Source organism: Euprymna scolopes, chromosome 19 (genome assembly GCF_053919585.1).
Source record: "Euprymna scolopes isolate OS-2025 chromosome 19, ASM5391958v1, whole genome shotgun sequence".
In the NCBI taxonomy this organism is placed as follows: Eukaryota; Metazoa; Mollusca; class Cephalopoda; order Sepiida; family Sepiolidae; genus Euprymna; species Euprymna scolopes.
In genome coordinates, this window is record NC_136500.1 from 74,384,592 (window position 1) to 74,513,331 (window position 128,740).

Genomic DNA, 128,740 nt, shown 5'->3' on the forward strand with positions numbered 1-128,740 from the left:
TGATACCTATATGGTAGTGCCTTTCCCAAAAGATAAACATGTTGTTTCTACAAGATGGGTCTTTACAAAAAAGACTACAGCATCAGGCGCAGAACAGCACAAAGCTAGATTTGTTGCTAAAGGGTACTCTCAGATTTACGGTATAGAATATTTTTTTATGTTTTTACCGACCACAAACCTAATTACAATCAGAATTTTACGGTAAATCGCATCGCAATATGACCTAAACACCCATCAAATGGACATAAAAGATGCTTATTTGAATACCCCAATAGACTGTGAAATTTATATTACCCCTCCAGAGGGATTTATAATGAAAAATAAAAATAGCATGTGGCGACTTAACAAGTCATTATATGGTCTAAAGTAGAGTGCTCAGTGTTGGAACACAGTATTCCATGATTATATTATTAGACAACAATTTAGACAATGCGCTGTAGACCCCTGTTTATATACACAACACAAAGACGATAAACTACTGATTTTGGTTTTGTGGGTCGATGATATTTTAATCGCATCAAATTGTGACATAATGTTAACTGATGTTAACAACAAATTAAGTAAAAGATTCAAAATGACCGATTTTGGCAAAATATCCTGTTTTTTTTTGGTAGAATTTACTCAAAACAAAGGATTTGTTACAATGAATCAATCGAGATACATCGACAAAATACTATTAAAATTTGGAATGGGAGAGTGCAAGAAACGCTCTACACCGGTCGAAAATGATATTAATAAAAATATACACACAGAATCTGAAATAATAAATGATAAGCAATACCGCAAATTATAGGTAGTCTTATATACTTAATGACTGCGATCAGACCCGACATATGCTATACAGTAACAAAATGTCACAAAAATTATCACGACCGACAATGAAGGATTTAAACAGAGCTAAACAAGTCCTGCGTTATTTAAAAGGAACTAAAGAACAGAAGTTAGTATTTAGAAAATCAAGAAATCCCCTAAAATTAAAAGGGTTTTCGGATTCAGATTGGGGAAACGACGAAGACCGAAAAAGTATATTTGGGTATTGTTTCAGACTCTCAGAAAATGGGGCTATTATTTCATGGAAATCTAAAAAGCAACAGATTATATCTCTCTCTACATGTGAAGCAGAATTTATTGCGATCACACACACGACCCAGGAAGCACTTTACCTTAAAAATATCCTAAAGACTATTTTAAAGTCAGAATTAACTAAAAGCCTCGTTTAATTGTGATAATCAAGCCAGTATAGTCTTAACACAAAACACGATAATCAACCAAAGCTCTAAGCATATAGATATAAAATAATGGTTGAAATCGCCCTAAACTCTAGACCCAAAACTGAAGAGCCAGTGCTCAAAACAACGGGATATTATAAAAAGTCTGACTGGGAAGCCATCAGAGATCTTATCAGAGACGCCCCATGGGAAAATATTTTTTCTCTTTCTGCTGAACAGTGTGCAAACGAGACCACTGAATGGTTCAAAACTGCAATCGAAGCGCATGTTCCCATGCGGAAATTTTATAGCAAGCCCCACTCTCCCCAATGGTTTACTTTGACTCACGCAACTGCCATTGCTCAAAGGCAGCATGCATTCCGCAAGTTTAACCGACATAAGTCCAGTTCAAACAGACAGAAGTACATAGAAGCTAGAAGTAACGTTAAAAAAGAAATAGCGACAGCTAAGGGGGAATTTACGGAAACCACTAAAAAACGCATTGAAGTACAAAAACTAGGAACTCGTAACTTCTGGAAAATCTACAACAGTGTAGTAAATAAAAAAATCTACAACAGTGTAGTAAATAATGGGCAATCAACAATTCCCCCACTAGCCAACAATCACGAGGTTGTTTGCTCAGCAACCGAAAAGGCTAACATGCTTGCCAGTCGGTTTGCCTCAAACTCCACACTCGACCCTTCCAACCACTCCCTACCTCAATTTCCTATGCAGACAGACACCACGCTAGACGATCTGAAAATCACCCCTGCTCAGGTGCATGCTATCATAAAAAACCTTGACACTTGAAAAGCATATGGACCCGATCTCATCCCAGCTGTGCTATTAAAAAAGTGCTCAGCCGAAGTAGCTTTAGTTCTCTCCAAACTCTACAACAAATGCCTTAATGAATCTTCCTTTCCGGGCTGTTGGAAAACTGCTTCTGTGGTAGCAGTGTTCAAGAATTCTAGTGAAAGAACTGACCCATTAAAGTATCGCCCTATTAGCCTCCTCCTACTTTTTGCCAAAATATTTGAGACCTTAATTAACCATGCTCTAGTCCAGCACCTTACAGATGCTAAACTTCTGACCGACCAACAATATGGATTTAGACAAGCCCTTTCCACAGCAGACATCCTCACTGTAATCTCTGAACGCATATACCATTCACTGGACAAAGCGGGAGAGGGCAGAGCGGTAGCTCTAGATATATCTAAGGCTTTTGACAGGGTATGGCATGAGGGTCTCCTCAGGAAGATTAGATCATACGGTATCACTGGTAGAATACTTAACATAACATAATTAAATCCTTCTTAGATAAGAGAAAAATCCAGGTTGTCCTCGACGGTCGTACATCTAAACAATATGATATAAATGCGGGAGTGTCCCAGGGATCTATCCTTGAACCTCTACTGTTCCTGATATTCATAAATGAGGTCCCCGACAAAATTGCCTCTGAGATGGGTATATATGCTGAGGACACCACACTCTATAACAGGCACGACAGGAAAACAAATGAACATATATCTAAAGTAATGGCAGAAACACTAGAGGATGACCTCCAATCAGTAGTGGAATGGGGACAAAAATGGATGGTCACGTTCAATGCCGCCAAGACTAAACTGGTTTCATTCAATAATTACAAGAAACCTTCTCTACCACCTATAGCAATGGCCAACGACTCTTTATCTGAGAGTACGTCTTTCAAGCTCCTCAGCCTAACGTTCACAGGAAACATGAGCTGGAACAATTACATCGAGGGCATTGCCAGGGCCGCTGCAAGGAAGGTGGGCTCTCTCTACTGTGCTAGAAAAATACTAACACCCGAAAGTATCCTGTACCTCTATAAGGCAACCATTCGCCCATGTATGGAGTATTGCTGTCACATCTGGACTAGTGCATCGGCTACTAGTCTCTCGCTCCTTGACAGGGTTCAAAAGAGAGTCACAAACCTGATAGGCCCTAACCTGGCATCTGAGCTTCAGCCTCTGTCCCATCGACGAAACGTTGCATCCCTCTGCCTGTTCTACAAGTATTTTAATGGTGAATGCTCTGATGAACTGCAAGCACTTGTGCCCCCACGACGTGAACACCCTCGACAGACCCGACAAGCTGCAAAATCCCACCCCCACACTGTAGAGATCCCTAGATGTAAAAGATCTTTCTACTCTGGTTATTTCTTCCCAAGAACCGCTAGACTTTGGAATTCCATTCCAGCTCACTGCTTCCCCAACTGTACTGACATGCAGAAGTTCAAGTGCAACGTGAACCAACATCTTGCTGCCCAAATCCCTACATAGTACCCCAGTAGTTGTTTCCCCTGATAGTAGCCCCCTACACCAAAGTGGCAATGTGCCTTGTTTGGGGTGAAAATGTAATTAAAAAAAAAAAAAAAATACCATTTCATAAAAAACGAGGTGAAAAAGGAATCTATTATTTTGAATTACATATCATCAGAACAAAATATCGCTGATGTATTCACGAAACCCGCAACAAGAATAAAGTTAAAGCTTTTTTTCTCAAAACTTGTTGGGGGATTTGACTGAATAATTGTTTTTTTTTTTTTCACGACCCTGTATGTATATAAATTCCTATATATCAAAAAAAAAAAAAAAAATTAGTCCTGGACAAGACGTTAAACTGTATCCATTTTATTTGTATTAACACTTTAACCTACTAATGTGCGTAACTAATACTTTTGTTTAAATAAAACAAAAAAAAAGTCACTTTTTAAAAACCACTTCTTTGTAATTTTACTTTTTAACAAAATACTTTTTGCATGCTTATTTTAAGGCGCACAGAAATTACAATTGCCTTTTATTTTTTTTGTGCACATTAGTTTTATTTCTTATTTTTCAAGTGTCCTATTTTTTTTTGCATTGTTTTAATTAATTAACAAAAAAACAAAAAAAAAACAAAACAAAACAAAAAACTCTTTAAACAGGTACATATTGCATGTATGTTTATTTTTATGTATATTTATTTACATGTATGCGTTTTTTCTTTTCTTTTTTATACAAAACTGCATAATCAAATTTAAGAAATGGCTTCTTTTTCACATACCCACTCCTTTTTAAGGTTAAAATACCTTCCATTTCTTTTATTTCTCTTCTCTGTACACATATATCTGTTTTGACATTTGAACACAATTAAAAATGGCGCCTTTTTACATGCTAAAATTTTAAGATCCAAATGATTTCTAATTTTTGTTATGTATGATTGAATATAAAAATATATATATATTTATTTTTGAGCAGAACAAACACAAGGGACTTCTCCATTATAAAAAAAGAATAGGGGGGATGTTGCAATATTTTTGATTCATAATGGGGTATATATTTAATTGCCGCCCACATCGGCAATATTTGGCACAAGGCCTGGAAAGTGGGATACCCGCAGGCTCCCCTAAAGGAGGGGCACTCCTGCAATTTTAAAAACTGCCTAAGTAACCCCGTCGGCATTCCCCGGTCGGGGCGCCTCAGGCAGCAAGCAATAAACTTGCCCCACCGGAAAGCCCGGTGGCAAGGCCTGGGAGGGTGGACCTCCTAGGTATTACCCAGGCGGTGTATCTCAGTCCAACAGGTGCTGGGGCGGTTCCCGGCCCCTCACCTGTTGGGCTGACTGTCAAGTGACGAATCCTTGACTTGTACTACCCTGTCTCCATGCAGCCGAGGCCGCTAGGAGACATCCCATCATCCCAAGAGAGTAATGGGGTATGATCCCACACAGTCGGGCGATTCTATTTATAAACGATGCTGCTAAGAACTGACGAATCGAATTAATTCACGTTCTGCTACCAACCAATCAGAAACCAGAATTGCTCCATAAATATTAAACCTTTTCTGTAGCAATTTCGCATGTTTTTTCCGTCTCGACACGGTAAGAATATTTTTCTCTGTGAAACTGTCTACTGCAAACCAGTCACCTCTCAGGACTTGTGTGTAACAACGAAGTATCGGAAACTGTTCTGTCTACTGCAAATCAGTCACCTCTCAAGACTTCTGTAGAACAACGAACCATCGGAAACTGTTCTGAAACTAAACATGGCTTACACTTCTAGATATGTTACGTTTCCTCACATAGAGATACAGCAAACTTGCTAGAACATTCGAGAACATCTCTATATAAAGATTTGTCGTGAAAAATCAAATCTATTTTTTTCCTTTTTTCCCAAGAACTGGAAGACTAGATTAACTCCGTCACAAGGGAGACGTTAAAATCCCCCATCTTGAATTTACATGTCAAGCATATGAACCTTAATTCTCATCATGGAAAGTTATCACATCAAACAAGAATTTAATTTTTTTTTTAAACAATTTTATTTCAAACTTTTGTCCTTATGAGATAAACATGAATGCACACTTTCACTCTCATGATTATGGACTGTTATTCTCTTGAAAATAATCATGTAAATTCCAAGCCATGCATGACACTCTGGACTTAAAAATCAGTAATTTCAAACCTCATGCTACTCTCACAAAATCCGCACCTTGCTAATCCTGCATTACGAACACTCCACACAAGACCACACTTATGTTTTTGAATTTAAACTAATATTCTTAACATCTAAATAAATGTTTATTTCACGTTAATAGAGTGATTTCAAATTCTCTGTCAAATGTCGTTATTTTCCAGAGTTATTTCTATATTTTTATGAGGATGTACCTTGGTGAAAACCTTCTATTAAGCGGCAATCTAGTTAAATTTACCTTTAACGGTCCCACAGATGCCTTTCTACTTTTGACTTTAAGAAATTTTTGCACCTGCAACCTCGATCCTGATTATGAATTGGTGAACACTGACTCACACCTTTACAACTAGAAAACTGCTTGGGTTCCTATAATCGGCAACCTCTGCACATTTTCCTATAATCAGTAACTCAGCGTGAGTTCCTACAGATTGGTAACTCTTCTTCTGGGAGTCCCACAGAGTGATATTCATGTGTAGCCTGAAACAAAAAGAGATTTGAGTATACTATGACATAAATAATATGTAGCACAACCTCCAATTTAGTTGTCCTCAAGAGCTTTAAGGGAATGGCTTATATTTGAACTTTGATGACTCAAAATCTTATCGTTTTTTTTTTTTAGCTCAAAGTGATAGATTATCGAATAAAATGACGTCTGGTTTATCTATATGTGTGTGTGTGTGTGTGTGTATGTGTGTGTGTGTGTGCGTGTGTGTAGACATTGCAATTAAGATTACGACTACATAAACAACATCGAGTGATTACTTTGATAGCAATAAACAAAGGTTTAATAGACAAACAATACCTTAATAGGTGGATCATACTGTTTCATCACTAATAGAATGGCGGTAAACTTGTGTATCAGTATTTATAGCGTAAACACTGAAGTTATCTTTTTTAAATGTGTCTTCACAGTTCTCTGCGAGGCTCATCACAGTTAATTTTTAACAGTCTGTTATGCATACTTTTTAAACAGCATTTTTATCAATTTATTATATGTAAGTTTGAAATACAATTTTTTATTTAAGTTTGAAATAGAATTTTTTTCAGTCTGTTATATTTAAGTTTGAAATAGAATCTTTGTCAGTATGTTATATTTAAGTTTGAAATAGAATTTTTTTTCAGTCTGTTATGCTTAAATTTGAAATAGAATTTACACCAGTTCATTATGCACACTTTTTAAACAATCTCATCAATCTGTTATATCTAAGATTGAAATAGAATTTTTGTCAATCTGTTATACTTAAACTTGAAATAGAATATATTACTTAACTGCTTGCCAGGAAGTTAGACACAAGGTCAGTTGTGATTTTCAGAAGCCAGTTCTCTAGGATGAGTACTCTCTGACCTACAAAAATTGCCTGAAGACTCCCTCTGATAGAGGTGCCTCAGGTGATTAACAATACACTAACCCCCTTCTCAAAGAGAAGGTAAAGCTTGAGTGAGTGAACCTCCTAAAACAGAACAGAACCGTATCTCAGCCCAACAGCAACAAAGCCACTATTGGACTGATTTATATCATAATTCTATGATATATATGCTAGCTGATTGCATCCCAATGACCAAAGGAACGAATCAGTGTACAATCATAATTTTTTTCTGCTTTTTTATTTTTTTGCGAACGCCTATATTTTCTTCTTTATAATATCATGCACAATTTTCAACTCATAACCAAAAGTATTGCCTTTGTTTCATGATGTAATATATATATGTACATTTTTTTTTTTTTTTACACAGCGGTCACCACTTATCAAGGCCCGGAAGCCACTCAGGGATAAGGGTTATTGCAAGTACATTACGTTAGTGTGGAGATTTGATGAAGTGTTTACTTAAGGGGGCGGTTCATTAGGAATTTGTTAACGTTGGACTTGAAGACATCCAAGTTGTAGTCAGGTGGGAAGCAGGCAGACGGAACAGAGTTCCACAGGCGTGCAGTTCTAAGAAAGAAGCTTTGTTCATGGAATCCATGTTTTGATTTAGGCACAGATAAAGAGTGGGGGAAATTTTTCACAGTGGATTCAGCTAGACGGGTGTTTTTCGTGAAAGATTGGCGAGGGGGGACCAGAGATTGGAGTTCAGACGAGCACTTGCCATGGAAATAACGATAAAACAAGGATAGGCTCGCAACGTCTCTTCTGTGGGAGAGAGGTTGCAAGGTAGAGAAAAGGGCATCTCCCACTAAGCTACAAAGTCTATTTTGTACTCTGTCAAGGCAGGATAGGCTGTTTTTAGCAGCTCCTGCCCAGATATGGCAACAGTATTCCATCCTTGGACATACTTGGCTTTTATATAGATAGAGAATTGCAACAGTAGTGAGATATCTTCTGGAGCGGTAGAAGGATCCCACCATCTTTCCAGCGACCTTGGCAACAGACTTGATGTATGTGTTCCATTTCAGATCAGGAGTAAAGGTCAAACCCAGAAGCTTGTCAAAACACGGGGCCTCTTCCAGACGAGAGCCATCCATCCCAATTGATGCCAGATGGGGATCAGAGCGTTGATGATGTAAGGATAGGAGTTTGGTTTTAGATGCATTAAAGGTAACCACTGAACCACGCGCTCGAGATCAGAGGAGAGAGAATCAGAGAGAACTTTGTCATTTACAGCCTTTGATGTGTTGCCGTAGATGGTCGTGTCATCAGCATAGATGTCAACAAATGATTTAAGTATGTGTTTAGGGAGGTCATTGATATAGATCAGGAAGAGAGTTGGGCCCAGGATTGACCCCTGAGGGACTCCAGCATTAATATTGCAGGCCTCCGATTTTTGTCCATCGACCACTACTCTTATGAGCCTATCGGAGAGAAATGAATTAATGATTGAGAAAACATTTCCAGTTATACCGTAGCTGGAAATCTTGTGAAGTAGACCCTTATGCCATACCTTGTCGAAGGCTTTTAATATGTCAAGAGCAATTGCCCTAGAAAGGAAGCCTTTGTCAAGAGATTCACTAATCCTGTGAGATATAATCGTCAGCACATCTGTGGTAGATCTTGCAGAGCGGAAACCATATTGTGTGTCACTAAGAAGGTTGTTTCTGCTGAGGTGGTTGACTATTTCTCTATTTAATATGGATTCCAGCAACTTACTCATGACACACAGGAGACTTATTAGTCTGTACTGAGAGGGAGATGACTTATCACCTGAATTCTTAAATACAGGGCAAACTGATGAGATCTTCCGGGGAGTCGGAAAGCACTTCTCCTTAAGGCAGTGCTTAAATAGTTTCGTAAGTATGGGAGCAAGTTCTGGTTGAAGCTTTTTTAACACTATAATTGGGATGCCGTCAGGGTCAGTTGCTTTACTGGAATCAAGGTTCTTGATTAGCTTGGCGACCTCATGCACGGATATTTGTATGTTACCTAGCGTGTTCTGTGTTATAGGAGGAAATATGGGGAGTTGATGGCCTTCGTCGCATAGGGTAGAATTAGCTGCAAAGTTCTTTGCAAATAGTTTGGCCTTGTCTGACTCTAACGAGATGACCTCTGGTCCATTGATAATGGTTGGGATAGAACGCACACTTCTGTTCAGGATCCTATTTGTTATTTGCCAAAACTGGTGGGAACCAAGCCGCTGATCAGCTCCCTTGGATTTAACAGACTGGGCATATAGCTCTCTTGCATTTTTTATTACTCTTTTACAGTGGTTGCTGGCAGTCCTGAAAGCAGCTTTAGTCTCAGTGCATCTATTACGTTGGTAGCTATGGAAAAAGTGATTTCTGTGCGCGATAGCAGCAGCACATTCTGGGGAGAACCATGGCTGGCTGTTAGGTTTTTGTTGGAATTTTTTAGATGGTATGAATTGATCTATGCCTACAATTAACCATTCGGTCAGATCTGATACTATAGAGGACACATCCTTTTTAAACATGGAGTGCAGAGGTAAATCAGATATGAATGTATGGAAGCTATCCCAGTCAGCCATAGAGTATCGGTATACAGTACGGTGGAGGGGTACGTCTGGGGACTTATTACATTTCGTTTTTATCTTAACTGATACGACGGAGTGGTCGGAGGATCCTAGAGGAGAATGAACGGAACATGAACATAGCTCAGGGGAAGTTGAGAGAAAAAGTACTAGGAGGCTTGCATATTGACTGGGTGTATCGGGCACATGGGTGGGTTCGCGAACAATCTGAGTGAGGTCATAAGCAATGGCAAAATCATGACAAAACCTCCCCTCATCATCTGTCTTATTTGAATGGGTCAGCCATTCCACATAATGGACGTTGAAGTCACCACAGATGTGGATGTTAGCCGAGGGATGTGCAGACAGGATGTGGTCTATTTTCTCAGATATGCTCTTAAAGATAGTAACTCCACTGTTGTGGGGCCGATAGAGGTGGTGTTAGCAAGTGCAACCCTGAAGCACATATAGGGTAAATTAGGATCTTCTTTAGAGATATCCCTGCCACACGGGAAGCCATCTTTAATGTAGGCACATATTCCATGCCCATGGCGATCTTGGGGGTCAGATTTAGCTGTTAAGTTAGAGTATCCGTTAATTATGAACTCATCTAGGGAAGTGGTCGGCCCTATTCCAGTTTCGCTTAGAAATAATATGTTCGGTTTCGTCTCCTGTCATTGTGTTTCAACCTCTGGAAGGTTGGAACATAGACCCCTGATGTTGGAGAAGGAGACCTGGTAGTAGGGGTCTATGTTGGAAGATGGGGTTCTAGGTTTATTCGAGTTTTTATTCTGGAGATATTTCATGTTGAGGTTTTGGAATTTGTGGAACAGGTCGGCATACTTGGTTAGAGCAGTACAGAGAGGGAAAGTAAGAGAGAAAAAGACAGGAAAATTTTTTTTTTTGTAGCACACGAAAAGGTAAAGCCGTAACAATTACCCACTAGTATGGCATCGAGAGGCCCCACCAGAGACTACTGCATGGTCCAGGTCCACTCACCAAATGGCAATACAGCATTCCCAGTACTTTGCGCCTGCTGATAGGACAGCCTCCTTAGTGGTTAATCCAAGGTTCGGGTCCCTGACTATCAGGCAGATAACTTCAGCCCAGACAAAACGTTTACCTCCAGCACCCTTACTAGTGACATGGCCACAAGGACAGACATAGAGACAGAAAATTTCCGACATCTTAGACTACTGTTCACCAAGTACTACCGACCTTTAAGCAGCTTTTTCTTCACCCTTTGTCAGAAAAATCACTCTTTGAATGAGGACTGAGGGACAAAAAAGGAGAAGCGAGAGTTACTGGAGCTGCCGATAACACATCCACTGTATTATCTACTCTGCATTAAAAAAAAAAAAGGGGGGAGGAGGGGAATGGGTACAAGTGACTTATTTATATCTAAGTAGTAAGTCCGGTGCTAAGTTATCAATTCAGGACACTTTTGATGATAATCTCCCCTCCCATATTAATAGGTGGAAGTTTGTCGTTATCTATCGAGTTTGAATCATTGGAGCTTCACCTTATAATTAATTAAAATCCAATAATTAACTTTTATCAATTTGTAAAGTCGGCTTAATATTAATTTACATTCGAGTTTAGATAATTATTCAAGGTTTTAATTTAGGAGGTTCGTTTTCATAGGTAACTTTTTCTTTGCTAATGGCACTGTATTATATTTCGAATATAACTGAAAATAAGACAAACTATATTAGATGGTTTGATTGGCTAGCTAGGAAGTAAGCATTTTCAATATAGACAAGCTTGCAGTAATAGTATATATTAAGTGTATTACTTAAATAAAGTCCTAACTTTATCTACTCTAATAGAGAAAATAATTCCCGGCATTTTGTTTTGTTTTTTTAATGTACATCCAGGTCTTTCCTCCTGCAATATTGTGATTGGCTGGTTGAGCCATAAATATCATGGTAGAGGCATTCTGGGAGAAATGTCCAAAGGTGCACAAGCCACACTCGTTAAACTTTGGTACGTGTACAATACTTATCCATACAACGACATACCAGATTTATTACTCAAACTGAAGCAAAATCACTCAGCTACTTCAAACGATATATATCCCTTTCTGAAATGGTGCACATAACCTGGGTGTAACAGGACCGTTAAAAGTCAATTTTACTCACTAATTCTGTCAATCATTTGTGAAAATAAAGGAGAAGTTTATCTACATGAGTGGAATGGTTTCGGTTTCGTTGCTGTATCAACGATGTCTTTCAGGGTTATTTTTGTGCCAAAACACAGTTTCCTGTGTATGATGAAAAAAATGCAAAAATAAAAATATTGTAATGAATTTAATTATAGACATGACTATATAAATAGAGATGAAATAATTATTATGGCATGGATGTAAATCTTATGAGGACTGTTAAGAGTTATTTTCCTTTAACTGATATTTTGAAGGTATTTAAAAATAGATTTAAACAAAAGGTTATCATTTTATGCTGCTTCATGCAGTTGAGGAATACAAATATTGTCATTGATCAGCACAGTTTTTGGTGGTTACGATGTGTCCAGTTAGTCAGCATGTTTAGCAAAGAAATCATATGAGTTTATTTGGCTACTCTTCAGACTATCAAATATCGGGTTTGCATTACTGTACACATAGATTCGAAAAAGTTGTCAAAAAACAAATATATAACAAATAAATGTTATCAAAGATAAGATAAGTTACTTTTCTACCTAACTGGATATGTTTTCAGTGTTTTTATTTAATGCAACATGTTTATTCAGCTCGAAAAACATGCAGTGTTTACCGATGTATTGGAAAATTCAAAATGGCACCCGACTCTCTCTTTAACACAATAAGGTTGGGAAAAGGTCCTATAAATATAAAACTAGACAAAATACTGTTAGAAACTCGCTCAATATATGTTACCGTGACATAAGTTGACATATATTCGGTGGGGTTTTAATAGTATTTTGTCTAGTTTATTATTTATAACACCTTTTCCCAAACTTACCATGTTAAAGAGAAAGTCGGGAACCATTTTTAATTTTCCAATACATCGGTAAACACTGCATGTTTTTCGAGCTGAATAAACATGTTACATTGAATAAAAACACGAAAAATATATCCAGTTTGGAAGAAAAGTAACTTATCTTACCTTTGATAACATTTATTTGTTATATATTTGTTTTTTGACAATTTCTTCGAATCTATGTGTACAGTAATACAAACCCCAAATATCAATAAAAACTGACATAGTATTCCTAAAAAGCCCTAGTCCACTAGGATAAATGCAGTTCAGTCTACAAAAAATGCCTGAGCAGCCTCATTGACATTTCCCAGTAGGGGTGGCTCAAGTGATTTACAATAAACTAATCACTTTTCAAAGAAAAGGTAAAGCCTGGGAGGATAAACCTCCTAGCACTGAACAGAAGCATATATCAGCCTGACAGTCAAAAAGTTGCTGTCAGACTGATTTGTATCATAAATTAAATTTGATCAGTGTGCATAAGTTTGAAATTATATTTTAGTCTGGCCATCAAGTCTATGTCAGAAATAGAATTTTTGCTGGTCTGTTATGTTTAAGTTTAAAATAGTATTTTTACATGTGCATGAGGTTCTCTGTCACAAAATTTTTCTTGATAAATATGCAGATTTAATGAGCGCATCTTATTTTTGCCGTTGGTCTGTCACACTCAGTGGCGGCTCGTGCATGGAACTGTGGGACTGCAGCACCCCCAAGTTATTTCTACACAATATTAATGATAGAATTAAAAATAATACGTTATTATTATTATTATTATTATTATTATTATTATTATTATTTATTTTTTTTTTATGTGTACATTATAAAATCATTAACTTTAATGTCGGTATCTCCAAATTCATATAATAACAAAAATAAAACTTGCTTGGAGCTGTGAAATTCACAGTTATACTTTCTTAATGAAATTCTCTTGTACGCATGCGTGGATTAGATGCTTTAGGCAGCCGATGAAAGCTGCTTGAAGAACTGTCGCTTGGCGCAGTTCCGTGTCGTGAAATTCGTTGTTTGCTTAGAGTGTGCGCCTGTATAAATATGATAACATTGTTATTAAAAAAAAAAGGAGGTTTACTTATATTTTTTAAAATTATTATTAAAATCTGCACATAACGTGTTCTTGTACATAAAATATTTTTTTTTTAAATACGCACACTTTTATCGTTGGTATTTAAGTCGGTAGCAGACGGAAATATATAATATGCAGAAACTGTTTATTTTTATTTATTAAAAGTATTCGGGAATTTAGCAGTGAAGCTAACACGCGGCCAAGAGTAAAAACCAAATATACAATAAATAAATTTTACCATAAAAATAAAGTTACTTTTCCATCTACCTGCCTTTTTGTTTGTTTCTTTAAAGTAGTTTTAAATGCTATTTATTTTGCAACAACTAAACTTTACAAAAACAACTGTTTACATTTTTTCCTAGAAGCAAAAAAGCGAAGAAACAGTTTATGTTAAAAATATATTTTAGTTAGAAATCTTTTTAGCGTGTATGTTTTAGATATAAAAAAATTAGCATTTATTTGCCTCCGACAAGGACAATGTTAGAAGTTTTACACTTTGAAAAATGGATTTTTTACACAAGATTTTTTAATTAAAATGTGTTTGTAAGTAAAAAAAAACACAGTTTTTTTTAATAATTATGCATTTTTAAACTTTACATTGAATTTGTTAGTAGATGGGTCAGATAATACGCATTAAAAAAAGTAATTAGAAATCCTTCTGGACTGAGACAATTTTAATTTTTTGTTTTTTGGGGAAGAAAGCTATATTAAAATTCGATGTTTTATAATGCTTATATATAACATCCTATTTTCTTATAATAACTCTCCACTTTATGTCGATCTTTACCGGCATGGGAAGGTCAGTAAATAGCCAAATTTGTTCTTTTTATATAAAAAGCAAGTTGTTAAAAGATTTGTAAATAAAATTTTGTATCTTTAAATATTTTTGTTTGTTTGCTCACTATATAAAAATGTAAACTTTTTTATTTTGCATTTTATTTACAAATACCTTTTGTTATAAATACATCTTTAAAAATAAATTTTGTAAATAAAACTGTTATTAAATAAAACGCTATTTTCAAATAGTAAACTCCTAAAATAACACTCGTAGGGAGGCAGATAAATTTCAAAGTTTTTCTTTTTTGTTTTTATAAAAAATAAGTTATTTGTAAAAATGTTTTTCGTTTGTTTGCAAAAAAAAAAAAAAAAAAAAAACCCCCCGCAAACTTTTATTTAATCTGAAAAGGAATAAATATATATATTATTTTTATTCTGTAAAGTGTACATAATTTAAAAAAATCTTTTTAATAAAAAAGTTTTTGCGTATTATCCATTTCTGATTGATTATTTGTCTTTGTTATATATTTGAATATTTATTTGAATGTTTGTTTATTATTTGATTAAATATTTATTTATATATTCGAATTCCTTTACACGATATTAAAAAAATACGTAAACTTTTTGAAGCAGCACCCCCACTAATCTCAGGCACGAGCCGCCACTGGTCACACTTAAGTTTTATTCATAAGTTTGCATTTTTAGTTGTGTCCACAGCACTTGTGCAGATTAATGATGTTTTGAATCAACGCATTTCAGGTGAAAACATTATTATATATTATTATATACTTACGTGTCATAATGAATATGAATTAGTATGAATTCAAAAAATTATGAAAAACGACTGAGTACAAAAATAATTACAAGTAAAAATAAATTTTATTGAGTCCATCGATTTATAGAGTTTTATCATATGTTTCAATGTTGGAGAGTTCTCAAGATCAAGGGGAGGTAGCTGCAATCAATCATTTTGACTAAATAATTGCCATTCTGCAATTCTTAAGCCCAAAATGTCAACATAATTGTGGATGATTTTTTGCTATAAATGCATCTTCTACTAGATCATCTTTTGTAATTTTGAAATTTATACTAATTTTGACATTACACAGAAGTATGTAATAATGTTTTCACCTGAAATGCGTTGGTTTAAAACATTGCTAAACTGCACAAGCACAGTGTCCACTTATCTCTATAAAAGAAATCATGGTCCTGGATATGATCTTAAACTATATCCGATGGTGAGGCCCCAGCTTGCAGGCCTTAGGGAGTGTGGAGCCACCCTTTTATTGCCATTGCTCCCAGGTCCACTCTGACCCGGAGTGGTAGTACCTGTTAGGGTCCCAACTATGGGTTAAATAGAATACGACTTAAAAAACAAATATACTATATTAAAAAATCGTTCTTCAAAATCACCAGATTCGGCATTAAATAACCTGAAAAGTGTTGCTATGCTGTAAAACAAAACAACCAACTAACCATAAAAGGAATCATCTGTGTCATTAGTTCATTTTATCACGCTTATATTTAAACTATTATTTTGGCTAAATACGCTGACTGACTGGACACATCGTAACCACCAAAAACGTATTGATCAGTAATGATATTTGTATTACCCAACTGCATGAACCAGTATAAAATAATAACCTTTTGTTTAAATCTATTTTTAAATACCTTCAAAATATCAGTTAAAGAAAAACAACTCTTAACAGTCCTCATAACATTTACATCCATGCCATAATAATTATTTCTTCTCTATTTATATAGTCATGTCTATAATTAAATTCATTACAATATTTTCATTTTTTTCATCATACACAAGAAAATGTGTTTTGGCACAAAAATAACCTTGAAAGACATCGTTGATACAGCAATGGAACCGAAACCACTTCACTCATGTAGATAAACTTCTCCTTCATTTTCATAAATGATTGACAGAATTAGTGAGTAAAATGGACTTTTAACGGTCTTGTTACACCCAGGTTATGTGCACCATTTCAGTCTTTCATAAATAAAAAAAATTATCTTTTGCTTTGCCACCCTATAGTAGGCATGAACTAACATTTCTTTCCTCTTGTGGAGAGCAGCCCCACAGAAGGGGGTTTGGCCACATAATGACCAATTAGACTCAAGAGCTTATTAATTTCAGCCAAAGCTTTGAAAGACTACTTATATATATATATATATATATATATATATATATATATATATATATATATATATATATATATATATATATATATATATAAAACAACAACAACAACAAAAACTACGTAAATATATATATATATATATATATATATATATATATATATATATATATTGCAGGTAGAAAGATATCCAAAAATTAAGAATAATTGAATTTCAAAAGGGTCTTTGATAGTGCTCAATCAAAGAGAGCAAATTATATTTTTACTATTCTTTATGTAAATGCAGTCATATCTTGCTACGATGTGCAGACCGTTTCAATCATAATTGATCTCATCAGGCAAGATGATTTAAAAATTCAAAAATTGAAAAGGGGTTTGCACCGACTTTTCCGGGCTAAAACCCAAATATAAAATTTTGCATGGGTTCCAATACCTTATATATGAAGTTTCATGTCTGTAGACCAAAAACTGTAGGAGGAGCTTGATAGGCAAAATTTTTTAAACAAAAATATATACGCATACATAATATATATGAAAAAGTTTTGTGTTTACTATAAACTTCTTATACAAATATTATGCAAGTATAAACCATGTAGAATACTGCATGGATATAATTACACGTGATAGTTAACTAAAGATTAGAAAACCGAAGCAACTAATAGGGAATTAATTAAAATGAATGTTTAAAAGAATAGTCAAATTAGCTAGATCTTTTGTTAGTGAATGCAACTCCACAACACATATATAAGCAAATTGTATTTTATTTTTAAATAAATAGAAAAGAGCGTTGCCTTTTTCCTGTTGTTCTTGGCCTTCGGGCCGGGATCAAAGTGTAGTATCGTTTCTGCAAATGCTGCACTTAAGGTAATTTGTCCTGGTCAATGGAGGGGAAACCCTCTATATGAGGACAATTATTATTTTTGGTTCCAACCAGAGTGCCCCTTTTTCCTTTTTTTGGGGAGCTGGTTTTACCCCACATTAAAAACGACCTTGTGTCACATTTTGCTTTGGTAGGAAAGCAAATAAATACTAACAGAAAAGAGGGTTTTTAATATGAATATCAATACACACAAAAGAAAAACGAATTTATAGGAGTATATATATATATATATATATATATATATATATATATATTTTACTCTTATTTATCCCAAACAAGACATATTGCCATTTGGACATAAGGGGTTACTATTTAGGACCATGTATGCAGGTACTATACGAGGAAATGAACAGCAAGTGTCTGTCTACATTGCATTTAAACTTCTGCTGTTAGTACAGTCAGGGAAGCAGGAAACAGGAAGGAATTACAAAGTCTAGCAGTTTGCAGGGAAGAAACAGCTAGAGTAGAAGACTTTCCGGCATCTAGGGGCCTCAACCATGAAGAGGTGAGATTTTGCTGCTTGTTGGTGTAGGTGGGGAGTATTTACGTTGTGGGGCACAAGTGCTATGAGTTTTTCAGAGCACATTTCATTACAGTACTTATAAAACAGACACAGGGATGCAGCATTCTGATGATAGGATAGAGGTTGGAGCTTGGTTAATAGTTAATTATTACCCAGCAGTCACAAGGAACTTCGAGGCACCAATGAAGGAAGATGTCTTCTCTCTTGCCCTGCTTACAACTATCGTCCACTGCAGGATATACTACTCAAGGAAACATTCCTTAATTTATTATTACTTCCTTCACTGAGGCACTGTTTTAACTTTCGGCAACCTACACCCAATTGTGCATGTTATTGAAATAAATATATAATTTGTTATTTATAGAAAGGCTTTGTCTTCCTGTCATTTGACGACCCTTATTGCTAATTTATGCGAAGACCAAATCTTTATTTATTTTTAAAAATTCATTTTCACTACAAACAAAGCTTATTGTCACTTGAATGTAAGGGGCAACTATTTGGGGTCGTGTCTAGTAGGGGACTGAGGTGAGTGGAGCAGCGAGATGTTTGCTCATATTACATTTAAACTTCTGCATGTTAGTACAGCCAGGGAAGCAGGAAACAGGAAGGGAATTTCAAAGTCCAGTTGTCTGAGGGGAGAAACTATTAGAGTAGAAAACTGTTAAAAATCCTAACAGTATACAGGTGGGATTTTGCTGCTTGTCGAGTTAGCTGAAGGGGCACGAATGCTGTGAATTCATCAGAGCATTCTATTAAAATACTTGTAAAACAGGAGATGCACCATTGCCGTGGTTAGACAGGGCCTGGAGCTTGGCCAATATAGTGCGGGACCTATTAGATTTGATACTCTTTTTTGGACCCTGTCTAAAAGTGAAAGATGCGGCAACAATACTCCATGCATGGGCGAATTGTGAGTTTGTAAAAGATATAGAATGCTCTCTGGTGTGAGTAACTTTCTTACACAAGAGAGAGAGAGAGAGAGAGAGAGAGAGAGAGAGAGAGAGAGAGAGAGAGAGAGAGAGAGAGAGAGCTCAACCTCTTTGCAGCAGCCTTGGCAACGTCCTCAATGTATTTGTTCCAATTCAATTCATGTTGCCTGTAGAAGTTTAAATGTAATGTGAAGAGACATCTCTGCTCAACTCTGACAGCCGCTTGCTAGGTACGATCCCAAATAATAGTAGCCCCTTACGTTTTTTTTTTTTTTTTTTTTTGCACTTCAAACAAGGTTTATTGCCATTTGGAACGTAAGGGGCTACTATTATTTGGGTCGTCAAATGTCAAATGACAGGACAACAAAGCCTTCGGACTTAGGGTAAGGAATGGTGTGTATTTTATGACTTTTAATATCTTTTGTATTAGACTTTGCTCAGCAACATTAGCAAATATTGTTCGAAACTGTTAAAAGTCAATTCCACCTAAATGGGTTGTTGTTGTTGTTAATAATAATAATAATAATAATAATAATAATAATAATTAAAAAAAATAATAAAGGTTAAAAAAAAAATAAACAACTTTCTAATATAAATTTAAAACACACAAATTTTAGTTTATTCTGTTAGGTGTATCACAATACAAAAATAATTGTGGATAATAATGTTTACTGTTAAACATTAAATGAGTTCAGTTCAGTTAACAAGGAAAATATTTTGATAAAAAAATATGTGCAATTATTATCATTATTTTTTTTTTTTTTAACATACCGCCTATGTAATTGAAAAATTCATGCCGCTTAGAAATACAACAAATCTTATTGAATTCCATTCAGTTTCAAAACAAAATAACCAGCTGTTTGTGTTTATGTTCATCTGAAACACAATTAAAGATATTTTTATATTTTTTTGTAAAGAAAAAAAAATCCGCATATTTAATTCTTTATTTGCTTTTAGTTTTTGAAATACAGGTTAGTAAATATTTATTTCCGCGCTTCGTGACACCAAGTCACATGAGGAGAGTTAATAAATATGGCGGTGTCGGTATGATAAACTTTTCAGCACTCCTACGGCAAACGCTTTTAATGTCCCGAGACATTGAAAGAGTTTGCGCCTTCGTTAACCCAAATAGGAGCTAGCCGGATTATTTATAAAACAATAATTGGGTGAATCAATAATCGTCCATTATTGTTTACCAAATGTTTTTATTTATTTATTTTAAAACATATTTGTAATTGGCCGATAGGTGTGGTGTTTACATTTTTTTTTAATTTTTAATTGTCACTTTAATTATATCATTTTGCAAGATAACATCACGCGTTTAGTATATATCAATGTAGATTAGGAAAGATATCAAACATTTAATTATCAGTGAAAGAATGGTGAAACTATCTTAATTTCCATTTAAACTTGATAATTAGTGTTTAAGGCTTTTATAGTGTTTATTATTATTTTTTTAAATTTCTGTTTTGTTTTCACGACGACCACAATAGACAGGGGTGTTCAAGTAGACTTTAATTATGGAGCCCTTGGGCAGGAAACAAAATGTTGTCAATGTGGCTGACTTAACCAGGTGGAATTTTACCCAGTTGTTGGCTGATGAAGAAGATAAACCTGAACAAGAGAATGGGACAAAATCACCGTTTCCTTGGCGAAGTGACCTCAACTCAAAACTTATTCTTTGGTAAGTAAGCCCCCTCCCCCTCTCTTTTGTTGTTTTTAATTAAAAAATATTTCGTTTATTCCTCTGCAATCATGGTTTTCTTTTTGTTTGTTATTAATGTGCACTTATTGATCCGCACTATTTTTTAAATAGTATTTTCAACTTTAATTAAAGTTTTAATGTTTTTATTAAATTGTAAAGTGCAGAATAGGTACAAAACACCCTCCCCTGTCTATGTTAAGAATGGCTTTCTAAATAACATTATTTCAGCACAGATCCGTCCGTAAGTGCACTGTTAAAAAATCATCGTCGCATTTTTCTTTATTTTTTTGTAATGTTAAATGTTTTAGCGTCCCACATTCTCGTATGAAAAAAAAAAAAAAAAATGAACGAATCTCTTCGTTACCGCCCTCAGCACAATTACAGATTGTAAAAGCACCCGAAAGTATTCTAAAAACCACGTAACTTGTTCAAGATGTATATAGAATTTTTGACACTTCTGCTGTATATGGACGGCGGCAATGTTAAGGGGCGATAACTCCCAATTTCTTCTTGGTCAAATACCACAACGAATAAGTAACAAACAAAAAAATTTTTTTTCCCGAACACAAAAATATTTGAAAACCAAAACATTGGACATTTTTTAAATTGAAGTAAAATTGTGACACCTGTTGAAGTATCCAACGATTTTTTTTTTCCAAACAAATTAATAATTTAAATGAAACATTTCCAGCAGAATCCGTAACTACTATTGCTAGTTTGCAATATCATGCTTTGTCCACATTGAGATTGCTCCGTAGCCTACAACAATCTATTAGCCTCCAAAAAGTCAATTATTGGGGTTGTATTTACTGTACACATAGATTCGAAAAAGTTGTCAAAAAAACAAATATATAACAAATAAATGTTATCAAAGGCAAGATAAGTTACTTTTCTGCCAAACTGGATATATTTTTTGTTTTTATTCAATGTAAAATATTTATTCAGCTCGAAAAACATACAGTGTTTACCGATGTATTCGAAAATTCAAGCTGGCGTCTCGTCTCACACCCTCTTTAACACCGTAAGTATGGAAAAAGGTGTTATAAATAAAAAACTATACAACATACTATTAAAAACCCGCCGAATATATGTCAACCTATGTCACGGTAACATATATTGAGCGAGTTTTTAACAGTATTTTATCCGGTTTTTTATTTATAACATCTTTTCCCACACTTACCGTGTTAAAGAGAGAATAAGACGCCATCTTGAATTTTCGAATACATCGGTAAACACTATGGTTTTCGAGCTGAATAAACATGTTACATTGAATAAAAACACGAAAACTATATCCAGTTTGGTAGAAAAGTAACTTATCTTGCCTTTGATAACATTTATTTGTTATATATTTGTTTTTTGACAACTTTTTCGAATCTGTGTACAGTAATACAAACCCCAATTATTTCCTGGGGTTTCGACGTCAACAATGCAATGTCGCACACATTTAAGAAATTTACATCCATTTTAATTTTAAGATAAAGTTTCGGAAGAATTTCCCAAAAAGTACGGCGTTTCCCACCCGCCCTGTTCTTTGACAGAAGTATTACCTGACGACAGTCTAGTGAAACGTGTAAAAAAAAAAAAAAGAAAAAAAAAAAAAAAATGGTCGCCGTCCGTATACTGCAGGTGCCAATTTTTTTTTTATTTTTAATTGCGTCAACGTGCTCTGGAGTACCAATTATAGATTTACCTTTCAAAAGTTGATTTTCAGGGGTATTTGGGGTTTGTTTTGAATGAATATCCCATTTAAAATTGTCACCAAATAGTTTTTACGATATTAAGACCTTTATTTTGTCCAATATAATTGTTCCCTATCATTTTTCGCACGCGCATTCAATTTTTGCGTACACACAATTTTATATATTCGTCCCAAACCAACCCGAATATACCTAAAAATCAACTTTTTAAAGGTAAGTCTTTAGTTGGTATTCTAGAGCACATTGATCGTAAATTGTATCCATTATAAGGCTGATTTTGATCTCGGTAGTTCAAATTCCCTTTATTTAAAACATGGATCAAATCACAAAATCTTTATCATGAAATTTGTTGATAAATATGAAGAATTATTCCACCCTCAAAAATTCCTTTAAAATTACCACTCGTATAAGTTTTCGGGGTCGCTGGAAACGAAAATAACGTTTAAAATTACGACAAACGAGTAGTTTCCAAATATATGAAGAAAATGTTAGTTTTAAAAAAGTGGAGGATAGGATCACTTTTCTATAATTTAACATAAAATGAGCACCCACTTTGTGGCCACGATTTTTTTTGGGGGGGGGGAGGCTTTCTTTCCACCTTCGGAAAATCCTTTAAAATTCCAGGAAACAAGTAGTTTCCAAAATATGAAGAAATGAACTGGGTTTGTATTACTGTACACATAGATTCGAAAAAGTTGTCAAAAAACAAATATATAACAAATAAATGTTATCAAAGGCAAGATAAATTACTTTTCTACCAAACTGGATATAATTTTTGTGTTTTTATTCAATTTAACATGTTTATTCAGCTCAAAAAGCATAGTGTTTACCGATGTATTGGAAAATTCAAAATGGCGGTCGACTCTCTCTTTAACACGGTAAGTTCGGGAAAAGGTGTTATGAATAATAAACTAGACAAAATATTAAAAAACCACCGAATATATGTCAAGTTATGTCATGGTAACATATATTGAGCAAATTTCTAACAGTAGTTTGTCTAGTTTATTATTTATTACACCTTTTTCCGAACTTACCGTGTTAAAGAGAGAGTCGGCCGCCATTTTAAATTTTCCAATACATCGGTAAACACTGTATGCTTTTCGAGCTGAATAAACATGTTAAATTGAATAAAAACACGAAAATTATATCCAGTTTGGTAGAAAAGTAATTTATCTTGCCTTTGATAACATTTATTTGTTATATATTTGTTTTTTGACAACTTTTTCGAATCTGTGTACAGTAATACAAACCCAATGAACTCACTTTATGGTCACTTTTTTTTTTTTTGAGGGGGATATTCAATTATAGAACTTGTATAGTTTTTTTAACAGGTGCTTATGCAGTTTAATTAACCGTTTTAACGTAAGTAACGCACTGACATTAACCGAGCAGAACCTCCCACCAAATGTAAACATTATTTTTGTAAAATATTAAACAGTTCTTCATAAGCACCTGTTAAAAAACTATACAAGTTCTATAATTGAATATCTCCCTCCAAAAAAAGAACGAAAAACAAACCAGCAGTCCTCTCACTCAAAAAAAAAACAAAAAAAAAACATAAATTGAGTGCATTTCTTTATATCTTGGAAAATCTTTTTTTCATAGAATTTTAAATGTTAGTGGTAATTTTAAAGGATTTTCCGAGAAAGCCCCCCCCTCCCCAAATCGTGGCCACAAAGTGAGTGCTCATTTTATGTTAAACTATTATAGAAAAGTGATCCCCACTTTTTTTTTTTTTCTTTTGGTACTCATACACTTATTGATCTGTGCTGAAATAACGTTATTTAAAAAGCCATTCTTAACATGGGGAAGGGAGGGTTTTTTGTACCTATTCTGTACTTTAACCTTGCAATTGAATAAAAAAAACTTTAATTAAACTTGGAAATACGATTTAAACAATAGCACGGATCAGTAAATGCATTAGCACCCTTTTTTTTTCTTTTTTTTTTTTTTTTTAAACTAACATTTCTTCCTATCTTGGAAACTACTCGTTTGCCGTAATTTTAAACGTTATTTTCATTTTCAGTGACCCCCGAAAACCCATCATCAGTGGTAATTTTAAAGGAATTTTCAAGGGGGGAGTAATTCTTCATATTTACCAATTTGTTATTTTACTTTCTTTCCACCTCAGCATTGTTTTCGGGTATACTGAAAACGAATATCACATTTAAAGTTGGCACAGACAAGTAGTTTTCATGATATTAAGACCTTTATTATCCATTGTAATCCATTTTTTTTACCAAAGGCCATGTTTCCCCCCCCCCCATCTGAAAAGTACTAATGCGTATGCATGTTACAAAACACCGCCTCCTCCGCATGTTAAGAATGGCGAACGCCACTCTGACATTTGTTAGCACAATGGAAATAAAGGTACTTATGTACTTATATTACCGTGCTGTAATAATTTGGAGGGGAGGATGTTTTTGTAACTATTCTGTTTTTCCACCTAAAATAAAAAAAAAAAAATATTGTGAAACTTAAATTTAACTTGAAATTACTATTTAAACAAATAGCATGGTAACATAAGTACATAAGCCCCCCCCCCAAAAAAAAATGTCTTGATATCCAGAAAATTACTTATTTGTGCTAAATTTGAATACAATATTCATTTTCAGCAGACCTGAAAACATTTAAGTCATTTAAAAGTGAGTGTTAAGGTGGAAAGAAAGTAAAAATTTACCTTTATTTTTTTTTAAGTGTTTATTTATTTTGAAACCAAAGTAGTACCAAGTTTGAATTAGAACGAGAAAAAAAAAAAGCAGTTTCATCAGAGCCAAGTTCAGAATCGAAAATTAAACAATATTGGTAGAAACCTATCCAATAAATGTCACGAATTGCGTGAAAATGAAATGTTTTACCACTAGTTTAATTTTCGATTTTTGAGCAAATATCGAGGCTCAGCTCTAAAACTGCCATTGTTTTTTTTTTTTCTCATTTTAACTCAAGACTTGACACTTTTGTTTTCAAGTCAATAAACGCTTTAAAATAAGGGTACTTCTGCGATTTCCACAAAGTTACTCAGGTGTGCTTAACAGATGACAGGAAGAATCAAAAACGGTTGACAAATAGTTTTCTGGATATTAATAGATTTTCCAATCTATTTATGAATTTCTGTTATTTGTGGTTATTCCTGTCACCTGCCGGGCATACCCGAGTGACTTTGTGTGAATCGTGGTTCATAAATGCAGAAGTACCAAAATAAGTTAAAATACACAAAAAATAATCCAAGTAGGTAGAGTAACATCTTGCCTTTGGTAACATTCATTATATATATATATATATATATATATATATATATATATATACCCTTGTTTTGTTGGTTATTGTAAAAAAAAAAAATGACCATTTATTATTAAAGAGTGAAACTAACTTTTAACGGTCTGCAGAAAAACGTAACTGTTTCAATCTATTGTATAGTTAATCTTCTTGATTAAATGTTAAATAGATTCTATGTTTAAAATTATAAACCACACCTGCCCTTTTTTTAACCCTATCACTAACCAGTTAAACTGCTGTTTATTGGCCTGAACAGTGCAATTAAAAATTGTGTATAGATCATATTGTTTCATGTTATTGCTTTTGTTAAATATTAGTAAATGAAGAACCATTTAGAGTTGAAATTTGACATACTGCGTAAATATGCTGAAATAATCGTTTGAAAGTCTTCATAAAAACGGAAGTAACAAAAATGATTTATCCAAAAAACTGGATTATAAATAAAGAATGCGTGAAGAATTAATTTCACAATTTCACTGAGGTAAGACTTTAAGACACAAAATTTGTAAAGCTATAACACTTACTTTGAAAGATCTCTTGTTCTGTCAAGGTCCCATAAATGTTGTCTCACTGTGCTTTGTAACTGTTAATGGCCTTCCAAGTAATCTTCATTGACTGACTAAATTCCTAGGATTTAGTATAGGCACCGCCAAAAATGGCCGAAAAATCAAGTTGTTGTTCTTTAAAACGAAATTGCATTTATTAAAATCCATTATTTCTGAGTAACTTTTTTTTTCCAGAAAGATAAAATCCTGAATTTTATCATATAGAAAGCAGAATAATGTAAAACTTTTTCTACTATTTTTAATTAAATTTTAAATGTTAAATTTTCCCCAAAAGTTAACAATTGGCGTTTATTTTGCACAAAAAATGTATATAAATAGTTAAAAAAAAGATTTTTGAAAGAATTAATTTGTTTATTTCTGGTCTAATATTTAGGATGATTTTCTATGAGAATATGCAAAAATATTATAAGTACCTGGATTTCAAATAATTCCACTTATTCATATAGGCAACCAGTTACTTCGAGTCGATTTGATTAGTTTACATTTGTACTTGATTAAAAGCAAACTACGGAAGACCAAAAAGACCCCCAAAAAACCTTATTTTTCAGTGACGAAAATTTCAATGTGTTATTAACGCTGATGCTGCCCAGTACCAGATGGGTGACCATCTGTATGAGTTTGGTTTTTAATGTGTATGTGTGTGGGGGCCAGGCTCTCCAAAATGGGGAGGGGGGCAATTTAAAGCAGAATAAAAAAAATTATTTCAGTGCGTTTGGTCCACCGTAGTCGAAAGGCGGTAAATGTTTCCAAACTGGATCGAAAAAATGATATTTTTAACACAAAGGGCACAATATTTATCAAATTTTTTTTTTGTATCGATTCGTCAAAGCATGCCCTTTTTAATAATGGTCATGCATTATTCGGCTCGCTAAAAAGAAATTGTTAATTTATCAAAGATTTTAAAATGGCTTTTTTCATATAAATATTTAAAAAAAAAATTTTTTTTGTTTTGCTTAACTTAAATTAATTATTTTACTTAACATATTCACCGAATTTCACACTTCAAAACTCAAAAGCGGGATAATTAAACACAATCAAAGTTCTGATATTCAGACGTCAAAATAAGGTATGCAAACAAGTTTTTTTTTTTTTTATCTATAATCCTGTCCCTTACAACAACATAATGTTTTGTTCAGTTTCAGATGATTATTTTAAGCATATTTGGAACCCTCTCAAAACAAGGGGGGGGGGCTTTGTAAGAAAAAAAAAAAAAAATATATATATATATATATATATTGTTTATGAAAAATAATTGCACTGTTATAAAGTTCATTCTTCTCTTAATAATCGCTGAAAATTTCGTATTGATTGGATAATTATCTGACTTTTGGTAGATTTTTAAAGACGGTCCATCAAAAAGTACTTACCTGCCCCCCCCCCCCCCCGTTTTGGCGGTGCCTAATTTAGTAGAATAGCGATTATACATATCGCCACAAAATTGAAAGGCTCAATATAGTTAATGACAGAAATTAAGCCAAAACAGTACTTCCTTCATAAAATTCCTCAATTGGGGATTAATTCATGTCTCAGAAAGGGGATTCAACCACAAAAGCATGAGTTTCCATAAATGCTGTGACTTTGATTAGACAAGTATTTCACATCCATAGTCAAGCTGGAAACTGATTTTAGTATGCCTTTTTTAAAAAATGAAACTGCACCTCATGCATGCAACAAAAAACCCCAAAAAACTTCCGTTCAAATGACGCTCTGACAGGCAACCACGGAAGTGCTTTAGCAGGTGAATTTCAACACAATCCCCAAAAAGGAGCCAAAAAGTAATGAATACTCATTACTTTTTTAGCACTTGTACAAAATGTTCCTCCATCAGCCAATTCTACAAATTGAATTTGAACCTCCTTAAAATTTTACTACTAGAACAAAGAATATGTTTTAAGTAATGTTAAACATTTTTTTTTTTGACAATCAAGAATAATTTTACAACTTTTACAAGTAATGAATAATAGTTGTTTTAACTCAAGATTATATAAAAATCGAAGAATTAATTTTTTTAGTTTCAAGGTATATCTTTTTATCCTAAATGACAGAAAAGCCTTACAATTTGGACAAAGCCAATCTTCACAAGTCTCTTCCTCAGACTCTCACGCAGTCAAAATGGTACCATCTGTTGCATTCATCACAACATATCATTGGGGAAGAACCATCATTTCAAAAAGAACAAGTAGGACAGAAATAAGGGCCCCCTCTTTTTCAAATTCAGTCTCTATATGATCAGCAGAAGAAACTTCCCTAATTTCTAAGATACAAATATTGTAGGGAATGGATCTGTTCACAACCATCTCTTAATATACAACCAATACAAACTTTAACGGCACAATCTTGTTGACACACCGGTTCTCGCCAGATCACCAAAGTTAAGCAATGTTGAGCCTGGCTGGTATCGCATGGGTGATCATTTGGAAGGTTAGGCACTGTATGTACCTTCTGGGAAGGTTGGGTGTGAGACCAGCACCCTCACCCTGAAAAAAGAATACTTTGCTACAAAAGCATCTACAAAGTTATAGATGGCCTATGCCCCTCCAGGGGCTCAAGGCTATGGATGGATGGACGAACTCATCCATCCTTCCCACGAATGAGACGAAGAACTTTACCAACTCCAGAATGGCCTGGTTCAGTTTGACGATTTCATCAAAATATCACTGACTGATATTTTCGCAGTACAATGACATCATATTCCTGTCCTTTTCTCTCAAGGAAGGGAGATAATTTTGCCAAACTTTATGGAATTTCTCCACAAAGCTCTCCCTAAATTGAAGAAATTCTAACGATTCCACTTGGAGGATCAGAACAGAAATCAACCTCATGACTTTCCAGCAATAAATGCAAGTTGTAACCAGTTTGCCAAAAACGGTTTGGGAGTCAAAATATATGAACCCTTATCAGAAGCAGCACTATATGCGAGTGATTTGTCGTTAAAAACTTTTTCAACATTTGAAATGATTGTTAGGAAGTTGAAATATTTTAATTTCTTCTTTCCAATTAACTTGTTAAAATGCTGTTAACTGTCTGGCTCGTTCGTTCCCATGCACCTCCTGTATCAGGTGGAATAAAGAGGAATGGTGACATAAGAGGTTTATCTGAAATGTTCCTTGAACTCATTGGAAACAAATACTTCCAATAATACTATTCCTTCTGCCAAGAAAATCTTATCATTATCCGAATAAACATGTAGTCACACTAAATGAATTTGAATTTGAATTTGACAGATGCCAGCAAAAATGACTAAGTACTCATATTGGGAAGCAATTCCAAGTGCACTGCTTGAAGACTCGTACAAGTAAACAACAAAGTGTACATGTTGGCTTCTTCTCCATTAACCGTTACCCAATAATGACCAGTAAAATTTACCCCAATCTGCAACAATCTGTAACAAAATTTACTCTGTGTGCAGGCAATCGAGAGCTTGTTGGTGTCTCAAATGAGTTAAAAAAGAAAAAAGATGCAACAATTCTCTCTCATATGATAGAGCACTTTAGACGCCCATGCACACCCATCATTCATTGTTGGCAAAAGAGCATTGAAAATGGTGACTATGTAGAAAACTAAATTCTGGAGCATAAAAGGTTGCTTGTTTTAATTGTACAAACTCCTGTTTTCAAAGCTCTTCAACTGTTTGAATAAAAGAAAAAAAGAGGCTTTACTTTTAGAATGATCTTTATATGACAAAGCACTTTCCACATGCCCTTGCGCAGCCATTATTGATCGCTGGCAAAAGTGCATTTGAGAATGATGGTGACTACGTAGAAAACTAAATTCTGGAGCACAAAAGGTTGCTCGTTTTAATGGTACCACTCACATCTTCGTAACTCAACTTTTTGAGTTAAAAATAAAATAGGAAGTTTGACTTTTGGAATGATCTTTGTACATTATCTCTTTATGGACAGTTATTTCGGCAAACATGATTTAAAAGAATGTTTTAAAAAGTGGTCAATGGAAACATCCTGTTGCAGAGTGACATGCAGCATTTCACTTGTAATAAAACGTGCTTTTGATGTAATTTTATTTACTAAAATATCGTTAAAATCCCCCCCCCCTCCAGAAATAATACCAAATCTCATTTCACTTTCAAAATTTTATTCACCTATGTGTTTTGTCGTCAGAGGAGAAATCCTTCAACTTGAAAATTTTTTGTATTTTATCCGGGTCTCTCATATTTTAGAGGTGGGCAGCAGGGTTTTCCACACATCAAAAGCAAATGAATAGGGTAAAAGTCCAAAATAATTAACAGACAAAAACTCTTAAATAAAAACAAATAATTTAAAGCAAATACAAAATTAAATTTTCAATTGATCCATATACTGTTAATGTGTAGAAACTATGATGTTTTATTTCAGAATTTTATTTCAATGTTTGTATGACTTAGCGATACACAAAAATCAAAATAGCAGTTGAAGGGATAACTCAACTTCAGTTATCTTCATGTGAAAAGGTAGTAAAAAAAAAAAATTGCCATATCACTAACCTTAAGTCGAAATGGCAAACCTCCCCCAAAAACTCTTGTAAAATCACTTAATTGCTTAAGTTTAACCAAGCTAACATGTTTTTTATGTGTAGGAGGGGGGGGGGGAAGAAAAGAAACGAACTGAAGCAGCATTAATCCTATGCGGGTTAAAATAGCTTCCACCAAAGGAGTAAGTTTTATAAGAATATCAAATTCACAAGCGGTCCTGTATCTCTACAAAGTCACCATTCACGGTTCTGGATATAACCTTAAACTATATCCGATGGCGAGGTTCCAGCTTGCAGGCTTTAAGAAGTGTGCAGCCACCCTTTAATTACCATTGCTCGCAGGTTCACTCTGACCCAGAGTGGTAGTACCTGTTAGGGTCCCAACTATGGGTTAAATAGAAACCGATTTAAAAAAAAAAAAAAAAAAAAAAATTCTATTAAAAATTTTGCAAAATAACTGGATTCAGCATTAAATAACCTGAAAAAGGTTGGTATGCTATAAAACAAAAACAACCAACCATCCAATCACTATTCACCCATGCACAGCATTGTTGTCACATCTAAGCTTGTGCATCCACTACTAGTCTCCCCCTCTTAGACAAAGTCCAAAAATGTCTCAAATTTAATAGGTCCTGCTCTATCAACCAAGCTCCAACTCCTCTCCCATCATTGCAGTGTTGCATCTCTGTGCCTGTTTTACAAGTACTTTAATGGAATATGCTCTGATGAACTCGTTGCACTTGTACCCGCTTGATGTTCATACCCTCAACAAACCCGTCTAGTGGCAAAATCCTCCTCCTTCACTGTAGAAGTCCCTAGATGCTGAAAAGCCTTCTACTCCAATAATTTCTTCTCATGGACTGCTAGACTTTGGAATTTCCTTATCTGCTTCCCTGACTGTACTAACATGCAGAAGTTCAAGTGTAATGTCAACAGACATTCCACTCACCTCTTCACGTAGACTCTGTAGATATGATCCCAAATACGTCCAAGTTGCAGTATGCCTTTTTCGAACAAGAGTAAAAAAAAACGAAAAAAAAAAAACTTGAAATAGTCTTTGTCAAAAGTATATGGTTCAGTGGAGAACTTAATTCTATGTTTGCTATAAATTATTTGCTTTCATTTTGTTTACGACTACTCGACCGTTAATTATTCTGTACTTTACTAAGGACAGAACTTAAGATAGTACCCAATTCTCTCAAAACTCTAGTTTCATAGGGTGTTTTTTTAAAAAAAATAAATCACCACTCGTCAAAGATAAAAGCCGTTTAAATATGAAGATTAATGAAATTGATAGTTGAATGAGAGGATGAGACATGATCAAATATAATGAACAAAATTTGATTACATTTGAGGATAGTTTATAAGTATTTATTGATTTTTGGATATAAACATGACCATGTTGTAGACCTCAAGGTAGCAATATTGTTGCAATGTGTTCCAGATAGAAAAAAAATTCATGAAAATTCTGTTTGATATTAAGCACACAAAAGAAAAAAAGCAAAGTTATTTGCAATTGTGGTAATAAAATGGGTTTTTGCTAGGAATGATTTAAAAGGAGGAACCAGAGATTAAAGCTCAGTCGAGCATTCTATGGAAATAATCATAGAGTAGAGAAAGACTAACATCTCTTTTGTGAAAAAGATGCTGTAGAGAATAGATCATTCACCACTAGATTGTGAAGTCGATTTTGTACTCTGTCAAGACAAGGAAGAGTGTGCCGAGTTGAACCACCTCAGATGTAGCAGAATACTTCAAGTTTCTTTTCATTGCGATGGATTAACTTAATATACATGTTCATTTCTACCATAATAGCGTTTCACTCCAACGTCGGGTAGTGTCAATGACTCTACCTGTCCCATTGTACTAAATGGAGCGTGGGTCAATGTCCTTATTTACTTGCTTCAGTACTAGGTCGTTTTTTCATGTGAAGAAAATCCTGTTCTGTCTAATTCTCAATTAGGACAAAAATAAAAATTGCTTCAGTCTAGTAGGATTTCTTTACTAACTGAAGAGAGAAAAGGTGAAGTCTAGTATCAAAACACATTCATTCCTTCATTTCTAGTTAATATTAACTTTAAGGAAATCCTAAAAAAAAAATCTTATGGCATTTCTTTTTTTTTTTTTTTTTTTTTTTTTTTTTTTTTTACACACAAAAAAATATGAACTATAGTTTAATAAAAAACATTACTGTTTGAATGATTCATAGATACCATTTTTCAAGAGAGTTGTTTTATTTTCATTCTTACTGATGCATCATGGCCAAATATTTTAATTTTTGGGGAGAATTTGATGCATCAGTAAGACACGACCATGTTAAAAAAATATTTCTCACAATCGAAAAAATGATAACGTTTATTTTAATTATTATTAAAGTAAACTTTGAAGCCTAAATGGAAGAAATAAAGATCACATAAAATAAAGAAACATAGCTATTTTTTTAAATTTTAAATTAATCTATATTTAAAAAGTTGATCCTCTATTTAAAACACATTACTTATTTATCATATAAAGAACCATAATTTATCAGTTTTTCATTGCAGCAAACTTAGTTTAATGTAGGGAGAAGGGTAAAACTATCTCTTAAGAAGGCATCCAGGATGAGTATAAAAAACCTGAAAACAGATCTGTCCACATTCACTAGTTGGAGACACCTCAGTCAACTGGCAATAATCCAACCCCCTCTTCTGTGAGTATGCACCTCCTACGATTGAACAAGGTCATAGTTCATCTCAACAAAGAAGGAGCTAATAGTTTAGATCCTATGTTATCATGTCAAGGTGAACCTCGACAGATATTACTGGTCAGAACCACCATGTAAAAAAACTTGTGTAATTGATGTCCTAGTTAACAAATGCCCATAATCCACTCAGAAATGTTGATTACCTTGTGATATTGGTAGACATAGCCCTTAATTCTCAACCCCAAGTTGAAGAGTTGTTGTTCAAAATGACAAGATACTACAAAGAGTTGATTGGGAAGCCATCAGAGACGAATATCTTTTCTCTTCTCGCTGAAATATATAATTTTAGGGTTTTCTTGTTCTAATCCATGTATTAAAATATGATAAAAAGATGAGAACTTGTACAGAATTTGATCAGGTGTAACTACCATCCACTTGGCTTTGCTCAGAACATGTCATGCGCTTGGATTTGACCGTAATCTGACGTAAGACGCTGATCAGTCAATCAATGCGCGGCAAAGGAGCAGACAACATTTGGGGGAAATATTGGAAGACAACAAATTAAACACACCCTCAAACGGCTGTTACTAACAACTTTATACAAGATGAATATCTCCACCTTGGATCAATAGTTGCAGGTGCTGGAAGATGTTTCATATTGCCAAATGATTAATTGCTGGATGGATGTCGCTGGAGACAGGAATTTGGTAATGATCCTTTTCTCTTCATCTTAAATCATATCTGAAAGCTACTCTGTTGAAGTTTCTTCCACATCCACTGTCTCTTCTCAACCCACTTTGACATCGTCTGATGCGACCGTAGAAAAGTCTACCTAATCCTAAGGGAATATCCCGACTGTCTTAATTTAATTTAAAGAAAAAAAAAACGGTTGCCCAGACCCACCCTACAGAAAAAAAATGTAAAAATAAAAGTTTACTTATATTCGTTACAAAAAATTTAAAAAAATGCAAAAAACAAATAGAAAACACAAAACTTAAAAAATATGAAAAACACAAAATTGGTTTTATTAATTTGACTCAATTTTGTTTGGCAAAAAAAAAAAATTTTTTTTAAATACAGCTTGTTTATTTTTTCAATTTTTCCTGGTGATTTTATTATATTTAAATGTTTTTTCAGTATTTTCTTTGAGTACACTTGTTATGCTTTGATAAGTGACAATGCTTGGTGAAAGCCGGCGGTTGACATGTTCCAAGCGAAGCCGAGCAGCCAATTACATCTGATTCAAATTCTGCAAAGTATTCAAAATATAATAAAAAGATAAGAACATGTAGGTTATGAAATTTTATTCAGCTTAAATAACAGATATAACCAGATAATTATAACCCTCACACACCCAAGAAAAATCGTATACATGAAGCGTTAAAATCCACAATCCTTTCTGCAATCCAACCATATTTGGTACAAATACACTTCAGTCTATGCCTTTCATCACTGTTAATACTTGTGATACTATTTGCTTGACTCTCCAAAAGGCAGTTAGACACAAGGTTGGTTCTTGATGTGGAGAATCCAACTCTCCAAAAAGGGACACTCTGGAAAAATAAAAATTGCCTCTGTCTATAAAGATTTCTACTTAACTGACAAGACAGGAAAAATAGTGTAATATCAGGACAGTACAATAATTTGAATTATTTGCTAAAAGAAATCTAATGTTTTGATAAATTAGGCACAAAAGTATTTTTAAAATTTTGTGCATAAAGAAAATCCTTGCCAGTAATAGATATTAAAGGAAAATTTATTTAATTGAAAATGGAACATGTTTCATCTTTTAATTATAAACCTAAATTCGTATTCAATAAATAAAATTTGTGTTTTGTTGTCTTTACTTTTTTATAGATTTCTTAGGAAAATTTCTCTATAATTGAGATACCATTGTTTAAATAATACATACAATACTCATGAGAAAATAAACAAAATCAACTTTTTATCTTAATATTGAGTTAACAAAACATTTTTCAAATCGGTATGTTTAAGCATTATAATTTTGCCTTTTCTGTTTGAAAATACTTGAAATTAGATTTATGAAGAAATGTTTGCTTTTTGGTCCCCTGCCAAAAGGAGTGTAGACCTGTAAATTCACCCTTGTCCGTTCGTCCTTTTAGAATTCTTTTGACATTTTACACAAACATTAAACATGAGTAAAAATGTAAAAACGTATTTTCCGGGAAAACTCCGGTTGCCCCCCTAGTGGTGCCTTTCTGGTTAAAATGGCTAAAATTGACACTTTTGTGCTTATTAAAAACAATTGATGCCTTGGATTTTTATAAAACTTTCTGAAAAGTTGTAACTAACTGATTTCGATATAATTTTGTTTATCTATACTTTGCTATAACTCTTGGGTGTGCCCCAGGGGCTCTTTTAGGGCTAATAAAAATATTCCATTTTTGGGATTATTTTACCATTTTTATTTTAATTTTTAATTATGTAATAAAGCTAACGTCTATTCAATGTAGCTGCCTTCAGCGTCAATCACCACCTTGATACGGATCTGGAACTAGGAGCATGCCTTTTCTTTCAGCGAATACTCGGATGACAGAAATCAGGCTGCCTTTGGTGTTGTGGGAGGTTAGTTGATATTCCTGACATATGACCAAATGAAGTAGCCCAGCTGGTTCAGGTTAGGGAAGGAAGAGGGGCAGTGAAAGAAGTGTACAAAGTTGTAGCACTCATTTTGAAACCAAGCCTGGGTCTCTTTGGACTTGTGGGCTGGTACAGTTCTGCTGCCACACCCAGAGTCTGCCAGCAGCCACCTGATTACTCCAGGGAATCACCACACTCTTCAGCACATTCACATACATTTTGGTGTTGAATTTCAAGCTGACTTGAAAGATGTAAGTGGCATGATGTGGTCCTCACCTGAAACCACACCAAAGACCATAACCATGGCCAGATGTTTTCATCACTCTGGGTATGTCCCTGTTATTCGTGGCAATCCAGTGATGTATTTTGAGGATGCTGACAATGGTTCTATTGTCATAACTTGGATCGGTAGTGAGCATAAGTTATACAATGGCACATCTCCAATCTCACTCGTTAAACATTGTGTCACTTTCAAACACGATAGAAGGCTTCTGGTGTTGTATTTGTTTTTATTAAATGTGAACTGGGAATAAAAATGTATCTGTGTAAGCTTTAAAAAAAAAATAAACCTTTTTTTCTGATTGGTTTAAAACTTTAGCTGCCATAAAAAAGAAATAAAAGAACTGCCATCTGTTAGCATAGCTAGAGACGGAAAGAAAGCAATTATTAACGATGAAGATACAGAACAGTAAAGAATGGATTGCTACATAACACCGTTGTTCCAGCGCGGTTCGTGTTCTGCATAAGTGCCAAAGCGATTTAAGGTCCTTTCCTGATCCTGGTGAACTTGAAGAAAGAATCGGATCACTTTAATCATCCTTCTAATAGAAGGGAGTACTTGAACAGATAAAAACCAAGTGTATTAAGCTTTGTAGGCCTATCTAATCTCTTGAAAGTTTTCACAAAACCTACAAATTGGTGCCCCGACTACAAATATACACAAATTCTTCACCATGACTTAAACTGAGTGCTCCAATGCTGTTGCTGTTCGGGTGGTGCCATTCATGGAAACTGCCGCCAACGGATGGTTCGCCATAATTGAAGCCCAATTTGTGATCCGAAACATCACAGTAGAAGCCACTAAATTCTATCATGTACTCTCCAACTTGCCACCAGAACTTGTAGCACAATTACCTCCAAGTCTACTAGAAAAGAGAAGCTATGAGGAATTAAAAGTTGCCGTCATTAATATCTACGAGAAAACCAAACCTGAATTATTCGCCAAGTTAATGAGCGAAACGAAAATGACCGGTAGACCCTCACACTATCTACGGGAATTAATGACAACTGCTACTAAAGTTGGCGTAGGTAATGATTTAGTGAAGCATAGGTTCATACAAGCCCTGCCACCCATAATCTCGTCCGTAATCGCTGCTCAAAAGGACCTCACTTTGGAACAACTAGGTAATGCCAAGACTGCATAAAGATGCTAACCAAGTAAACTTTGTTAATCAGCAAAGTAGTCCAAAGACATCTACAAATCAAAGTAGTAACTCTAACAAAATCCTCTTAGGCCTACGACCATTCAGAGCTAATCAGAAACCAAAAAGATGGCGAGGTCATTTATATTTCAGCAGCAATTCACGCTCATGTAAACCCTGGTGTAAGTGGCCTAACAAACGCAATTGTCAAATACAACCAAGTTCTAGGTCATTTTCTAGGGCAATTGCTCTTGACATATCAAAGGCCTTCGATAAGGTATGGCATAAGGGCCTACTTCACAAGATTTCCAGCTACGGTATAACTGGAAATGTTTTCTCAATCATTAAATCATTTCTCTCTGATAGGTTCATAAGAGTAGTGGTTGATGGGCAGAAATCAGAGGCCCTCAGTATTAATGCTGGAGTCCCTCAGAGTTCCATCCTGGGCCCAACTATCTTCCTGATCTACATCAATGATCTCCCAAAACACATACTTAAATCATTTGTTGACATCTGTGCTAATGACACGACCATCTATGGCAACATATGTAAGACTGTAAATGACAAAGTTCTCTCTGATTCTCTCTCCTCTGAACTTGAGCGTACGGTACAGTGGGGGAAGAGGTGTCTGGTTACTTTTAATGCATCTAAAACCAAGCTCCTATCTTTACATCATCAATGCTTTGATCCCCACCTGGCATCAGTTGTAATGGATGGCTCTCATCTAGGGGAGGCTCCATGTTTTGATAAGCTTCTGTGATTGACCTTTACTCCTGACCTGAAATGGAACACGTACATCAAGTCTATTGCCAAGGTCGCTGGAAAAATGGTAGGATCCTTCTACCACTCCAGAAGATATCTCACTACTGATGCAATTCTCTATCTATATAAAAGCCAAGTACGTCCAAGGATGGAGTACTGCTGCCACATCTGGGCAGGAGCTGCTAAAAACAGTCTATCCTGCCTTGACAGAGTACAAAGTAGACTTCGTGGCTTAGTGGGGGATGCCCTTTTCTCTTCCCTGCAACCTCTCTCCCACAGAAGAGATGTACCGAGCCTGTCTTTGTTTTATTGTTACTTCCATGGCAAGTGCTCGTCTGGTCCCCCCCTCGCCGATTTTTCACGATAAACACCCATCTAGCTGAAATCACTGTCAAAAATTTTCCCCACTCTTTAACTGTACCAAAACGTAGATTCCATGAACAAAGCTTTCTTAGAAGTGCACGCCAGTGGAACTCTCTTCTGTCTACCTGTTTCCCACCTGACTACAACTTAGATGTCTTCAAGTCCAACATAAACAAATTCCTGATGAACCGCCCCCTTAAGTAAGACACTTTATCAAATCTCCAATACTAACGATTACTACGATACTATCCCATTGATTACTGTACACACAATAACCCTTATCTCCAAGTGGCTTCTGGGCCTTGATAAGTGGTGACTTCCATGAAAAAGAAAAAGAAAAAAAAATCACCAGCTCCTGTATCTAGGCTTAATTAGGAAAACTAATACGGCGGATTGCTTTTGCAACCTCCGGTCCGCCTTTGGTTAAAGTAGAAGCAAAAGTCGGTTGCACAAAAATTAATTTTATCATCGATACTAGCACAACACGAGATTATGCTGGAGGTCTTTTAATAAATCCAATTCCAGTAAGACTAACCACAGCTAATGGACAAAATATTGAAATATTTGAAGCTTTAGTCGAAATTAGTATCTGCGCTTTACGCTGCACATATTCTTGGACTTTTGTCATTGCCAATATTGTAAATCCTCTTCTCGGCTTAAACTTATTACATTTCGGAATACTAATTGACTGTAAAAATAAATTAATAATTGATTCAAACACCAAGTTTGCTCAACAAGTATTCTTTATCAACCAAGTCAATCAGAAAGTATATATTAATAGTATTAAAGATCAACATCCCGAAATCCAATCCCTACTGAGAGCATTCAATTCTCTAATTCTACCAAGCGCAAAAGATGTCAATGACAACTCAAAAGTGAAGCATCACATTGACACAAGAGACAACAAGCCAACCTTTTATAAAGTTCGTCAACTTTCTAAGGAAAAAAATGATGCTGCTGAAAAGGAATTCACAACTTTATTACAAGCAGGAATTATTAGACAATCTACCTCACCATGGGCATCACCACTCCATATGGTAGCAAAGAGTACACTTGGTGAATGGAGAGCTTGTGGTGATTATAGATTCCTTAATGCAATCACAAAACCCGATCGGTATGCTGTCCCAAATATACAAAGCATTTATTCTAAGCTGGAAAATAAGGTGTTTTCAAAACTGGACTTATTGAAAGCATACCATCAGATATATGTAAATAAGGATATACAGGAAACTTCAGTCGTAACTCTTTGGTGCGTATGAGTATTTATGTATGCCCTTCGAACTTTGAAATGCTGGAGCTACCTTTCAATGCTTCATGAATGTGGAGTGTGTATTTATTTATATCGACGATTTGTTGATAATGTCTAAATCAGAAACATCTCATATGGAAGATTTAAAATGTGTTTTCCAAATTCTCCAAGAGAATAATTTAAAATTATCTCTTAATAAATGTGAATTTTTCGTCGTCTTGAACTATTTAGGATTTCACATTAGCCCAGAAGGACTGAAACCTACTGCAGAAAAATAGCAGAAATTAAAAATTTCCCTGAACCTAATGAATCAGCATCGTTGTGAAGATTTCTCGGAATGATAGAAAATTAATTCCGAAATTTGCTGATATAGTGTTACCACTTAGTGAATTTAATAAGTTACATCCTAAAGACAAATCATTTAAATTTAGTGAAGCTGAAAGAAAATCTTTTACTGAAATTAAAGAAATTTTAGCTAATATGACTTCCCTTCCTCATCCTATCTCAAGTGTGACCAATTATCATTTAGTGACTGACAACTCTAATTTTGATGTTGGTGCTTGTTTGCATCAGATTGTAAAAGAGGAACCTATTGCCATAGGTTTCTTCTCTAAGAAATTGAAATCAAAGGAAGTTTTCTACGTTTGATCGTGAATTACTAGCCGCTTATCTGGCCATACTTCATTTCAAGTCACAAATTGAAGGCAGACAGGTATATTTATTCACAGATCAAAAACCTTTGGTATCAGCCTATAAGAAATCAACGCCCATGAAATCTGACAATGTTATTTGTCTGTAATTACAGAATATGTGTCTGATACATATATATATATATATATATACAAGGAAGTGAAAATATCGTTGCTGACTGCTTGTCTCGTCCTGCCAATGCAGTTTCTGTAGACGTCTTTGATCTCCCTGCCTTGGTGGAACAACAAGCAGCTGATGAAAATAAAGATTATTCTGATAAACTTAAGTTCTACAAATTTTCTCCAGATTCAGAACTCTTATGTGACATTTCAATGCTGTACCCTCGTCCTTTTGTACCCAAGTCATCAAGGAGGGTTATCTTTGATCAATTTCATGCTCTATCACATCCAGGAACAAAAGCATCATTAAAATTGATCAAATCAAGATTTTATTGGCCTGGAATGGATAAGATAAGACAATATTGCAAGGAATGTCTCAACTGTCAGAAATCCAAAGTTACGAGACATGCAAGATCTCCAGTTGAGCCATTCAATTTACCTTCGAGTCGATTTGAAACGGTGCATCTTGACATAGTGGGTCCTCTTAATCCAGTAACTCCTAAAAATTCTACGTTTCCATCATCTGCCAGATATATTCTTACATGTATCGATAGGGCTACACGCTGGGTTGAGGCCACACCCATGTCTGACATTACAGCAGAAACAGTTGCAATATCCTTTCTAAATATTTGGGTCTCTAGATTTGGAGTGCCTCTCTATCTATTAACCGATAGAGGAGCACAGTTAGAAAGTGAATTTTTTAGTCAACTATCTAAACTTTTAGGATTCCATCATTTGCGTACGAGGAGTTACCACCCTCAATCAAACGGTATAATCGAGCGTGTACACCATACATTAAAGTCGGATATTGTTGCTCGAAAACAAAACCGGATTGATGCATTGCCTATTCTGCTAAGTATGAGAAATATGCAAAATGAGGATAATTATTCACCATCTGTAGCAATAAGTGGAAAATCCTTACTTGACTAATGATTGATAATGAATCCTCAGATGTTTCTTATCCAAAAATTAAGATTTTAGCAGAAGAAATGCAGAAGTTAGACCTCAAACTACTATCTGAAGGCCGAATTCACTCTTCCCCGAAGTCATATATCCCAGCTGATCTAAGAACCTGTACTCATGTGTGGATATGAGTCGACCGAGTTTGTCGTCCACTCGAAGCTCCTTACACGGGTCCTTATGAAGTTCTTCAAAGATATCCAAAATGCTTTACTATAAAATTAAATTCTGGTAAAAGTGATACAGTTTCAGTGGATCGTCTGAAGCCAGTATATATTAAGTCTTTTGAAAATAGATATACTGAATCAAAGAAATCTGCGAAAGTTCCTGATGAATCAAATGTCACTGAACAGGAAATTTCATCTACTGAGAATTCTACAGAAGAATCAATTGAAAATGATTCTAACGATTTATCTAGTATGCCTACAGGAGAAGCTGACTAACAAGAATCAGATCTTCCCAAAGATTCAAAAACTACGACAAGATAAGGCAGAAGAGTAGTTTTCTCCAGAAACGACTACCATTACTTCTAACAATATATCTCCGATACTGAGATGGGAAGTATTGTGGTGTCGTATTTCTGATGTTTTTATTAAATGTGAACTGAGAATAAAAATGTATCTATGTGTAGGTGATAATAAGCTTTAAAGAAAAAAATAAAATAATTAACCTTTAAAAAAAAAAACAAAAAAAAAAACTTTTTTCTGATTGGTCTAAAACTTTTGGTTATTTGAAGCCGCCATAAAAAAGAAATAAAAGAACTGCCATCTGTTAGCATAGCTAGAGACGGAAAGAAAGCAATTATTAACGATGAAGATACAGAACAGTAAAGAATGGATTGCTACATAACACCGTTGTTCCAGCGCGGTTCGTGTTCTGCATAAGTGCCAAAGCGATTTAAGGTCCTTTCCTGATCCTGGTGAACTTGAAGAAAGAATCGGATCACTTTACTGGTGCTACCAGATCAGGCTGCCCTGTGGCTTCCTGAGACGAAATGCACCTACATTGACGTTTTTTTGTTTTCTGATCTTTTTTGTAAAACTTAATTATGTTCTGCAAAACCAAAAACAAAAACAACAGCCTATTTCCCCCCCCCCCCTTTTATTTTATTTTTTCCTACCTTACTCCCGGTCCTGGATATGACCTTAAACTACATCCGATGGTGAGGTCCGGCTTACGGGCTTGGGGAGTGTGGAGCCACCTCTTAATTGCCATTGCTCCCAGGTCCACCCTGACCCGGAGTGGTAGTACCTGTTAGGGTCCCAACTATGGGTTAAATAGAAACAGATTTTAAAAAGGAAAAGAAACAACAAAAAAAGAAAGAAAAAGAAAACAAATATATTCTATTAAATTATCTATTTATTTATTTATTTTTTTGCCCTGTCGGTAGGGCATGAGAACAAACCGACTGCCCCCCTGCAGAGGGTAAAAATCCCTCAATGGGGCAACCAGTTAGCCGTGGGTTGCTACCCGTAAAGTCTTAGGACGTGATCCTGGTGATTGAGCGAACCTAAACCAGGATACATAGAAGTTTAGGCACCGCAACACATTACTTTGGCCCTTACTTCGATTAGACGGGCGGTCGGAGAGGCCCGATCCGACCAATCGGCCAGTCACGCCAAGCGCCACCATATATTGCCCATTCCAAAAACTCACTACTAATACAACACATCCCCCTTCTCCCACAAATAACCCTACTCCCTAATATATGATGGAAAGCGGTGGCTGAGGGTCAATCGATTAGGTGTGAATATTGATGACGAGGCTGTAAACCCCACAGGATTGCTACAGATCCCATAGCAATATCAAGAGAGAACAGATAATCATTATGATACCACCAAAGTCGGTTATATCATCATTGTATCCCTGTAGAGGCTGGGCGAATGGGTTTCCTCCCAGGCTCTTCCCAAATAGGACTCCGAGGTGGGTGGGGAACAAAGATGACGAAAAAAGAAAACAAAATATATGGCTTATTCCTCCCAAAAACCACCCAACCACCCAAAGAGAACCCACTCTGATGTCTCTGACATCAGTAGCTCTGACGAAGAGACGATAAAACCAAGGAACTCAACATTCGTAGTAATAGAATCAATGGAGGAAACTCCTTTGAGCAAACTATCACCTTTTAAAATTGAAAAAAATCTTAAAACTCTAAAACCAAAGTCTATTAAAAAACAATTTAACGGCAGCCTACTAATAGAAACCCATAACGAAGAACAAACTAAAGAAATATTGAAACTAAAATTATTTGAAAACATCAAAGTCAAATGCTACAGACATCCAACCCTAAATACCTGCAAAGGAGTAGTGAAAAGCCACGAACTTGCACTTTGTCCCTTGGAGGAAATCAGGACAAACTTACAGAAACAGAATGTGTTAGATGTTCGCAGAGTTCAAATTAAAAAAAAACAGTGAGAAAATCGATACCAATACATATATACTAACTTTCGATTCCCTCACCATACCCAAAGAAGTGAAAGTCGGATATATGAAAATAAATGTAGAAATTTATATTCCAAACCCCCTCCAATGCTTCAAGTGCCAGAAGTTTGGACACCATCAAGATCGGTGCACACGATTACCAGTGTGTGGAAGATGTGGAGAAAGTGGCCCACACATTGACTGCAGAAAAGATTTCAAGTGTGCCAACTGCCTGGGAAACCATGGCGCTGGCTCTAGATATTGCGAAATATGGAAAAGAGAAAAAGAAGTGACCAAACTAAAACATATAAAGAATATATCCTACCCAGAGGCCAGGAAAATCATCGAAACTAAAACATATGCAGATGCAACAAAAAAAACCTAATCCAATCAACAATCAAAATGGTCATATACATGTAACGGATACAACTGACAAGAAAATTGATGTCCTAAGCAAACTAATAAAGGAAATGAAAGAACTATTAGAAGAAATGAGGAAAATGAATAGTGCAATGTCTGCAACCAATCCAAGGATAATATTAAGTAAAGACACTACTGAACCACAAAAAGAAACAAAACCACAAACCATTTCTACAAAAACAACCGAACAACCATCAAACACATCACAAGCCAGAAAAGAATCAAAAATCCCCCCAGACAAAAAAAAAAAACAAACAAAAACAGGAAAAGAAAGATCCCGATCTATATCTCGAACAGGGACTCCGACAGAAAATAGATTTGAGGGATTGGAGACGATGGAAGTTGAACACAATTCCAAATGATGAACAAAATATTACAATGGAATATCAGAGGGATAAAAGCAAACCAAAATGAACTCACATTATTAATAACAAATATGAGCCCAGCAGCACTTGTCTGTCTACAGGAGACCTTTCTGAAAGAAAATAATACCATCAACATAAAACACTACACATCTTACAACTACATAAATAAAAATACGGACAGAGCTTCTGGAGGCACATCAATACTTGTGAAGAATGAAGTCCCTCAAAGACAAATAAATATAAACACAAACTTGCAAGCAATTGCAGTTTCAGTGACTCTACATAGAACTATAACACTTTGCTCAATATACATCCCTCCAAAAGATACAATCAACGAAACTGAGATAACTCAATTAATAAAACAACTCCCTAAACCCTTTTTTCTACTAGGAGATCTCAACAGTCACAATGTAATATGGGGAAGTAAAGAAACAAATAAAAAAGGAAAAGAAATAGAAAACATAATAAATAAAAATAATCTATGTCTCCTTAATAATCAAAACTACACCTATATGTACCCAGCAACAGGTACTTTCACCGCCATTGACCTTACCTTATGTGATCCTTCCATATATATGGACTATGACTGGAAAGTACACAATGACACCTGTGGGAGTGATCATTTCCCAATCATCCTGGAAAGTCTAAGTACTAGCACTGAACAAAAAACACCCAAATGGAACCTACATAAAGCGGATTGGGAAGACTTCCAGGAACAGTGCAAAAACCAATTAATTATCGAAAAGAATGATGAAGATGACCATTTGAACTACTTCATTAAAACACTCACAAACATAGCCAATAATACCATACCGAAAACAACCAAAACCAACAATCACAACAAACCTTGGTTCACAAAAGAATGCAGAAAAGCCATCAGAGCTCGACGAGCTGCCTTGAGAAAATTCGAAAAGTATCCAACAAGCGAAAATCTGGATTTCTTCAAAAACAACAGAGCAAAAGCCAGACGAATCATAAAGGAATCCAAAAGAACAACTTGGAGAAATTATATATCCAAAATTAATGTGAATACCAAGGCGAAAACAGTTTGGAACATGATGAGGAAAATAGAAGGAAAGTGTAGTAGTACACCAATATCCCACATCTCTAAAGGCAACAAAATATACACCGATCAAAAAGACATTTCCAATAACCTGGCAGATAATTTATCAAAAATTTCATCATGCGACAGACAGAGAAATTCAGAAAGATTAGAGAAAAGGAAGAGAAAAAGAAAATTCTATTTAAATCACAAAATACTGAAAAATACAACCAACCTCTTACCTTGTCTGAATTAAAAGAATCGCTAACCAAATCCCATGACACAGCTACAGGGCCCGATGAAATTCCATATGAAATCCTCAAAAAACTTCCAGAAACCTCAATGAAATACCTACTTGAAATTTTCAATATTATATGGTCCAGTGGAAACGTACCCGAGACCTGGAAAGAGGCCACAATAATACCAATCCCCAAATCTGAAAACTCAAACATCCAATCCCAATCAAGTAACGTCTCAGATCCATTGAATTTCAGGCCAATAGCTCTAACAAGCTGCATTTGTAAGACCATGGAAAGGATTATAAACAAAAGACTAATCTGGTTCCTGGAAACAGAGAATCTTATTTCAAACAGGATTCAGGAAAAACCGAAGTTCAATAGACCACATAGTCAGACTTGAAACCTTCATCAGAGAAGCCTTTGTAAGGAAGGAACATTTAACAGCAGTGTTTTTTGACATAGAAAAAGCCTACGATACTGTGTGGAAGTACGGTGTTACAAGGGATCTGAAGGCGCTTGGACTAAAAGGCAGAATGCCAATTTTTATTGAAAATGTTTAAAAAAATAGACGGTTCAGAATAAAGGTTGGCACAGCTCTCTCGGACTTGAAAGAACAAGAGAATGGAGTACCTCAAGGGAGTATACTGTCAGTGACCCTGTTCAGTATCCGAATTAACAACATTGTAAAAAACCTTAACCCTGGGGTAGATTGCTCCCTATATGTGGATGACTTCCTAATATGCTGTAGATCTAGATATATATCTATAATAGAAAGGAAGCTTCAATTGTGCTTAGACAAAGTAATGAGATGGACGGAAGAGAATGGATTTAGATTCTCCAAAAGAAAAACGAAATGCATGCATTTCTGCAAACTAAAGAACATGCATAATGATCCTGTCCTAACCATGGAAGGAACGCCCATACCAGTTACTGACCAGTACAAATTCTTAGGGATTTTATTTGACAAAAAGTTAACATTCATCCCACGCATAAACTATCTGAAAAAAAAATGTAACAAAGCTATAAATCTTTTGAGAGTGGTAGCACATACCGACTGGGGTGCAGACAGGGAAACACTCCTTAAACTTTACAGAGCACTAGTCCGCTCAAAGCTAGACTACGGTTGTTTCATATATCGATCAACCCGAACATCATATATAAAAAGCCTAGACCCTATTCACCATACTGGCCTAAGATTGGCCCTAGGAGCATACAGAACTTCCCCCGTGAACAGTCTATACACGGAAGCACACGAACCCCCACTAGATCTAAGGCGAGAAAAGTTAGCCCTTCAATATTTACTGAAACTGAAGTCTTGCCCAAACAACCCTGCATACCAATGTACCTTCTATCCTAAATATGAAGAGCTCTTTAACATGAGAAGAAAAACTATCAAAACGTTCGGGCTCCGAATGAAGGAAAGCATTGAAGAATCGAAAATTCCAATCTCCAGCATTCACAACTTCATACTGCCTAAAACACCCCCATGGACCATGAAACAAGTTGAAATAAAACTCAACCTAAACAAAAAGTCCAAATCTACCACAAACCCTATTGAATACCACGACGAACTTCAACATTTAAAATTACAATATTCAGACTACACCTTTATCTACACAGACGGGTCTAAAAGCAACAATCACACTGGATGTGCAGCAACGTACCATAAAACCACAATGAAGAGAAATCTTCAAAATGAAGCATCTATATTCACTGCAGAGACTATAGCTATCGATCTAGCACTCAACATAATTTCAGAGGAAACCACCAAAAACTTCATCATTCTCACAGATTCTCTATCAGTCCTATTATCTATACAAAATCAAAAACAAGAAAACCCACTAACAACAAAATTGATAGAAAAAATCAATATCCTTTCAACTACTAAAAACATTATTCTTGTCTGGATCCCCAGCCATGTGGGGATCAAAGGCAATGATAGGGCAGATATAGCTGCAAAAAGATCTTCTCACCTTCCAACTGACAATTTTAAGATTCCACATACTGATCTTAGACCCCAGATAAAAGCATACATACAGGAAAAATGGCAACTGCGGTGGAGTCAGCAAGAGGGCAACAAATTATACTCAATCAAACCTGAACTTAAGGAACGATGTCTGGACATCAAGAGATCACGCCGAGAAGATGTGATACTGACTCGGCTGCGCATAGGGCACACCAACTTTACTCATTCTTATATACTAAATGGAGAATCGGCGCCAGAGTGCATCCCATGCCAGGAGACACTCACAGTAAAACATATCCTAGTTGGGTGTGATGACCTTGCCTCAACTAGAAAATTATATTATACAGAAAGCAATATGGAAGACCTTTTTGAAAAGGTCAACTCAGCAAATATTCTAGCATACCTAAGGAAAGTAAATTTATATAAGAAAATTTAAGGAAATTTAAAGTCACTCAAATATACACATCCATGTATAAATACAACATTTAATTTCTTAGTTCAATTTTATAAAAAAAGGGAGGAAAGGCTGAAAAAGTAATTCCCCCCCTCCCAATAAAAAAAGTTAAAAAAAAAAAAAAAAAAAGGACTCCGGCATTAAATGACCACATAGGTTGATATGCCGTAAAACCAATCAATCAATCAATCAATCAATCGGATCACTTTAATCATCCTTCTAATAGAATGTTCCACTCTGTAAGATTATGATAAATCCATAAAATCAATCCCATGAAAGGAAATTGATTTATCTACAAGTTTGCTAATGCGTATTGTTTTTTTTTCTATAACTTACCAATTAAATACAAAAATAAACTTGTGTTTTTTATAAATTTTGTTCCAGTAGAATATATTTTTACTTTCATATTATGATAATTACTATCTTCTAATATATAAAAGGCAACACGTGGGTGTGTTTGTATGTCTCGCAAAAACTTTCCTTTGGATGACAAATATTGAAAAATTGGGCAAAAACATTAATTCCTTCACTTTCAATTGGGCAGTTTTGTACAAGAAGAGGGTCGCTTTTTTTTTTTTTTTTCCCGACATTTCAGCAAGTCATTGTCACCGTTGGATTGACTTTGCTTAATTTCAACACTCTCGACTTCCAGTTGCACGATGAAGACATCGGCTAAGACGTTACGTTTTTTCTTTTTCATCCTTCGCATTATGGGTTTGAGGCTGCTTGCTTACTACCAATTTTTTTTTTTTTTTTAACGATTTCTATCCACCCAAACTGCCTACTGTTGCTTTGATTCCTCTCCTCACTACTACCACTTTTTTTTATTCTCCCCCTCCTCTCCGGTGTTCCTTACTATACCTCCATACACCCAGACAATGTTGGGGACCCCTCACTAATTACTATATAAAATTAAAAACTTATTTTACCTTTTAATTTGCATACATGTTTGCGGCATGTACAGACATATATGTAAATTAGATGGCTAATCTGAGAAGTTTTTTTATCACTTGTATATTATCAAAACAGGTTACTGTTATTTAAATCAACAATAGAAATATTTAGAAGTACTCTATATATAGTACTGATGAAGGATTCAAAGACACTTATTTGTATTACTAATTAACATAAGTATTTTTTAAACCGTTCATAATAAATTTTCTGTGTTATACATTTGTAATTTTATTGTCCCATTTTATATATATATATATATATATATATATATGCAATAGTTATCATCTAACACTGCTTGCTAGGATGCTTGTACACTTATTGAACCCTGCTATTTTTAAATAGTATTTTCAAGTTAAATTTTACAATATCTTTTTTATTAAATTGTTACATGAAAGTACAAAATAGTTACAAAACACACCCCCTCTCTTCCCATGTTTCTTCCCTCCTCTTAATAAAACCATATTTTTTTCTCAGGCGGATTTATTTCTTATGATTTCATTAGGAATTTATTTAAAAGATCAATAAAGTTGTCTAAAAATTAAATACACGTTAATGTTTTATCTATTTGAATAAATGCAAACGTTTTAGTTTTATTTGGAAGAAACTTATGAATGAAATGTTTATTTAAAATTTTGATTTCAAGTATTTTATGTAGCAATTTTTGTGAAATGGTAGTGAACTGGCAAAGGTAGGAAAAACAGATTAGAGAAACAAATGTTGAACTTATATTTAGTATAATGTTGGATACCAGCCAAAATTCATGTGCCTCTTTATATACAGTCTTAGTAGTTTTTCAACCTTTAAAACTGTTAGTGAAAAAGTCACTTTTAGTCTCAAGTTCTTTGCCGGAAAATTCTTTTGCTTGTAATAACTGTTTAGTTTCCAAAAATTTATGCTAATCTTAATATTTTTGCAGGGATCATCAGTTGTTTGTGAATGTATTGAATTAACACATGCATGCTTGGAGTACTTTTTCTTATTTGTATTTTAGGTGTTGTAGTTTAGTTCTTTTTATTCAATATTTTTTTTTTCTATTTATTTATGTATTATCTTAAAGTTAATTTTGTGTATATAGTTTTCTATTTCACTTTTAGAGTTTAATAAATTTTGGCGGTCTTTACAATTAAGAATTTCAAATTTCTCATTCAGACATAATCTACAGTGGTCATCTAAACTTCTATGTGTACTGGTCTATCATACTATTGACGAGTGTCGACTACCAGTAATGAGTGATTAGTGCTAGCATTATGAAACTATAATCCATTTTGTGAAAGCAATGTTTTAATTTCTAATTTTTTAGACAGTTTCCCTAAATTTCTTTAAAATTTTAGAGAATTATGAAGTAATGTTTTTTGTTTTTAATTAAATTTACAATAAAAAATCTTTGTTTCCAACAATTAACAAAATATTAAAATGGTTGGCCTAATTTGCAATGTAATCCTTTCTATCTGCCTTGAGTGACATAATTGTTGCTCAAAATTGCCCACCTTATCAGGAAGGACTTGTTTGAACCCTTCAGTTCATAGATGCTGAAATCCTGATTGGTTAGCCATTTTGTGCGATCTTTCTCAGAATTGCCATGCAAGAGTTGCCCTCATTCAGGATCTGGTGCAGGGGCAAGAAGTTGTCTCAACATAACCAAGGTGTACTCCACTGTAGCAACAAACAATATGGCTAGTTTTTTAATGAATAAACCGAAATGCATTCTAATAGATTTAATTTTGTGATTGTTTTTATGGAATTTTTTAAATTTCCTTTTAGTTTGTACTTGCATTTTTTGATAAATTTGAATAAAAACAATTTACAATTTTTAAAAGTATGTTGACATAAATACACACAAAATATTGTCACATAAATTTTGTCAATAGATTATTTAAATTTTTTGCTTTAATTAAAAAATATGGACAGCAATCTATTGTTTCTGTGAAACACTTAATATAAATGAAATTAGATTTATAAAATCATATTGTATCACAAAACGTTTATACAATTGAAAAAGAACTCTTTTGTAATGGCTGGTTGTACTTAATTTTGATGAAACAAACAATTATTTTATAAGAAGAGATGTGAATAAAAAAACTTATGATTCATGTCTGTTTTATTGAAATTGGCTCTAAACTTGTGTAATTCAATTAAGGAATTTCAATTACTGCTATCCAAAAATATCATGGCCATATTGTTTTTTCTTTTTCTTTGTTTTTCCTTATTTTATATGCTTTCTTTTCTTTCCTTTCTCTTTCTGTTTTCTATTTTTTCTTTTTTCTTCACCTTTTTCCATTTTTATTTTTTCCTTCGCAATTTTCTTCCATTATTTACACTTATCCTGTCTGTCGTTTGCCTCCCTTTCGCCGTTTGTCGTTTGCCTCCCTTTCGACGTCTTTGTCGTTTGCCCACCCTCCCCATTCGCCGTCTTTGTCGTTTGCCCCCCCCATTCACCGTCTTTGTCGTTTGCCCCTCCCCTCCCCATTCGCCGTCTTTGTCGTTTGCCCCTCCCCCCCCATTCGCCGTCTTTGTCGTTTGCCCCCCCCCCCATTCGCCGTCTTTGTCGTTTGCCCCTCCCCCCCCCCCATTCGCCGTCTTTGTCGTTTGCCCCTCCCCCCCCATTCGCCGTCTTTGTCGTTTGCCCCTCCCCCCCATTCGCCGTCTTTGTCGTTTGCCCCCCCCCATTCGCCGTCTCTGTCGTTTGCCCCCCCCCCATTCGCCGTCTCTGTCGTTTCCCCCCCCCCCATTCGCCGTCTCTGTCGTTTGCCGCCCCCCCATTCGCCGTCTTTGTCGTTTGCCGCCCCCCCATTCGCCGTCTCTGTCGTTTGCCGCCCCCCCATTCGCCGTCTCTGTCGTTTGCCGCCCCCCCATTCGCCGTCTCTGTCGTTTGCCGCCCCCCCATTCGCCGTCTCTGTCGTTTGCCGCCCCCCCATTCGCCGTCTCTGTCGTTTGCCGCCCCCCCATTCGCCGTCTCTGTCGTTTGCCGCCCCCCCATTCGCCGTCTCTGTCGTTTGCCGCCCCCCCATTCGCCGTCTCTGTCGTTTGCCGCCCCCCCATTCGCCGTCTCTGTCGTTTGCCGCCCCCCCATTCGCCGTCTCTGTCGTTTGCCGCCCCCCCATTCGCCGTCTCTGTCGTTTGCCGCCCCCCCATTCGCCGTCTCTGTCGTTTGCCGCCCCCCCATTCGCCGTCTCTGTCGTTTGCCGCCCCCCCATTCGCCGTCTCTGTCGTTTGCCGCCCCCCCATTCGCCGTCTCTGTCGTTTGCCGCCCCCCCATTCGCCGTCTCTGTCGTTTGCCGCCCCCCCATTCGCCGTCTCTGTCGTTTGCCGCCCCCCCATTCGCCGTCTCTGTCGTTTGCCGCCCCCCCATTCGCCGTCTCTGTCGTTGGCCCCCCCCTATTCGCCGTCTCTGTCGTTGGCCCCCCCTATTCGCCGTCTCTGTCGTTGGCCCCCCCCTATTCGCCGTCTCTGTCGTTGGCCCCCCCCCTATTCGCCGTCTCTGTCGTTTGCTCCCCTCTCGGACTAGGTGAATTATAACTCGCTTGGAATCTTTGACTGCGTCTTCAAGGTTTTGATTCCAAGCAAATTTGGAGTTTTGTTTGACGAGGTCCTGAAAAGGCACCATAACTGGACCCAGTGAATATGCCCATGCTACTTGGTTGACAAGCCCAAACCATGATCTGGTGTCAGTAATTGTCCTTGGGACTGGAAAATCCTGTATCGCTTGTATCATGGACTCAGAAGGGGTCACTCCTGAAGAAGTTATCTGGAGGCCTCCAAATTGTACGACATCCTGACAGAATTTGAATTTGTCGGTGTTGAGCACAATTCCATTCTTAGCACATTGGAGCAGGAAATCGAAGATAGTATAAAAGGCTCCCTCAATGCTAGAGTCATATAGCAGGGTATCGTCTACTATCTTCACCTTGCGTGGGATATCTTTTATCTCATCGTATCTGCGAGTGTAAGCATCCCCAGATGCGACATATCCTTGAGGCATCCTAAGATACATATATCTTCCCCACTCAGTTATGAAGGTGATTAATGGTTGAGATTCTTTGTCTAAGAGAATCGAGTGGTATCCATCAACAGCGTCTAGGACTGTTTTCTTTGTTCTAGGTGGCACTTGCAGTGCCAACTGGAATGGCGATCCAGTATGGTGGGTTTCTTGCTTGCATTGAGAGTTAAGGTGTTAGTAATCTACTGTTCTCCGTGGATTACCATTATTTTTGGCAGTAATTACCATAGTACTGCACCAATCAGTAGGCATACCCACGGGTACTGGAGCTATGATACCTTTTTCTACATCCTTCCAAAGGGCTTGTCTTACTGGTTCCTTGAAGTGGAAGGGTACAGGAATTGGGTTATGCCTGGCTTTAGGGATTGCTCCCTCTTTGAGGTGAATGTGGGCAGCTGGGTCGGACATGGCTGGAAATATCCCATCTTTGTTGAATGTCGTTTTGGCAAACTTTTCTAGGAGCCAGCTCTTAAGTTTGCCTATGTTATCTTCTGTTGCGGGAAAAGGGAGGTTTTTGGGGCGATTTGGCAATTGATCTACACACTTTTTAGACTCGGTGTCTACCTCTTTATGTTCGTCTGCTAAAGGGTTTGGAAAATGTTTGTGCAATATTCCCACATCGATGCAGGCTGCTCTGCTGAGATAAAGCCGTTGTATGCCCTTGCATATGTAGAGGGCTTGTTTAGTTGTTTTCCCTCTGACCACAAACTCAACTGGTAGCCAACCCTGACACATGAGTGTGAAACCTCCAACTGTTCGTATGATCTTTCTTGATTGGACAAGACTAATCTCTGTGAGGCCCATTTTGATTAAATGCTTTGGTCCCCCAAGACAAATGGTGGCACCACTGTCGGGAAAAACCTTTAGCGTTGTACTACGACTCCTAGGGCTATTGACAGCTTGTCTGGGATCTGGTTTTGGTGAGAATGGGATTACTGATGCATTTATTTCAGTTAACAGATCACCTTCTGTAGTCATAATGGTGCCCCTCATTTGATCGAATGTGATATGGGCCATGAGTGTATTCATGGGAGCTTCTTGGTCTTCAAAACTTTTTATCATTGCCGGGCGATATTTCTTTGTCCGGCACACTGCTGAGAAATGGTTAAGTTTCCCACAAGTGTTGCACATTTGATTCCATGCTAGACATGTTAAATGGCGGGCACTTGTCCTTGGAGTACCGTGTTGGTGACTACCGCAACCTATGCAGGTTTGACGGGGTTCTTTATCAGCAATGTTATCCTTGTGAGTAGCAGTAGAGCTAGTGCGAATATTGCCTCTGCTAGTCCGTACAGCACTGTTTTTTTTTTTTGCCTGCGATATATTGACATCCGGACTGTAGCTATGTCTGAGGTATCAGTCATTGCGGTTTGGTCCCGTAGTGCAGACTCAAATGCCTCAGCATGACAAATATTTTGGTTGAGAGTTCTTAGCAACCCGGCTTTTGCCAATAGATCGGTCTGAAGCGTATCATTCGATATCCCTTTGATAAATTGGTCCTTGATGTAAATGTCGGACAGGTCGTGATCGCAGTTGGGGCATGAGAAATTACAGTCTATGGCAGTGGACCTAAGACGAACAAGGTATTGTTGGATGGGTTAATCTTCATGCTGTGATATAGATGCAAATGTCATCCGATGGACCATGGGATTTGATTTTTGAGTTACCAATGCTTCTGTCATCTCTAGCAGCTTGTCTGGGTTGGTGGTGAAGAACTTAGGGTACGTATTTATGATTGCGTTTTTGACGGATTCATCAGCGCAACTGTATAACTGGATATTGGCCTGAGAAGTTGGCATGTCCGTTATTCTGGTGAATACTTCCCAATCAATCCGAAATTTTCTGAATTGTTGAGGGGTCATTTCAAGATGAAGTTGGGGAGGCCTGGCAGCTGGTGCGCCTTAGCATAGGTGGTCTGGGTAGCGGGCTCCTTGGCTTGTCGAAGGATAGACAGAGCTACTCCCATTGTTGTGATTCCCAATTCTCTTAGCATGGCTCGATCCATTACTTGAAGGTTTTCTTTCCTCAGTTTTTCCTTCACAAAAGTTGCAGCGTAGCTCTTGGCGGAATTGGCAGCAATGCCTGCTTTGAGGAAATAGTCTTCCCAATCTTCTGTCTCGAATCCTGTTCGTAGCACCATATTGGATTGTGTAGTGGACTTTCGGTCAGCGTTCGTTGTGGATAACTTGGTAAAGACTGAAGTTACCTCTCATGAAAGAGGAGAACTATTTATGGCACAATGGGAGATTCCATTGTGCACATATGGGCCAGTCTATTCTTTGGATTATGATTGGCTGAATCACCTGATTGGATATGCTTGTACATAAATACAAGCCCTCAGTCCAGCTCAATCTGGTGTCAGTCTTGTGCATAAGCCGAGTCTTTATCGTCACGTTGGTTTGTTATTTTTTCCTGCGATTGTTTCACATATTGTTATTATTGTTATTGCCGTGTTAAATTTGTTTTATTTGTTAAAGTTGTTATTGCTGTTATCTTCCTGCTGTTATTTTTGAATGGGACTTTTACCCTATTCTTTTATTTATTTTTTTATTTTTTCCCTCTCTAACCCGTCGGCCATGGCGTCCGCGAGCAATGTGCCGTCGGAAGAGGACAAAAGTGGCGAACAAAAGAATGGGTGGGCGAAACCACCCAAAGTTAAAATTGACGTTAACAACTTTTTAACGGAAGCAAGGAAATGTCTGCAATATGTTACAGACACAGGAGTTACTTTGGAAGCACCACGGCTACAGGAATTTGCCAAGAAAACGATTTCACTTTTTGTGGTTGATCGCAAGACCAAAAAATTGATCAGGTCAACTAAGGAAACGGTAACCAAATTACTGGCAACGACAGGAATGCGTGCGGATCGTGTAACGAAATGCAGAGGCTACAATACCTGGGCCGCCCTGTTTAGAACAGAGGAAGAATGCGTCGCACTAACCAAAAAGGAAATCATTACACAAGACTACATATTAAGAATGGAGTACCTAGGACGGAGGAGAACGACTGTTTCCATTTTCGAAGTTCCAGGGGCGGTCCCAGGTGAATATCTAGCTGCCTACCTCCTGAAATTCGGTGATATCACTGGTATAGAGGTGGACCAGTACAACGGAGTCTGGTCCTTCGATATCCTATTAAACAAAGAAGCTTTCCTCGAAATACCCTACTTCCTGGAAGCGGGAGCTGAAAAACTCCCCATTATGGTCACAGGGAGGAGGCTGACCTGCTGGATTTGTAGTGAAGTAGGTCACTTAACTTACACCTGTCCGAAAAAGATAAAAACCAATGTGACAAACACAACAAACCCTAAAGAGGTGGTTGTTGGGCACCTCGAACCTGGGGCTAGAACGCCAAATACAAACAAAACAATTGAAGTGATTAAAGAAATCACAACAGAAGAATTCGAGGAAAAATTCAACTCCGAGATGGAATCGCCCAAAAAGAGAGAATGGACACTGGTACCGTTTACTAAATCGCCTCGTAAAACGTATGCAGATAAACTGACCAAAGAGCAGATATTAGACATTAGGACCAGTAAAGACCTGGGGGGCAACAAGTTTAAGGCCCTGCTAAAACTAAAGAACTCGCTTGATGAAAAGCGCAAGCAAAGCGAAAAGAAAAAGAAAAAAAGATATTAGATTTCCCCGAATCTCTCTTCCCCGAAAAGCCTGCCCCTCCTCCAAAAGAGAAAAGATCACCCCGTAAAGCGCCACCCCTCTCTCCTGCAAACGTACCAAAAAGAGACCCAAAGTTGACAACCCTTGGCTCCCCATCCAAAAAGACCCCTAAACCGTCCCCTAAACCGTCTCCATTCTGCTCCCCAAACAATACACCCAAAAACTCCCCCCCCCCCGCTTCCCCTATGAAAATTGACATGCCCCCCTCCTCCATCACCTCGCCCTTCTACTTCTGAAAAGAAAAGACAAAGAAGTCCCTCCCTGGAAAAAGACCAAAAAAAGAAAAGACCCCCTTTTTTTCAGGGCAAAGACGTGTGTAAGATCACGGCTGATATAGAGGCCATATCAAAAAATCATGGTAGAAAAGACTACCGAAACCTCTACGCGGTGAAGCAGATAAACAAACTGGACATTACAAACCCAGAAAATTTTCCCAATGCCAAAAGGCTTTTAACTGTGGTTAGAAGTCGTGAAGAGGCCAAAGGAGTTTGGACTATGCTGGAGGAAGCAAACTCTGCTTTTAATATCATTCCTCCAGCAGCCTTTTTTAGCGACTCCGACATACTTAAAATAGAGAAACTATGTGTTGGACGGGTCCCCATAAAAATCCACCCTTCATTTTATAGAGCGATTAAGTTAACATTTCCTCTAGATATCGGTGGTCTGTCCCCTGATGGGGCCATCACTAATGAGATGACCTCTGGATCATTGGGGACAGCTGTCGGTGTCTTGGCACCGGCCATGTTTGTTAAGGATGCCCAACCCTAGATAGATCACAATGGCTTTAAGGTTAGCTACTTTGAATGTCCGAGGGTTGAGGGACGCCTCTTGTAAACTTTGAGTTGCACGCGACCTTCAACGCCTCGGGGTGGATATATGCTGTGTACAGGAAACGCACTTCATTCCCAGTGATTATCAGGGTGTACTACTTAGGGACTTTCAGCTCTATTCAGCACATTTTGATTCCCACTCGAGGGGTGTTTCCTGGCTAGTTAGACGCGCTCTTGATGCTTCGTGTGACCCAGTCTATGCTGATCCAGAGGGAAGAGTGCACGTGCTGGATGTTACCGTAAAGGCTTTGGCATTTCAATTTATTGGGGTTTATGCTCCCAATAGCCATAGCGAGAGGGTTTCCTTTTTCCGGGGGATCGAGCCCTTCATGAATTCGTCTCTGCGGATAGTTTTAGCGAGAGACTGGAACGCGGTCCTTGATCCCGATTTAGATCGCGGGGGTAATACTTCAAGGGCTACTAACCAGAACCGGGATGCTAAGGCGTTTCGAGACTTTATCGACAAGTTTGATCTTGTCGATAAATTTCGAAACGAAAAGCCCGGGGATGTAGTTTGGACTTGGACAGCCAGACGCGGCTCCGATCCGGTGCAACTTTCGAGTTACATCGATCGGTTCTTAGTTAGGAGAGTCGACTTAGGGCTTTTAGACTGTCCAAGTTTTCATAACATAGTTTATTCGGACCATAGGTTAGTCCGGGTTCGGGTAAACTTAGATAGCGTTAAACCTAGGATGGCTAGTTACTGGAAGTTCAACACGTCGTTTGACGTGAAGGGCTTCCGGGAACAGCTTTTACTAACAATACAGAGGGAATTGACGGGAGCCATTATCGGGAATAAGTGGTGGGGAAAGTAATTAGGTCCTTCGCTGCTGATTTTAGTCATCGACTCAATCTTAGTTCTAGAGCAGCGAAAGCGGCACTAGATGATAGATTAAAAAGGGCGGTGGAGGAGGGGGATAGTGATAGTTATACTTTAATTAAGGCTGAACTGGACTCCCTGGATAACAGGAAGGACCAGGGTCTAGTAGTTAGGGCTAGGTTAAAAAGAGTGCCGAACGAGGCAACAAACATGGCCGCGTCAATGCGTGCGGAGGAGCGTCGACGTGCGACTGATCGACACATCGCCAGTATCACATTGCCGGACGGACGAACCGTAACATCAAATGATGGAATCCTGGAGGGTTTTCGAGCTCATTTGCAGGAGCTTTTTACCATGGAGCCCGGTCTGGAGATTGAACAGTTTGACACGTATTTAGCTGACTTTTCTCACCTTAAAGCGACCGAAGCAGCTACGTGTGAAGGTAGCATAAAAGAGGAAGAAGTCCTTGAGGCTCTGAAACAAGTCGGGCTAGACAGGACCCCTGGGATTGATGGTCTGCCTTACAAGGTGTATTTGAGGCTGTCGCCCATTTTTATTCCTTTGCTGGCCACACTCTTCAATTCCTGGTTTAGGAACGGGTCTATACCTCAGTACTTTACCAGGGGGATCATTAAATTGCTTCGCAAAGATAAAAATGGATGGGATTAGCAATTTCCGGCCCTTAACGATGTTAAACACAGAGTTAAAGATTTTGGCTAAAATCTTAGCAAATCGTCTGCAGGTTGTTTTACATCGTCTCATAAGTCCCGAACAGACGTGTTCTGTTAAGGGCCGGACGATTCAAAATAATTTGCACGCGATATGCTTGATCATAGAGAAAGTCGACACAGAAGTCGCGCTGATCAATTTAGATCAGTCCAAAGCATTCGATAGGGTGGACCATCATTACCTAGGGGCTGTTCTTTGCTCGGCTGGGTTTGGACCCCAGTTTCGCTCATGGATTCGCCTCTTGTATGCTAACCCCGGTGCTGTGGTGGAGGTGAATGGGGTGAGATCGAAGCCCTTCAGGTTAACAAGATCTATCTGTCAAGGTTGTCCATTATCACCCATGCTGTATGTCATCGCGCTTGAGCCCTTTTTGCGCCAGCTTAGGGTGAATCCGGTCCTTCGCGGGATTACTTTGCCAGGTGGTTCTACCCCAGTAAAGTATACCGCCTATGCCAACGACGTGACTGTGCTTGTAACGAGCAATGCAGAGAGTCGTCGACATGGAAACAAGACGGTATGCACAGGTAACAGGGGCCATAATCAACCACGTTAAGTCTATTGGCTTACGTGTTGGTGCCTGGAGGGGAACGCCCCTTCAGGGGCCCTTTGGCTGGACTGATGGGCCCTGCAAGTTACTCGGCGTCTGGTTTGGCCCCGACCTCCAGCTGGAGAAAAATTGGTCAGAAGTTTTGAAAGCGGTCAAGACCACAGCTCATTTGTGGTCTTTGAGAAATCTGACTTTAAAGGGTCGGGCGGAGGTATGCAATACTCATATCTACCCCCTGATCCTATACCGTCTATCAGTGTTTCCACTCCCGGAGTCCTCACTACTTGAACTAGTGCGTGCTCTTTTCGTGTTCTTATGGCGCGGAAAGCAAGCCATGGTTGCTCGGGAGATTTGTTGCCTGCATCCGTCTGAAGGCGGTCTGGGTATGCCTAATATCAAAATACGTAGACACACTCTAAGGCTGATATACCTGGACCGAATGTGTACACCTGACTTAGGGAACGGTGTCTTCTGGATGGAAGACACTAAGAAAGCCTTTCCGGCTTTGGAGAGTGTGCATTCGGCTGAGGGGGAGGCACGCAGGAGGCCCCGAAATGAATGCCATTTCTATTACGAGTGTCGACAGGCGTTGAGGTTCCTTCAACGGGTGAATGAAAGCCTCTCTGACACCCGGCTGTTGTCTCGCAAAGCGCTATATAGGGTTTTAGTGAGGGGATCTGTCCGAGACGAAAAGATTGAGGAGTTCGGTTTCACGAATGAGGAGTGTCGCTCGATATGGCCTTGGGCGCCCGGGATGAGCTGTTTCGATAACTACGAGGCATCGCTCACCTGGCTGGTAATCCGAGATGCCCTCTGGGTTCACAAAAAACTTTTCATAGCGGGTTTTACAATGACACCTAGTTGTGTCCGATGCGGAGATTGGGAGGAAGACCTAAGCCATGCCTTCTTCCGCTGCGCTATCGTTCGACCGTTATGTGAGTTAGTTGAGAGCTTCACGGTTCGCATACTAAACGGGCATTTTTTTGTACTGGATGCGGTTTCCCCGTGCTGCAATTGGGCGCCGAGTATGAAGAAAGAGGAACGTTATGTTTTTCTGTGTTTGCTAGCTCTTATGAGAGGCGTGATTTGGTCGACACGACAGAAGGAGGTTTACGGAGATGAGACCTTCACTGCTCCCCAGCTTGTTCTCATGTTTAAGCATCGGTTGAAAATGCGAATTAAGCTGGAGAAGGTGAAACTCACTCCTGTGAATTTCAACGAAAGGTGGGTGAAAGCTTTGCGACTGTGTAGAGTGACTGGAGCTGGCCTTGAATTCGTTTCTGATTTGATTTAGGTCAAAAAGGATTTTGGGTGTCCTGAACTAACAAGACATCAGTATCGGACCGATTAGTTTAGTATAGGTTAGTTAGGCTTTATTGTTTGATTTTTTAGCTTAGCTAGAGTATGTATGTGTTCATCGTCCCAGTCCCTCTTTTAGTTTGCCCTTGTCCCCCCCCTCTTTTTTTTTTTTTTTTTTTTTCCCCCCCACCTTAGGTTCGATAATCCCCATTCCCGACCCCAATTAGGTGACGGATGGACTGCTTTGTCAGTGATGCAGGTCGTTTTTGTGGTGTTTATTCAATAAAGTCAGTTTTCGTGTGGACCTGCGTCTTTTCAACTGACAATGCTTTCTATCTGCCACAATTAGTAGTGGGGGGCTCTTTTACTAACTACTATTTTTTTATTGTAAATATTTAATTCTTTTTTGTATATAAAATTTTTAGCCCCAACTCCCCCCACATCATGTATATATCATTTTTCGGGTTATAATTAGGATTCCCATAGAGTGATTCTGGTATTCTGGTGAAAGAGTCTAGTTAAGTTAACTTTATGTTAGATAGGTCCACATTAAACCCCCCTCCCTATTTTTGGCCTTGTGCCACATTTTGTATATATATTTATGCAAATAAATATTGTCTTGTGCATAAGCTAGACCCTTTGTAAGTGTTGCTGCTATTATTATTATTATTATTGCTGTTGTTGTATGTTATTGACTACTACAGTTCTTTTGATTCTACAATCATCTATAATTTTCAATTTCTGGAATCAATTCCAAAATTTGTTAGAAATCAGAGGCCTTAGCTATGTTGACATGCGTTTTAAATATTCACAAAATAGAGATCGAATAAAAAATTACTGCTTTGATCATCTAACCAAGCTGTCGACACTTGCAAAAGATTTTGTTTTGAAATATGATTAGAGTGAAATCGATTTCAGTATTGTAAGACCACATGCTGCTACTCTGCTGACAGTGATTGCAAAACCAAACGTGTTATCTTCTACTTTTTGGACTCTTTCATTAGCGTCCGTTGAAGGGGTGTGCATGGGTCCACAAGTATAAAATTAAAACAAAACACAAATGCTGACACATTCTGTTAATATTAGTTGCATTTTGAGTGCATGTGTTTAACATCAACTCTCTACACACCAAGATCTACATTTTTGTTTACTGCCGAGGCTATGTTCATCGATCAGTTGATCAATTCATTTCCCCATCTGCCCTGAGCCACTGTAACTCTCCAACCTCTCTTGGGTGAGTTTGAATCGCCAACTGTCTCAAACTGGACACTGTTGCCGACTGTTTCTAATTGTTGTAAACTGTTTGCCCTAAAACTCATTGACACTTCTAAAACTAAATCTGAAATATAATAACCAATCTGTTGTTTGGCCTTTTGTGACTGTTCCTGCAACATCTCAACCAACAACCCTGTTCAGTTTTCTTTAGTTTACCTTGGTGAACAACTTCCTATCCATACCTTTGTTCTCCCAATAAACATATTTCCTCTGGTCTTTTGTTATACTTTTTTTTTATCCACTTCCAAACATTTGGTGGAGGGGGAGGGGGGCACTGATAATATCACATTGACTTGCAAACATTTGTTTTAAGTAAAACAATATTTTAATCAAAAGTAATAACATTAAAATACAAAGTTATAGTGAGTTTTATAGTACACATGAAATGTTTTTTTAGAATGAAGGCAATCTATTATTTCTTCCTATCTTCCTAATTTTTGTGTCCTCCTGTTTCTCTTGTTACCTTCTCACTCCTCTCTTATTTATTGCCCCCCCCCCGCTCCCCGACCAAAAAAAGAGGAATTGGACCTAGTAATTTACTCCCGTTTGTCTGTTCGTCCATTCGTTTATTTGCACTTTTCTCAATAACCACACCTTGGATTTTTTTTTTTTTTTTTTGCAAATTTTCACAAACATTAGTCATGGTGAAAGTAAATTTTTCACTCACTATAGGAGGGACCTGCATGCTTGGCTTACTTACTAATTAGATTTTAAAAGTAAACGTTTTTAACTTACTAGTTAGATTTTAAGAGTAAACGTGTTTAATGCTGCAAATGACTGATTGAAATAAAGAAAGAAATGTATGCAGCATCGGTAGAATTACCATTGCAAATAATTGATTTAATTGAGAGTTATCTATTTTGTATTAAAAAGTCATGAAAGAATTAATCAAATATTTTTTGGCAAAAACTTGATTTATATGCCTTAAAACAAACTTATTTATTAACTATTTAATATATAACTATTTAAATATGCGATTCCGATCATCAAACAGTTAATAAAGCTGTGAATATCTACAACTTAGATAGGTTATAGTCAAGATTGTCCTTTTTTACTTCCTGTTTCTGCTGTCCATTTGGCTGAGTAATTAGAACTCGTCACGCAGACAAATAAGCTATTTTTAACCGAGGAAAAAGGGTGACTTTCATGTTAGGAGAGGATGATAATCGTTAATGGAAAGGGACCATATCTTGCTTGTCACATTCATCCTGATCAGTCAAAAAGAGCAGAAAATCTTGATTAGAAACACTTAAACATAATTGTTTTATTTATACCTATTATACTAAATCCGTGTGAATAAATTGTGTATTTCCCTAACATTGTTGCAATTTGTTTTAAACTTGTGCTCACATGGTTACTAAAGACCCCTAAAAATCCTTTGTGGAAGCTCATGAAAGGCAGTCAGCCATGAGATTTGTTAATAAACAATTTTGTATCGCATGGTGATAATGCCGACAACAATTATTGCACTTTTGACTTTCAGTGTAGATGTTTTTAATGTATCGTTTAGATTACTCCACAGTCCCGGTACCTTTCATGAACATTTTTTTTTTTTTTAATGCTGTAAAATTGAATGCAATTTATTTAAATCGTTACTTTTTTTTTTTTTTTTTTTTTCATTAAAAAATTTTTTCCACTATATGCAATGGCCATTTTTATCCTCATGTGATTCAACTTAACAGGATTCATAACATTTTTTTTCTATCACGTGAGATCGTCATGTGAGTTCTAAAAGAATAATTCTGAAAAGATTTCAAGCTTCTCTTTTGTTTGTGCTTGAATGTATTTATAGCTGTACATTATTCAAATCGACCATTAAATATTTATGCGGCTAATGTTCATCTGCTTTATTGTAGAAAGAAAATTCCTGAACAGTATGGACATAATTAGCCATATTTTAAGAACACCGATTCAATTCAAACACTTGGTGTTTGAGTTTACAAAAGTGTGTTACTAAAACTATGGCTGCAGAGTTGGAAGCTCATGAAATTCTTTAATCAGACCTATTCAATGTTCTTTTTTTAACTCTCAATAGTTTATATATATCTCTATATACTGTTAAAACTTTGAAGTTTGCTTTCTTGCTTGTCCTCCTGCATACCAGATGAAATCAGCGTTTTGTAACATTATCACTAGATGACATCACCCATTAAAACTGATGGGAATAACCGTGCATAATGGATGACATCACAAAATGTTATCCATCACACTAGAGAGAAGGGAGGGGAGACGTTTTATGTCGTGATCCAAAGGGTTACCGGTTTTATTCTGGTAATATGCAAGGTACAGTTCAAATAACAACCTTGTAACTTTTTTTTTAACAATGAATTGTAATAAACAGTTTTTAATAAACATTTTTCTTTAGTTCTAATATATATTAATTTCTCGATTATAATGCATTTTTATTTAATAAAATGTTAAAAAAATTTAAGACATTATCTCAAATCATAAATTTAGGGATTAGAAAAAAAAAAACATAAATATACTGAACTTTGTGTATTATGTATTTTTGTTTTGAGTCCTAACATTTTTCATTTACTTTTTTGATATGAATTTTGTTTTGCTTAAAGATCCTTAACTTCATTTTATGCATTGCTCTCATATTTTGAAAAACGATATGAATATATTGGTGTTACCAGATCAGGCGGGCTGAAGATACCTACTTCCTAAAATTCCTTAAAATGCATCAAACATTGATGACTGGATTTGGCATTAAATAACCTGGAAAGCATTTATATATGCCATAAAACAACCAAATCAATATGAATAATCAGACAGGTTCTCTGTTAATTTTTTTTTTTTTTTTGTTCCTATAACAATGATTGTTTTTAAAATAAATTCAAAAAAATTATCTTTTTTCATGTTCACTATTAAGTATCAATCTGCTTCACTCATTTTTCTTTTTTTAGACTTAATCTTTGCTTAAAGATCCTTTAACTTGGTTCTGATCATATCTTGAAAGACAGTTTATCCATGGTTTTGTCTGTACATTTTATACTGAAGACCATAGCACTATTTGGCTGTGCATGAGTAGATAATCTCTGCTTTCATTTGATATCATATGCAGTTTTAAGTGAGAACTAGTCTGTTTTTACTTAAAATTGTCTATCAAAATCCTATTCAGTGCTGTAATGTTTCATCAGGGTCCAATGGTAGCAGAAACCACATGTTTTAAGTTAAATGTAATTTGAACATTTTTTTTTTTTATCTCGTTTAGTTGGCTTCAGAGTTCTGTTAGTTTTGTCTGTTATACATTTGGTCTTCAGACCATTTAATTTCAAACCAATTCTGGCAAGTCAAAGATCTGATCAAGAGAGCCGTTGATGGGGGGGGGGCAAATGACTGAATAGGTAACTAAAAAATAACAAGTAAAAAAACATTAAAGAATATATGAACAGCAATAAAATATTTAGCTTTGCAGAAATTTCATATTTAATATATATCATAATTATACATAGTTTCAATATCAAACGTTAACATTGAAAACAAAATTCTTATTGACAAATACTATCATAATCATATTGTATCAATCCAAAGATTCTAGTGTTGACATTGGTTTGCCTGATATTTTTCTAGTCAAAATTCTTTCTAGAAAGATATCAAGTACTTACAGGAGGGACTACGTGGAGGTTTCCAACATCCTAAGTGAAATTGATTTTGTGGAACAAACTAGATTTTAACTTGGAAAACCCAGGTCATCAATCTGTGTCATTAACCACTTGACCACCGTCATCACAAATACAAATATTATTGTAACCACTTTTTAATCCCTTCAGATTATTCAGACGGTAGCTCATCAGATAGACAACTGAAGTCTTGTTGGTAGGCAACATGCAGCAGTAATTCATTTTCTCTCCTTTTTTTTTTTTTTTTTTTTTTTTTTTTTGTTTCTTTCTAATAACCACTATTTCTATTTAAAAAAAAAAAATTTTTTAACATTAAAAAAAAAGGGGGAGGGGGGCACAAATTCACTTGGGTTTGAAAAAAATCTGAGATTTTATGTTGTTGATTATAGCGGAATTGGCAATAACTGAAATGGGAGGAAATAAAGAGCTTACCTCGGATACGTCTGTTGTGTTGTGGGCCAAGCGGAAGAGTTTCAAGATGGCATCCACGGGTTTTTATTAGCATTGACCCCATCCAATTCTTGCAGAATCACGTGTGCTCTCGCGCGATTATGCAAATATATAATTCCCGGCCACTATAAAGGCAGGAGGCTGGGAAGTAGTTGGCGAGTGTTTTGCAGATTGTGTGTAGGTGGTTCTGGCGGTGGAATTGTTCTTTGTGACGAACCACAAATCTGTGAAAAGCGAGTTTTCTTCTACCTTTTTTTTTCTGTCTCCTTCTTTCTCTACGGTCATTACAACCAAGAAATCTCTCTTCTAGAGGTGGCGGTGTAGGGCGAAACTGACTATTGCCTATCTTTGTTCCTGACTTTTGCCTACTACATTTTGCTACATTGATGGTGAACATGCAATACCTCCCAACCCCTACAAAACTTGACTGCTGATTCGGTGAAAAGAGAAAGATCTAAACTGCTCATTCTCCACATTAAACTGCTGAGACATGTAGCTTTCCCATGACTTTTAATAGAAAATTCTACCTAATAACCATACATGGGAATTTTTTCATTCTAACTTAATTTTTATACACCTGCATTTTTTTTTTGTTTTACATGGTAGTTACCACTTATCAAGGTCTAAGCCACTTGATAAGAGTTAATCAGTGTATGATGGTCACTGAGACAACAGAGTAATGATTAGTGGTGGAAATTGGGTATAATTTGACTTGAGGGGCGACTCAACAAGAATTTGTTTGCATTGAACTTGAAGACAACCATATTGTAGTTAGCTGAAAAGCAGACCTGCAGAACAGTTCCACAAGCAAGCAGTTCTAAGAAAAAAAGCTTTGTTCACAAAATTTGTGTTTAGATTTAGGCACAGATAAAGAATAGGGGAAATTGTTGATGGTGGCTGTAGCTATACAAGTGTTTTTTGTGAAAGTTTGGGAAGGTGGGGAGGGACCATAGATTGGAGCTCAGATGAGTACTTACCATGAAAATCTAATAACACTATGCAGATCATACACCAGTGTCAATATTTCACTTTTTCAAACATGAATGTATTCAATTAACAAATTTTGTGAATGCATTCAATTAACAAATTTTGCAGCATATAAAAAGAACTTGTTTTGTTTTGTGCAATTGATATTCTATTATTGCTATTTTTTTTCAACTTGCTCTTTCCATTATTTCAGGAAAGGTGACATTTTTGCACTTCAAGTGCATGCAATGGTGCATCCAACGAATGAAACAATCAATTCTAAATATGCAATGACAGCCAGGTTATTACAAGAAGCGGGACCGGAAATGCTTTCAGAAATCAACAGCACCGTTAGAGGTGAGTCAAAATTTACCATCTCAAAAGCATCAAACACTTCCTACTTTTTGCCTGTTTTTTTAAAAAAATATTTTAGAAAACCTTATAATAAACTTGCATAAAATCCACTGCTTAAGATTTTACTGTTTAAAGACCAAACAAATGCAGAATTTCTTTCAATAAATAAACATATCTATTCATTAAAATTAAATTCAATATTTCGATTTGTAACAAACTTTGTCAGGAAAATCCAGAGTTTTTTTATTTTTTTATTTTTTACATATCATGGTGATGGTGATGCTTGGCACATCTTCAGATGTTGGTGAAACACAATAAATATATATATGTAAATTCTATGTATGTGTTTCTCTATCCATTCCACTTTTTATTAGAAACTACTGAACCCTTAAATTTTGTATGAACCTTTTGTTATAAGCTGCAGCAAACTAAATATTATGGTATCATTTCAATTCACATTTAAGGGTTAATAGGGATTAGCATTAAAAGCAAAAATTAGCACAATTTTAACCATATTCAACCATCAATTTGCGATAAAGCACTCATTCTAAGTCACTAGACTATAACTTTTTGTCCAGTTTTTAAACTGACTAAAAAGTTTAGTAATAATAAGTACTTAAAAAGAACTAATAACAACACTCCACTGCAACTTCACAGTAAATCTGATCATCAGAATTGTTTTTTATCTTACTATTCTACATATCTGTATACAATGCAAGCTCAAAATCAAATTAAAAAAAAAAAGGCTGATAAAGACGAGGTAAGGAGCTTTTTGGTGTTCTCAATGATGAAAGATCAAAAGAAGTGTTTGTTGAAAATACTAGGTCTCTTCAGTGGAATCAAGTGAATGAGGAAATAAAAAAAAATCTGATAGATGATATGAGCGTGAGTTGGGGAGATTATTGATGTTCTTTTAGTTGAATCAACCTCTTCAGCTGAATATAGGCATCATACTTCAATTCTATAACTGAATTTTTCTTAAGGCAATTATTTGAGTGAATAAACTCGGTGTGCAAACAAGCAAGAGTATCAGTTTTAGTAACATATAGATGCTTTGTTGATTGCATTTTATATTCTACTAACAAAAAAATCTTCTAGTATATTGTTAGCATATATAACAAATGAATGAACATATACTACACTGCTCCCCTTTCTTAATAATAGGAGTTAATGCCTGGGTTACAAGTTTCTGTTTGTGTATACCTACATCCAACACTTGTTTGATCCTTGTTTAGTTGGTCCTGGACATGGGATTTCATGTAGCTCAGTAGATCAGCTCCAAACAGACAGCCTGTGTTGCTTAAACTGCACATGGTAGAGTTGAAATACATGGATATATATATACATATTGGGACAATTCATGAAGAATCAGAAAAATTTGAACTTTGGGGAGAACCAGTATTGGAATTGGAAAAATTTGTGCCTATTTTCTGATACCAAAAACGATTCTTTTATTGTTTTGTTTATTTTTGTCCAAAACTTAAATTTTCCATTGTGGCACTGATGATAAAATAAGTATTTATTGATTTTAAGCCTCCGGCAGAACTAATATCCATAGAACTCCACCATCCTAACTTTATCTTTGTTTGTACATATTATATGGGTTTTTACAGTAACCCAAATTAAAAAAAAAACAAAATAGCTAAATATTTAGAGGTTATAAAAGAATCAGAATTGTTAACTGTATCGGAATCAAGGAAAAATATTGCACTCATTCATTACTAATACACATACAAATAATAGTTGTAGTTGTACTAGTAAGAGTTGTTTGTTTTCTTTGATAAAAAGTAATACACCTTTTATACATTTCTACTTTTTGAATACAGCACTGTAATTTCTTTAAAATGTTTTCCATTATGGCTATTGAATTTGATCCAAATGACCTCAAATTTTTTTTTTTTTTTTAATTTTTTTTTTTGTGTTTTGTTTAGGTTTTAAAACTGGAGATGCTCGGCTTACAAAAGGACATCAGTTGTTGGCTCGGCATGTTGTCCATACGGTGGGGCCCAGATTCAATGCCAAATACAGTACAGCAGCTGAAGGGGCTCTTTTTAGTTGCTATCGAAATGTATTACAATTAGCCAAGTGAGTCTTTCACTTGTTTTTTCTCCTACTGTTGACTTTATTACCATGACTTTTCCTGCAGACGATCACATGGTCGTCTTCAAATTTAATGTCAACAAATACTTACCATAAACTTTCTTCATAATTAATCAAATTTTGCTTATTTCATTCATCATTTTTAGTCCTCTCATAATTTTTGATCCTTCAAGTGACAATTATTTCATCTCATTCTTTATCTGCGAGTGGCTTTTTAGTCTTAATAAATGGTGACTCATTAAAAAAAAAAAAAAAATCCGTTCAGTGCATATTCTGCATCCTTGCAGTAAACAATGAATCTGTGCATTCCAGAGGTATACCTTACCAGATTGTTATATAGGGGTTTCATTGAGAGAGTCTTATTATAAGTGATGCTTTTTCTTGTGAGAGAGGCTTAGAAAGAGTCTTATTACAGTGAGGGATGTTGTAAGACTCTAAGAGAGAGATTTTTGTTGTAAGAGACTAGATAGATATTGTTCATGTTATAAGAGATTCTTATATATTAAAAGTTCATTCCTTAATTGTGTAGAATGGAAGAAGAAGAAAGAGAAGCTCTTTGAGTGATGACATTGTGTTCAGACAGTTCAGACATTGTGTAGACATGATGATGTTGAGACGTGTATGTAAAGACATATAACACACATATATAATACAATTGGACTTTACCTTTTTGTAAGAATCATAAGACACAAGACGAGCTTTACAAAACACATAATGGTTTATTTCGTCACACGGCCGTGTTTCCAGCACCAAGAATTCAAAGTTTCACATTTTTTTCTTGAAGTGACGTCTCGCTCCTAGACGACTGCCTCCCATCTGAGTTTTCTCACTAAAGTTTTTCTCTATTCCTAGAACTTTCTATTTTTCGTGACGTCATACACATGTTAAAACATGTGCCTTCTTTCATGTGTTTTGGACATACGTGTCCAAAACTTTTCCTATTTCTCAGTAACCTATTTATCCAATATGTTAAAAACATTATCTTATAAGCTGCATTCTTTCAATTTAAAATTTCATAACAAACTTGATAGTTAACATTCTTTCCTTGAAATATTTATCTATATTCTAAACAAATGTTTGTTTTACATTTTTAAATTCTCACACGTAATCTATTTCTAAACTAAATTACGAGGTTCGAATTTGTCTATTGCTATTTCATTTTCCTTTTAAACTAAATTCTCCATTTTTATACTTACATGAAAAGGGGACAGCCCTTATGTAACAAGATAACCGTCGATTAGTTTTTCCTGAAATTTTGCTACAAATTATATTTTATTAAATAGATGTGCACAGTAAAAAAATGTTCTTTTTGTGAAAACTCTCGTTGTGTCCCCAGGGGCTCAAAAGAGGTAAAAAATGCTCCAAAATGCCTCAAAATTACACATTTTGCCCCATAACTTTTGATCCATCCATTAAATTTTTCTGAAACTTGCCCAAAATGTGGAGGCCATTGTTCTTAATATAAATTCAGTATGGGTGACCCTGGCAAAATTCAGGCTCGCATCCCTCTGGGACTTTTAGGGCTAAAAAAAAATGCCTTTTTGAAGCTTTTTTTCATATTGCTCAAAAACTTGATTTGTATGTCTATATAGTGGTTTTCCATGGTGCTGAATTCAAATATACATATCTTAAGGCGTGAAAATGCTCCGTTTGTTCATTTTCACTGGGATTTAGCATTCCCAAGAGCTCAAAAGGGGTCACAAATACCCCCAAATTGCAAAAGATGACACTTTTTACCCCGTAACTTTTGACCCATCCATTAGATTTTTCTGAAGCGTTGACAAAAATGTGAAGACAATGTTGACCCTTCACACTTCTCACATCCTCCTTTTCTTCACTTTTTTTGTGGCGTCATCTTACATGCAGCACCAGAGGGAGACCACACATGCGCAGCTTGTTTTTATGAAAGACGATACATTTTACACAACTCGTCTGTTATAGGTTGGTTTTCTTTAAAACAACAACAAAAAAAAGTCACTGTTTAAAATAGTCAATCTCTAATGATTGACAATTTTTTAGACAATAATATATTCCCTCCCCATCCTTATACCATTTTCTCTTTGTGATGGTTTTTTCGAAGAAAAATAAGGATAAAAGAAGTGTAACTTTGAGTTTTAAGCCATTTTAGTTTTAGAAATGTTGTTCTGAACAAAATGGCATATCGATCCAGAGAAGCTTTGAATTGTAAAAGCTGGCAGACGAATAGTTTCCCTTTAGTTAGCCAATCCGTATAAGTCTTGAATTGTAAAAGTTTGTAGACAGAGTAAAATTCCTTTTTGTGTGGACACAAAAAATTATGTGCGGGAATTCTAAAAAATCCCATGTTTTATGGAGTTATTCTGGTTTCTGATTGGTCGATAGCAGAGCAATAGTGATAGCAGATCATTTGATTCGTCAGTTTCTATCATCCCTGTCTATAAATAGAACCAATCTTTTGTAATCATATCCTCTTCATTATACCCCAAAAATTACTACAGGGACAGTTTTTTTTACTTTCCAATCTCCTTTTCTTTTAATTAAATTTTTTTCTTTTTCAATTTTTTTTCTGTGGACAATACCCAATAAACTTTTAATTTGAGTTTTTTGCTGTTTAACAATACAATTTCTTTTTACATAAACTACCAAAATATTATCAAACAAAGCAAGATAATTTTCCCTTTGAAACTCGATCTGATACAAATATGGAGCATTTTGCCACAAGATTACTTCTCTGGGTGCTACAACATGGTCATCTCTAAATCTAATATCAAACATAAACTGTCCTCATGAGTTATCAAATTTTATTCATTATTGTTAATCTTCATAATTATCACCACTCAACCGACAATTTACCCATGCCTCCATGTTCTAGTAGCTTTTAGTCTTGATAAATGGTTATTCATACAACTATAATAAAATAATTGTTTAGAGTAAACACATATTGCAACTAATATATTTCAATTTTCTTTCTAATAATAATAAACTTGCTAATCCTTTATCAATCTTAATATTTCGCTGTGATGCATATAGAAAATATCACTCAAAAAGTTCTGGGAATGATATTACCATTAATAATAATAAAAAAAAAAAAAAAAAAAAAAGTCCATATGATTTTTATAAAGTACTAACCTTCAAATATGTCAGAATTTGAGTCCAATTTGATTATTAGTGTACATATTATATAAGCAAAACTACTGTTGTAGTTTTCAAAACAATGGAAATTTCATGTGTTGGTAAAATATTGCTTTCTGATGGAAAAAAAAAAAATACTGTTCAAGCAAAGTAATGGCTTTATAGGTGTTATTTGTACTTTACTCCATCAGATATTATGGTTAAGAGGTAATATGTTGACTTTAGACACAATCGTACAGATACAAATGATGTTGAATGCTCAAGTTACCCAAATTCGACAGTTGTCTTGGGAAAGCTGAAAGTCTGCAAATTTATTTTGGCTAATTATAAATTAAAGGTTGAAAATATCAGAGGGTATTGTATTGGTCAATAAGAAAACTGTGTTCAAAGTGGGTGCTGCATTAATTAAAAACAATGCATTTATAATTCAAAGCATTTTTTTAATTCCAGTTTTTTTTTCTTTTTTTGTATATGACAAAGGATGAGACATGAATCCACTACATTACTCACAAGGCTAATTGGCGGACAGTCAAATAGACAGCAGCAAATGACCAAACACAAACATCAACAAAGATTTTTGTTTCCATATTTCAGACTGTGCAAAGTATTTTGTTCATTGATTATTTTGGAAAGGGAGAACCATCAATAGTGAATATATATATGGCATTATTGATGTTTGAGATATGAAATCGCCAAAAAATAATGAAGAAAAAAGTACCTTTTCACTAAGACAATGCACCATGACACAAGTCAATCGCAACAATACAAAACTACATTAATTACATATTGGATTGCTTTCACACATACTATATTCTCAAGATCTGCTCCCTAGCTGTTTATAAAACTGAAAAGAATGCGTCAGGGAAGGAGATTTCATTCCAATGAACAAGTGATATTGAAAACTGAGGTGTATTTTAAGGCAAAAGATGAATGGTTTTATATGGAAATTGTTATAGAAGTATTGGAATTGGTGTCTCACCCTTGATGCAAATTGTTGATGAATAGAGTTGAATTTTGCTGAAAAGTTATCTTATTGGTTAGACTTTGGACTTATTGAGTGAGGTGTTAGATTAATTCAGAAATAAATTGAAAAACTTGTAGTTGTCTCCCTTTATTTATATATGAAAAAAAAAAAAAATGGAACACCATTCTGGACAATTGCCAAAATATGAACCTCCTGATTTCCTTCCTGATATGGATAAAAAAAAAAATAGCAGTTTATGTTCAAATTTCAGAAGATGAAATAAGCTTTGGTTTGAAATTCGTGAAAAATTATAAAATGCATTTTATTATGGCCAGAGATTACAACAGCCAAAATGTAAATATAATAACTATCAAGATAAGAATAAGTTTGAAAGATGTAAAAAAATATGCTTTTTTTTTGTTTTTTAGTTTAAATGACTAATTGTATTTTTATTTTGAGTTTCATCCACCATCTTTAATATGGGCCACAAATGGATTCTGCTTCCTATTTGAGGACAACTAAACAACAGAAAAAAGATCAAGGATTTTTGGATATTTATTTCCTCCAGAGTAGATATCTGACCATGGATTATGATTGATTGTTGATCCTGGACACCTTTGTATTGACATCCCACATATCATTGGATGGGTTGCTTAGCAAGCTCTACCATCTTAATGTCCTTGCGCATGAAATCAGTCACATATGTTCTTGCAAAAATCTTGAGACTTTATTTGATCCTGCCATACTTATTGCATAACTAAGAGAAACTTCCATAAGCAAAGTTTCTTTCATAGTCTGTGCTTCCTGGCAGATTATATCATTTCATAGTCTGTGCTTCCTGGCAGATTATATCATTGCTATTTTTAAATCCAATGTAAACAAATTCTTGAGCCGTTTTAAATAATAAATTACTAACCAGTTACAACTATTGTTGCAAATCTCAATGTTTCACCATACACCTGACCAACTCATTAACTCCTATCCTTGAATGACCTTTGGGCCTTGGTAAGTGATCTTTTTGTAAAAAAAAAAAATCTTCCTTGGAGGGTTTTTATTTTCTTTCTGTTCTGTAGAATCTTACTACAGGATTGCTTGTTTCCCTACAGATTAGAACATGGCCGTTTCCAAGTCCTATGTGAACAAATGTCTGTCAAGCCATCTTCTGAAGTAATCTAACTTTCATCATTTCGGCCATTGTTCTTAAACCTTTCATAGTGTTGCTCAACTATCCAATTAGCTGACAATCTCATTAACCCTTATCCTTAAGTGGCTTTTGTTCTTGTTAAGTGGGGAATGATTAATATGACAAAAATTAATGTTTTTATAGACTGAAGGGACTTTAAAAAAAATAAAAATAAATCTGTTAAACTTCACTTTAACTTTATAAAAGTTTTTCTCCACTTTTTCAGTGAAAATAGTATTAAAACAATAGCATTTTGTCCGATCCATTCGTCTCAAAGAGGTTATCCAATTGAACAAGGAGCACACATTGCTATCCGTAAGTTATTTTTTATGTCTTATTTTCTTTTGTGTCTTTGAAACATGTGGTCGCACAAGTTTTGCACATTTTCTCATGCAATCCTTTGCATTGTTGTATTCTGCTAGATCTTCCAAGCTACACTAATTGGGAAGTAGAGAGTAGACAAGGCAGTGCTGCACTGTATGATCCTCCTCTTCAGATTCACAGATGGTTGTCAGTTTTGTAGTTCCAACTGGCGATAACATTTGGATCACTTTATTCCCATTTTTAGATGGTTGAGTGTCCTTCACTGGACCCAGGTGGGAGAGCTTTAGATGGGTGAATTTTCATGTCAGTAGGAAGGTCCATTTTCTAGCCCTTTGGTCTACAACTGCAGTCTCCTGAGATGTTGTTAGGAATTCCACATAACTGAGGAAGCTTTTCCTTGATATCATTGGGTTGTTGGTTCATGTCCATGAAGTCAATGGTGTTCATCACTGGTGGCCTTTGTGATCTCTACTCGGTTAGCAACTTCCAGTCTTACTCCTTGGGGAGCAATGTTAGCAAGGAGATGCAGGTGCAAATTGACAAACTTCAGGTTATTAGTGATAAAGATGTAGTTCAATACTGGGTCCAATTTATTTAAGTTGATATTATTTTCTGTTTGATTATATTTCTAACTGCTAATCTGTGTCTAAATTGATAAATATACACAAAATAGAATAATCAGTTCAGTATATTCAGGAGTTATTTTCCTTCAACCATATTCAAATTATTGTAATTATACTAGGAAACAAGAGAATGAGGCATTCAAATAAAGTACAAAAAAAAAAAAAAGGACCTGCATATGTGAGAATCCAAAACAAGGTCTGCTCCCTTTCTGGTAGTAGACTGAACTAGTTGAATGTATTTACACTCGACTCCACATTTTTACATGGTTTTCACACTGCTGACTCCATGTTGTCAGATCTTACCTCTGATTGCAGTTTAGACAGGACTCCAAACAGCTACCTATTTCAGCATGGTCTTCTACTGGTTACAAGATACATTATCCGAATTATTCTCTGATAATACAAAGTTGTATTCATTTTACATAGCCCATGCGTTCTCTATAATTTGTTTGCCCTGGCAAACCATGTTTATTTTGTGTTTTAAAACTTATGAACTTTTTTAGTAATAATTATGTCTAAGTTCCATGAGCAAAGTTTCTTTACTAAAACTGCCCATCTGTGAAACACAATACTGCGAATCTGCTTTCCAGCTGACAACAACATGATTGCTTTGAAGTTCAATATAAACAAGTTCTTGTTGAGCTACCCTCTTAATTAAATTTTACCCAATCATCACCATTGTTGCCAATCATTACGGTGAATTAATGTCCAACTGGCACTCATTTAAACCTTATCCACGAGTTGCCTTTGGGTCTTGCTAATAGTTATACCTAACTAAATAAAGTTTCACCCATTTTTATCCATCTTGCTTTTTATGTTTCTTTGACAAATCATCTCTGAGAAATAAATGTACATATATGCAAATGTAATTTTTTATTAGTTTCCTTATTGAACCCCCCCCCTCCCTTTTTATTCTGATTTCATTTTACCCACAATAACACATGGTGGCATTCCTAGTTGAAAGGGCTCCAACACATGCATTGCTTTAAAAAAAAAAACCAAAAAAAAAAAACCGGTAAAACAGGTCAAATATTCTATTTATAGGCCCAATGAGTTGTGGAAAATATTTTTATCTATTTTAACTGGAAGCATTTTCCATTTGTCAGAACTCGGTTTCAATGATACCCATGTATGAGTTCATATATCTTCCCTCTGGCTATGAATATACTAGGATATACTCAGCTATCAACACCTGCATGTTCCAACTAGTCTAGGAGAAAGAAAACTCTGAAATAACATCCGTCTTTCTCTGCTTATCCCAATATTTTTTCCCGTCATACTGGAATTTCCCATGTCATTGAACTCAAACGATACCAGTTCAAGAGAGGTGTTGTTCAAGATTTTGTAATCCTTGCTTAACTGTAGACTTTCCATGCAAGCAAACTTGGATTGAAAATTAATTATTAGTAATAGTAGTAGTACAATCAGTTGTTACAATATCGGTATAAGTCTCCTTCTGTCGAATTTTCTCAAATTAAGTTAAAAAAAGAAAAAATGGCCAAAATAGATATTATTGGCATTACATTTGTCTATACAATTCCGTTTATGTTAGTATTAAAAATAAAACTAAAGATGTAAATTGTTTTTATATAAAAATTATTTGCCAATTTAAAATGATAGGAAATATTTCTGTGAATAAAATAGACCCCCTTTTTATTAGTTTGTTTTTCACAGTATACAAATAAACATGCAATGACTAATGTACAAGTAAATATGATGGTCGTAAATGTGACCAGAAGAAAAATATATGTAAAGATGGAGTGATTCTGGATGTTTCGTCTAACTGCAACCAGAAGGGAGTTTTAAACTGCTACAATTATTAAAGGCATCTAACAGGAACAGCATCAGAATTATGAAGACGATGCTAAGATGGGAAGCCAAACGAAGCATATCTGCTGGTCTGGAAAATCAGTCAGAAAAGACGAATAATAAAATCAGTTCTAAATTTGCATGTGGGTGGAATTTAGATATGTTTTTGGTTTCCAGAAGTAGAATGCATTCCCTCGTTGGCTAGAAATGAGTAAAAAATGATAACTTATTTGTCACTATAGCAAGAATGTTCTACTTATCACAAATTGCTTTTTTTAAAGTTTGATTATTTAATACTTGATTTACATTTTTTACTTTTTGTTTTTTAAATCAGGAACGGTACGGCGATTTCTAGAAAAATTTGGTCCTAATTTTGAAACGATTATCTTTGCATGTAAAGAAAATGAAATGATGGTAAGTGCTTTCATTTGATTTGATATTATTATTGTTAATAGAGGAGGGAGATAAAAATAAATCCTTCAACTCATCCCAAAACACCATGAGCCTTGCCCTTTGAGCTAGGATCAAGGTGTAGTATGTGTTTTTATATCTTTGTTAAAGGAAATCCTTCTTGACTGAAAATTTGTAATTTTTGCCCATCCAAGGTGCCACATTTTCAGGTGCTGAATATCCCCCTCATAAAAAAGCGACTCTTTTGACTAACTTTGCCTTCATAAAGGCAAATAAATAGGGACCAGTCTTTTTTTTTTTTTTTTTTTCTAATGCAAAATGCATAACAATAATGAGCATTCCGAGCCAATTTTTGAAAAGTTTAGTAGATTTTGTTGTATCCTTTCTCCATTCCAATCATATTTGATACAAATAAACTTCAGTCTATATTGATTTGTCTATCAAGTTTCAGCTGTGAATAATCAAGTCTTTATTTTATAGCTATTCAATATGTTGCAATATTTTGGACTTGTAATGGGGTATGATCCCACACAGTCGGACGATTCTATTTATAAACGATGCTGCTAAGAACTGACGAATCAAATTAATTCACGTTCTGCTACCAACCAATCAGAAACCAGAATTGCTTCATAATAGGTATTCCAAACTGGCCTAGTTTAGGTGCGAAAACTAGTAAATAAAGTAAAATTTCCCTTAACTTCAACTTGCGATATCTCGTTTGTTTTTTGGGTTATTTTGATATGGTTTTGATTTAAATAAAATTTAATCTTTTGTCTTTATAGATATATAATTCTTTTTCTTGTGTCTTTAATAGATTTTTTTTCAGGATTTTTCAAGTTATGCCTCTAATTTTGGTAAATGTCGCTTTATTTTTTACACAAAAAAAATGTTGATGTTTTTCAAATTTGTTGCGCTTCATATTGTGAGTCTCTAGGTATATAAAAATGGTATCATTTTAAAGAAAAAAGGTCACTTAATAACATGGTGAGGTTATTAAAAGGTTATAAGTGGTTTTTCTAAAAAAAAATCCAACTTGAAAACTTCAGTGAAAGAAACATGAAAGAAATTTTATAGTAAGAATTCCAAAAAAGGCATCTTTTGTAGAGGAATATCTCCTCTTTAATAATCTGTTGGTGTCATGTTTATGGCCCCATAAATCAAGGAGCGCACACTAATAAAAGTTAGGGTACCTACAGAGATTTTCAACTTAATACCAGAGAGACCAATTATCAACTGTCAGCTAGCCAGTAGCCACACAGCAGCACAACGTACTGACTGACTGAACGAAAAAAACATAAACAAACAACTCGTTTCACTATGGTCTTATCAAAGTTCTTAGGTGAGTTTGTTTTTTCTTTATTATTTAAAAGTTATAGAAAGATATTTTTTTAATTAATATTTTTAGAACGTCATTAAAAAAAATGAAAATTTACAATTTAAAAAAATAATGCCAGTTTATTTTCTATAGCTTTTTTCAAACTTTCATATGTTCTTTCATCGCTTTCTCCTTCGGTTACGGTTGGATAAACTTCAGCATTGTTAAATTATTTTAATTAAATTAATTAATAAAACCGTGTACAAAACATTTTTAGTTGTGTGGGACTGATGGAAACTTATTTTTTTCGGTTGGATAAACTTTAGCATTGTTAAATTATTTTAATTAAATTCCATAAACAAAACGTTCGGCTAGTGACTTATGACGATAAAGTATATGCTTTTGTTATTGTTCAGAAACATAAGTTTTTTTAATTATGAAAAAAAAAGAGAATTAAAAAAAAATTATTTAAAATAAATTACTTAAAATAAGCATTATTTATTTATTATTTTTTGTTTCTTTGTTTTGGATTCGTAAAACATGTCAACATTTACGCTTTGTAGAAAAAAACTGACTAAATATAAAAACTCAGTTCCAAGGCTATATATTAGCAAATATATTAAATTATTTTGTCCTAAAATTTGAAAATGATTACATAAAAACTTTTTATGTCAGCATTAACAGAAATTGTGACAGAACGCATATTAATTTTTTTTTGTCGTCACCCGTACATACACTCATAAACAATAAAAGTGGTTGCAGGAGTCCAGGACTCCAGGACAGAATGGCTGGCATTCTGCAGCAAAGAAGGGTACCAATCTCAAATCACAAGTTATCGGGCAAATAGGTTTAATTCTCTATTTGAAAATGCCCTGGCAATATATCACCATAAAGAGCACATAAAATTATTTTTATCTGTGTTTGCAACATCTTGCAATATGAAATTACAGAGTGTTTTGGCTGACATTTCTGATGAGAGACTACATTCCCTACTTGCTGCAGTTGGTTTGCTGAACATTAATTTGACCAAACCTTTCTGGAAACTTGTTAACAGCACTGTTCAGTATGTTGACTTCCATCACTATATCAAGAAAATGGCTCTAAGTTTAGAATGCCGGATCAACAATCCCCAGTTGTTATTAAAATCTGACTGTAAAGGTGTATTTAATGGGGAATTCTTTGAGGAAGGCAATGTGTCTCTCTATTAGTCTCACGGCCCCTGAACTTGTTTTAGAATGTTTGCGCAAGATACTCAGTTCCTCATTGTCACTAAGCACCAGTTGCATGACTTTTTAGAAGGAGGTGTTTTTGGAAAAGATGTAGATCAGGAGACGAGAGATGCCTTGAAGAGCTGCCCTTTAACAAATCTGTCAGGTGAGCATGCCTTTGGAGATTTAGATTTTAGCATGCAAACAAAACGACATGCATCACTACATAATCGATCATCTTCAAATATGCTTAAGCGCAATCGGACAACAGCTTGGTTGGAAGTAATACCATCAACAAAGAGGCAATCCATTCTGAGCATCTCCAGAAAACATGCAAAACATTTGCGACAATAACATGCACAACAAGAAGCCCTTGTGAAACTTCGTGTCCAAGAAAAAATTGCACAAAATGAAAGATTAAAGAAGGAAAAAGAACGTCAAGCTGCTGCTGAGAAAGAGAGAATTATTAACTCTGTTATTAAGCATGGTGGTCCAGTGAAGTCTGATAAACAGATAAAAAAAAAATTTCAGAAAGTGGTTTGGAAGCACTCAAAGACCAATTGAGATACCTCAAGGTTGTTAAAGTTCAACTGGAAGCTGCTCTCTCTGACTACTTGAAAAGAAATTAATTGATTCATCTCCACCTCCACCAAAACAACAAAAAATGTCTTCCCTAAGTGAATCTGCTGAACATTCAGATAACTCCTGCAGTTGTGATGAAGATCCATCTCAGGATATCTTCAGTTATGAACATCAAGGACAATGGGTAGCTGTCTTCTATGACACCAACTTTTACATTGGCCAAGTCATTGATATTATATCTGCATCCAGCACTGTAGTAAAATTTTTAATGCAAACAAAAAGTAGAAAAGATTATTTTCGATGGCCTTTATCAGAGGACATTGCACAAGTAGAGTCAGCATTTGTCTACAGATGGGATTTTGAGGTAATGCCAGTTTCAAGTGATGGTAGGATTTGGAGGGTTCCTGAGATATCTACCATAGCAGAAGCCTATGAAAGAATTCTGAGAGAAGATCGATAAGAAAGGAATTGTAGTAAGACCTAAAATATCTTTCTTACTTGTTTTTTAAGTTGAAAGTTTTTCAATGTTTAAAAAAAATGATTTGTGCCTTTTTTTTGTATAAAAAATTTCTAAATATTATTGTCGTCGGTGCTTTTTTGGCGAGTTTAAATTTCCCAAAGTAAAAGTATTTCTGTGGCAAAAAGTTTTGTTATTAGAAACAAGGCAACCATTTTTTTGAATTCCTCACCCCAAAATTAGTAAAGTTGCAAAGTTTCAAGCTTCTAACTTCAATGGTTACATTTTTACAGCAATTTCAGTAACGTATACTTTTGACTCATTTTTTTTTTTTACCTTTTTTGCCCTTTTTACAAAATTGCTTGTTTGACTGCTTTTACATGGTCCACAATTGAGTGGTTTTATCAATTTATAATTAAAAGAAAGAATTATCTTGATCTCTAATGTGTTTTGAATCATACTAAGAAGATTCAATACATTAGCTATTAAAATGAAATTGATATGAACAGTTAAAGTTGCCTTTCCGTGTAGTATTTTCACTGTTTTCGCGTTGATAGAGGGATTTTGCCTAGTGTTTAAGTTGGTTTCATCTAATATTTATTGGCTAAATTTATATTAATTTTCATCTACTACAAGATGACATTACATTTATAAGGATTTTTCACTTGTTAGTAGCTTACATTTTTAGTTATAGACTATGAAATTTGGCTTCTCGGCCACGATAGCAAATTTCAACTTTCCGACAAACTTTGAATGATCATAACTTGATGGCTAATTGACCTACCAAAATAAATTTGGTATTTTTGTAAATGGTTTACAAAAATCTACATGCCCACATTACTTTTTTTTAGATATGATAAAAATAAAATTTTGGTTTGGGATACCTATTCATAAATATTAAACCTTTTCTGGAGCAATTTCACATGTTCTTTTCCGTCTCGACATGGTAAGAATATTTTGCTCTGTCGAACTGTCTACTACAAACAAGTCACCTCCCAGGACTTGTGTGTAATAGCGAACTATCTGAAACTGTTCTGAAACTAAAAATGGTTTACACTTCTAGAGGTTATGCGCCCAGCGTGCGTCTTTATTTCGATGGATCCGAATCAAAATTCGAATTGTGGCAAGTTAAATTTCTAGGATATCTACGAATCCAAAAGCTACACAAAGTACTTCAAACACAACCTGAAAACAGAAACGACCCCGATTTCATTGAAAAGAACGCAACTGTCTTTGCGGAATTAATACAGTGTTTAGATGACCGAAGTCTATCACTGGTAATGAGAGAAGCCCTGGACGACAGCTGCAAAGCATTAAACATTGAGAGAGGATTATTTATCGAAAGGAAAACCCAAAATTATTTCTTTATACACTGAACTGACCTCTCTAAAACGAATGGAAGCCGAAACTATTACTGATTATATTATAAGAGCCGAGACAACTGCAAATTCTTTAAAATTGTCTGGTGAAGTTATAAGTGACACTGTTAATTTCCATGGTCCTTAAGGGATTACTGAGTGATTTCAAGCCATTTACCACTGTGATAACCCAGAAAGAAAAACCCATGACTTTTAACCAATTCAAGGTAGCACTCAGAAGTTACGAAGAAACGGAAAAAATGATCACAGAAAAAAACGAATCCACAAATATCATGAAATTTAAAAATATACACATAAAAACACAAATCGAATTATACCCAAGCCAGGAATAAAAAACGCAACTTTGGCAAAAACAATTTTTTTCCTAAGAAAAGTACAAAAATTATTTGCTATAATTGTAAACGACCTAATCACAAGAGTTTCCAATGTAGATACAGGACTCAAAATGGTGACTCCATTAAAAATGTGGAGAGCTCTATTAGCAAGCACACATTTTTATTTTCGTGTACGTTTGATGCTTCAACAAACAATAATAATTTTCTTGTCGATTGTGCGGCCACGGCACATGTGATTATAAAGGAATCTGATTTTATCAATTTTGACCCCAATTTTAAGCCACAAAATCATTTTGTAGAACTAGCTGACAGGAGTCGAGTAAATGATATCGTTTTGAAAAGAGGTGATGCTAAAATCTCGCTAAAGAACAATAAAGGTGAACTATGTTTCTGTATTCTAGAAAACGCTCTTCTAATCCCAAAATTTAAACAAAATATATTTTCTGTACAAGCTGCCACAAAACAAGGTGCAAATATAAACGTTAGCCCCAATAAATCAAAACTGGTATACCCGAATGGAACTGTATTCAACATTAAAGAAAATGGAAGACTATATTATTTAAATAGCGTAGTCCCATCAAAAACCGCCTGCCATGATCTACAGACATGGCATAAAATTCTTGGACATTGCAATATTCCTGATATCAAAAAGTTGCCGACTGTAGTTGATGGAATGCAAATACAAAAATCAAAAAACTTCAACTGCGATGTTTGTACGCAAGGGAAAATGACAAACTATCAAAGCAAGATACCAGACAAGAAGGCCAAAAAAATCCTATCAATGGTGCATTGTGACTTGAATGGTCCCCTGGAACCTATGGCCAGAGAACATTATAGATATGTGTTGAATTTCGTAGTTGACCATTCAGGTTTAATAATAGTTTACTTTTAAAGAACAAATCTGATACCCTGCTAGCAACTAAAAAATATCTAGCTGACATGGCTCCCTACAGTGAAATCAAGTGTATTCGCTCTGACAACGGTACGGAATTCACCAATAAAGACTTTGAACTTTTACTAATTAACCATCATATCAGGCATGAAACATCAGCTCCTAGATCGCCACACCAAAACGGGACTGCTGAACGTGCGTGGCGGACACTTTTTGAAATGGCAAGATGCCTACTCATTGAATCAAAACTCCCTAAAAACCTCTGGACGTATGCACTTATGGCGGCAGCCTATATACGCAACAGGTGCTTTAACAAAACACTATCTAAAACTCCATATGAATCTTTTTGCGGTAAAAAACCAAATTTAAGCAGAATGCATATATTTGGTTCAACTTGCTTTGCATATATAGAGAAAAAGAGTAAATTGAATATTAAAGCCGACAGAGGTATATTTCTTGGATACGATAAAAATAGTCCAGTCAATTTAATATTTTTTCCCCCAAAAAATAAAATAAAAAGAATCCGGTGTGTAAAATTCAGACACGTTTAATTTTATAGACGAAAACCCGTCATATGAAGATGAAATTATATTACCTCAAATAATTAAAACAAACGAAAACAATAAAAATGGAGACGGAGTGTCCATGATGATGATAAAGTCGAAAGATATCCCAAAAGAAATAAGACGACCCGATTTTTTTGTGGTTGACAATATAAAAGATTATCAAATCGACTATAGCTATTCAATGGAAAATGCGCCAAAAAGCTTTAACGAAGCAATTAATTCAGAACATTGTGATGAATGGAAAATTGCCATGAAAAAAGAAATAGATGCCTTAAGCGAAAATGATACCTATACGGTAGTGCCTCTCCCAAGAGATAAACATGTTATTTCTACCAGATGGGTCTTTACAAAAAAAAGAGTAAAGCATCAGGCGTAGAACAGTACAAAGCAAGATTTGTTGCTAAGGGGTGCTCTCAGATTTACGGTATAGAATATTTTTCTACGTTTTCACCGACCACAAACCTAACGACAATCAGAATTTTACTGTAAATCGCATCACAATATGACCTAAACATCCATCAAATGGACATAAAAATGCTTATTTGAATGCCCCAATAGACTGAAATTTATATTACCCCTCCAGAGGGATTTATAATGAAAAATAAAAATAGTGTGTGGCGGCTTAACAAGTCATTATATGGTCTAAAGCAGAGTGCTCAGCGTTGGAATACAGTATTTCATGATTATATTATTAAACAACAATTAAGACAATGCGCTGTAGACCCCTGTTTATTTACCCAACACAAAGACGATAAACTACTGATTTTGGTTTTGTGGGTCGATGATATTTTAATCGCATCAAATTGTGACATAATGTTAACTGATGTTAAGAACAAATTAAGTAAAAGATTCAAAATGACCGATTTTGGCAAAATATCCTGGTTTTTGGGGATAGAATTTACTCAAAGCAAAGGACTTGTTACAATGAATCAATCGCGATACATTGACAAAATACTATTAAAATTTGGAATGGGAGAGTGCAAGAAACGCTCTACACCGGTCGAAAATGATATTAATAAAAATATACACACAGAATCTGAAATAATAAATGATAAGCAATACCGTGAAATTATAGGTAGTCTTATATACTTAATGACTGCGATCAGACCCGACATATGCTATACAGTAACAAAATGTCACAAAAATTATCACGACCGACAATGAAGGATTTAAACAGAGCTAAACAAGTCCTGCGTTATTTAAAAGGAACTAAAGAACAGAAGTTAGTATTTAGAAAATCAAGAAATCCCCTAAAATTAGGTTTTTCGGATTCAGACTGGGCAAACGACGAAGATAGCAAAAGTGTATCTGGATATTGTTTCAAACTCTCAGAAAATGGGCCTATTATTTCATGGAAATCTAAAAAAGCAACAGATTGTATCTCTCTACGTGTGAAGCAGAATTTATCGCGATCACACACACGACCCAGGAAGCACTCTACCTTAAAAATATCCTAAAGACTATTTTAGAGCCAGAATTAATTAAAAGCCCCGTAGTAATTAATTGTGATAATCAAGCCAGTATAGTCTTAGCACAGAACACTATAATCAACCAAAGATCTAAGCATATAGATATAAAATACCATTTCATAAAAAACAAGATAAAAAAGGAATCCATTATTTTGAATTACATATCATCAGAACAAAATATCGCTGATGTATTTATGAAACCCGCAACAAGGATAAAGTTACGTTTTTTCTCAAAACTTGTTGGGGAATTCAACTGAATTTTTTTTTTTTTTTTCACTGCCCTGTATGTATATAGATTCCTATATATCAAAAAAAAAAAAAAAAAAAAAAAAAAAATAGTTCTGGACAAGACGTTAAACTGTATCCATTTTATTTGTATTAACACTTTAACCTACTAATGTGTAACTAATACTTTTGCTTAAAAAAAAAAAAATTAAAAAAAAAAAAAACTCTTTGTAATTTTCCTTTTTGACATTTGAACACAATTAAAAATGGCGTCTTTTTAAATGCTAAAATTCTAAGATCCAAATGATTTCTAATTTTTGTTATGTCTAAGTGAATATAAAAATATATATTTTTGAGCAGAACAAACACAAAGGACTTCCCCATTATAAAAAAATAGGGAGGATGTTGCAATATTTTGGAGTATAATGGGGTATGATCCCACACAGTCGGACGATTCTATTTATAAACGATGCTGCTAAGAACTGACGAATCAAATTAATTCACGTTCTGCTACCAACCAACCAATCAGAAACCAGAATTGCTTCATAAATATTAAACCTTTTCTGGAGCAATTTCACGTGCCCTTTTCCGTCTCGACACTGTAAGAATATTTTGCTCTGTCGAACTGTCTACTACAAACAAGTCACCTCCCAGGACTTGTGTGTAACAGCGAACCATCTGAAACTCAAAATGGCTTACACTTCTAGACAATAGTATGTGAGAGGGGAGACATTTTAGGGATCATTTCATCAGTAAGAAGTGTGATCCTGAATGAGCTTCAAACTCGCCAGACTGTAAAACGCCCTAGATATTTTTTATCTGTGGGGTTCTCAAAAATAATGTCTATCAAAAATAATCCTCAGATTATTCCAGAACTGAAGGGTAATTACAGCCGAAATCAGGGTAGTGCCAAAAAAAGGAGTATGTCAGTTATTGACAATTTTGTACGTTATATCCCGGTGTGTATTACAGAAAAAAAATGAATTTTATTAATGCTTAGTAGGCCGCTTGGTGTTGCCCAGTGGTAAAATATGCTTAAATATGTTTTAATTTATGCAGATTTTGTATTTATACATAATTTCAAAAGTTAAAAAAAAAAAAAATGACTTTACTGCCATCAGCTAGAATCGAAACCAAAACATATAGCTCTCCAGTGTTATTCGTTACCATCTGAGCTAAGTCCAAATGCATGTCAAAACATTAAAAATAATGTTAAACGTATAAATGTATTTTTGCGCATACATAGAAAATATACGTTAAGTAGACTTACGCCTGCTGAGTAGTTTGGTAGAGACCGTTCCTCACACACAGACAAGGTCACTTATATGTATACACACACACCAGCAGGAAAGCCTGACACTGCTTGAAATTGAATGAGGATCAAAAAATGTTCCACACAATATTTTTGTCATTGAAATCTGTGAAATTGCCCATTTTTCAATCAATACATTGTAGTCTTTATTGCACTGTAAAGAACCTACTGTTGATTTTATAAAAAAAATTTATATAATAGCTTGAATTAAAAAGTTCAAGAGTTGAGTATCATGATTCAATTGTGCTCTAAACAGAACCATTCATTTCAAACATGCCTCTGTTTATCAAAGAACATACTGTTGATTTTATATGCTGGGTGCTTCTGGTTCTCAAATGCACTTGTGATGTTAGACTTTATAAGAGTGTTAACTTTGTTCAAAATTGGACTGTTCCTTTAGTTAGATTTTTTTTGATTATCAATTCTTGACACTTACCAGAAGCATTTTATTACAAGACCTATCTAAGAACACTTGCAGACTAAGTACATTTATGTGAAATTAAAAAAAAAATTGGTCCAGCTGTTTTAGAGTCCATAAGGAATGAACCTACACACAAAATGTGCCTTTTTTATGTATAAGTAGAGATGCCATGTGGCATTTTTCTTTTTCTAAAGTGTGAGGCTGAGGTCATCCTGTACTTTTAAAAAATAACAATCCTTTTACAAAAACACTTTTTCCTTCGTCTTTTATAGGAAACCTACCAACGTCTAATGCCACTCTATTTTCCTCGGAATTGGAAAGAAGAGGAGGAAGCTAAGGAATATCTTCCGAGTGACATTGGTAATGAAGATGGAGAACCAGTCATTGCTGAACGTAAAATTCGAATCGTTGACAAACCAACTTTTGCTGCCTTCAGTAAGTAGAAATCTTTTCACAATTTCATGTTTGTTCTATTTTTCTTCTCAGAATATTCAGGTTTAATCCTTCTTAAACTGTTTTCCAGTTATCTCCCTTGAATTATACTGAGTAATAAGAGAATGCCCTCCCTTATCCAGAAGTTTAGAAAAGACACATGCAAAATTCAGAACTAAACTTTTCCTATTTCCTGGATAGCTTTCATACCAGTCTGATATTGTCTAACACTGTCCGACTAGCCCTTGATCTTAGCATGGTTTATGCAACTCTTCCAAACACACCTTTCATGGTTGCAGTCATTTTAGACTCCCAGACAGCTTGCCATCTTTGCATGGCTTTTTTTTTATTTGTTGCAGCTATATGCTCCTAAGTACTTTCAGCAAAGTAAGTCGTATTTACTCTCTATTTTTCCTGGCAATATGTCTTTTTCAATTGTATCGATCTTCCTCAAGTCGTTAATATTTTCGGGTTATGGACTTCTAAAATCCATAAAAAAATATAAACAAGTTATGTTTTTATAAGAGATTTTTTTTTCTTTGTAATTAAAATTCAAAATATTTTTAAAAGAAATTTGTCATACTGATTTATTAAATTTAATGACACTTATGTGTGTGTGTATATGTATGTATATGTGTGTGTATATATATATATATATATATATATATATATAATGCTTAGTCAGTCATTTTGAAATAATATTCCTGATACTGGTAAGGTCATGTAGAGACTTCTTGATAAGCTGTTGCAGAAGTATAGAGGTCTTGAATTGCAGGAAGGTTGGCTGATCAAGAAAAATTTGGAAGCAAACAATTGAACAAGACCATACAGAGTGAAGTGTGGAGATAGCTGACCTGATTAACCAATAGAAAATAGTGAGTGAAACATCTGACCTCCAGGCACAAGAAAAATGATTTAAATTGAATGGTGAAAGAGGGGGAAATTGTTAGTTTTTATTATAAACATACTGACTCAAAATTTCCATTTTAGTAACAATTCTTCATTGTTGAAAAATGTTTTTTTTATTTCTCTTTTACAGTTTGGAATTAAAATTTTATTTTTATTTCTTTTACAGAAAACTTAGGACGAGAATTTGATGAAACGGTTGACTTAAACAAAGAATTCCGTTCACCTGATGGCCCTGCTGTCGGATGTCATGAATTTGCTGTGATGAAGGAAGACATTGACAAACAGAGACTGTGCACACTGCAGGCAAAACCATCATCTGAACAACTAGAAAAAGATAGAGCCAGATTGTAAGTAAAGTAATTTCAACAGATTCAATTTTACATAAAAATACAATAAAGATTTCTCATTCAGCTGTTCCTAATCAAATTGAAAATATAATTACATCTAATTATAAAGATTTTAAAACTCTGCCCCCCTCCCAACGAACTGGATTCTAAAATAACAGTATCTATATCTAATAACTAATAAGAGTTTGTCCTCTAAATAAGAACTATGTGCACAGTGACATTCTCATCAAGGGTGATAATAGCAGTCGCAAATGTTTTCTTCTAGTGGCTGAAGTAATAGAATGACTGAATAAATATGAAAGTTAGACCATTTTCTAACAAAGTTAAAACATGCTATTTCAAGTTAATTTGACTTTGAACAATAGCTGCACCATCTTTTTTCATATACTGCTCATGTAGTTACGGTATTGGCTGCAAAGTTAAACTAATTTACATATTAACTTTGTAAAAGGACAGATTGTTATTTTTTTAATTTAATGATAACAAATACTTCTGCTCAGCAATATTCTTTAATTTATCGGACAAATATTTAGCATTTGTGCTTAAATGTTCCTTTTTTTTTTTTTTTTTTTTTTTTTTGCAATCTATTTTCTAAATTGCAAATGAAAAAGGCAAATTGATTTTTTCTTTAGTCACATTTAAAAGATTAATAAATTTATATTGAAATTACCAAAAATATTAATGCTTATTTATATGAATGAATGAGTAAGCAAAATATATTTTTAAAATTAATGTTGCAAGTATTTCAGGTAGAAAACTTTGCAAAGGGATAATGAACCTGTAAAGCTTGCTATTTGTTTGTAAATAAGCAAGCAGCACAAGCACTGTAAAAGCGGTTGGCGAGTGTCTATTTAAATAGACATTTGATGAGGGCGTTTGCGAGCACCGATCCCATTGGCTGGAGGTTAGAACTGCTGACTATCAAACGCAATGGTTGTAGGTTCAATCTCTAGCTAGGGAAAGCTGGTGCTGCCAGATCAGGCTGTCTATTGACTTCCTGAGACGAAATGCACCTACATTGATGTTCCTTTTTGTTTTTCTATTCTCTTTTGTAAAACTTAATTGTGTTCTACAAAAACAAAAACAGCCATTTCCCTTCCCTCCCCGCCTTTTTTTTCTTCCCCTACTTCCCAACCAGCCCTGTCCCTGTCGGTGGGGCATTAGAATACACCGACTGCTCCCATGCAGAGAGTAAAAGTCTCTCAATGGGGCCACCTGTTGACCGTGGGTGGCAACCTGTAATGCCTAAGGACGGGATCCTGGTGGTTGAGCAGATCATGTTCAAGGTCCTATTAGGACATGAGGTGCAACACACCACTTTGGCCCTTACTTGGGTTAAGACATGTGGTTGGATAGGCCCGATCTAATCAATCGGTTGGTCATGACTAGCACTAAATCAGACAAACACAACAAGAAAATACGCTCACACTCCCCACATTAGGCAAAAACTGATTTAGTAAGCGGTGGCTGGAGGGTCAATCAACTTGTTGAAGAATGGATAAAACACGGCTGGAAAACCAACATCTTTTCTAGAAATGAGGCCATTAGAAAGGACGAAAGAAACACGGGTGCTTGAGTCCATCAGCAGGAAGAGTATACTTCTTCTGTATCCTTGTTGTGTTGGGGCGAATGGGTTCCCCCCCCCCCCCCAACACTTCCCAAATAGGGCTCCGAGGCGGGTGGGGAGCAGGAGAAATGAAAAATTCAAAATATTTAAATGGCAAATAAAAAGCCTCAGAAAAGAAACCATTGTGAAGTTTCAGACAAATCTAGTTCAGATTCAGAAACAGAATCACAATACCAAAATCTTGTGCAAAATCTACCTTTTTTTATAATCATTGAAGCAACCGAAGGAAAACCGATAACAAAAGTGTCCCTCTTCAAAATAGAGAAAATTTTCTCGAGTATCAAACCAAAAATGGTCAAAAAACTAAATAACGGCACACTACTAGTGGAAGTAGAAAGCCAAAAGCAAATAACAAATCTTTAAATGGAGACTTTTTAATAACCAAAAAGTAAAAATCTATCCCCACAAAACTTTGAATATTAGTAAAGGAGTAATCAGGAGTTCAGAACTATCACTGTGCTCCTTGGAAGAAATTAAAACTTATCTAAAAAATCAAAACGTCACCGATGTAAAAAGGATCCAAATTAAAAAATATGATGAAACCATCGATACAAACTCTTATATTCTAACCTTTAATACCCATCAAATCCCGAGTAACATCAAAATAGGATATGAAGAAATCAATATAGAACCGTACTTACCAAACCCTCCCAGATGCTACAACTGTCAAAGGTACGGACATCATTGAGACCGGTGCACACACTCTCCAGTATGCATGAGGTGTGGAGAAAATGAAACCCACACAGATTGCCAAAAAGATCCAAAATGTATTAACTGCCAAAAAGGCCATAGTGCAAATTCAAAAGAATGCGACAAATGGAAGAAAGAAAAAGAAATTATTAAAATAAAATATACAAAAAATATAACCTTCCAAGAAGCTCATAACCTAGCTGGAAATATAAAATATTCAGAAATAACAAAAAAAAACATACAACATACCACCGGACCAAATAACCAAACAACAAAAGCAGACCTATTAAACATCAAGTCAGAAGACATCATTAAATTACTCAATGAAGTAAAGGAACTAATGGAAGAATTCAAAAAAGCTATAAAACAAATCAACAATGAAAATAAAGATTACAAAACTGAACAAAACTCCCAAACCAAAACTCAACCCAAAAGACCCACAAAACCCCAAAGTGCTACAACACCCACAGAAACAACCCCTCTAACCGAAAAAAAAAAAAAGAAATACACCAAAAAGTGCCCATGAAGGAAAAGGAAACAAACCACCAACCAACAAAGAAGCTAAAACTAAAATAAACAGACCACGTTCATCTTCCAGACCAAGAGACTCAATCCAAAACAGATTTGAGGAAATGGACATGGAAGATCGAAGATCAGACACCAACAACTAACAAAAGTTAAAAACAAATACATAAAATCTAATCATGACTCAAAAAATCATCCAATGGAACTGCAGGGACCTAAAACCCAACATAAATGACTTATTACTTTTTATAACAAACCATCAACCAGCCATCATATGTCTTCAAGAAACCTTTTTAAAAGATAAAATAAATATAAAAAAACTATAAACAATACAATCACATCCACAATACCCAACAGAGAGCCTCTGGAGGAGTATCTATACTTATTAGAAATAATATCCCACAAAGCAAAATAGATCTAAACACTAATATTCAAGCCATTGCTGCAGCAGCCACACTACACAGAACTATAAATATCTGCACTATCTACATCCCACCCCAAGATCCAATAGACGAAGCAGAGCTGAACAAAATAATAAATCAGTTACCCAAACCCTTCTTACTGTTAAGTGATTTCAATAATCACAACGATATATGGGGATCTGCATACTCGGATAGGAAAGGGAAGAATCTTGAAAAAATTAACGACAATGACTTGTGTATATTAAACAATAAATCCAACACATACCTTCATCCTGCTTCAGGCACCTACTCAGCATTAGATTTATCTTTGTGTGACCCTACTATCCTCATGGACTATAACTCGAAGGTTCTAGAAGATTCATGGGGTAGCGACCATTTTCCAGTGATTTTAACAAATCTAAAAGAAACAAAAATCCATCTCTCTCAATGGAAAATAAAAAAAAGCAAATTGGGAGGAATATAAAAAAAAATGCCAACAAAAACTCTCAGAGGAGGAAAACCCAAATAAATCCATAGAATACTTCTCTAAAACTTTACTAGCCATTGCACATGAATATATACCTAAAAGTAGCAGAACAAACAAACAACAAAGACCCTGGTTTAACAATGAATGCCAAAAAGCAATTCACCAACGTAAAGCTGCCTTACGAAAATTCAACTCCCAACCAACAAAGTACAAGTTAAACCTTTTTAAGCAAAAAAGAGCAGTGGCTCGTAAAGTTATTAGAGAAGCAAAAAGAACATCATGAAAAGACTATATAAATAAAATAAACTGGAATACAAACCCCAAACAAGTGTGGAACATGGTAAGGAAAATTTCGGGTAAAAACTCACCCTCCCCTCTAAATCATCTCCTACAAAACAACATCAAAATAACGGAGACAAAAAGTATTGCGAATCTTCTTGCTGAAACCTTTCAAAACAATTCCTCCAGCAAAAATTACAGCCAATCCTTCCAAAAGATAAAACAAGATGCAGAAAAAAAGATAAATAAATTAAATTTCAACTCAAACAACAAAGAAGAATACAACTATCCTTTTACTAAAAATGAACTCTTAAAAGCCATAAACGAAGCACATAATACAGCTACTGGGGCGGATGAGATACATTGAGTTTCTGAAACAACTTCCTCCCAAATCAATAACACATCTTTTAAACACGCTCAACAAAATATGGTTCAAGGGAAAACTACCCAATAGCTGGAAACATGCTATCGTGATCCCCATCCCTAAACCAGAGAAAGACAATTCAGATCCACAAAATTTCAAACCAATTGCATTGACAAGTTGTCTCTGCAAAACATTTGAAAGAATGATAAATAAACGACTGAATTGGTATCTGTAAACGAACGACTCAATTGCCAACCTACAAAGTGGTTTTGGAAACAAAGAGGAACAATGGACAACATAGTCCGATTGGAGACCTTTATCAAAGAAGCATTCATTAAAAAAGAACATGCAATAGCTGTCTTTTTTGATTTAGAAAAGGCATATGATACAACATGGCGACAGGGTATAATTAAAGACCTTTACAATCTTGGATTAAAAGGCAGACTACCCATACTGATTAAAGATTTTCTATCTGATAGAAGTTTTAAAGTAAGAATCGGACCCACCCTATCAGACACAAAAATACAGGAAGAAGGAGTCCCACAAGGATGCATTTTATCAGTTACGCTATTTAATATAAAAATTAATAATATCGTAAATTGTCTAAACAATGGGATAAATGGCTTATATGTGGATGACCTTGTAATCTGCCATAGATCCAAAAATATTCATACTTCAGAACGCCAACTACAAATGTGCATAAACAAACTAACACAATGGATGACAGAAAATGGCTTTAAATTTTCAACAACTAAAACTAAATGTGTCCATTTCTGTAATCATAGAAAAATGCACAATGACCCTGTTAAATAGCTGATCAACATAAAGTTTTGGGACTTATTTTTGATAAAAAACTCTCCGTCATCCCTTAAAATATTTAAAACAAAACTGTCTCAAGACTCTACAACTATTAAAGGTTATAGCAAATACTGAGTGGGGATCAAATTGGTCATCACTCTTAAAATTATATAGAACTCTGATAAGAACCAAACTAGATTATGGAAGCTTCATATATGGTTTAACCAGAAAAAGTTACCTTAAAACTCTAGATTCTATCCATCACACAGGATTAAGACTTGCCCTGGGCGCATTCAAAACCTCTCCGACAGAAAGCTTATATGCTGAAGCCTATGAACCTCCACTAAAATTGAGACGTGAAAAATTAGGCTTACAATATTATCTAAAACTAAAATCAAACCCCAAAAATTCTGCCTATCAATGCACTTTCAATCCTAACTACACACATCTATTCAAACAAAAAGAAAATGCAATTAAACCCTTTGGTCTCTACATGGAAGAAACAATAAAACCACTTACAGACAACTCAATAGATCAAATCAGCATCCACGAGGAAAATCTCCCAGAACTCCCACCCTGGCTGTTAAATCAACCTAAAGTCATACTAGACTTGACAATATATCCTAAATCCAATACTCACCCTGCAGACTATAGAGAAAAACTAAGCAACATTCTGGATACTTACCTAAATTGGACACACATTTACACTGATGGTTCCAAAGATCAAAACAAAGTGGGATGTGCCACTATCTCAGAAAACACTATTCAGCAGAAAAGGTTACCAAATAACTCTATCTATAGTGCAGAAATTACAGCCATAAACCTGGCTCTAGATATTATCATCAACCAAAACTCAAAAAGATTTATAATATTTGTAGACTCATTATCAGTATTAGAAACAATAAAAAATCAAAAATTAAACAATCCCCTACTCATCAAACTGTTACAAAAGATCCATTCTATCCTGCAACACAAAACTTTCTTTTGTTGGATTCCCAGTCACTACGGTTTCCGTGGAAATGATAAAGCTGACATGGTGGCCAAAAATTCCTTAAAGCTACAAATAAATGACATAAAGGTCCCATATACGGATTACAAACATTCAATAAACATTTTTATCACAAAGAAATGGCAAGAAAATTGGAACAATTGCCAAAACAACAAACTCTTCCAAATTACTCCTATACTTAAAAAGAACCCTCTAGATACCAGAAAATCACGTTAAGAAGTAGTAGTCTTATCACGTATCCGGATAGGACACACATAACTCACTCCCACCTACTAAAAAGTGAAGAACCCCCCCCAAATGTATACCATGTCACGAACCTTACACAGTGAAACACTTTTTACTTGACTGTCATGATCTCACACGAATTCGTCAACACTACTACAAGGCTACAAGTTTAAAAGAACTCTTTGATAAAGAAAATCCTAAAACCATTCTAAATTTCTTAAAACAAGCAAATCTTTACCATAAAATATAAAAACCATCAAATAACAAACTACACCAAAACATTGGCCGAATATACCCAGCAAAAATCGATTCTGAAAATATCAAAAATTTAAATCTTGTATACAGCATTAAATGACCCAAAGAAGGTTCATATGCTGGTTAAACAAACAAACAACAAACTAGCTAGGGAAAGGTGTTGGTCTAGCCGCACTGATTCGCTGTGATACAGCAAAATTGTACTGTATGTGGATGACTAACACACGAATGCTACTACTTAGTGTTGGAACGATTAATTGAGAACCGAAACAATTGGAATATTTGAGGGTATCGGAAAAATTTGTACTGATTTTCCATGCCAAAACGATTCTTTTGTCTTTTTATTTGATTTTGTTTAAAGCTAAATCTTCCATTGCTGGTAATAATAAATATTGATTTTAAGCCACCAGTGAAGCAAAAATTGATAGATTCTCTCCCACAAGTATGTTTTTACATTTAGGAAAATATTTGCACATTTAACATGTGTGTTTTTATGGTAATCAGAAAAAATACAACTATATAGTTAAATATTTAGAGATTTATAAAGAATCTGAATCGGTAATTGTATCAGAACCGGGGGAAAAATATTGGAATTGCCCCATCACTAATATATATATCTAAACCAATAAAATTACAAATAACATCAAACATAAACTGTTTAAAAAAAAATACTTATGCAAAGTAGAGATCCAAGTAGCTGTTTTAGGGTATTTGCCTAATACTTTTTCATTTATCATACCTAAATTACCATCAAAATGACTTGGTGTTTTTATCAATACTACATTATCTTATAAAATGCTGTATATATGTAGAGAACAAATGCCCAAACACAGCTATTTGTATATCTAATTTGCATAGTTAAAGAGTCTATAATGCATTAATGGCTTTGCCAACTTATCACATTGCATAATTCATTATTTGAAATGCTTGAAACATTAATTTGAAATAATAAACATTTCACCCTTAATATATATACTTAATGGAAAAATATTGTGAGACCATTCAGTTTGAAAATAGATGCTTTGTTTCATTTAGTGACATCAAATAGTGTCATGCTAAATGTATCCCTTTCAACAGTCTGTATAATTATATGTACACATTTACCGAATTGGAAGATTATCGTTTACTGGTGTATTTGAGTAGTCCCAAATTTCTGACCTTGGAAAATTTAATGATTAAAAATAAACATATCCCAGTTTGAAGTTATAGACATGTTTCTTTTCCCACTGGAGAAACTTATTAAAAGTAACGTTATAGTTAAAAAAAAAAAAAAAAAAAAATCTATTGATAAAATAGCACCTAATAATCTCAGACGAGGTACATATTTTTTAGCTTACCTCATAAAAAATAACACATGATCTAAATTTTCCATGGCCAGAAATTTGGTACTGCTCGAATACACCTAAACCAATTATATTTCAATTTGAAAACTAATATTTCTCTGCGGGCATTTTTAATCTTTTTAGAGTATAAAATATTTGATTATTGGTGAACCACCAGTTTTTAATTTTTTTAGATTCAAATTTTTATTTTATTTATTTTTTCTTTAGATATGACAGATTTTTGTTGCGTGCAAAACAAGAAGATTTAACAGATATTGCTCAACTTCAATGTATATACCAGTCAGGGGTGGATCGACACGGTCGTCCTGTTATTGTATTCATTGGCAGAAATCTTCCAGCTAACTGCATAGATATGGAACGGGTGAGGATTCTTTTGGTTTGTTTGGAATCATTAAAAAAAAAAATCTTAGTTTCAAAGTGCATTGAAATAACCCATTCAAAACATAATTTCAAAAACAGCGTTTGTTGAAGAGTTACCTGTTGGAGAGAGTGAGCCTTGTTCTCCGTGATCAATTTGAAACAATTTCTTGCAGAAACAATCTGATAATTCAAGCGATCATTCACATTAACAATTCTATTCATCTGTCGAAGTTTATTCTTACTTGCCTCTCCATGAGGGTAGAGTTACGGTCAGTTTTTAATGTGGGGAAAATCTAGCTCCCCAAATAGGAGCATTTTGAATTCGAACAAAAATTAAAATTGTCTCTGTCTAGAAAAGTGACAGAAAAGATGAAATGAAATATTAGCCAAAAAGCCAAGGTTAACCTTTGGCTTGCTGAAGGTACCACTTGCTGTTCTGTGGGAGTACTATAAACATACACTCGGCAGTATGTTTAGCAAGTTGAATAATTGCAATGAGTGAGAAATATTTAATTAAAAGAGAAATCACTCGAAATATGGAAAATATCTCTGGTTTGGGGTTGACTACCCAGAATTTGATGTCCGCTTGAAAGTGTTATGGTTCTACAGATATGAGATTCCTCTGTTGTGGTTATGCCCCACTCAGTTTCCAAATTTAGTTGTTTTCCAGAGATTCTCCAGTATTTTTTTGTCTATAGGTAAGGTTGGCAATTAGTTTTAGGTAGATGCTGGGTGATCTACCACAAATGATCTGAATATCTATATTTCAGCGAATGGGTTTGAGTTGACCCGCTAAACATCAGTTGAGGTTTTTATCCTTCTTTTATCTAATGCACTGTGTTCATTTAGACGGGCTAAGAATTTTTGTTTGCAAAGCTTGCTGTTCAAAGAAAATGAGTATCATTGTAATATCTGATCAAAATAAAACTGTTTTTAAACTGCAGTTGTCGTTTTTCTTTTAAAAAAAAAAAAAAATTTTTTTAAATTTTTTTTTATACAAGAATCACCATTTATTAAGGCATGAAAGCCACTTGAGGATAAGGGTTAATGAATGTAATGTGGTAGTGTAGTAATCGTTAACTGGGGCAGAACACATGGAAATTCCACAGTAGTTGAAAATTTTAAAACACATATCAGTAAGAAACTTCATATCACATAATCAAACAATTACAATTAGGTTGGACCATGTACCATTAAAAACCTTAACTAAATCACAAAGCTCTGGATCTTCAGTTCCTGGTATCTCTTACACAATTGCATCAGTTTGTTGAACTGTTCTGATCTTATCCTGATCTCGCAGCATTATGATCATGTGGCAGTGTGGTAGCCCTCTTTTTTGAAATTCAATAACATAAACATTTCTAAATGGAATTCCCAATACATGTCTGTCTTTAATGCCTTTCAAAACTTCAGCTAGATGTGCATGATACACACGTGATTAAGTCAGGTCGATTTTTTTGTAAGTTTAATATTTTAGGATATCTTGGATTACATGTGTATGTAAGGAATAGATCCTGTTTTTCCGTATCTTTGTACTAATTTCAACATGTCATGTAAGTAGGTAATGTTTTCGCCTGAAATGCATAGGTTTAAAAGCAATCTAATTAACAAAAGCATCTCATGATTTTACTTTTTCAATATGAAATGTAAATAGGTAATAATTTTTCACCTGAATGTGTAGGAAGAAAAGATTCCTAATCCAAAAAAGCACCCTATCATTGTAAATATTTAGACATGACACTTAAGTAGATAATGTTTTCACCTGAAATGCGTAGTTTTAAAAGATCCTTAAACAACAAAAGCACTGTATGATTTTACTTATAACATTTAAGTAGGTAATATTTTCTCCAGAAAATTTGTACTAATTTCAACATATAAGTAGATAATAATGGTAATTTTTGAAGAGGGAAGTTTTAATGATTTTTAATTGAGTAAAAGTGACTATAAAGAGAAGTAATTTGTTTCTCATTAATTAATATTTGCGATTTTTTTTTTTTTTTTTTTTTTTTTTGACGCCAGATGTACGGTCATTTAAATTAATATTTAAATGGGGTAAATTGGGTAGGATTTGGATTATTTAAAGGGATGCTTCTTCTTCAAGATATTTCGGTCCATCAGATCCCTGCAAATTGTGTCGAACTATGACGATATATGCAATTTCAAATGAAGCCATTTATTTAATCCATGGGAGTAACTTGTTCTGTCAGCCATGACTGGGTAGAAATCTTAAGTAATTCAGTATATTCTTAGTATCGTCTGTACTAAAAATTGAACTTTCAAGGCCTTTAATACTGTCACATAGAACTGATTCATTATGTCACAGGTCCATGGTGGATTTTTTTTTTTTTTTTCCAAACATAGGACAATCCAAGGTATATTTTAATTTACTTTATGATTAAATTATATATTAAAAAAAGCCTTAAAGAAAGACATTTATTAACTTGACTTTAGTATAATAATAGAATTACTTTTAAAAATTTATTTTTATATGGATTTGTTTTTAAATGTTTATTTGTAGATGCTGTTGTATGTCATCCAAATGATGGATCCCGTTGCTGATAATCATTATACGGTTGTTTATCTTCATTCACTCACGACGGCTGATAATCTACCTGCGACATCCTTCATGAAATATGCCTATAATATCCTTCACGATAAGTGAGCAATTGAAATTCTTTCACATTGTATGCTATTTACAACGGTCATTCCAAAAGTAAATCTTCCTATTTTTTTTTTTTTTAATCAAAAAGTTTAAGAGCTATGAAGACGTACCATCAAAATGGACAACCTTTGTGCTCCAGAATTTATTTTTCTATATAGTCACTACCATTATCAATACACTTTTTTGCTAGGAATTCAATAATGCATCTCTGCTTCTGATGCACGTTTATGACAGAGATTGCTTTCATAGTCTCACACTATCAATATCTGCAACAGAGATGAAACTTTCAGATCATGAATGCATAAGTTCAGTTATTATAACAATGCAGTTTGCAATCCCCTCTGATCCATTCAGGTGGAACAAAAAATAGGAAGCATTATTTTTGGAACATTCCTTGTAGATATTAATTAGGTACTCTTTAGGAATTGTCATCAAGAGAAATTGGTTGGTTCCCCTATGGAAAATAAGACGAAAAGGAAAAAACTGTTTCACTGCTTATTTATCTCCATATAAAATTGTTTTTTTGTCGCACTTACATTGATATTAAAAGCCTACATTTTCTATTTAAAAATTATTAAAACGAACTTAATCTAATTTGCATAAACTTAAATTCATTCTTTTATGGTTTCTTATTAGATAATTAGTTTCATTTAAATCCATGCAGTTAATCACCATAAAGTTATAACTAAATAATCACTATAAAATTAATTTCTTTATTTTTATTATAGGTACAAGAAAAACTTGTCATCTTTTTATATAGTTCACCCAAATATTTGGTTTAAGGTAAGCTTTCTTTTTGCCCCTCCTTTCTTTTCCTTTTTGTTCTGATTCTTCTTTTCTCTTATTTGTATCTTTTTCTTTTTTCATCTGACAACTCATTTTTCTTTTCTCACAAATTTTCTGATTTTTTTTTTTTTTTTCAGATTTCTACATGGTTCTTCACAACATTCACTGCCTCAGAGATCAAACATAAGGTTCATCATTTACACGGGACAGAATATCTATATGCTTATATCAACACTGATCAATTTGATGTTCCACAATGGATATTTGAATATGATGTAAAGGTAATAGAAAATCAAAATCTTTCATGATTTTTTAAAAATTATTTACTTAAGGAAGGTATTTTGTAATCTAACAACCAAAATATACTGTAAAAACTAAATTTAACTTGAAAATCCTCTCTAAAAACTTGCATGGTCTATATCTGTCTACAGTAATATAAAAAAATCTGTATGGAAGTTCGTTCCTTTGGACTCCAAAATGGCTCGTAAAAACAATCTATCACCTAGAGACTCAATGAAGAATACTTTCTTCACATTTCATGGCATGAAATGACCTATAGGATTAATGTGCCATTAAACAAAAACTTACCAAAACGGCTCGACCAATTTTTATGAAATTTTACACAAAGGTATTTTGTGTACCTAGCAGTAGATTTTGTATGAGAATGTCTTTGATAAGTATCAATCAAAATAATCCAATGAAAGAAGGAACAGACGATTTTCATCTTACACAGCCTAGCATCACGAATGCATTTGAAGTTTTATTATCACACAAACTGAAAAGCCTGACATAAAATTAACATTCAAGCCATTATTATCACTGCACAAGTAGTAAGGCCAGGCAAAATCAACAGTAGGTTCATCGATATGACAGAGATGCATTCAAAATAAATTTTTAGAGCACAATTGAAGCATGACATGACTTTTACATTTTAAACTTTAATTCAACCCATTATATATAAAAATAATTTTATACAATTAACAGTAATATACAACTATCATGTGAACCTTTTTTTTTTTTTTTTTTTGTTCACTCCAAGCAAGGCATATTGCTACTGATGCAGAAATGACTACTGCAATAGGGACCCGGTTTCAAGTGAGGCAATCTAGACAGTAGGATGTTTGTTTACTTTACATTTAAATTTCTGCATGTTGATATGATTAGGGAAGCAGTAAGGAAATTCCAAAAGCAAATGGCTCAAAGAAGTAAAAAATCTTAAGTCTAAGGATCTCTACAGCGAAAGGAATGTTAGTTGGATGTGTTGGAATATTTATGTTGAGGGACACAAGTGCAGTAACTTCATCGAAGCACATTCCGTGGAAATACTTATAAAACCAACATAAGAATGCAACACTGTAATGATAGAGGCTGAAGTTTGACAATGTGATTTTTAAGTGTAATTCTAAATAAGAACCAAATTTTTAATCTAAAAGCTCTCATATTGTCAAACTCCAGCCTCTATCATTGACAACCAGTAGATGCCATTTTTTTTTTTTTTTTTTTTTTTCTAGGATGCATTAAAATTCAAGCGAGGAAAACTCGAAGGTGGACAACTCAATTCGAATAATAAAATTTATCTATTTCCCTGTAAGAGATCATCAATGACAGCAAAAAGATACTTAATCGCTAAAAATTGTGAAATTTGATTTTCTTTAAAAAAAAAAACAAAAAAAAAACTATAACATAATTTTCGGAATATAACGTTTGTTCAGTGATGAGTATGTACACTATAAAGATTTTTTTTTTTTTTTTTAAATGTAATTGTAAATAGTGCAAAAATAATTGATGCATATGTCCAAGAGAGAAATTGCCAACTGAGGAGAGGTGACCTATAACAAAAAAAAAAAAGGAACTGAACAAATAACAGAATATGATTGGAACCAGTGCGAACCAGTTCAGAAGCAAAATACCTTAAAAGAGAAGTTTTTGATCACATATCTGATGAGCAGCAATCTTGATCGCTTTCAACAAGTGGTCTCTACTTCTGATGTTAAATGAATCTGATTTCTGTACAAAACCCAGAAAGGTTGCACCACAGGATTGCCTAGTTTACATGAAGCTTTCCTCATTGACCGTAGTTATTCGTTAGATTTGCAAGATAGGTTTGGTACTACCAGATCAAACTGAAGATAACGGCTTTCTGACCTCAAATGCACCAAGTGTTAATGTTATTGTTTTTCCTTTTCCTTTGCAAAATTCAATCATGTTGTATAAAGTCAAAAGCAAAAACAATTTTCTTATAGAAAAAAGCAAAAAAGAAAAAACTCCATGAATAAATGTTTGAATATACAAAGAACCTGAAGTATCCTGTACCTCTATAAGGCAACCATTCGCCCATGTATGGAGTATTGCTGTCATATTTGGGCTGGTGCATCAGCTACTAGTCTCTCGCTCCTTGACAGGGTTCAAAAGAGTCGCAAATCTGATAGGCCCTAAACTGGCATCTAAGCTTCAGCCTCTGTCCCATCAACGAAACGTTGCATCCCTCTGCCTGTTCTACAAGTATTTTAATGGTGAATGCTCTGATGAACTGCAAGCACTTGTGCCCCCACAACGTGAACACTCTCGACAGACCCGACAAGCTGCAAAATCCCACCCCCACACTGTAGAGATCCCTAGATGTAAAAGATCTTTCTACTCCGGTAGTTTCTTCCCCAGAACCGCTAGACTTTGGAATTCCATTCCAGCTCACTGCTTCCCCAACTGTACTGACATGCAGAAGTTCAAGTGCAACGTGAACCAACATCTTGCTGCCCAAATCCCTACATAGTACCCCAGTAGATGTTTCCCCTGATAGTAGCCCCCTACACCAAAGTGGCAATGTGCCTTGTTTGGGGTGAAAATGTAATAAAAAAAATAAAAAACCTCAAATTACTGGATTCAACAACAGCAGTTTCCAGTAGTTGCATATAAATTTGGGGGAGATAAGGCATAAAACACAATGAATGACGACTGCACATGTACAGAAGCATTGTTATCATCACTCCATTGATTTGTGATTCTGAGCTTGACATATTCTTGTTGCTACAGATGCCAGGGGGTGATGTATCCTGATCGTCTTTCTTCCCAAATTTTTATCAGAACTCTGTTAGCTATGTACTTTTGACACTAACATGTCAATTTCACTATCACAGTGAGAAAGGGTTCAACTTTAGGGAGGAGGTATTGCTATTGCATATATTTGCCTATTGTCTGCATGGATATCCACTTTAGTGCAAGGGGCATCAAATGGAAAGACTTTTTAGCTTCTAAATCTAAGCACATCCATTTCTTCATTTGTATGACCTTATGCTACCAGATTGGGCTGCCTAAAAATACTGGCTTCTTGACCTAAAATGCATCAAGCATTGATGTTCTTGTTTTTTTTCTGTGAAAAGCTTAATCATCTGCCCTGTCGGCAGAGCATTAGAATATGCCGACTGTCCCTTTGGAGAAAGTAAGTCTCTAAATTAGGTCCTGGGTCTTACCAGATCAGTGTTTTGAGCTGCTGTAGATCTAAATTGAAGTGGTTTGGGTGGTGTAGTGGTTACAGATGTGGTTTGTGGACTTTGGTACTGAGTTCAAATTCTATTGGGAATACTGCATCATTTTTGGTAATGCCTTTGGGAAAAGTATAAACCCTTATATCATCGCTCTTGCTATGGAAGGGTAGACTAGAATCTCAACTAGTCATTGGAAACTATGAAATAACATCAAGTATTTTCTGCTTATTCTATAATCATTATTTTCAATCATCCTAAATTCTTGCTACTGGATACAGTTCAGGAGGTGTGGTTGGAGATTGCACAACTCTGGCTTCACTATAGACTTCTCATGCAGGTATCATCACTGATAGTATCCATTGTCTCTGGAATTTGTAAGATGTTTTCTTATTAGGCTTATACAAAAATATGCAAAATGACTGCCACGATTGTGTCATTTAACAGATAAAGTTATCTTGCTGGATTTTAGAATTTAAACTTGCATTGCGAGATTCGATTCTGCTGTTTGTTATGATTACAGTAACTTGTTTTCCCTTGGACCCCAAAACCATCAGCATCTAGCTCATTGAAGACATGGCTTGCTCTCTGTTGACCGAGGTACATAGTCATGTGCAGTATTAAGAGGCCCATCGTCCTTTGAGACAGGGTTCGCCTGAGACATCCCTATCGGGTAAAGTCAACAGGGCTGCCCAGGCATTTTTTGCTGATCAAAGTGCGCTTTCTCTAATGTTCTAGCTTTTTCAGATGCCGTTTTCCTGACCTTGTATCACATCTTTCTGTGATGAGACGGAGATAAAGATATACAATTCCTTGTTTTTTTGACAAAATATAAAGTGTAATATCTGTCCTGATACTACTCAATCTTTTCTGTCTTTGGTCAGTGAAGGAAAAACCTCTCTAAATTGTACAAATTTTAATTTTTGCCCTAATCCAGAGCATTCTAAAAAACGGACCCTGTGTCTAACTCTGCTCTTATATGAAGGGAGGAGAAAAAAAAAAAAAAAAGAATCGTAATTAAAAATTAAGGGAGATAAATCTTCAGAACTTAAAACATGACTTATCTCCCTTATATTACTTTTATCCTCGAGCATTTTTTTTCTCCCTATTTCTTTACTGTCTTTTTTCTATATTAATATTTTATGACCACTTTGTATTTCTGTGTATACGTGTACTTCTCGCCTATACGTGACTGATACATTTTTACTTTTAATCCTTATTAATTAGCAATACACATGGTCGATAAAATGCTTTGGATAATCAGATTTCAAGGGGTTTCTGCTAAAATAGTCATATTTTACAAACCAGAGCACTTTGTCTTCAAAATACCACCGTTTTGTTCGGAACTGGATATACTTTCAAATGAATTAGTAAATAATGTACATTATATATTTTAGAGTTTTAAGTAAATAAAGTGATAAAAATGTGAACATCATAAAACAGCGTTTTCGGTAAGATTTTATAATGACCCCCCCCCTCCCCATTTCTAAACGCTCGTACTGCGTTTCTGTTAAGAATTTTTTTAATGAAATTCGAAAATTAGCCACAAGAGATGTAATTTTTAATAGTTTCGAGTGTCCGAAGTTCATTTGTCCACTCGTTTTTTTGTTGAAAAAAGATTTCAAAATGATTGAGTATGGAAAATTTTGAAAACAATTTTCTTCGGACACTCGCTATCAAATAAAACAATCTTTTTATTATGTTTATTCGTTAAAAAGATAATTGGACAGTTTTTTCTTTAGTGGTACGTAGCAATTTAAAAACATGATATCCGAAAAAAAAAATCGTTATGAATTTGAATCTAGACTAATGTAGTATTAGTAATAGCATCAGCAGTAGCGATAGCATGGCGTAAACAGACGTTTCTTTTTATTGATTTTTATTTAATTGAAAATCTGGTTATAAAAAAAAATTTCTTACATGTTAGAGCTATTTTGTTATCAACCATATAAATATTTAAAAAAAATTGGGTAGTAGTCAAATGTTGAAATATTTGAACAACCGAAGATGTGAAATACGATTGTTTTGATTCATGTGTACGAGCAGTACACACTTTTAAATTTCGTCTTTTAAAAAGTGTTTTAAGTGGATTATTATCGAATGGAAACTAATCTACCCGATTATTAAAAAAAAAAAAAAAAAAAAAAATCAATATTTAAATATTTGTAGGAGGTGCTCAGTTAAAAAATAAAAGCGGTAGAAAAAGACATGAAATGTAATTAAAAATCAAAATAATAAAATTCAAAATTTTTAACTATTTGTCAGCTTTAGTAAAAACTTGTTTCTTTTTTTTATATTTAAATAGGTGGAACAAAAACTAGTTGATATTTTTCCAAGCGTCATGTTTTCTGTTAGAGTGAGGTCACTTTTTGAAATAACATTTATTTTTGTCTGTTTGTAGTAATTCTTGTAAAGTTTCACAATGAGTATCAAACACCCTCTTAAAAAAAGCAAAAAAACTAGCTTAATCCTATGTCTAACCCTAGGTACAAGTAGCAAGCCTCCTCCTAAAACCTTTAGCCTTAACAATAATGCTAAGTACAAGTAGCCGAGTTCCCCACTAAACAAACTTCCTCTGTAAGCTCATATAAGCATAAAAAACGTTTAAAGAAAAGTGTACATGATTAATCTCCCATAAAAAAATAAATTGGTCAACTGTCCTAAAACGCTAGGATGGTCTTGAAATGGTAAATTATTTTACATTTATGTGAAACCAACCACCACTTTAAATTCTAAAATTGTTTTTGTTTTGTTTCTATCAAGTCTTCAGGATGTTCACACAGAATTTTCCTTAGCCCTATCATTAACCCAAAGTCAGAATGGCAACCTCCCCACCTTCTCATAATTGCACAAAGACCCTCTTAAAAACCACACGTAATTGCCTTTTCGAAAACAAACAAACAAAAAAAAAACGCCCAGGATTTATCTATCATAGGAAAAGGGGGGGAGGGGGTAACTGCCCTAAAACGCTGGAATGATTCAAAAATGAGAAATCATTTTACATTAAATTCTAAAATAATTTTTGGTTATCTTTTATTAAAGATTTTCGAGTTATTCACATGTAATTGTCTAGGTAGAATCACATTTTGGAGAGGTGGTCAGATGGGGAGGGGTAACAGAAGGTATTAATCTACAATAATATCAAAGAAATATTGCAATATATTCATTTTTAACCAATCCTAGATTTTGATTTCAGTTTTTGGCACATAAAATGCATTACAATTCAACTTTGAGTTCTCTAACTTTTCTTTTAATGGATATATGGCATTTTTAAGGAATTGCAGCATATTTATGTGCATTTACTGCAGATTATTTGAAAACCTTTCATTTCTGGAGATTTAAGTAGCATATTTGGATTCCTTGCACAAAAATACACTTATATGGTAAATGTCATTGCTTAGTCTAGTGTTTAGCATTTTTACTGAAAAAGTGGCGTAAAAAAATGTGACAAAATGCATATGGTCTTAAAGAGCGAAAAATATTCAAACATGCAAGGCATAAAAATAGTCATAACTTAATTTTAATTGGATTTAAAAAATTTAAAAAGATTCTTTCTTAGCTTATCAAGCTCTTTCTATATATACTAATATTGAAATATTTTAAGCCATTTAAATTTTTTCATGTGTATTGCTATATTAATTTTATATAACAAATGTCAGGCAACACCAAGTAGGTAGTTAGTACTGTATTTATCTAGTTCCTTTGTAGGAGGTCAGACACAAGGTCAGGTGTAGTTTTTGAAAACTAGCATACTAGATGAAGTACAGTCCTAGAAAAAATTGCTTGAGCAATCCTATTAACATTCCTTGGTAGAAGTGCTTTAGGTGATTAGCACTAAAGTCACACTTTCTCAGGTAAGATCTGGGAGGATGGACTTTTTAGAACTGAACAGGATTATACCACAGCCTGGTAGCAATGAAACCATTGTCAGACTGATTGTCAGGGATATATCATCGAGACTGTTGTAAACAATATCTACTCTAGCTGCGGATAGTGTTATAATGCTAACGATATGTAGCTTATAAATAAAATGTTAAGTTGAAATAAAATACAAAAACTGCTTGTTAGCAACGTGTAACATGATTACATAGCTATTGAAGTATACCCCCCCCCACCCAAAAAAAAAGAAATGGGGCCATATAATATATTAGGTTTTTTGTTTTTTTTCATGCTATCATAATCTCCAATATTATATAAAAAAGAACTTTGTGAGTTCGTTCCCTATAGACTCAAAAATGACTGGGCCGATTTTTATGAAATTTTGCACAAATGTACTTAATGTGCCTGGCAGTGTTCTTAGGTAGGTTTTGAGGTTTTGTATTGGAATGTCTTCGATAAGTATCAATAATTGAAATAATCTGATGAAAGAAGGAACAGGCAGTTTTGACCAAATTAACACCTTATACAGCCTAACATAAGTGCATTTGAGAAGTTTTATTACTGCACAAGCCAAAAGGCCCAACATATAAAATCAACGATAGGTTCATTGATATGACAGGTGCATTTGAAATGAATGTTTAGAGCATAATTGAAGCATGATACTTGACTTTTGCATTTTAAACTTTAATTCAAGCCATCATATAAAAATAATTTTATAAATTCAACAGTAAATTCTCTACAGTGCAATGTAAACTACAATGTATTGTGAACCAAGTCATTGCAGAGAGGCATGTGAAACTTCCTCCCAGTGCACTGCGATGGGCCCCCAGCTAGAGCAATAGATTTGATTAAAAAATGGATGATTTCACCAATTTCAATGACAATAAAAATATTGGAGTGTGAAATATTCATTGATCATTCAATCCCGGGCAACCTCGGGTCTTCCTGCTCATGGTAAATAAACAAATATTTTTTCAGTATGTTTCTATAAAAGTCACTTTTCAAATTTATCTGGCCTAATGATTCTCTCAATTTTTTTTGTTTTTAAAATTTTTTATTCCAATCTTAAAATTTACAAAATGCTTTTATTTTTCTATGTTTTTCAGGTGAACGGCCCACGATATTATGCTCCTCCTGAGGACACTATTGATGAACTGTGATTTCCCTGCCTTTTTTATTTTATTTTTTTATTAAAAAAAATGTTAAACTGAATACAAGTGATTAAATCTAACAGAACTAAAGCAGATTCTTATGAAATAAGTGATTCTGAACTTATAAAATGTGTACACGTATGTATGTATGTGAGAAGAGATTGATCAATATCACTAAAATTACTTGTCACTGTTCTTCCCATAAAAGCATTAAAATATCGCTGATAAAGACTGCACTTATCTGAGGTAGGGGTGGGGAATATCTGATTGGCTCAGTGGATGATGTCAATGCTTATGAAATCAATCATGTCGAGTTCAAATCTTATCAGATCTATTTTAATTACTTATGCACTAATGCCCTTGGGAAAAGATCTAAACTTCTACTGCACCACCCCTCATCTCTGGGTAAAATAGAAAATTATCTTATGTAATGAATCGTTTTTAAATAAACATAAAATTACCCCTAAAAAAGGTGATGTGCTGCAAAACATCGGATCAAATTATCTGAGGAAGAGCTAGGTTATCAAATGAACGCAATTGTCCATTGGCAGGGATTCTTGCTGTCGAAATACCATATCCAATATTTCTAAACAAAGTTGGGAGAGAGGTATTTACACACAGATGATGGGTAGATATGCAAAAAGTATATATATTAAGCCATAATATGAAAACCAAGGGTTTTACCAATAGACAAACCTTACTCAGCTTTAATTACTGAGTAGATCAGCTCATTTGATCATCAGTCCTTCAATGCACTCATTCTTTTTCAGGGTTCCATGAAGGAATGATGTTAAGTTAGGTTCGTTTGTGAAACTTGTGATTTCCAACTCCTAACTTTAATGTCTGTATTGTAGATTAATATATATTATACTTTTTTTTTAAAAAAAGAAAAATTTATCAATGTTCAATTACCACCAGAGTAAAACACCAAGATATTTATTTAAATAGGTACAGTCAAAAGATTAGAATGAACCTGATGTTTTATAACTTTATTCTGTTTCTGAATTCTAAGGAATCTGAGCAGATATGAAATGCTAATCTTCAGTGTTGTAGGCAGGAATTTGAAAGGTTACAAATTTGATCCAAAATTTGACTGTACCTATTTATTATATAATATGTGGGTTTGTAATGTCAATATTACTAAATAAAACCTGTATTGAATCCACAGGGCTGGAGATAAATAAAAATATGACAAAGTAAAAATGAAACTAGTACATGTCAATTTTTGCTTATCCCAATCCTGCTGACAAAATAAATCCCTTTTTTTTTTTATTTTACTAGTGATCTTAACATTAAAAACATTATCAGCAACAAAAGAAAAGCAAGCAGTATAATAACATATTATCGGAAATAATTTCCAACACATACACACACACACACACACACACACACACACACACACACACACACGTGTTAGCTATTTTTTTTTTTTTGTGTACATATCATCTGGAAGAGTATTCTACAAGATGAAACTGAACTCTTCCTAACGAATCATAATTCCTTCATAAAAATGAAGCAAAAAAGGTTATATAAAAAACAAAACAAATAGATCAAATCAAAAAAAAATTATATTTAAAGAAAAAAAATTTTTATTTTTGAATTTCAACATTTCCCTTCCACCCCATCACAAGTTATGCCATTTTTTATTTGTATCATGCATCTGTCTTTGTGTGCATGCATGCGTGCATGTATGTATGTATGTATGTATGTGTGTATGTATAATTTTTCTCACAACTGAACCTGAAGCCAACCCCTTTGAATCCATCCTTCTGAATATGTGATATAAATATGGATATTATCAACAAAGGTATGTTACTGTGAATTTTTTTTTTTTACAAATCAATTTTTTTTTATCAATTCCTGTAATAAAATTCAGAATTCTAATTTGACTTTTTTTTTAAATGATTTTTGTCATCTTATATTACATAAAGAAAAATCACATTTTCAGCTAGTGTTACCAAATCAGGCTGTCTGAAGATATCAGCTTCCTGACTTAAGTACACCAAACATTGATGTTATTGTTTTTTTTTTTCTTTCGCTTTGTTCTGCAAAGTCAAAAACAGCAGTTTTCTTCTATAACACAAACCAAACACCATGAATAAATATTTGAAGATATAAAGTTCTTGAAGCATAAAATCTTTTATGAGCATGATAGATTCAGAATTAAATAACTCTAAAAGGGTTGATATGCCGTAAAAAAAGCCATGAAAAACATGGCCCCACCAACAGCTTGCCACCTGAACATTGTATGCTGTGGCTTTGTTCTCCATCTTTCATCATTCTAGTTTTAGCGATGTCGTCATTTTGTTCATACTGGCGACTGTCGATGGGGAGCGAACGGGTTCACAACTATAAAAACAAAAAAGAAAAACACATGCTGATGCTTCGTATATACAGTCGGACTCTGGGTGTGTGTGTGTCTACATGCTAAGGTTTACATCTACATCCTGTTGAGGTTTGGTTCATCTGTTGCTGTCAGTTCGTCTCGATCTTCCAAAGCTTTTCCGACTTACCCAAGCCATGAGCTGTCTCCAACTGTCTCTAGCCCTGAACTGCCAGAAGTGTCCAACTCAACTCTGATCACCATAAACATCTGACTCACGCTGTTGTCAGTCGATTGTTGCCAAAAACTATTTCCGACTTTGTCACTCAGATACTGTTGTAAGAAACAGCCCTGAATGTCATAAAACTAAATATATAACTATTCCTTGTTCGGTTCTGTCAATTGTCACACCCAACCCGAAAATCTTATGTCAAGTTTCTTTTGTCTATCTTTCTAAACCTACATCCTTTTTTTTTATTTATTTATTTTTTTTTTTTTTTTTTTTTTGTCACCTATCCTTTTGTATCTTTTTTCTTTCTCGTCCTTGCACTTGACTGGGGTTGATTATGGTATCACAAAACAACCAAAACCGTTTTCAGATTTCAAAAACTACACAGTATATACTTGCATGGGTTGCCAATCCCATCTTTAATTTCATCGCTCATGGCCTTAACCCAGCGAGGTTGCAAACATGATAAGAGTAAATAGTTCATTATTTTTCTATTTATTATCAAAAAAAATCCTATTTAGGATTTTACTACACATGAGCTGAAGTTTAAAATATGCTGCATTGGCACTCCATTTTTCTTTCTACAGGTTTGGGAAAGGGATCCTCTTGAGTCATAAATACACATCTGTATCAGACACTCTCTGCTGGAAAGAAGTATTGGTCAACTCTTACAATAACATCTCTCACAAGATCTTGTTTTCTCTTTCTCTAATTATACAACTAAAAGGATACCCTTCTTGGGACTGGTCAAATGAATTCTCTGAACAGAACAGTTTTGCACCACTTTTATGGCCAATTCTGAAAATTAAAATTAACTTATGAAATTGTTGTCTAGAATCCTTATTCCAATTTTGATCGAAATCCTTTTGATTCTAGCTAATGACTAAAATTTCTGGCTTTAGAGGAAATTGAAGTTTATGTAATTGTATATAAATAGATCAAATTCAATGTAAATCTGAAATATTTGAATTTTCTAATGGAATGTTGTTTTTATATTATTTGCCCTAAAATCCTTTAAAATATTTCAAAGAAACTGAAATCTGGAGAATATTAATTTCTAATACTTTGTGTTAAAATTTCACAATTCGAATTGGAGGCATCTTAATTTTTACGGAGAGGTTTTTTTTTTTTTTTTTTTTTTTTTTTTTTTACAAAGGCATCACCACATTATCAAGGCCCAGAGGCCACTCAAGGATAAGGGTTAAAGAGTGTACAGTAGAAGTTGGTCAATTTAGTAATCATTAGTAATGAAAATTTGGTAAATTTAATAACTTATATGGAACGGCTCATCAAGAACTTATTTACTTTAGACTTGAACAAAACCATATTGTAGTCAGCCGGAAAGCAGGAAAACGGAAGACAATTCCACAGGCGTGCAGTTCTAAGAAAGAAGCTTTGTTCATGGAATCTACGTTTAGGTTTAGGCACAGATAAAGAGTGGGGGAAATTATTGATAGTGTTTACAGCTAGACGAGTGTTTCTTGTGAAAGTTTGGCGAGGGGGGACCATAGATTGAAGCTCAGTTGAACACTTTCCATGAAAATAACGATACATCAGAGACAAACTCGCAACATCTCTTCTGTGAGATAGAGGTTGCAAGGAGGAGAAAAGGACATCTCCTACGAGGCTACGAAGTCTATTTTGAACTCTATCAAGGCAGGACAAGTTCTTTCTAGCAGCTCCTGCCCAGATGTGGCAACAGTATTCCATCCTTGGACGTACCTGGCTCTTATATAGATAGAGAATAGCATCAGCAGTGAGATATCTACTGGATCGATAGAAAGATCCCACCATTTTTCCAGCGGCCTTGGCAACAGATTTGATATACGTGTTCCATTTAAGATCAGGAGTAATGGTCAAGCCCAGAAGCTTGTCAAAACTTGAGGCCTCCTGAAGACGAGAGCCATTCATTTCAATTGATGACAAATGTGGATTAGAATGTTGATGATGTAAAGAGAGAAGCTTGGTTTTAGATGCATTAAAAGTAACCAGCCACTCCTTTCCCCATTGTACTACGTGCTCAAGATCAGAGGAGAGAGAATTGGAGAGAACTTGGTCATTTACTGTCTTAGATGTGGTACCATAAATGGTAGTGTCGTCAGCATAAATGTCTACAAATGATGTAAGGATATGATTTGGAAGATCATTAATGTAGATCAGGAAAAGAGTTGGGCCCAGGATGGATCCCTGAGGGACACCGGCATTAATATTGTGAGCTTCTGATTTTTGCCCCTCAACTACTACTCTTATGAATCTATCAGAAAGAAATGATTTAATAATTGAGAAGACTTTTCCAGCTATACCATAGCTAGCGATCTTATGAAGTAAACCTTTATGCCATACCCTATCAAAGGCTTTAGATATGTCAAGAGCAATTGCCCTAGAAAGATTGCCACCGTCGAGAGATTTGCTAATCCTATGCGATATAACTGTAAGGACATCTGCTGTAGATCTAGCAGAACGGAAACCATATTGAGTGTCACTAAGAAGGTTATTTTTGTTGAGATGTTTGATTACTTCTGTATTTAATACAGATTCTAGCAACTTACTCATGACGCACAGGAGACTTATTGGCCTGTACTGAGAGGGGGATGAGCGATCACCTGAATTCTTAAATACAGGGCATACTGATGAGATTTTCCAGGGAGATGGGAAACTATTCTCCTTAAGACAACGTTTAAACAGTTTTGTAAGTATGGGCGCTAGTTCAGGTTGAAGTTTTTTGAGTACTATAATTGGAATACCATCAGGGCCAGTTGCTTTACTGGAATCAAGGTTTTTGATTAGTTTGGCAACATCACGTACAGATATACGTATATCACATAGCGTGTTTTCTGATACAAGAGGAAATATTGGGGGTTGGCGGTCTTGGTCGCAAAGGGTAGAATTAGCTGCAAAGTTCTTGACAAAGAGTTTGGCTTTGTCTGATGCTGACGAGATTACCTCAGATCCATTGATAATAGTTGGGATGGAGCACACGCTTCTGTTCAGGATTCTGTTTGCTATTTCACTCTTTTTGAAAACTAAGAATTTCATCATATTGGTACAGGTGATTCTGTCTCCTGAGTAAAGTTGCAAAAACAAAGAAATATTACAGATCAGTATTTTTTGCAATGTATGAATGCAGTGTAAACAACATCGCTTAGAATGTGCGAGGTTGGAGTTAGCACAGATAATAAAGTTAATGTACCTGTGGGCCCCATGACATGGCAACAGAAAAGACAGTATGGCACAAATCCAGTATAGGATTCAACATGACCATTACAAACTATGCGGGATGTTTTTGTACTTCATTTTCAAATGAATCCTCAGCAAATTGGAGGCTCAGTGCATATGATTGAAATTGATGAATCTCTGTTCAGTCATAGGATAATATGATAGCAAAATGTTTCAGCTATTCTAGGTCTCTGGGTGGATATAACTCTGCAGGTAAAGAATTTATCTTCCTCCTCAACGTTTTTTTTTTTTTTTCTTTTCTTTCTTCTCCATCTAGATTTTTTTTTCCTCCTCGTTTTCATATATATTTAAATGATTTTATTCATTTAATAATAAAAATTATATAACATTTGGTATTGTTTGGATTATTCAAACTACTGTTCTCATCAATGGTAGTTCTAATAATATTATTCGCACAATGTTTTGGCTGATGTAACCTCCAACTTTTAGGTGTTTCTTGTTGAACTTGAGAATCATTCCATCAAACTCTGGAATCTGCACAGAATTTCGACTTGAATCTTTTATTTAATCCACAGAGGTTGCATGCTCTTGTTCTATTCCATCAGCTATGACTGGGTAAAAGTTCTAAGTAATTCGCAATTATTATTTTTAGTGTTGCCCACATTGAGGATTGAACCTTCAACCTCCAGAAGAGTGTCACTTACAACTGAATTTTACCAAGTACTTTATCCATTACGCTACAACTGAAACGGTTTGCGAATAACACTTTAGATGAGAACAATAGTCTGAGTCATCCAAAGTAATATAAATACTGAATCCTCATCTCAAAAATTCTTCAACACATTATTTGGTATTCTAACTGAAAAAAAACAAAGATGTGATGAATATTCATGTTGGAAACTTGACAGACTATGGCTTTGCTGACATTCACCCAGAATAGGTTGAACCAACACCTCCCATAGAACACACAATGTTCTGGATGAACACAGATCACTCACAATGGTCTGCAACAGTCAAGATAGTGATGAGTAGTCGGCCCTGGAGTTAGTGGCAAACACTGGACTGCAGCTACATTTAGATTTAGCTTTGATGGTGTGTAATAACTAGGGCTAGAACAACAGCATGTTCTTTTCATTGTGTGTATCTGTTGATATCTTATACGCTTTTATATAGTTATGTGGTTCTCAGTTGATTGACTGTGTCGGATATATACTAGAGAGTCAAAGCAATGAAAAGAATATGCTGTTGTCATAACCCTAGTAATCACATCTTCAGCTGGCCTCCTGGGCATCTTCACTAACCTTGGAGTGGTTCTAGAGCTATTACTTTGTGGACAAACTCTCCTGGGTTGCAGCGCACGCCGTGGCCAAACCAGCAAAATCTTTTCTTTGAAAGATGTGATTGAGGAGGATTGTCCTGCATTGCATTCTGATTTGGATATTGAAGATGAATAATGGACACGTGTTGAACAAATCAGGCATATTTCATTTGTACCGAATATGTTTGGATTGTAACAAAGATTGTGAATTCGGAAAGATTCTACGGATCGCATTTCTTTGTGGTGGGGGTGGTCACCCTGTACATTCCGGTTCGTATTGTGAACACTAAATTTTTAAATTTTTTTTTCTGCTTTAAATGCTTTATTTTTCATAAAATCTTAATCTTTAAATCTTTAATGCTACTAAAACTAAACTTCTTTCTTTAACAATTGCAAAAAAGACATTATTAATAACACCCTACCTGAGAACTTGCTGTTCAAACTCCTTAGCTTTACATGTGAAGGCAGCATTATATGTTGGAACAAATACATTGAGGACATTGCCAAGGCTGCTGCAAGGAAGGTGGGTTCTCTCTACCGTACTAGAAAATTATTTGCACCAGAAAGTATCCTGTATCTTTACAAAGCCACAATTTTCCCATACATAAATTATTGCCGTCACATCTACCACTAGGCTCTCACTCTTAGACAGGTGTTGCATCCCTGTGCCTGTTTTACAGGTACTTTAATAGATTGCGCTCTCAACTTGTAGCACTTGTGCCCCCTTGACATACATACTCCCAACTAACCCAACAAGCAGCAAAATCCCGCCCTTTCAATGTTGAGATCCCTAGATACTGGAAAGCCTATTCTGATAGGTTCTTCCCTTGGACTGATAAACTTTGAAATTCCCTCCCCGTTTCCTGCTTCCTCCACTGTAATAACTTAGTAGTTTAAATATAATGTGAACAAACATCTCACTACTGAACTTCCCACAGCCCCCTGTTAGACATGATCCCAAATAATAGCCCCTTATGTTCAAGTGGAAATATACCTTGTTTGTGGTGAAATAGTTTATAAAAAAAAAAAAATTTTTGAATGAACTTGGAGGGTAGGAGTCAGATTATTTTCAGTCAACTCTTCACCTTTGCATAACATTTAAAAGCCAGTAAATCAATGAATTGGTTTGTTTTCTCTTGACTCCATCCCTTCATACTCCTGTATCTAGTTGAATGTCTTGGTTGACACTCCCACACCATCACTAACCCTAGCCTCGGCAAGGAAACCAAGCCCAACCTATCTTATGTCACCACTACCTTTCACACTTTGTTCATAACTAGCTGTACCTGTGCGGTGTTGCCCGGGATCGTTCTTATATTATTTGTTACATTTTTTTTTCATTTTCATCTTTTTAGAATTTTCAAAGTTAAACTGAATTATCACAGTATTGTTCAACCATGGTAAAAAAAATGTTAGCACGGTTCTCCAGCATTTATGGGACGATGTGACTGCAAATAAGGAGTTTCTTTCTCCTTTTTCCTTTTATTCTTTTTCCTGTTTTTCTTTTTTTTTCTCCTTTTCTTTTTTCCGTCTCCATTTTTCTTCTATTTCCCTTTTTTTTTCTATTTCCCTTTTTTTTTCTATTTCCCTTTTTTTTTCTATTTCCCTTTTATTTTCTATTTCCCTTTTATTTTCTATTTCCCTTTTATTTTCTATTTCCCTTTTATTTTCTATTTCCCTTTTATTTTCTATTTCCCTTTTATTTTCTATTTCCCTTTTATTTTCTATTTCCCTTTTATTTTCTATTTCCCTTTTATTTTCTATTTCCCTTTTATTTTCTATTTCCCTTTTATTTTCTATTTCCCTTTTATTTTCTATTTCCCTTTTATTTTCTATTTCCCTTTTATTTTCTATTTCCCTTTTATTTTCTATTTCCCTTTTATTTTCTATTTCCCTTTTATTTTCTATTTCCCTTTTATTTTCTATTTCCCTTTTATTTTCTATTTCCCTTTTATTTTCTATTTCCCTTTTATTTTCTATTTCCCTTTTATTTTCTATTTCCCTTTTTTTTTCTATTTCCCTTTTTTTTCTATTTCCCTTTTATTTTCTATTTCCCTTTTTTTTCTATTTCCCTTTTATTTTCTATTTCCCTTTTATTTTCTATTTCCCTTTTATTTTCTATTTCCCTTTTATTTTCTATTTCCCTTTTATTTTCTATTTCCCTTTTATTTTCTATTTCCCTTTTATTTTCTATTTCCCTTTTATTTTCTATTTCCCTTTTATTTTCTATTTCCCTTTTATTTTCTATTTCCCTTTTATTTTCTATTTCCCTTTTATTTTCTATTTCCCTTTTATTTTCTATTTCCCTTTTATTTTCTATTTCCCTTTTATTTTCTATTTCCCTTTTTTTTTCTATTTCCCTTTTATTTTCTATTTCCCTTTTATTTTCTATTTCCCTTTTTTTTCTATTTCCCTTTTTTTTTCTATTTCCCTTTTATTTTCTATTTCCCTTTTTTTTTTCTATTTCCCTTTTATTTTCTATTTCCCTTTTATTTTCTATTTCCCTTTTATTTTCTATTTCCCTTTTATTTTCTATTTCCCTTTTATTTTCTATTTCCCTTTTATTTTCTATTTCCCTTTTATTTTCTATTTCCCTTTTATTTTCTATTTCCCTTTTATTTTCTATTTCCCTTTTATTTTCTATTTCCCTTTTATTTTCTATTTCCCTTTTATTTTCTATTTCCCTTTTATTTTCTATTTCCCTTTTATTTTCTATTTCCCTTTTATTTTCTATTTCCCTTTTATTTTCTATTTCCCTTTTATTTTCTATTTCCCTTTTATTTTCTATTTCCCTTTTATTTTCTATTTCCCTTTTATTTTCTATTTCCCTTTTATTTTCTATTTCCCTTTTATTTTCTATTTCCCTTTTATTTTCTATTTCCCTTTTATTTTCTATTTCCCTTTTATTTTCTATTTCCCTTTTATTTTCTATTTCCCTTTTATTTTCTATTTCCCTTTTTTTTTCTATTTCCCTTTTTTTTTCTATTTCCCTTTTTTTTTCTATTTCCCTTTTATTTTCTATTTCCCTTTTATTTTCTATTTCCCTTTTATTTTCTATTTCCCTTTTATTTTCTATTTCCCTTTTATTTTCTATTTCCCTTTTATTTTCTATTTCCCTTTTTTTTTTCTATTTCCCTTTTATTTTCTATTTCCCTTTTATTTTCTATTTCCCTTTTATTTTCTATTTCCCTTTTTTTTTCTATTTCCCTTTTTTTTTTCTATTTCCCTTTTTTTTTTCTATTTCCCACTTTTTTTCTATTTCCCACTTTTTTTCTATTTCCCACTTGTTTCTCTATTTCCCCACTTTTTTCTCTATTTCCCCACTTTTTTCTCTATTTCCCCACTTTTTTCTCTATTTCCCCACTTTTTTCTCTATTTCCCCACTTTTTTCTCTATTTCCCCACTTTTTTCTCTATTTCCCCACTTTTTTCTCTATTTCCCCACTTTTTTCTCTATTTCCCCACTTTTTTTTTCTATTTCCCTTTTATTTTCTATTTCCCTTTTATTTTCTATTTCCCTTTTTTTTTTCTATTTCCCTTTTATTTTCTATTTCCCTTTTATTTTCTATTTCCCTTTTATTTTCTATTTCCCTTTTATTTTCTATTTCCCTTTTATTTTCTATTTCCCTTTTATTTTCTATTTCCCTTTTATTTTCTATTTCCCTTTTATTTTCTATTTCCCTTTTATTTTCTATTTCCCTTTTATTTTCTATTTCCCTTTTATTTTCTATTTCCCTTTTATTTTCTATTTCCCTTTTATTTTCTATTTCGCTTTTATTTTCTATTTCCCTTTTATTTTCTATTTCCCTTTTATTTTCTATTTCCCTTTTATTTTCTATTTCCCTTTTATTTTCTATTTCCCTTTTATTTTCTATTTCCCTTTTATTTTCTATTTCCCTTTTATTTTCTATTTCCCTTTTATTTTCTATTTCCCTTTTATTTTCTATTTCCCTTTTATTTTCTATTTCCCTTTTATTTTCTATTTCCCTTTTATTTTCTATTTCCCTTTTATTTTCTATTTCCCTTTTATTTTCTATTTCCCTTTTATTTTCTATTTCCCTTTTTTTTATTTCCCTTTTTTTTATTTCCCTTTTTTTTATTTCCCTTTTTTTTATTTCCCTTTTTTTTATTTCCCTTTTTTTTATTTCCCTTTTTTTTATTTCCCTTTTATTTTCTATTTCCCCACTTTTTTTTGCAAAGAATAGAAAAGAACTTTAATTCGCTTTTTCTTTGTACAACAAAATTTATTTCCTCATTCTCACATGATCGTCTTCTCAGACATTCTTCACACCTCTAACATGATTGTTCTCTCCTTTTTATAGTCTTTCTTTTCCTTAACATGCCATCCTTTTGTCATGGCTCAGTATTTGCATATAGCCATTAATACTTTTTTTTTTTAAATTCTTTTAACTAATGATCACCCCTTACAAAGCATATCGCCACTTAGCACAAGCAAACCAAAAGAAAAAAAAAAAAATCGCTCACTAGGATTCCACACTTTAAAAAAACCCATCTCAACAACAATTTAAAAACTGTCTCACTCACAACATAATTCTCTACCTATACAAGAACCAAATATGTCCTTGGATGGAGTACTGTTGCCACATCTAGGGAGGAGCTGCTAAAAGTACCCTTTCCTGTCTTGTTAGGGTTTAAAACCAGTTTTGAAATCTAGTGAATGAAGCCACCTTCTCCACCCTACTTCCTCTCTCTCTCTCACACACAGAGACGTTGCGAGTTGATCTCTGCTCTGTCGATATTTTCATGACAGGTTCTCAATTGAGCTTCAATCTATAGTTTCACCTGCAAAACATTTGTCACAAACACTCGCTTAGTTCCAACAACTGTCAATAATTTCCCTCACACTCTATCAGTGCTTAAAACTCAATGAAAATTCCATGAGCAGAGTTTCTATTCTAGAACTGTCCATCTGTAGAACACAATACTATGGGGCATCTTCTCAGCTGACTATAACATGATTGCTTTCAAGTCTAATGTAATTAAGTTCTTGTTGAGCCGTCCTCTTAAATAATCAAACCATGCCGGAGTTCCACCATTACTGATCATCATGGTGTTTCACAGTTTACTCAACATACATTAACGCTTATCCCCAAGTGGCCCTTGGGCCTTGATAAGCAGTGACCCTTAATAAAGAAAAAAAATCTAAACCCCTAACCCCTGCAAGAAAAACAGCCTATTTGATATCACTACAGCTAACACTTTATTCATGATTGTACTTACTTGGCATTGCCTGGGAGCACTTTTAATTTTCATATTTATTCAGATTTTTTTTTGGTCCCCAAAGGAGGGATTGGACCTAGTAATCTCAACCATGCCTAGGATTTTTTTTTTTTTAAATTTTGCACAAACATTAGTCATGGCGAAAGTAAATTTTTGTCAGAATGGATTTTCTGGGATAACTCTGATTACCCCCCCCCCTCCCCCGAGGCACATTATAGGGGTAAAATTGCCCCAAAATTGTTTGAAATTTTGCACAAACGTTAGTCAGGATGAAAGTAAATTTTTGCCAAAACGGATTTATTCACTTGTGAACGGGGACCCCGTATGCTCAGCTTGTTTTAATAGGATTTTGAAAATTGAATTTAACTATTAGGATATCATTTCATCAATAAAATATTAATTGAACCAAATTATCATAATGTAAATAGAGCTCAGTACCTAGTACTGATACAGCATTTACCTTCCAAAGGCGGAAGTTTCATGGGAATATCGAATTCACAAGCAGTTCCCAGTTGCTTCTATATCCCTATCAGGAGAGATGACAATATTGTTTTTTTGGGTTCTTGCAGGGAGGTGTTGATATCCATCTACATGCAGCACCTCATAATCCTAAATTGTCTCATCTCTAGGACTATCCAGACTCGACATGACTTAACTTTGGTGATGTGATGCAAATCAGTGTGTCAATGTTATGCCGTATATGTAACAATAATGCAAAGATATACCCCCCCCTTCTCCTTGTACCGGGCTCTTGAGATCCTTAGAAAAATACTAAGAATAAAGTCTTTCTGGGAAGAGTAATGTCCACTTCAGATAGCTCTCCTATGCTGACACATACAAGATATTTGATATTTCGTTAACCAATAAGGTATTGTCCTCAGAGAAAATTACCAACCAAGTACTCCAATGAACCCTGGATTAAAAAAGGAGACAAAAAATGAACTGGAAGCAGACAATTGAGAGAGATGATTGCAATAGGAAGAAACTGGAAGGATGATGTGAATATGGTTTCAGATTGAAAATGATGGTATATTTTGATTGGCTCATGTCTCGGGACTCGAGACTTTCTAAGTAAGTTAATATTTGATTATGATTTTTAACTGCTAGTTTTATGCATATTTTTCTTTTTTTTTTTTTTTATCAATTTCGTTAACTTTGTCTTCATGAAAACATTTGTTTATTCAAAATTTTTAATTTTATTAAAGATGCTTCTAACAGCTTTTTACCAATTCTCATAACATTAGAGCAACCATACACCCCCAAATAGCTCAAAGTAAAGAGGGTTTTTTTTTTCGACAATACCATGTGTGACAACAACAGCTCACAGCCTTGATACAACAACACAAGGACACAGACATTTTATTTACAAAAAAGAAAAAAAAAAACTTTGATGATGGATATTTTACTATCCAAAATTAATAAATATTTAAAGTTTAAATTAAAAAATTGAATTTTTAAAATAATATTTGCATCTTAAGGTGGCTTCAAAATAGTCTATTCAAAATTTTATTAAAGTTTCTTCTAAAACCTTTTTACCAATTCTCATAATGTTTGTATTTTTTCTGCAGAAAAATTATTTACGGACAATTTAGAAGCTCCAAATTTGTGCAAGATGCACAGCTTTCCTTGGAATCCGTGCCGGAAGGACAACTAAGGAGATTTCATATTTCTCCATCAGGAGGATGGTAGAAAATGTCAGAAAGGAATTGAAAGATTTGGGTCTGATTACGGTTTTAATATTTATCTAAGACAAATTAAGGCATACTGTTTGAGCAATCTGATTTTTATATTAAAGATAAAAAAGCAACCAATATAGATGGACTACCATTTGTATTATTCATCGGACTACTGTTCTCATCTTGAGTGTGATTTTCACAACGTTTCGGTCGATATAACCTTCGACCTTCTTCAGGTGTATCTTGTCGAACTAGGGAATTTGGACAGAATTTCGAGCAGAACCCTTTATTTACTTCACGAGGGTAGCATGCTCTTGTCGACCATGACTGGATAGAGGTCCTAAGTATTCGTAAATGTATTTTTTGGTCGCCCACACTGAGGATTGAACCGTCAACCTTCAGGAGAATATCACTTTTACAATTGATTTTTCCCACTACTTCAACCACTGCGGCACAGGTCCTTGGTTGAAGGTTCAATCCTCAGTGTGGGTGACTGAAAAATACATTTGCGAATTACTTAGGACCTCCATTATATTTTTTTTTGCATAGGCGTCACCACTTATCAAGGCCGAGAGGTCACTCAAGGAAAGGGTTAAAGAATGTACAGTAGTCAAAAGGACAATATAGTAATCGATAGTAATGGAAGTTTGGTAAATTTGTTAACTTAAGTGGAACGGCTCATCAGAAACTTGTTTACTTTGGACTTGAAGACAACCATATTGTAGTCAGCTGGAAAGCAGGAAAACAGAAGACAATTCCACAGGCGTGCAGTTCTAAGAAAGAAGCTTTGTTCATGGAATCTATGTTTAGGTTTAGGCACAGATAAAGAATGGGGGGAATTATTGATAGTGTTTTCAGCTAGACAAGTGTTTCTTGTGAAAGTTTGGCGAGGGGGGGAACCATAGATTGAAGTTCAGTCAAACACTTTCCATGAAAATAACGATAAAGCAGAGACAAACTTGCAACATCTCTTCTGTGAGATAGAGGTTCCAGGGAAGAGAAATGGACATTTCCTACAAGGCTACAAAGCCTATTTTGAACTCTATCAAGGCAGGACAAGTCCTTTCTAGCAGCTCCTGCCCAGATGTGGCAACAGTATTCCATCCTTGGACGTATCTGGCTCTTATATAGATAAAGAATTGCATCAGCAGTGAGATATCTACTAGATCGATAGAAGGATCCGACCATTTTTTCAGCGGCCTTGGCAACAGATTTGATGTACGTATTCCATTTAAGATCAGATATGTTGCTTTTAACCTTTGTAAACCTCCTCTATAAATCTAATAAGCATGTCACAAGTTGCGCTCTTTTCTCTCCTTATGTCTTCTTGTCTAGATTTTTCACCTGCCCCCACCCCACTTTTTTAAAATTATGACTAGAATTAAAATATTGATCTTTTAGTTTCTGATTGTTTAATTTCAATGGGTTTAATTAATAGAAATAAAAGTAAATTCTGTTTACTATATTAAAATATAAATTAGTAAAAACAAAATCAGTGATATTAAATTTCTGAATTTTTTAGATGAGGCTTCGTTATTCAGATTTGGAACCTTCAGACTACTGTTCTCATCTTGTGAAAATGACACTCCAAATGAGAACAATAGTTCAAAGATTCCAAATAATATAAAAATCAGTGATATTCAGTTTCCTTATTTAGATTATTTGAAGTGTAAAGAATATAAAATTTTTTGTAAATATCAAGGCCAGACATAACCAAGCATTGAAAGAACAAGTTTACATATTTATTTATGATATAAAGGCAGTAGTATGTATGTATGTATGTCCAGCTAAAAATAAAACCAAAGAACCACAAAGTTGGTATATTTTTGATCAGCGTTGCCTTCGATGAATAATATCTAAAATTTAGAAAAATATTTATTCTTTGACCCTAAATTGTTGCAGATTTTGTCATGAGATGGGGATTGGTCAGTTTTCCACAGATTATGTACTAATTAATGGAAAGTAACTTTTTTTTTTTTTTCTAAATCAAGGACTTAATTTACTTATGCCGACTCCTTCTCTAAGGAATCTATAAAACAAGTTGTCTAATCCAGAAAGAGATATAGTCAAGGCAAAGGAGGAGGAGAGACCAGGGGAATTGGTGCTAAAAGGTTACTCACACCCGAGGGTATCCTATATCTCTACAAGACCACTGTTTGCCCATGCATGGAGTATTGTTGCCACTAATCTATCGCTTCTAGACAGGGTTAAAAAAAAAAAAAAAAGTCAACCTGATAAGTCCAGCGTTATCAACTAAACTCCAACCTCTGTCCCATCACCGAAACGTGGCATCCTTTTGCCTGTTTTACAAGTACTTCAACGGGCAAGTGCTCTGATGAACTCAAAGCACGAGTACCCCTTCAATGACAATACCTCAACAAACCTGACAAGCAGCAAAATTCCACCCCTACAATCTAGAGATCCTTAGATGCTGTAAAGCCTTCTACTCAAATAGCTTTTTCTGTGTGCTTCTGCTTCCCTGACTGTACTGACATGCAGAAATTCAAGTGTAATGTACACAGACCTCGCTGCCCAACTCCCTAAATAATATTCTTGCAAATCTAGTCCCAAATAGTAGCCCCCTCATGACTAAGTGGCTCTATGCCTTGCTTGGGGCAAAAAAAACAGTATGTATAAAAAAAAAAAAAATTGGAAAATAGAAATATATTAAATTTTGGCCTAGGCAACACCGGGTAGCTATGATAGCATTTAATAAAAGGTTAATATAGTGTTCTTTAAACATTGTTTAGTGTAGGGGGTCCCCAAAGTTTTTGAAGGAGGGGGGCATATTGCTGACTTTTTAGAGCTACACGGGCCTAAAAAAAAAAAAAAGAGAAAAAAAACATAACCCAGGCATATTTTATACTGTTGTGCCCGTTAGTTTTGCTTTTTAGTGAAATTGGTTCTCCCATACCTCATTTTTTTAAATCATTTCATGAATAAAAATCAAAATCACTACACTATTTTCACACATTTTCACTTTTTAAATTTTTCCTGAACATTTTTACGTTTTCCATAAGAGCTCTGTGGGCCAGATTAAAGACTTTGGCAGGCCGGTTCTGGTTCCCAGGCTGTAGTTTGGAGACCTCTGGTTTAGTGCATATAAAGGTAATTTATAGGACGCAATACAATATCTATTTAAATAAAACTCCTCAACATATTCGATTTAATGCCCATTTTACATGCTAGCATGTTGAACTGATTTTAGAAATTGATTTCCAACATGACTGGTCTCTGGCTAGGTCTTCATTTATCCCTCTTTCTCTTATGTTCAACCTTCTCACTTCCTCCTACTTCAACTGTTCTGTAATTACTAAACAAAGAACTCCTGTCCATCCTTTTAATGTGACTATACTAACAAAATCTCTTATTCTGGACACATTTCCATATACAGTCCAGTTTTAATCTTCTGAAGTCATCAAAATTAAGTCGGTCTTTAAGATTCGCATCCATGGTATCATTCTCATATTTTCGTTATAGTAGCGAAATTTGACAATCTAAAAAATGAATTTTCATTAAAAACTCCAATGGTATTTACTAAATTGTCATGCCACAATTAGTTACATATTACTGAATCATTATTACATGAAAATTCTACTTTGACAAATAGATGATCTGCCATTAATTGTAACTATAAGAACTGAGTTACTTCCCCTGACGATGCTGTTTAATTATGTATAAACTTGAAAGTTATTTTGAAAACTATCTTCATAATTAATTTTCTATCTTATCGTTTTTTTGTAATTTTTGGATATGTTACTAAATTCGACATGACAATTAAGTAAATATTATTGGTTTTACTTGAAATTCAATATTTCAATTAGCGAATTTTGCTATTATAACAATTTTTTTTTATTTTTTATTTTACTTAGAAGTCAGACCACTCAAGAAGTGTTATTGAGTAAACACTATGATGATCAGTAATGATGGTAATTGATCATTTACATGGACAGCTCACCAAAAATGGACGTGGAATAGACACAAATAATATTTAGTTTTAATTTTACAATAATTATTTTCAGTTTTACTATCAATGAGAATGTAGTCGCCAGTAGAAAATAAAATTTGTACTTGATGTGTTATGATTTAATATGTATGATTTTGACTGCTTAATTGAAGTTGCAAAGAAGTCTTCTCTTCCAATCATTGGTTAACACTCATATTTGTTGTTTACGAACATA

The 128,740-nt window shown here is 34.7% G+C and overlaps 1 protein-coding gene across 1 annotated transcript; it reads left to right on the forward strand.

Annotated features, from left to right (window-relative positions):
- Positions 1–19,882: 19,882 nt before the first annotated feature.
- LOC145239752 (ganglioside-induced differentiation-associated protein 2-like) lies at positions 19,883–112,485 on the forward strand. Its single transcript, XM_080103159.1, has 12 exons — positions 19,883–20,596; positions 67,763–67,905; positions 69,834–69,987; positions 75,487–75,575; positions 78,351–78,430; positions 88,861–89,023; positions 90,096–90,276; positions 98,487–98,640; positions 101,158–101,297; positions 102,030–102,084; positions 102,225–102,368; positions 110,552–112,485. Exons 1-12 carry the CDS (start codon positions 20,433–20,435, stop codon positions 110,603–110,605), a joined length of 1,521 nt encoding a protein of 506 aa, XP_079959285.1. The 5' UTR covers positions 19,883–20,432; the 3' UTR covers positions 110,606–112,485.
- Positions 112,486–128,740: the final 16,255 nt, after the last annotated feature.

What these genes read in the sequence shown, in the direction of transcription:
- LOC145239752 (XM_080103159.1), top strand. Translation starts at nt 20,433, where the DNA reads ATGGAGCCCTTGGGCAGGAAACAAAATGTTGTCAATGTGGCTGACTTA. An exon ending in AATCAACAGCACCGTTAGAG is followed by an intron (nt 67,906 to 69,833) that starts GTGAGTCAAAAT and finishes TGTTTTGTTTAG; the next exon opens with GTTTTAAAACTGGAGATGCT. An exon ending in AGGAGCACACATTGCTATCC is followed by an intron (nt 75,576 to 78,350) that starts GTAAGTTATTTT and finishes TTTTTAAATCAG; the next exon opens with GAACGGTACGGCGATTTCTA.